Raw genomic sequence first — 121,896 nt, 5'->3', positions numbered from 1 at the left:
AAACTGGTGTCATCACTAGGGGTGGGAACCTCTGGCTACGATATGCCATACAAGGCTCACGATAACGATTATCTCACGATATGACGATACCATGATTATCGATATATTGCTCAGGTAATAAATCTATAATATAATAAATAATAATCATGATAATGAATAAAAATAAAATAATAATAGAATAAATATGAAAAAATAATAAAAAGAGAAATAATAAATAAATATAAACAATATAATACATAATATAACATATAAATAATAATAATAATAATAATGATAATAATAATAATAATAATAATAATAATAATAATAATAATAATAATAATAATAATAATAATGAATTAACTCATGAGTCTTCTCCGCCTGAAGACTTCCATCCATTTTCCTGCCACTCTTATGAGGCGCTCCCCCTAGTGGCCCGCCAAGTAATTGCTCAATAACTCATGAACAATGGAGCTGTTATAGTGGCTGGTTACTAACTACAAATATCGCGATACTTGTGTAGATGTATCGATAATCTATCGGGAGACAAAGTATCACACTTCGAGTCATCACTGTCATTGTGTTCAAGTAAACCCCCATTCTTATAAGAAGATAACACAGGGTGTCCCAAAAGTCACAATTCTTTTTTCCATTTCGATAAATGTGTCATCCAGACGGACGTGACGGGAGGTGAGTCCATCATCATTTGACAGTGGAGCCTTTGTAGTTTTTCTTGACATATGCCCATTGGAGCAGCGTTACAAAATTGCCACTTGGCTTGAAGATTTTCTGCCTAGTGTGATTGCACGGCTGTCACATTGGTCCGACACGTAGTACTCACTTGGTGATCCGTCCACACCTCCCGCATGTATGGCACTCCTCCCCCAGCTATAAATTTTTGCTCGAAGCGAAGTTCTATCAAACGATTCTCTCGCCGCTCTCTCGCAACCAGGACAAGAATGCAGGCTGCCATGCCTCAGAGAATCGTGCTCGTGCTTCTCTTGGTCTCCGGTGCTTGCACCAAAAAGCTTCCCCAAGACTCCAACTACGACGATGATGATGATTGCAAGGATGGGGAGATTTTCCCGAGAGCGCGATGCATGTCCCGCTGCTTGACTTTGCACAGCGCGGCAACACTGCAGGTACAGTAAACTCATCTTTTCAACTACACTTAAATCGTCCTGCTAACAGTAGGGATCATCATGTTCAGATTTATTATTCGTGGTCACATGTAATTGACAATATATGTTTTGGCCCTCTTCTTTAAAGTTATTGTCTTAATGATTGTTTAATGCCATTAATATGCATGTGCCATGACTATATAGTTTGACATTTTTGAATATAGTACTGTACAATATGTGAAGACATACTGTACATATTTGAAAATCTGATGTGACATGTATTCAATAACCCTATCTAATCAGTCAAAAGTCTTCTGATCAATTTTCAGGATTATTATTTTTTTTAATCAATGATAATTCAAAAACCCTCTTGATTTTAAAAAAAATAATATCCATCATAAGATGGTCAAGGTAGGGCATGTAAATACTGTAATCAGACATGTATATCGTTCTTTCCAATTGCCAACAAGTCACAGTTTTCAATCAATTAGATAATTCTTGAATGATCTCTTTCACAGTGGACTACAACACCTCCTCAAAATGGTTGAGGCAACCAGCTCTACATGAATTGAACTTTTTTTTTTTTTTGCACATAATCTATTGTCAGATGTCTACATTTAATAATGTATATTTATATTTATTGTATGTATATATAAACATAGTTTTAGGTCCTTCTGACATTTGAACATTGACACACAATACAGTAATGAGCTTAAAACAAAACAATTAAAATATGATCATGGTACCGTCATTTTCAAGCAAAATCACACTTAGCTCAAACAGGATTTAGGATTTCACTCTAATCACAAGCAATAACAGATTATTGCTTGTGATTAGAGTGAAATCCTAAATGCTTCTTCAATTCTAATTTGTACGAATTTTCCTTCTTCCACATTTCACTAGCATAATGGCAGAACAGGTGCTTTTATTTGTAACTGAAGTTTAATAAAGGACTCTGAGTACAAAAAGTCTCACAGTCTGGTGATCACTTTTGATAAAGGCAAAAAAGAAAAAAAGCTGTAAACCATCACTTGTAACTTATAAGAAAACCATGTTCTCATGTTCTCTCTGTTAGTTACCATTTTGTAAATGCTGAAAGCGTTTCACATTCATACAAATTCTGTCAGCATTCAAACACTTTTATTCTGTTCAAGCTTAGCTCTGCAACAGAGTCAGGGTCAGGACATTTCTTCTTCCATTAGCAATTCTCTCTTTTTGCCTCCTTTCAGAACAATGAATTGCTATCCTGGTGCCGTAGTCATAAAGAATGCGCAAAGGTAAGTCATTTTTGTGCAGTACTTTTCTTCACCAAAACTTCTTTGATGAATTAGAATGAAGTAGGCAGTCAATTCTAGCTTGCAGTTGCATGAGCGTTTAAATGACATTGAAAAAAAATATGGGGACTTACACTCAAATAAAAAAGGCTAAGTAGTACTCTTATGTCAAGCTTTGGATTGCCTATCGAGGACCTACAGCGTAGATTTTATTGTGAGCGAAAGAGACTCTTCTTATGCACATTTTGTGTGTGCAGTTACAATATTTTTCCCACACAGTCGAGACTATTTTAATTGATTATTCGATTGAACATCTGCGATTGGCTGGCAACCAGTCCAGGGTGTACCCCGCCTACTGCCCAAAGCCAGCTGAGATGGGCTCCAGCACCCCCCGCGACCCTTGTGAGGAATAAGCAGTCAAGAAAATGGATGCATGGATGGATGAATGGATGAATGGATGGATGGATGGAGGCCTCCTCAGGATCTCTGATTGATTACTATCTGGCACCCCATCATGGACATTGAGATGTAAAAATTGAAACCCTTTCCAAGCTTCCTCTGAGGTCTTGTGCTACAGTGCATGGCAATATTTCAGATGGTAACGTTTGATAATTCCAGCAGAGTGCTGATTGGACGTATACACTGTACATGTCACTGAACACTGAATGCAGAATTTCTGTGTGAACAGAAGTCGTTCAGATCCGGGCACAGGAATCCTGCACACCAAGTGCTGCTATCTCATGTATTGAAGAGAAACTAGATTTTGTACCCCAGACCGGAAACACAGCAAAAATCAGACAACACAGACAAACAGAACAACTTTTTCCATTGTAACTACACAAAATTCAACCCCAATGTTGAATGCCGACGTTTCTTGGGAGTGGTAATATGGCGGCCTCGTGGCTTTAAAAGTCTTGGCTTATCAGCTATCCAGTAATATATACAGATCAGTGATTTCAACTGTTGGTTCAAAATTATTGAATAGCATCCTCTGTAATCCTGTTTTTTACACCTACAGAAATGTACATCTTCGGGCGTGATTATTGATATTTTGACATGACAGGTTAAGTTTGTTAGTTTAGGGAGGGAAATTGGATTTTTTTTTTTTTAACTGTAAACACAATGATGAATTGGTACACTGGTACACTTTGGATAATATTTTTGTTATCCAACGTTCTTTCTCTCTATTGGTTTGTATGATTTTCAAAATAATATTAAATATTGTAAATAACATAAAACCACACCTTTAGAGCATTGAAGTATTTCCATGACGTGGATTTCTTTGAAAAATATATATTTTCAATATTAAATTTTAATTTAATTTTTTAAATGTCTTCATGGACAGCTACCATTGCTTCAAAACCAAGATTCTAACTCGTAAAGAGTACGCGACTGAGTACCCAAATATCTTTCTAATGCACTCTTTTGAGGTAAGAAATTTGTATGCTTTGGTCTTTCACCTGAGGGTGCACAACATGAGCAAGTCGTGTATCTCCTCCCGCCCTGGCTAGGACTAATGTGCAGTTTTGTCTTTGCAATACAAATGAAGCCTTCCATTCAACTATATGTCCTTAACGTCAAGTGGGAGCGGCCTCGAGCTCAGCCCAAAAAGTTTTTCCCTTGACTCGCGGGGAAGCGAGAACAAAGTGATTGATTTCATCTGGAAATGGGGCAGAAAAGGAAGCATCGCTGGGATTTGCAAAGCAGCGATGGCACAAGAAGTGGCATTGTCACTCTGTATTAGCGAGGCGATTTCTTTTCGAGGCCCGCAAGGGAAGATGAGAGATGACAGGCCAAGCGTCGCGTCGTCAAATGGCCAGTGTGCACTGTGCACGTAGCCAACTGGCTCCAACTGGAATAAAACCAGTCGTGAGTTTAAGCAGTTCTCAAACTTTTTACACTGAGTACCGCCTCAAAAAAAAAAAAAAAAAAAAAAAGGATTTTGACTGATTTTGCAAGGCCCACAGAATATTGTGTTATAGTGCTATAAAAACATGGAACCTACCAAAAGAAAGATTAAAGTGGAAAAAAAGTACATTTCTATCTGTTTCCGTTGTGTGCAATTAGTGTTAAGTTGCCAGGGTAGTCGGTGATAGTGGATCCCAAAACACGCAGAGCACAAAAAATGAGGAATGAGATTTTATTCCACATGATGCGCGGAAACAAACCACCTGAAAAGCTGGTCAAACAACCAGTACAAATCAACACAATTGAGGACACTTGCAAGGAGAAAATACTCATTAACAAAAAAAAACCCACTTGCTTAAAACAGGGCAAGGAGTCACAGCAAATGGTTTAACACGAAATAAAAAGTACAACTTAGAATAATGTGGCAAAAGCACAAACGCAAAAGGTATCGTGAGCAGGTAAAGGTGTTAAAAGGCTAACTATAAATAAAACAACTCTGAAGGTGCAACAAAGGGCAACATGGTAATACAAGACATGTAAACAACTATGAATGGCTATGAAAACGCTAGAATACACTTGGCCACACGGCAGTGAGCAAGATGAATAATCTAGCAGTGGTGGCGTTACATAGTAGCTTTAATAGTCCAAAGATTGTTCATGGGGAACAGGTGCAGTAGTGGCCCACCAATCACTTGGGTGCTGGAATGAAAAAAACACAGAGCCCTGAGAACAGAACCATTACAATTAGTATTGATTAGAATATAGCCAAGTTTCATTATTATTCACAAATCTATTTAGAGTTGTAAGTCATTGAGCTTTTTTTTTTTTTTCCAACATGGCCCTGGTTGATCTCCTTTGCTCTGCTGCCACTTGCTGGCCGTTTGTGTAATAACGACCATTTCTTCAACCGTTCTTTGCAGTTGAGAGGCTGCATCAAAGCCTTTTGTATGCTCTGGCATTTCTGTATACAGTATGCTCCAGAATAAAATATGTATATATATATATGAATATGTCTTTGGGACACTTAAAACATTTAAAATAGAACGTATTTATATGTTTTGGGAGAAAATTTGTTTTTAATAAATGCAGAACAGGTGAGATCTAGTTGGCTGAAATGTTTCAGGAAGGAAATTACATGGAGAGAGTGACAATTTTTTCCCAAGTTAACAAGCCCTCCCTACCGTTTTCTTCTTTTCTAATCAATGGGAAAGCACTGCCTACTGTTGTGAAGTCAACATTTTAAAATCCAAAATAGTTGATTGGCGTGATATTTTGAAACTTTTCAATCGCCTCCCAATCCAGAATCGCTCCCCCCTGGTCGGCACTAATGTACTTATCAGTAACATATTGATTAATGGAAATATGTACTTATGTAGAAAACACTTGTCTATTGTCCATGTGCCTTTTAAATTGCCCCATGGTGGTGAAATGAAGCGGTGTATACAGTAGTAGTTTACAGTATAGTAAATACAGTATATTCAAAACTTATCATAAGACAGTTTAAAAACAAAACAAAAGTACTTTCACTATGCTCTTTCATGTCAACATGACATATCCTCAATGTCTATTGAAATAAAGCACAATGTAAATTAATTCTCTCACTCCCATCTCCTCAACAGTGCCTGCATCCCTGTATAGGCTCCTGGTCCATGAATAGGAAACGCAACTGCAAAAACTCATGTGAGGTATATGTATCATAATATTCTCTTTTACATAGTACAACAGTGGTGAAAGGGATTATGAAGTGCTTGAAACATCCCCTGTATGTCTTCAGAATTGGTTTCCCGTGAATCACTGGGAATGTGTGGCCAGCTGCGAGTTCCTTCAGACGCTACTGGAAGTGAAGCAAGGCGTCTGCCCGCCTCCGAAACGGGCCAGTGGCTTCGCGGCCGCCTGCGTCGACAGCTGTGATCACGACGCAGAATGTCCAGCTCAGAAGAAGTGCTGCTCCAATGACTGCGGTCACACATGCCAGTCGCCAGAAGACCTTTACAAGGGTGAGTGTGACAACTTGGAGGAAAAAGAAGTTTGTCTGCAAGACAATAGTTTTTAGGCTAAGGGCTCAACGCATTGACCTTTGGTGCGATCGCCATGTTGGATGTGGCAGATGAGTCCATAAACTTGATACGATTAAATATTGTCCATTAATTAAAGAAACCAGGAAGTATAAAGGCCTAAATAACCCATCGATGACGGAGGGGATAGTGAATGCATGTAAAGAGAAAAAAAGTTTATATATAAAAAAATATATAGAAAATTGCGAACTGTTGATGCTGAAATTAAATATAAGTCCTATAAAAATGAATTATTAAATATTATAAGAACAAGTAAGAAAGATTATTATCATACACTATTGGAGCAGAATAGAAGCAACACATGAAATATGGAAAATATTAAATAATGTAATTAAAAATAATTCTAAAAAATAGATCATCCAGAATATTTTTTAGAAGATAAAAATATTTTTATTGATAAAATTATAGAAATATCTAATGAATTTAATTTAATTAAAACCTACTGAAAGAAATTCCTGAGCCAAGCAATAAATATGAAGTAGAAAAATATATTAAAAATAACTCCTACACTATGTTTGTCAGTGCAATAAATGAAACAAAGAATTTAGATTGGGATTTTTATAGATTAAAAAAAAAACATTTGATAGTATAGATCATAGTATATTATTGAATAAATTAGAAAGATACGGCATAAGAGGCTGAGCATATAAATGGATTAAAAGTGACCTATAACAGATATCAGTATTTGCTGTTTAACAACATACAATGAAAACAATTGATCTCGCACGGTGCTTGGTCCTAAGTTATTCATATTATATATAAATGATATCTGTTGTGTCTCCAAAATAATAAAGGGCTTTGTTTGCTGATGACACAACTCTCTATTGCTCTGGAGAATATCCGAAACAGCTCCTGACTACAGTGAAAAATGAATTATAGCATTAAAAAATTGTTTGACACCAACGAAATTATCTCTGAATTTAAACAAGACAAAGTTTATAGTTTTGGCACTAGGTCAAGCACCAAGTCACAGTTAGAGTAAATTCTAAGAAAATAGAAAATATGAAGAAAAAAAAAATCTTGGTATAGTTATTGATGAAAGATTAAGCTGCAAGTCCAAAATAGATCATGTTAAAAGGAAAGTATCCAAAATTATAGGGATCCTCTACAAAACAAAGGATGTTTTGAATAAGAAGTCACTATTTACATTATATTGCTCATTCTTATTATCATATCTAACCCATTTTGTGGAAATATGGGGAATTGCTTACAAAACAATGTACCCTCTTTTGAAATTACAAAAAAGAGCAATAAGAATTATTAACCGATCAAAATATACAAAACCAACAAATTCACTATTTATCAAATTAAACACAATGAAATTTTATGATCTAGTTGAGTTTAAATGACCTCAGAAACGTACAAGGTACACAACAACCTACTTTGCCACAATATTCAGGTGTTTATATATATATATATATAATCAAAATAAGAAAAAGTATTTAAAAGGATGTATAAAAACAAAGTACAACAACAATATTTAAATCATATACAGTATGTCAGTACAAATGTAGAAAATAGAATGCAATTAAACATGAATGTGTAAGCCTTTGTGCTGATTTATTTATCTGTAAAAATGTTAGCTTATCAACTAAATGCACAATGCTGTTGGCATATCTATGCACGTATAAGTGCAGCTGTTTATATCTGCAAGTTTATCTGTTTTTTGTCAATGGGTAGGACTTGATTTTTGTTTTTTTTACTTCTTCCTACTCCCCTTTGAACATGTAAACTGTAAACTGTAAACTGACCGTGTTCATGTATTTAAAAAAAATCTTTTAAATATTTTTTATTTTCAGTATTTTTGTTGTTGGTTTATATGTTCAACAAACAAATAATCAAGTAAATGTCTGAACTTCTTAAAACGACCACTTTTATTCTTAAAGCAAAGTTGTGGTCAGACGACAAAGCTTGTCTCCTCAGCGCAACATTGGTGCTTGTCACCAGGCTGACACCAGATGGCGCCAAAACTTTTTTTTTTTTAATGACATCAAAACAACAGGACAGGTAAGCACCGGACATGTTTCTGCAGGTTCCCTCCATAAATCTGTCAATAAGTGGGCTAGCAAATTTGTTAAAGACGTTTTGAAGTGAATTCTGAGAATTGTTACCAACTTCATTATTACATGTGGAATCCCTGAGATCTACAGTGTAGTAGTAGCTACTCAATTGTGAAGATATACCGTGATCCGTTTTTCACCATTTCAGTTAGCCCGACTTTTTGGGCCCGGATAAAACAGCACTGCGTCCCCCACTACGTAAAATGAGAGAATTCGTTCACATGGTGAGGCCGCTTTGGAGTGCCTTATTGTCAGCTGTGTGCGCACATCACACATAGGCTACAGTAGAAAGATGGAAGTGTGATGATGGCAGAAAAATAAAACAAATGTCTGACTAGACAGCCATTATGTAGGCTGGTGCTTCTGGCATGGCAGATTTTGAGTGTTTTGTTGTTGGCTGTGTGTTTGCACACATCACATAGAGAAGGTGGAAGAATGGGGTTGCTACACTGTACTCTGAACTCTGACTTGGAGACATTATAATTTCCACTTTTATTGCTGCTTGATGACTCCCATTAATCTCCCAGGGGCTCCACTGAAACCAAGGAAGGAGCTGAGCTTTGAGGAGGTTTCCCCTGACGATCTGAAGGTGCACTGGTCCTCCAGGTTCAATATCTCCGCTGAGCCTGTGCTCTACATCCTGCAGACAAGGTGGAACTTTGGCATTCAACCCAGCGATGCTGCTGCCGTTTCCTGGCATGTGGTTGCACAGGTTAGTGGGCCGCTTACCGATGTGAGGCTTCATGTTGTTGTTTTTTGTAAACACGATACCACACTTGATACTTGGTAGACCACAGAGCAGAGAGCCCGATTGTACAACATCCGACCGGGCCGCTGGTACCAGTTCAGGGTTGCAGCTGTCAATACTCACGGAACCCGAGGTTTCACCACTCCTAGTCGACACATTCAATCCAGCAGAGGTCAGCAACCTTTAGAAAGTTTGTAAGCTCCCTGTAAACAAAATAAACGTCTTCTGAATTTGATACAAGACAATACTTGACACTTGAATTTGAATGAGCTAGCTCACAGCTAACTCGCTAACACCATTTTCAGTAATTATCTTACGACATTTATAATGAAAAACAAGAAACTGTAATTCACTTGTATTTTCCTGTCTTGTGACTCGACAACTGTATCCTCAGATCCTGTTCGCCCTCCCGCACCAACTGAGCTGAGAGTAACCAACATAACGTTTGCCTCGGGCCAGTCGGTGCGGGTCCAACTCAAGTGGAGCATGCCTGAAGACCTCGATGTCCCTGTTCACCACTACAAGGTCAGCTGGACTTGGACTGCTATTGGCCAACCCGCTGCTTCGTCCTTGACCAAGAGGAGGAAGCTCGTCAGTGAGGTAAGGGCGCCTATGACCCTTTTAACTCATTCACTGCCAGTCATTATAGAAAATGTTTACATTTCCAATACTCACGTGATATTACATTCAATAATTATATATAAACCGAATCTACCAAATAACAGAATAGACTCCCTACTTTTTGTCCCGTCCCGTTCTTTTATAATTGACAGCAGAAAAATGTAGGTTTGCCAAAATACAGCCATTTCTCCCATGGACTCTGAAACTGTGTTTATTTCCTATAAAATGGGGCAATGATGTCATCTACCGGTGGTTGGGCATCAGTAAAGTTGTTTCCAAGTTTGATATTTACAGTGGAGCATGCTCAGATTCGCCCCCATTTAGCACCGCTCTAAAAAATACAATTGACAAGTATACTTGTCAAAGGCAGTGATTAATTGTGGAAATGGACAAAAAAAAAAAAACATCACAAGTTCATGTGGACTCTTCTATACAGAGGCAGGTGGTGCTAGATGGCATGCGGTCCGACTGCACGTATAGTGTGGAAGTCCAGGCTGTGTCCTACTGGAAACAAACCCAGCTGAAAGGACCCCGAGCCATCATACACTTCAGCACTCAGCTCAGTATGTACAATATGTATGCTAGAATTATTACGACTGCATCGCCTTTGAAGGACATTTCATATTTTACAGACACAAGTGCCAAACTAAAATCCTCCATGGCTGACATCTTGCATGTGGGGACGCCATTCTATCAAAATGGACAGCTTCAGGTTCACATTTACTGGCAGAGCAGCACAGGTGCGTATGAGCGCATGCTTCATTTTACAGCTGCAAATGAGTAAAACTATCAATAAATAAGACTGTAATGTGTCATAGAGAACATTTAAAATTGTCAAGATAAGGTATCCATACTATTGAGTCACATGGATGCATCATTATCACCTTGCGAAAGTTTTTTTTTTTTTTTTAATTTAAATTTTTTTTAAATTTATAAACTTTTTTTCCCCCTTAATCATCTCAAGATGCTGACCACCTCTGCTAAAATTGCCTACATTCTCAATTGAACAGATCATGCAAAATTATTAATTATAAATCAATAGGATATATTGAGTATTTGGTTCAGTTTTTTTTGGTGTTATTTACACCATGACTGTATTTTATGAAGGTGAGGATGTATAATTTAGTTTTGGACAAAATTGAGAGATCAGATCAAAATAAAAACAAAACATGGACTTTTGGGGGTATGTATCAGTTTTGATTCTGCAAATTAATTTTCTAAATGCCAATATTTGCATTTAGAATCTGGAAGCTATGTTGCCAACAGTTTATACAATAAACCAAAAATGTAGTTTACTCAAAACTCTACCTACAGTATTAATAGCAAAATCAGTGAGATTTCAGTGTTCCTAAATTGTCCAGAGTTCTTAAAAACCATATTGCCAACCCCTACTATATTGCAGTATTTTCAGTTATACATATAAAACCATTTTCTGGTGCTATGTGTTAAAAAGTGTGTAGGGTGAGGGGTATTTTGAGGCTAAAAATATAAAAACAAATGATTTTAAATTATGCACTTTCTTCACATTTTATGCTTCCAAATGTATTTTTGTGGTCACATAAATATATATTTTTAGGAAGTGTGTTTTCATAAATTTACGTGTGTTTAAATCGTGTCTTTGACGTACTTTAAGGCTAATTCGGATAACTTGCATGATGAACGTGGGATTAATGTTTATTTGACTTTTGTACTTAAAGGTGGATTCAATGATGTTCTCGAAAAGTGGAAGCCAAACATCTGTTTGTCACGTGCTCGTCTGGGGGAAACGCCTCTCAAATGTCACTAACGTCCGAGCTCATCTTCATCAGTCTCTGCTTCATACAGATGTCCTCTTGCAGCTCTCAGCTATTTTGAAAGTACGCGGTCAGCTTGGTGGAGCTACAACGATGAATGGCCGAATCCGAAGCTCACTACACCAAGCTAGCTACATGCTACAAACACTCGAAGTGTGCATGCGCGGCTAGGAACGAGCACGCACGACATCGTTACGCCTATTGATTGACAGGATCGAGAAACATTCGTTAAGATGATCCACCCGGAAAACGCAGCCACAAAAATATCCTTGAACCCGCCTTTAAGACATATTTGACTTTCTTCCTTGCCCAAAAAACTAATTAATTTCGGGCGCTTATTCTTTGTGTAGATCCTTCAGTTGAATACTACCGAATCCAGTGGGTACCAGAGTATTGTGAGCACAAACAAAGCGCACGCAGAGAGAAGACCAGCACACAGGTTGCATATCATTCTTACAAGTTGACACATGCTATGTAGAATAAATGATTTGGTTTCTAGTGAGCATTATGATGTTGATTCATGGATGAGAATCACAATGGAAATTGAACTTTGAGCCCCGTCAGGTTAGAAAATGCATACCTAATATCTGTAAGTGAATGTTGTGTGTTGGCTTGATCACAGGAGACCTTCACCAGCCTGCGGGGTTTGCTTTTCTCCTGTAAGTACAAAGTCCTACTGCAGCCTGTCAGCAGGACCAGTCGGCCGCCAGCCAAGAGCATCTGCTTCATTACGCCTTCCTGTTCTGCCATCCAAGCCAAGAGTCCAAAACCCATAGCCTGTAATGGAGAAACATGTAAGGGAACTATGTGTTAATCAGTTTTATCTTTTTTTTCCCCCCAGCACTAAAAATAAATAAATAAATAAATAAATAAAAGTTGCATTTTGTAATGGTAATAAATATTCTTACTCAAGAATAAAAATATATTTTTGCAAGGAAAATTTGGAATGTTAACATATAGTTTAACAACAAGTGGAGTAAAGTAATAAAAATATTAAATAAATAAATATTCAAGTAGGAATGTATGATTCATGTGCTGATACATCAGTCATATCACCGCTTTTAATTGACCCAAAGCTATCAGGAAAAGAGGAGTAATTTGTATATTAGGATCATCTTATTATCAGTCATTCTCCAAATGTAGAAGTCTTTTTTTTTCTTCAATAATCCGACAAGTTATTGTTAATCATTTTTGCAGACCCCAAGCTACCTCTCCCAGTCCCCAGTCTGAGAATCCCTGTAGTGTGTTAGTAGTGCGCTGTACACCCCCTGTGGTCTACGCACTTCAGTGCTTCCTGCTGTGCGAACATAATACTGTATTGTACACCCCTAACCAGTATGCATAAACAATCGCACATTCAGAGTTGATTCCAACATGAATCTATTCTTACAGTGACTCCTCAGAAGGCTTTGATCAAGCCAACCAACCTGACAGTTTCCTTCAAGCTACATGGCAATATACTGACTGGCATCTTTAACTGGGATGTGCCTGCCGGACCATCTCGGCCTCACCTAACTGGCTACCAGGTGACCCTAATGGAGGTCACGCCAACCAGTCGATTCAGTGATGACAACATCTCCCAATCCCAGATCTTAACCCCAGTCAGTACAAAACTACAAGCACATGGGTTATTCCAAAATTGGAGAGCTTTTTCTGAACCTCCATGAAATTTTAAATAATCCATGCACAACATACAGAAACATGCGCCTGTGTGAATTACATGAACTGGAGTAAAAGTGATTCCCAAATATCATTTAAAATACACAAAACAGCGCATGAATAGATCATAAAATGACGTTTCCCTCCCTCTTGTTGGCCAATTTATATGTAAAAAATGTCAAATCAAGTTTTTCAGTGATCGTCTATAATAATACATGCTGCTATTTCAATTGTTGGCCAGTTCCCCACAGTCATTGTTGTTCCCAAGCCCCAAATTCAAAATTGCCATGTCATCTGGTGTAAAAACTATTCTAAAAAAGTCATGCGACTTGCAGCAGAAACGACAGTACCTACTTTCCTAGAACTCCTGTTCTATTGTTCATATTTTCAACAATTTATGTCATAATGCAATGTGTCACTCGTGATAAACAGAAAGACATAAGGCAACTATGTCTTTGAGCAGTTATAGCGGTTAACGCAGCTAGCATCTATTTTTGAATTAAAACGTTAACATTAGCATTCATTTACATCCCTGCTTATGTAATTAGAGTAATATTAAAATGAATTTAGAGTTCAAATAATATCAAATTGTATTTAATTAATTGTAGCATATGCACTCTCCAACATTATTTTTTAAACTACGTACTAGCTACGTTTAGCAGCTAACACAGCTAGCATGTATTCTTGAGCAAAAACGAAAATTAACATTGATTTACATCCCCGTTTGTAATGTAATGAAGGTATTATTAAAATGAATTTAGGGTTTAAATAAAATGTAATTCTAATTATTTTTAGTGTATTTATTTGGCAACATTTTTTTTTAACTACTTAGCCACATTTATTGACAAGTTAGCTTATAGCTAACACAGCTAGCATGTACTCTAACATTGATTTACAACCCTGTTAAAGTAGTTATAAATAAATAAAAAAGCAGTATTCAAATGCAATTGTATTTTATTTATTTAATGGTAAAATGTTTAATCAACAATACTTTTAAATACCGGTATGTTTTTCAAGTGCCTATATAGGGTCTTGCCGAACGCAGCATAAATTAGACAACAAATAATATATCTCTAAAATTGTACTGTACATGGGTTAACTGGTTGAATCAAATTACAATATGTGATGTTTTATTACTCTGTTTTCTTGAAAACGTACAATAAATAAATGGTCAGATTTTCAAAAAAGTTGGCGCCCAAATTATCCCCCAAATCTGGAATGACCCATATGCAAAATTTTGCTTTGCTGTGCTATTCTTCACACACTCTTACTGTGTTTCCCATCACAGGACATTAACATTCTGGCAGTTTCTGACCTACTCCCTGGCAGTATCTACAGGTTTGAGATCCGAGCCATCACTGCAAATGGTGAAGGTCCAGTCATCAGCAGAACCTTCCAGACTCCAAGACTCCAACATGTCTCAAGGCAGCAGAAATATGATTAATAATCAAACAAAACAAGATGAGGAATATCACTACAATTAGCGAGTCACTCAGAGGCACTGATTTGTCAGCCAATCGGAATGCACAACCTAATCTCGCTAAATTCAAGGTGGCGTTAAGCCTCAGCTGCTGACAAAGCACATGAACAGGGAAACAACTCCCAACATAGAATTGCAGTAATTAATCAAATAATTACTTCCTTTAATTGTTCCAAGTTTGAGAACTTAATTAATTTGCTGCTGAAAACCCATGTGTTGTTAGCCTTCATTGTCAATAAGTGTCACCTTAGAGTGTATTTACAAAAAAGGTTGTATAATGGCGGAATTATAGTTCATATTAGTTATTTCTTAGTGTAAATTATGTATATAATGTCTATAGTAGTTGTATTAACTGTATGTATTAAATGTAATTGTAATTGTTGTACAAATTCAATATAGAACAAAATAAACCCTATGCCCATGTTGTCGTACATGTTCTCTTGGATTTGCCATTTTTCCTTGCTATTTTAAGGATTGTTCCGCTCGTGTCCTTTGCGCACACCAAGTCAATGCTCACAAATGATTGCAACAGGCTTCATTGGCTTGCATGTGCACACTGTGCACCACACAACTTCTGGGCACCATTGATTCTCTTGCATCAGCTCGTACTACTGTATGATGCAGAAAATGAATAATGTCAGTAGTCCTTCCAAATCACTTAGAACTCAGTCTTGGTCCAGATACATCAAATTTTTTTTTCAAACACATTTTTCCTCTTCAGCTCCTTGAGGTGGCACAAAATAAGGTGTATGTATTTTCGTGATTAAAACCCACCACTAACTTATCATTTGGGCAGTTTGGTTTGGTTTATGCTGATTGATGGAAGAATTTCATTTGTCAACCTCCACTGGCGTTTGACAAACAATCTTCATGGCTCATTACCACAACCAGTTGATATTGGGCCTCATTCTCGAGTGTAAACACACAACTTTGTGCTTAAATTGTACCTGTGCCTGTTTGATGCAAAAATCTGTGAAAAACTGACCAAGCGACGGATTGAAAAACTTGACAGTCAAGGCACTCATATATTCCGGCACAAGTGTATATAAAAATGTGTCTGTCGGCAAGCTGTTATGTAGCAGTCTGGCTAATTCACACAATTTTCTCCGCACATTTCACTGCTCGCCATTGGCCCAGCAGTATAAAAGGCGGGATAAGAAGGGGCTTGCTTGATGACACAAATGTTCTAATTTCAGCAAGACAAAAATAGCATGTGTAAAGTGTTGTACATATATTGTCTTTTGGGGTATTCTGGCAAAGGTTTGTTACAGATATTAGAAGTGTTTTAAATGATCTTTAAAAAAAAGAAAAGAAAAGAAAAAAAAAAGCATAATTTGCTCCCTTTAAATTCTTCATATACCGTAATCATATTTCTAGCACTCAGCATGGCTATAGGGAAGCTTTTCGTTTAAAGTACATTTTATGCCACGCCAGCAGGATTAAAATTTACAAATTCTGCAGAGGGGAGGATCTTGAGAATAACCTGTAAAATATTAATGTTCCCTCATCCCTCATCTTTATATAAATGATGCATTAATCTGAATGACAACTGCAGCATTATACAGTGGAGAGAGGAAATGTATTTGATGCTAAACCAAATAAGGATGGTTTGGTCTTGTTGGACATCTGTGGATAGTTTTATGTATTGTTTTATTCTATTTTTTTTTTTAACCAATGTTTGAATGGACTAAAGACTGGTTGGTAATAGGATTTTAGCCTCAAGGTTGCACATTGTAGTATCAGTGTTGTGTTGAGTGGGGGATGTTTGGCACTGTAAGCTGCAGTACAGAATTTAAACAGTTGTATTCCCAGGAAATGTATTGCATAAGCTAATAAATGAATGAATTAATGAATGGACAAATAAATAGATGTATTGCAGTCTGCTATTAAAGTACCTTGTGGAATAATAACATAAAAGAAATATTTCCAACATAGGCCTACTATATATTTTTACGTGTTTTATGTTCATCTCGGCATTATGCTAGTGTGCACGAAAACCAAAACATACACACACGTGACGCATGTTTGACTTAAGTAACATCGTGGGGACTTCTCATAGCTCATTGACATAATGCATTTCTCTAACCCTTACCCTAACCTCAACCATAAGCCAATTCAAACCTAAACTCTAAAACCAAGTCTTGACTCTCAAAAAGAGGCCTGAACTTGTGGGGACCATCAAAAATGTCCCCACAATTTCAAGTTGGTCCCCACAATGGTAGTTAAACCTAGAAAAACGCGTGTATGGGGCCCACAATGTAGCAATGACAAAGGCGCGCACACACACACACGTACGCACACACTAACTTTTCTTCCAGTCATCACCTTACATCCAAAATGTGACATGTTTGCAGTGCTCCCTTGCACTTGTTCCTCCTTATTGATGATTTGTTGTCCAAGGCTGATCCTGCACCTGTGGGATGTGCAGTCTCAACTCTCCAGCACTAAAATAGAAAGATGACCCACAAAGGGGTTTTATGCTGAAATCAATCACTTTAAAACAAATGTCAAAAGTCCCTTTTAAAAGGTGCAAGACCATCACGTCTTTTCATGGAAAACACACATGGATCAAGGCGGAAAAATAAAAAATAAAAAATTACCGAGCGTGTTTTGCATACTTCATCATCAGTACTCACTTGAAGACAGAATTTGTAGTCTATCTATCTTTCTACCTGAAGCTTCAACATGAAAACACAATTAAGGCCCTTGTCACCCACCTGCCACAGGATAATCCCGACGGTGTTTTTGAGTGACACATTATGTCAGAGGTAGTTTAGGTTAAATTACAGAAACACACACCAGTATACCTCCTTTTCAGGGCTATGCCAATCACAATTTCCAATGTATGTGCTTCAAATCTTTGGGGATTACTATTTCAAAGTGAGTTTAAATTATACCTGACAGAAGATAGAGCAAGTGCCGGAGGTGGAGATATGCTCATTTTCAACGCTCCACCTCGTTTACCTTTATGCCTAAAACATTCAGAGATTGTTGCTACAGTGATCTTAAATATTTTAAATGATATCTTATTTAATTAGCTTGAGCTAGCTGGGGTCGATCATAAATATATTTTGTCTCTTGATTATTGCAAGTCACTTCCACTTTTCTGTGACAGTAGCAATCACGCTGTATTTATGAATACTGTACAGATATTTGTGTAAAAAAAAAGAAAAAAAAAGTACTGATTGAACTTCTTGTGTAAAAGTAAATAATTGTCAAACTAAAAATACAGTAGTATTTTTGGCAGACAACCAAATTTGTTACATACATCAGAAACTGTAATCTACTTAAGGAACATAGCAATAAATTAAAGAAGACATTTTAAGTTTAGAGTTAAAAGGCAAAGGATATATATATATATATATATATATATATATATATATATATATATATATATATGACAGAATAAGGAGTAAAAATCAGAGTACTTTCACCACTAGCCACCGGTGGATATAGTTATAAGTTACACTTAAGACGAGTGCTCAGTTTAATTCTTCCCCTTTAGCTTTCATTTCCTTGTCTTACCTGCTGCCATCAAAGCCGAGGGGCTGAGAGTCGGATGTTGGTGCATGGATGCAGACCCACCTCCATCACTCGCACATTCTCCCCTCTTCAGCTTGGGGCTGCATTCATGAGCACTGTACTGCTGCAGGCTGTGAATCTCATTTCTGGCTGTGACCTGGGGAATGTTGCAGTGATCTGTTGGGGTGGGAGATTGAGATGAAGCTTCTGAGGGATTGATCGAATTTGTGAAAGGGATGTTGTGGTTTGAGTGTAAGACATTGTACTTTACCGTTTTAAGGTTCGGTCAAAAGTTACATTACGAGACAAATACCACCTCTAACATGCAGACTGAAGTTAACACAGTAACAGGGAGCTCTATACATGCATACATTTAAGCTGCTAAACTAAAGGTAGTAACTCCCTACAATTTGTGTGTGAATGCCTTGAAAAGCATCACAAAACTAATGCAGTTTACGGATAATACTAATTTGCAGGGGGTAAAATGACCAAAAACTGTTGGGAAAATGTTTGACAATATCTGAACTGGCAAGCAAGAATTTGTCATTACCGTTATTTGCCAGACTTGTAACTCGTGAACGACGTGTCAGAAAAGTTCCAGATGTCTCAAAGGATCTATTTCCAACTCAAATGAATAATTTCTCCCTTTGAAGTGATCCCTCGGGAATCTAACAGATTGCACTCTTGGAGAGTTTGCTCCGCATTTCTGTCATCACGGCAATCTTGATGTCATCCATGTCTTTCAAATGTGTCATTTTTACGACTGCCTTGAGCTTGGGAAAGAAGGAAAAAAAGTCACATGGAGCCATGTTTGGTGAGTAGCTGCTCCAGCAAGCAACTAGTGTTCTTTTTGGCCAGGAACTGTCAGATGCTCAGGGAATTGTGCGCACATGCTTTGTCATGGTGAGTCAGCCCCAACTTGTCTGCCACAACACAATGTGAAAAACAAAATGTTGAATGCTGTATGTAACAAGTTTGTTTTGTTTACTTTTCATGACTTAATCTCATTCTATGAAATGATGAAATCTGCAGTACTGCACGTCTGTTTGGAAAAAAAAAAGGCGATGATAAGCTGCGGCTTCACACTAGAATCATTTTGGGTTGGCTGTGTTTTCCTGTACAAATCTGTAATTAAAATCTATCAGTCTAAAAAAACCACTGAAGAGGAAAACTCATAATTGAAAATGAAAATTATATTCAAAAAGTTTTGTTGAGGCAACTCGGTTTGGCCGTGCTGTAACATGCGTCCTCTGTTACTGCCATCAGGAACTTTGAGTGAAGTTTCGAAAGTGCAAATTGAATTAATTAAAAATTGAAGGAAGCTCAAAGAGTGCGGGGAAGGCATTTAAGGGGATATCTATCACAATAACATGAGATGAGCAGGGCCCCAGCAAGGATACCGAAGGGACAATAAGCTCGATAAGTAGCCTGCCAAACCAACAGACAAACTGCAGGTCATTAAGTGCCTGTGTCCTTATGATCAATATCCTTTTATCAGAGGGCAACAACAACTATGTTGTCTTTACCTTTCAGAGGAAAATGTTTACATTTAAGATGCAAATTCAAACATTACAACTGTTCTGTAGTTTTACATGATAACTCACACATTTTCATGTATGCCAAAAACAAACACATACAAACATATTGTGTCATGGTGTTTATGTGGTTCTTTCTATTTCACAGTGATCATTTGAATACACAAATACCTTGAGATACGCATTTAATTCATTCCGTGACCACTTTCACAACCCAAAACAATTGTCACACATCTTTCCCCTCCATAAAAAAAAAGATATCTACAATATTGGAATGAACCTTTTTGCTCCAACCCAATTTCCATTGCTGCTACTTGTAATGTATGCACCTTTAAAAAAACAGACAAATGGATACATGGAGATGTCTCAACTCCTCAGTAAATTACAGTAATAGTCACTATTCTTTGCAGATGATAAAGAATACATGCATTGAAGATTGTTAGATTTTCTTTCTACATGTGTTGCTCCACATTTGTGTTCAAATATCCATTGATCGAACGGTTATAAAACTGACACTGATGCTTGCTCATCTACCTGTATGGCATTTCAAATCATGCGTTGGCATGAAGATAGCAGAAAAACACAAAAACAAAAGCACAAAAACTTGTGTTGTTGATTTAAATGCACAGAGTGTAATTTTTGTTGTTGTTGTTGTTGTACATTTAGTTTTGGGAGTAATCTTAAACTGGGAGTGGCAATGAAAATGTTGACTCCTCTTTCTCAAAGAATTGTCCATCTGCAAAAGAAGACGTGTACATGCACATACATAAACACAGATGTATACAGACAAACAATGTGAATAGTTGATTTTCATTTATGAAAAACGTGTCTTGAGAGCGAGCAAAACTAACTACTTGGGTATAAAATAAATAATGATAAAAGCAATCTCACTAACAATGCATTCCCAGGAGTGAGTACTGCATCAGCTTCTCAAGAGGGTTTGTTTGGGGATTCCTTTAACTGCTTCATTAGTGGCAGTGAATTTTGTAGCACAATATGATGAAATATTACATGCGAGCTGGGGAATAGCTTGCCTCCGACGCAAAGTCTTCATTTAAGAGAAGTCATAATTAAGTCTCATTATCAGAAGCAGCAGGTAGGCTTACAATTACATAACGGAGAAAATCAAGTATTCGAAGCGTGACTGCAAGTCAACATCTTACAAAAAGAAATGTTGACTCCACAAAATCCAATGCACTGTGGGATTTCTCACTGAAATGAGGCAACCAATTTCGAGAATAAATCCCCGCCGGTTTCACAGATCAATGCCTAATTCGTTTGCCTTCTTCCTGAAATATATCAGAATGTGTGGAGTAAGAAGATCACATACTGCCCTGAGGGAAAGTCATTGCTTTTGCTTACTGCACCTAAACCAATGCAGAACCTGCTTATGATCTGGAACCTGCACCTTATTTGAAGTGAAATTCCCACCATTTCTTCTTACTCACATCCCTCTAGCTCATCCAACCTTCCGTCTTCAGGAACCTCATGGCGTCATCAAAACCTTCCTGACAGAGGAACTGCATTCTGTTGGTAGGCGGCGGGAATAAAGCCTGGTTCAGTCTTTTGATGTTTTCCATGGAGAACTGTGGAGACCAAAACAACAAGACAAAATTGAAAATCACAAACCAGCCTTCCAGACAACCTTGATACTCTATCTTGGTTTTTGTGAAAATTAGTTAAATACTAGGGCTGCATGACATTGGAAAAACATGCGATATGCAATATACTTGCTGAACGTAACGATATCGACATTATTGCGATATTTAACATGTACCCAAAGAAATTACATTTTTATTACCTAATGAAAGAAAAACATTTTTCATGGGGCAAAATAAGCAACCTTCATGTAATCTTAGTTAATTAATTGTAATTATGTCTTGATAATTTTCAACTATTGAATGGCGATGTACATTTTAGTTACCATCTGACTTGTCAAATTCATATAAAAAACATAAAATTCCATATAAAACATATTGCGTGCCTTTGCGATATGCATATTGCAAGGGCCAATATCGCGATATCCATATTTTTTCGATATATTGTGCCCTATTAAATAGCAGATTTTTTTTTTTTTTACATTAATTATACACAGATCCAATCCACACACATGCACGATGGAATGTGCTGGCATCCAGGAATGAGAGAAGTTGTCACAGTAAGGCTGCACATTGTGCTGCGCAGCCACAGAGGGATTGTTTAGTATAACCCTAATAACCATGCAAAGTACTACCATTTTATCAAATCTGAACCACCATATGCTTACAGTCAAAATTGTGTCAGTTTTCACCAAAGCACACCTTGTGAACAATGGCACGTAATAAAAAAGCCGGCTTGCATATTGATTGTTTTTCTTGATTTTACTGAATTGTTTAACGTGAGCCGTAAAAGAAGACAACGACAGTGCGCTGATTGGGCTGACTAGGTTGCAGTGCACTCGAGCTGACTACAACGGTACACCACACACATAATGTCTGTTGTACTACCAAGACTGACCTGTGGGAGGCAGCATGGTGCCACAGGGCATCAAGACTGCTGGAAAATACAATGAAGAAATAGAAGCGAAGCTAACTGGTAGCTCAACTACACTGCGGCCGCAAACTAGTTTCTTTATTTTCTATCATGAGAATGACTTGTGAAATACATTATACAAGCACTCAACACAACCATTTGCTCCTCTATTTGTATCTGGTAACAGATTTACATCAATTCCTAATTGGCTATTATCCTGTTTCATGTCACAATTATGGAGCCTGCATCTTGTCCGAACTCACTATTGTTGAGCATAAATATACTCTGAGGATTTGCGATCGTAAATACAAGAGGTTAACATTTACAATTGCCGGCCACATCTGCTTTATGAGCTGATTGGGGAGAGGAAAAAAACCAAAAAAACTTAATACAATGTACACCACAGGAATTTGACAATCACATCTTTGCTGACTCTGATCGCAGGGGAAGGAAAATGATCAAATTTAGCTTGATTACCAGTATACGTGTACCCGACTTCACAAACCACTGAACGAATGAAAATCAATTATAGATCTAATTAAAAAAAAAAAAATGCTGACTCAAATGAGAGTGGCCAAGATGTTGGATATAAACCCTGAACTAAAATGTGAAATGAATGGTGGTTTAAAAACAAACAAACAAACAAAAAAAACAAAAAAACAACAAACACGTTGGTGCTAATGTGAATGCTTTGTTTTGTCTTGCACCTAACCTACAACTGTTACGTTCCTAAACACCGGTAACATCCATTCTGTTGCAATTTAAATAAGATGCCCTACAGCCAACATACACTATTAACACGGTTGTGAGCTATAAATGCAGAAAAAGAGATCCTGCAGGCTTCATTGTAGACAAACTTTGGCATGCTTTGAAACTCCCTAAGGCCTGCCTGCGTTTACCAACTCTGTTAAATTTAGATCACTTTCAAAGTTTGTGTTTGTAACAGTACTTGAGATCTCAACATGACATTCTTTCTTCAACTTTGATATTGAAGTTATCAACAGCTGTTGAGAGTCTCTGTTGAGTCTTATCCAGGGTTATAAAATACTCCCATATAGCCAGTTTTGTTCAGTTTATGCATTGTATGCGTTTTTCTGTGATGCTGGTAACACACATAGATACGGTACATATTTACATATCACAAATGATCACACATACCATTATGTTCATGTTGGCCAGCCTGAGTTGGGTCTCGAACGCATGACCTTTGTGCAACGGACTCACATCCTGCTGGCCAGCGAAAGGAGACACTGTGATGGTTCGACCCACAGGCGGGATTGGCAGGCTGTCAGTGAAGCCTCCATCAATCCATTTCTACTGAAAAAAACCCAAAACAAAAACCAAAAACACAAATGGTACACATACAGCGAACATAAAAAATAACTAAATAAATAAATCACAATCAGTTCAGTTGTAACAAGGCCAAGTACCTCTCCTCGGAACTTCACCGGTTGCAGCCCAGCATAGAGTGGCACAAAGCTGCTAGCCAGGAGTGCCTTAATTAAGGGAGCAACAAAATGGTTATTATTATTATAAAATAAAAAAAATAAAAAATAAAAAAAAGGTCCATGTGTATAGGCCAGGGTCAAGGTCAAAGATCAATAATCATGAAAATTTGTACATAACTGCTTGAAATAGTTTCAGTAATACTGTGCAGAAGTTTCAATTAACTGGGTCATCCTGTTTTTGATAATATTCAAAATCTACATAGCTGTAATTTGTTTTAATGTCCTTGTGCGCACTTATTTTTGTGTTTTAATTGGATTGATGGTGGTGGTAGTGGTTATATTTTGGACTGCAATGAAGATAATTAGTTAATTAAAAATTCTGATGGCCCAGGGTGTACAATTTGTGCATACAAAGTTCACTGCCATCACTTTGATCCTCTTCATATTTGCGCTTTGCTTTATGTTTCCCCCCATTTTGTGCTATTGTGATGCCCACAGTATTGCTGGTAGGAGGCTAACATCTAGCGGTGAAAAATGGGTAACGGCAAAATAGCTGTGTCGGGTTGTATACCAGTATACCATGAAGTTCCAACAATGGTGATACAGTAATCTCCCGCATATTTGTGCTTCCCTAGTCAGAAATTTAACTATTCTCAATAAAAGAAATGATAAGTTTGCGGTATATTGAATATCTATGGTTAAAAAGGTCGAAAACATGGCTTGAATGTGTTAAAAATGCTTGTTGTCATTGCACCGTTCTCCACAATCGATTAGTCATGCCGAGAGGTGGCAGAGGGAACTCTCAGAAATGCGGAATTCTCTGTGGCTACACGAGAGGAAGCATTGTGTTGAGCGTAGTCGTTTGTCCTTTCGAGGTATTACTGTTAATGTTGGCTCTAACTGGAAGTAAATATTTGAGTCCAAATTGGACAGGAAAAAATATCTCACTGCTTTAAACTGAAATGCACATCATTCATGGGTGTGTGTTCATGTTTGTGCACCTGTATGAGCTCCTCTCTAGAGTTAAACCGGGACACGATGAGGTTCTTGCCACTTCTGGAGTGTGTCAACGAAACATGGAGGCGGTCAGATGCCAAAACGTGCGCATCAACAGGCAGCATCTCCTCAATCCCTTCTCTGCAAAGTGGCAGATACTTGAGTTAGATGTTGTGGTTTTTATTTTCCCTGCTTCAGTTACTTCTACGCAATGTATGTTATTTTGTCACGTTACCGCAATTTGGACATGAGATTATATCCAGGTGTGACTGCTCCAAATCTCTGTTGCCTTACATTCTCAGCAAAATTGTAAGTAAACTCTTTGCAGACCTGAAAGATAAAGAACAGAGCATCAATTTGTTAACAAAATATTAAATAATAAACACATTGTTAGTCCGTCACGGCATGAAATACAGCCACTGGGAGGCTCCAAAATGAAAATGTTGTTCGGAAACAATTTGGTCAAGGGCAGTTTTGGCTAACTACTACCCTTAAGTGCCATCACCCAGTATGTCATCTGACAAGAAGAAGGACGTAGATGGTAATTATGACTCCAATGCGACTCAATTCCTCTAGACATTTTTTTTCTATAGTTGTAGGTTCTGCAGGATTTTTTATTTTTATTTTTATTTTTTTTTAAGTATGTCTACATCTAAAACAAAACCCCCACAAACCTTTCCGGTTATACCTGACCGCGCAACCCCAAACACAACAACTTTCAACTTGTGATCATCGTTTTCAATTCAGGCTAATGACAAATTTTTTCGCCACCCGGAAGGACCCTGACGCCTACTGTTTACAAATGTTTTGAAAACGTAACTGTCTACCTTGACTTTATCCGGAGCAGTAAGCATGACGGCAGCAACAAGAGCCCCAGCTGAGGACCCTGCACAGGACTTGAGCGAGGCAAGCAGCTTGTCTCCATGACGGAGAAAAGCCCCCACAGCTCCCAGCTGGTAGATGCCCAAAAAACCACACGCAGCGAAGGACACATTTACTGCAGTCATTCCTGAATCAGAACGTATCAGATACACAATTATGTAAACAACGTCTGCGAAAAGTTTAGTTAACCCCACAAGAGGTTACTTTTCTATAACTGGCGCCATTTGAAAACTCGTTTCTTTAATTGTGGACTAATTCAAATTCAATAACACATATACGTACGAGAGACTGTCACGTCGCCATCGTTTAGTGTAAAAATGACACCGAAAACAGTTGTAGTTCCGGCCAATATTTTCACAATAAACCTTTAATTACTCATGGCTAAATAAATAAATAAATAAATAAATAAATAAATAAATAAATAAATAAATAAATCTACTGATTATGGCTAAGTGAATGATGGCCTTTCTTCTATTAAGTACAGTACCTGAAAGTGGTACTTGGGTAAAAGTGTGACTATCTTAACAGAAAAATAATAACCAATACAGTATAGAGCTCAGTTGCAATGTTGTCCTGTCCTGCTTAGTTTGACCAGGTAATAACAACACACATATTTCCATTTTTAAATTAACGCAATTGTTTAAGCATGAACTAGATAAAACAGCAACCTTATACTTTACTACATGTTTCGTTTCCAAGGCCTAAACTCGTGAAAAACTTTACTCTGATTGTCCTAACCAGCTACTCCATATCACAAAGAAATGAATTATTATTATTTTTAATCTTTGCAAAATGATAAATATAGCAGCTTCTGAAGTCATCTGAACAGAGGTCAAACTGCTGCTGTGGTGCCACACTGTGATTTAATTACTCCCGAGATAAAGAGGAATGGTTATTCACTGGAAGAAAAGGCGAGAGAGCGGGGGTGACACCCTCGCTGGAGACGTCCATGAAATTCATGGATAAAAGAAATGAAGAAGTCCAATTTCAGATATCTGACCAATTATCCAAAGCCGGCTTCTAATTAAGTTTGGGGTGACAAAAAGTAATACTGTATAGGGACACAATTCTAACTCCATATGCTGCTTAGGAGTTCTGTTTGAGTGGAAATGGTGCGTCCTTTCACACAAGCACGGAGCTTTGAAAGTCCTAACAAGGTCATACAGATTGAAAATATAAAGTGAGTGAAATATCACGTTGCGTTCACAAATCCAAAGATGAGCAGACAGACATCAAATTGAAACATACAAGGTAACCATATTAAACATCACCCAGTTTTAACACCACTGGATTTACAAGATATTGTATTTAACACATAGGCTTACCCGTTTCCTGGTTTGTACAGCCAATGGTTATTTGTGTTGTTTTAGCAGATGTGGGTGTATATCGACCAGTATATACAGATATCCAACATAGGCCTATATAGTAAAAGATTTTTTATCCACGTTTGAAAATGACCTGTTTCTGATAATGCGGATATACACTGACAGTTTTTTTTCTCTCGGTTTTTACGCTGCTATAGTGCATATCTAAATCGTGCCATTTGAGAGCAAAAATATGGAATTGTGTCAGTGGAACCATGCATTTTAAATCCAGCCTCAGGGAGCTTCATTCACTCACTGATCACTCATATTGGTTTACCGTATGTCAATGTTTCTTTCCAATGTTTTTGAGGGAAGAGCAGATTTGTAGTCGGCATGGCAATGCTAGAAATGCAATTATCCTTCTTACGCCAGTGTATAATTCAAATGATTTAGAAGGTTAAATTGTAATCATTTTTATTGTGCATTGTTGTTTTAACATTCAAAAGATCATTCGTGAAGCGGTTGAACTAGAAGCTTTGCATTCATTTGGGAAAGATTTCTCCCCAACATTAAAAAAAAAAAAAAAAAAAAAAAAAAAAAAAAAAAAAGGAGTCAAGAATAATTGCTTGTTATCAAACGCTGGAACTGGTGGACTCACTCTGTGGGTTTTTATGCTGATTAAATATTAATATTTTGTTCTAAAAATGAGTCAAATATCATACTTTGAACTAGAGAAAGAAAAAGACTGTTTGATTTTTTTTTTTGTCTCAGTAGCCCTGTATCATTTTTTCATCTTGACTTATTTCTACCAAAGTACACCCTAAAGGCTTTTCCTGCAAACCCAAGAAAAAAAATGTCAAAACAATAAGCTAATTGAGCAATTACTGGCACAAGGTAGGCTAGCCCAAGTATGGTGGTAAAATCAGTCTTGATTTCTCTCATAGGGCTCTACATTCATAGACGGCATAGCTGCACTTGAACGTAAAAACTGGTCTATTTTGATTTTTGTGACCGTACAAGCCTCCCTTGGACGTTTGACTGTCCTTTGTCATGTGCCTGGTGTACCTGTCATCTAAATTTTGAACTTTATCATGTGAACCATAATGGTCAAATTATACCAGAGCAAAAATCGTAGATTATTAAGAATATATCAACAATAATGGCTGAGCTAGATAAGACCTCATTTCATGTTTTGCATTGAGCAGGTCACAGCTTTAGTCAAATGTGAAAGGATCATTTATTTTTATCAGCTCAAGATGGCAAATTTTGGATTTGTATATACAATCAACCCATCCATCCATTTATTCACATGTCAACACATAATTTTCTATATTGCTTAATGCTTATCCTATTCAGGGTTGCTGGATGTTAGAGTCCATCCCAGCTGACTTTGCAAAAAACCTCACGACATCTTGGTCTGATATTTCAAATGTCAGTCAATCACTGACTGCATAGAACTCCGCTGAACCTGAATGAATCACTACATAGCATGCATTCTTTTCCAGCTAAACCTTCTGGGGTTGTTGTCTTATGTCAGATTAATAACATTTTGGAAGACATTTTTTTCCCCTACGAGAACTCAGGGTTTCAATTGATCTTAGAAAAAAAGACAAACAAACATACCGAGTATTTTCCTACTACAATTCTTGTATTTATAACAACGGGTCCAGATGTACTGTTTCCAGTGTGCTGCACACTAACATTTCACGGCCGCATGCTACCAAGTCCCTAAAGAGACAAACGTCATGTCCTTTACTAATTTGAACAACATGCGCCACGGTTATAAACAGACGTCCCTAGGCACTCTCTGTTTTCAATTCTAGTGTTCAATCACAGTGTGGGAGCACGTAGCCAGTCCCTGCAGTGTGCAGCATGTAAAGAATGATCAATAGCACAAGACACATCCATGGGCATGTGAACTACTCCAGTGTCTTGTTTGGGCCCCTGGTCAGAGTAAGATGTTCTCCTGCTAATTCCATTGATCACAGCCGACCCGGAAATGCCGAGCTTGGAGGCATGAATAATTAGCTGCAGTATTCATTAAGAGTGGTCTTAAAGCCAAAGTGCATATACTGTACAGTATCACATCATATAGCTTCGAGAGCTCGTTGAAATGTTGATGCTGTGCGGTGAACACATCACTTAGCACTGCCACACTCACCGTTTATGTATGCTTGTTTTCTCAGCAGCCTCTGGGTAATCTGTTCAAGGTAATTTACTGAAGCATGTCACGTCAATTTCATTCAATTTATTGAAAGCATAATAGATGCTAAAATATAACATATCCTTTTTTGGAAAACATTGTGCAATATTGAACAGTTGTTACTCTGAAAAGCTCATATGACAGCACCAATTTGTTGTTTTAATGACCTTTTTCACAGCCCTCATTTCCACCACGATACAAAAAACAAATAGTGTACAGATAAATAGTAGAAGAGCAGTATGCATACGATGCAAAAATGATTAGCACACAATACAGGGTGTTCCAAAAATGTTTTCTACAGTTGAAAATTAATATCTAAGTATCTCCATAACCTACTCAAACAAAATTTAAAAACTATGTCAAGTTATAATAGGATACATTATAAACATTTGAAGATAATTCCTGAAAATATGCCCAAAGACTGAGAAGTGTTGTACTCAATTTTTTGGGGTGAGGCTAAAACTGGCAAGAGTTGCCGCTCCATTATATAAGATCTTCAACGTCTTCATTCCATTGCGACGTGCATTTATCTAGCAAGATTAATTTTCCCTCCTGATAGCCCGCTAGCATGGCCGCTTTAGAGCACTTGCTGTTCGCTGTGAGTGTGCGCATGTCATGAAGGGAAACATGGAAGACCAAGAGGGGGGGGCGGTTGACCTCCGACATGACAGCCAGCATGCAGACTGGGTGGGGCTTTGCGCTGCATAGCTGCATTAGAGTGCCTTGTTGTGGCCCATGAATGTGTGCACATCACGGAGAGAAAGACGGTGAGTGGGAGAAAAATATCTTATGTAACAGCGAGCATGTGGACCGAGACTTTGGGCTGCCATGGCCATTTTAGAGTGCCTCATTGTTACGGGATAGAAAAGCTCCATGATGACCCGGTGGGAATTATTTACTACTGGGCTTTAAGTGTTTTTTTTTTTTTTTCCCCCTGAGATGTGATTATATATAAATATAAAAAAGATGCTCCATCAAGTAGCATACACTTTCCAGGTTGAAGTAGTGGTTTTTGATTGACAATTGCCAGTTGAGTGGGGTGTGGTTTAAACACATTCACAGCAGTTGAGAGCGGACAGAATTGCTTGAGTTTTACATTTTTACACCCTCATTATGTATTTGGCTCTTTTTTTTTTTTTTTTTTAATAAATCAAATTTGTCAACGTTAAGACTCAAAACATCTATTTTCACTTTACAGGAACTAAACAGTCTTCATGTTGATAAATCAAAATTCTGACAACATATTTAAGACATGTTTTCTAAGCGATGTCGCAATGCTTTAGAAATGTTCAATAAGTGCACCTTTTGCGGCATGACATACATAGAACGAGGATTTTCTTACCTTTTTTTGCTACTAGTTCTATCTTTGGCCTTCTAGTTGCTAGCGCACTAGCAAAACGACCGGGAACTAGTAAGTGTAAAAAAATTTTTACTAATAAGACAGTCATTCTATGTCCACACTGAATTGGTTCACTAGTTGGAACAAAGAGTAAAGAACAAAGAGCACATGGACCATAAGATGTATCATTGCTCAAAGGGCTTTCCAAATAGAGGTGAGAGAGATGCAGTACCGTTAGCCGTCGTATAGAGTCGCAGCTGGTCTGCCCTTCTGTGCATCTTGCTGTGCATCCACCTGCTTGATATTCCGAAGCACTCCGACACAATCTTGCTCTATAATAGATGTGCTTTATTGCCATCATCCGGTGTAATACAATCACTTACCTGAAGAGATGTTACTGATATCCATCTACAGTATGCACGTTATTTTTTATTCCTCTTTTCACATTAAAGAACCTCTGTTTGTTTAATAATCTTCCCAACTTATGCTCACGTTGCTTGAACATAGGAGTCAGGATGGATGATGGTGCAGGAGCAGTTGTCTGGCTGCTGAGGTGGGGGAGGGGTAGTGACGGTTTGGTGAGGCGGTTGCTCGGTAAAACTAATGCTGCATACCTCTATCCCACTAAAACAACAGAATGCAAAAATAACAGCTTTACTTGAAATGACAGCTTCAAAATAAGATGCCGCATCGGATGACTCTTCTCCTTGTGAGGAGAAAAGCATTTCTGTAGCGACCTCTGGTTCACCTAATTGGCTTATAGCACTGGTACACCAACACGGACTGCCTCTCTTGTTGTGTCAGCACTAACGTTGGAACTAAAGCATCAATATGTATAATTGCCTCTCTGCCATTGTTACAGCAATCCTCGACAACCTTCTTTAGTGTGCTATCGTACAGTGAAACCTCTAAGGTCAAACATTAATACTGGTTGACCTCTGATTTGTTTAAATTCTAACAGCTTGAAATATTTAACAATCTTTTGTTGTTATTACTATTGTGAGACTATTGTTAACTTAGCTGCATTGTGCTGAGAGGCTTGGGCGGAGACACATGTTCTCATGTCATGGTTTGCCTAGCCATCCCTGGTACCGGCTCCATTGAATAGTAAGCTAATAACAAATTGCTAGCAATTTCGCTTTCCCCTAAAAATGTTTTTACATTAGATGTCCTACCTGTTTTGAATCCAGGCTTGGATAAAAAAAGAAAATGGGCACTGGCCAGTAATTGAACCCATTCCATCTTTATGAAAAATTGCCGCATGCACCACAAATGTTACTTTTCATCCTTGTGAGCAGTGCTTGTACAAACTTTGCTTTTTGTTACAACGCTTGGACTGCATATTTGAAGACATGATGTTAAAACACAGATGGGTTCTGTTTTCATCCTTTTCTTCCAAGCTGATGGAGCTTCTCATTGCATGGGGATTATACAGCAACCTGCTCCATTATTCATGACTCAGCAAGTAATAACGCTGCCTCCAAGGCCAAACCTTCTTTTTGAGGGGTTCTACTCTCAGAGGTCTCCATTAGCAGAAAGGAGCTGTCATGTAGTGTAAAGTGTAAAGGTAAAAGTGGGGTTTGGGGCGAACTGCTGTGATAAAGTGTGAATCCTAGTCATTTGTGCTGCTTGCACACACTCTGGCGTGCGATCAATTCAGGCGCACAAATCAACGCTGCCAAAAGAGCCTATTTGTTGTCCACTGAAGCTTTTAAAACTTCAGCAGTGAGGCAAGACCCCATTGTAAATGTCCCCCCCCCTTCTTCCACAGCTATTACTGAAGGCTTATTACTGAAACTGTTTTAAGATCACAATTTTCAGATGATCTATTTAAGCCTTAAAGTTATTGATTTGCGAATCCTATTCTCGTAAATGAAAGTGTTGGGAGAAAGGTCATTTCACAGCATGTTTATTGACAGTTCTCTAGCAGCCGCTATTCTTTATCAGCCATTACTACTTGTTTTTATATTAGTAGTTGATTTCATAGACAGCACATTTGACTTGTTTGTAACGGATTTGTGACAGAATCTAAAAATCGTTTTCTTTTGAAATGATCAAGAGAAATGCAAATAATGAAACATTTTAGGGTTTTTACTAGGATAGAAAATTGGAATACTAAAAAAAAAACTTCAAATTTACGCTTTTAGACAAAATAATCTAAGGTCTACAAAAATAGATGCATGTAAAAGTAGAGTGTTTTTTATTTATTTTTTTTAATTTTTTTTTTAGATGTAAGCGCTGTGTGGTGGCAGTTTGGTGGTCACTCACTTCACACCAAGTAGCGGTTTGGTAGATAGTGAACAGATCCTCCAAAAAAAAATAAAATAAAAATAAAAATAAAAAATAAAAAACTTCAAGCTGTTTAATGCCACTCCCTGTTGAACTTTATTGTCCAACTTAAGATAAAACAAGCAAAATTACATGTTATGTATTTAATAACACACTACATTCTGTAAATATCTTTACAGTCACTGGCATAAATTCTTTATCCTCTGCATAAAAAAGACCAATATTACTCTATTGGAGATTACTGAGTCCCTTACAGAAGCTGTGAAAGTCTTTGCTTGGTATCTGCATGACTGTATTTAAAGTCACACACTGTAAGTCAGACACACCAGAATTAGCCAGAATTAATTAGTCACGATGCACAAAGAGTTCTAATTCTTTATATGCTATTTAATTATAAAAGAAAATATCAATGTCAAATGTTTAAGCAGTGTTTCATGACCTCATGTGTTAAGTAGAAATGCTCAGTGTTGATATTGCCTATATCATTGCAAGCTGGGAGGAGGGTAAACTTCAGACTGGCTGCTGCAAACTACTCATTCGTTTGTAGACACTGTTATTAGAAACACACATTTCCAAATTATGTCACAGATGTTCTTCTAAGTCTGCTGAACAAATTACAAAGTACACAGATGCCTGTATCAAAATGTTAGTGGTAGAAATAGAGTACTTTTGACACCTCTGTAGATGTCTTAGTAAAAAGAAAAGGTGCAGCTCAAACTAGCACCCATGTTTTTTTCAGTGCATTCGCAGGTCAAGGGTGAATGAATACAGTACAGAACATGCAAATGTGGTTGTGCCCTGCTTTTGGGTTCACATTTCCACGTAAGAAGTTGAACATCTCATTGGTTCTGGTGTGCTACTTTGGCTTGAATACAACAAATATCTTCAGTCTATCACATGACATTATATCCATCTATCTATCTATCTATCTATCTATCTATCTATCTATCTATCTATCTATCTATCTATCCATCTATCCATCTATCCATCTATCTATCTATCTATCTATCTATCTATCTATCTATCTATCTATCTATCTATCTATCTATCTATCTATCTATCCTTGCTTGATCAACTGTCAATCACAGCATTGACTAACTAACCACCATATTGTCTGACATTATGACTATTTTTCATGCCCATTGCAAGTCCGAGTAAAACTGCAATTGTAGTTTACCACAGTAACATAGCTGCGATGTGTTGTGATTCACTATTATTAGACAATGACTTTTACAGTGGGCGGCACGGTGGACGAGTGGTTAGCACATTTGCCTCCCAGTTCTGAGGACTCGGGTTCGAGTCCAGGCTCCGGCCTTCCTGGGTGGAGTTTGCATGTTCTCCCCGTGCCCGTGTTGGTCTTCTCCGGGTACTCCGGTCTCCTCCCACATTCCAAAGACATGCATGGCAGGTTAACTGGCCGCTCCGAATTGTCCCTAGGTGTGCTTGTGAGCGTGGATGGTTGTTTGTCTCTGTGTGCCCTGCGATTGGCTGGCAACCAGTCCAGGGTGTCCCCCGCCTACTGCCCAGAGCCAGCTGAGATAGGCGCCAGCACCCCCCGCAACCCTTGTGAGGAATAAGCGGTCAAGAAAATGGATGGATGGATGGACTTTTACAGTACAGTTGAATTCCTCCTGAGACCAGTGGCAACTTGGGGTTACAGGCAATTTCCTCGTGCATTAAACATAAAAAAAAAAAATAAAGAAAGGAAAAAAAAAAGTTAAAAGAGGATACCTTTTTTTTATTTTTGTTGTTCCTCTGCAAATTATGGATATTTGGGCCAATTTTTAAACAAGTAATGTATTTAAGTAGCTATTTAGTTTATGTTTTGATCATTTGGTTCCTCTGATATGCGGCTTTTGTTATTTTTCAATGAAGCGTGAAGACACAGAAAGAGTTGGTTTCTAAGAGTCTGGGTGGTCTTCATAGTTTAGCCTAAAGTATTGACATACCTTAGAAGCATTGAGCATTTTTGAGACACCTGAGAGCATCACCGTAACCAAAATAACACAGGCAGTTTTCCTTTGTATAAAAATGTAATTGTTAACAAAATTAAAGTTGTGCTTTTGCCAGTCATTTTTTTAGAAGGTATAAACTAGCAAGTAGCAATAATTCCTGCAGCTAAATTAACTGAAAGGACAATCATCAACACCTACATTGTGGAGGCTAACATAATTTCGCTAAAGATTGAATTGCAAGTTTCTCAATGACAAAGCAAGACCCCTTTTGATTTTGAATGAGATTTGGCACCACAAACCCTGACCAATTCATGATAAGTAATGATCCCTACATTCTTTATTGCTGAATAGTGACTTTGCCACTGAAATATCCAATGTTGGGATTTTGTTCATGGTTTTCTTCCCAGCTCAAAGTGTCATTATTCATCCTGATGATACGCTGTCCACAGTCCTCCTCTCCTAAGAGCCGTGATGGATCATGTCAAAACAAGCTTGTTATAAATAGATTTATCTTAAGTGCATGTTACGCAAAAACCTTGCTTTGTGCTAAATTATTCCTGATGGGATAAGCGCCGTAATCACAGTGCTTTCGGAACTCGCACTAGTGGGCATCGCTTGGAGCTCTTTATGCATTCCAATTTCTCCACAATGCATTAATATTGTCCTCCAGGTCTCCCATGGCAGCGGTTGGAATTATACAGTTTTACGACACGATCAAAGGCAAGTCACAGAAAATGCAGCATTATGCTGCAATGAGTGTTCACTCCCGACCCGATTAAAAGTTAATACACTGAAAAAAAAGCCTCTTACTGTTAATTTCAATTTCAATGTATATCGGCTGTACATGAATAAAATGCGGTAAACAGATGTCATTTAAAAACAGAACATCAGTTTACCACATTTGAATCCTGTGCAACCAATGCAGACGTCCAAATGAAGCACATTCAAAAGACTGCTGTTTTATTTTTTCACTGCAGGAAAGCGCTGACGATGCTCCTACTTTACTAGACAAATCTTTGATTCCCAGATTACAGTGGTATCTCTTTTTGAGTCTCCTTGATCATGTGCCACCATAATCAAAGCTATACTTTACTGCCACAGACCGCATGCCAGCTACACCACGTGAATTGCTGTTCACACTTAGCATCACATTAGTCCCAAGGACACATTTGATTTGATTTGATTTGTATTCATCTCAAACAAGCATAACTATAAAGACAGCGTGAAAACAAAATGGCACAATATGATAAGATGCAACTTTGACAATGGGCAGGAGTAAGCAAAGCTTATTGAATTCAGCCCCCCCATTATATTAAATTCAAAATCCATTAAAACATGCATATATAAATCCATACATTTTAGATGATAAAAAGAAGAGTACAAGCCTGAATATAAACAAACTAAAATCTTTATTATAAAAGTACCCTACACATAGCCTACATATTTACATACATATAGATAGATATAGATATACATACACATAATTATAAAAATCAACTCTCCAGATCTTGATAGCTGGCCAATAGTGTTTTTTTTTTTTTTTCTAATTCCTTTTAAATAGTTTTAAATTAATGCTGATTACATGCCAGTTAACCCCCCAAACATTTGAATTTTTTAGCCAAGCAGATTTTTATATGGATTCTTAAAGCATCTTCATGTACGGTAAGTGCTTCACTGTAAAGTAGCAGTGATGACAATGTGATGATCCAACACAGACTTGTTATATGGAAACAAGGTGGACCCCACATACTCGTGGCTCACCGACCACCGTTATTTCCCCATGCATGACACTTATTGGAGGTACATAAATGGAACCGTATTTATAATAGGTGTCAATTATCTATGGATTTTAGCTATTTTTGGGGTCCACTGTGGTATTTGTCCTTGTGAATGTATCATATTTGTAAAACCTAACTTCGGTCTTACTTTTTGTTCAATTCATTCCACAAAGGTTGCCTTTGTGTTCTTCGGTATTTTTCAACATTATTGGTGATACGATCAAGTGCCCTGCGATCGTACATTTAACATTATTAAAGCTCACAGTCATTATGTTGTAGCTTGATGCTGAAAACTGTTATGCTGTGATGACTTTGGCTTCTAACCTTTAAAGCAGACAGCAAAGTTCGGAGTAGCTTTTTCAATCGCTTTTTTTTTTTTTTTTTTTCTTAAACACAATACCAAAGCAGACAAAGCAGGGAGTTTTACACAATAAAGGTTCAACAAAAAAATCTGTTCTATAGTTAAATTATTAGCCAAGGATAACAGAAGCAACCCACAGCCATTTTTTCAGGAAGTGGACCCCTGAGGTTGACGAGGCTCTGAGAGACTGCATCAGCTTCACAGGCTTGAACATACTGTGAGGACACCGAAAGGCAACGTGGCCCCCGGTGACAATGTGAACTTCTCAAAGAACAATGTTCTTCCCATTAAAACTGTGCATCGCTACCCGAATAACAAGCCTTGGAATACCAACTACAATAGTGATACCTTTAATAGGAAAAGGCACAGACAGGGTATTGATATTGATTTTGCTCAAGGACACCACAGCCCTGGGACCAGGGAAAGTTGTGGGGGGGATGCTCTTTTGCGGCATCCTCTCCCACTCTAGTATCCTTCCACAGCCGACAAAGTTGACAATTCTTTTGCCCACATTCTTCTGATCTCCACCGTGGCCAGCAGAAATCTTGACTACTGTAATTGGCCACAGCTAATGCTATAGCCAACTAGCTAGCTTAGCTAGGTTATCAGTCCACACTCTCATGCTCTGACACCCAGATGAGATAGACTTTAATTTTCCCAAATGACCTTGAACAGGATAAATATAGAAAGTGAATGAATGTTTCCTAATTCAACTCAACTTCACTTCTCGAACACTTTGAACAACCACAGCTGTAGCAAAGTGCTGTACATAATAAAGATGGAACATAAATCTGACATTTTCTGCCAGTGTTTATGTTCTGACCACACATCAATACATCACCCAAGCAGTTTGCACTCACTTAGTGGTCAGCAGTGAAAAATGACAGGTTGAACCAAAGCTTCCAAGTCATACACTGCCTCGTAAGCCTGCCTGTCATATTTAGACTGCAGCATCCTGAGTATTCTGGCTTGTAACTTAAAAGTGCAAATGATCAATTCAGAACTGCACACAGCAGAGGTCTGATCTTATGTAAAGACTGGTTCCCATTATTTGATGGCAAGGCAAGGCAAGTTTATTTGTATAGCACATTTCATACACAAGGCAACTCAATGTGCTTTACACAAGGAAAGACAACACATAGGCATCAACAAACAGTAGTTAACATTCAGAGGAAGAAGAGTAAATAAAAATAGGTTACAAAATTTACTAAAAAGAGCATACAATAACAAAATTAAAACATTATTCAACAAACTTTAAAACATTTAGCATAAGGAAGTTTAAAATAATAATAAAAAAACACTTAATTAAAGCTGTTTAAAAGTCTTTAATCAAAGGTATGACAAAAAATTCAAAGTTTTTAACCTGGATTTAAAAGCATTTGCACTCGGGGTTGACTTCACTTCTGTTGGCAGCCTATTCCATCTCTGTGCAGCATAATAGCTAAATGCAGCTTCACCATGTTTGCTTCGAACTCTGGGTTCCACTAGTTGGCCCAAGTCTGTAGATCTCAGAGCCCTGCTGGGTTTGTACTCAATCAGCGTTTCTTGGATATATTCAAGACCCAAACCATTTAGTGATTTATAGACAAGTAGCAGAACTTTTAAATCTATTCTACAGCTGACTGGGAGCCAGTATAAATCCTTAAGTACTGGGGTAATATGTTCTGATCTTTTTGTTTTGGTCAGAACTCGAGCTGCAGCGTTCTGAATGAGCTGCAATTGTTTCATGTTCTTTTGAGAGAGTCCAGTCAGAAGACCGTTACAGTAATCTAGTCTGCTGGAGATAAAAGCATGGATAAGCTTCTCTTGGTCTGCTTGAAGCTTGCAGTCCTTCAGTCTGGATATGTTTTTCAGCTGGTAAAAGGCTGTTTTAGTGATTAATTTAACATAATTGCTGAAGGTGAATTGAAGGTGAAATTGCTGATGTAGATGTCTCTCCATCAACTGCCCAGTGTTGTCCACTCTTGGTAAGGAAGTTGACCCACAAGGAAGAAATGAACTACTAGACGATCCTACAACAAATAACGTTTCCACAAGGTTCATTTTCAAACATTGGAATTCATCAAAAGAGCTGAAGCTGTCGTCATCTTGGACCATCAATCTGTCAACATTTTTTTTTAACACAGAAAAAACAATATATTTGAAAGCAGCAGAGCCCGATGAGTTTTATTTAGGACATTGTAAACACATATTAATATTTTAATGGCCTAAGCGGGTGGGTCATTGCACATCCCGCCAGTGACAGCCACATAAATCAAATACCATATCAAGCAGGAAGATGCTCCTGAAGTGCAGCAGACTGTTAATGAGAGAGAAAATGTGACCCTTTATGCTGGTGACACAAAAATTCACAGGAATTGAAGTAGCATGGTCTTAGTATTTGCAGCACTTACATGCAAGGTAAGATGAGGCAAGGTCGATTTCTTTATATAACACATTTCATTACCAAGGTTATCCAACGTGCTTCTCTTAATTAAAAGTAAATTTAAAAGCATTTGCAAGCAAAAGAGTGAAAGACAACGGCAAAGTAACTAAAAAGCAAGAATTTAATCATAGGTACGGGGGGGATCATAGTTCTTAAATCAGATTTATGCGTTCTTATTCACAAAATACCAAAAGTCTGAACCGTAACTGTATTTTGCTTTTGATGCAGTTATAGAAATTTTTAAAAAATGTAGCATCATGTTTCCTGGCTAGGACTAGAACAGTGGTGTCCGAACTTTTTCCTCTGAGGGCCACATACAGAAAAATCGAAGGACATCAGGGCCACTTTGAATTTTCTTTCAACTTTCTTTCATCAAACATACCACAATCAAGCAATTGCACGTCGTTTTGTGAAAAACGACGACATGAACAGGTTAGGATTTTACAAGATTTTGGGGTGGTCGAGACCCTGCAGATCAAAAAATATCAAATTTATTTATATATTTATTTATTTTTAAGTTTGATCATATTTCCCCGAAACTGGCCACCTTGCACTAAGTGCACCTGCTCTCGGATTTCAACGTTTTGTTTTACGCATAAAATATTCCATGACACCTTATGCTCGCAAGATGCATTGTCTATTTGGCATCCAGTACTTTGAAACGCCCTATCAGCATAAAATAGAGCAGACACTGTATCTCAGTAGAAATGTTTAAATCTTACCTTCAGACATATTTCTACACTCTCACATTTGGGCAAATGATATTTAGTACGCAACTAATCTTTTGCCAGGCTTCATGCCCTTACATCTAGATTTTGGCCTATTTTACTGTCTCTTCCCCACTCTGGCACCTTACCTCCTGTTTGGAGAGTGTGGTGAGACGGTGATAGAAGTGAGGCTGCTGCTGTGTAAGTGTTCTTCATTGACCGACCAAGACAAAATCTGATAGGACCACTTCCCCAGTAGCATTATAGTGGAGGATTCGGTATCGACTGACTAGGATAAGTCCCGAGGATGATTACCACTTCTCTGGAGGTGTCTACCTGCGGTGCGTTACTTCAATAAATGGACACCCATGCTGTTTTAACTAGTATTGAATAGCATCATATTTTGTGATAAATGTTTGCTGCCTTGCCAGATGGGGAGAGCTCAACCAGTGAATATTGTTGATTTTGTTGAAGCCCTGAGACTCTTTTATAATTTAGATGATGTAAATAAATGTGAACTGACTTGACATTAAAGATAGTGTCATTCCTTAAACTAATATAATTTTTACTTGATTAAATTTCTTTTTTTTGTAACAACATTCCTCAGCCCATCATTGACACCATTACCCTTCTGACAAGGTCAAGTAGAATAACACATTTTTAAATTGTATACGGGATGTTTCATATTTACCATCACACTGTCTCCATTGCCCATATACATCATTTTTATGTTGGTGAATGTCAACCCCAAACCCCTTCAAATAAACGCTCGTTCCCACTAATCAACCTTGTAATTGAAAATGGAGATGTTACTGAATGAGAGCCATAATTACCACAGCCATCAGTGAGGGTGAGCTACTTCGTGCAGCACTTGAGCTTCAAGTGCTCACAACCTCCCCATGAGTAATATGGCTCACCCCCATGAACTGGGAAGACGGTGTTCTTAATCAGAATATGGGTACATTGCAAAATGAAATGATCACCATCATCTTCATCCTCATGATCATCAGCCCCGTTGTACTGTTTACCAATTTGCTCTGGTTTATTAAGATGTAATCCTACATTCTCCAATATAACAACTTCATGATTAGAGTCTAATTACTACCAAATCATGGCCTCAATCATTTTGAGCTTAATTTTCTATATCAGTCTGAGAAAGGCTCGTGATTAGTTGCTGTGTCTGTAACGCAGAACCCTTCGGGGAGAGCAGGAAGGGGTGGAGGTAGAAAGTGTGTGCAGCATACAGATCATGATGCGGCAGCCTGCTTCCACCAGAAAGAAAAATACACCTGTAAACACAGACAGAGCTGAAGTTGGGATTGCGATGATGCTCTATTGTGGGAGTAAGTTATGAAAAGTTTTACACTTAAATTTACAAACCTTTCTGACGATAAAACCCCCCCCATAAAAACACTCCTAAAACCGTAGCCTTGACCTACTATGTGAGTCAGTATTTTTGAAGGACCCTTAGCCCATCCCATTCCCGTAACTCTTAAAACTCCAGTCCTTGCAAAGTAAAATTCTACAGGAGACATTTTATACAGAAAGCACACATTTTTATTTGTAATGATTTCATTTGATTGTGTAAACTTGCAAAATTCTGCTTGCGGTAATAATTTGCATCATGGGAGTAATTTGACATATAGGCTCTTTATATTGTGTGGCACGCACAAAATCAGAGTTTAGTCCCCATTCATGATGAGAGAAAAGTCAAACTTAGGCTGTTTTCTTTACAGGTAATTGTAACAATATAATTTCCACTTGGAGACACATTTTCATTTTCAAAAGATTAAACTTACATAATATTGGTTGTTGAAATCACAATGCCAGTGTTATGAGTGTCTGTGAAGGGAAAGTCAACCCCAAACTTTACAATATGTTGTATGTGCCCCACTTGTCTAAACATGGCATTCTGATTAATACTGCGTTTGTGAATATGAGTTAAGTAGCAAAATACACCCATTTTTATCCATCTCGGGGGCGGACATTTTGCCATCTCCATCTCAGGGGCGGCCATTTTGCCACGTACTGTTGCGTGAGAATGACATTGTAGTTGCTCAGGTCTCAGGTAACGACCAATCACGGCTCAGCTTCACAAAACGGGTGAGCTGTGCTGTCATTTTCAGTCGTAGCAAAATGGTCGCTCCCGGCAATGCCGAAAAACTAGTGGATTTTGTTGCTTAACTTATATTCCACAAGTGCAATATTAATCACGATACTGTGTTTACACTAATGGGGCTGCATAGAAGAACATATTGTAAAGAAATGTTTGGGGTTAATTCCCCTGTAACTTTCCTGTATGTGGCACACAGAATTCCGCAACCGAAGCAGCTTTAGTTTCAGTTTTCTGTCATGTCTTTGGTTCAAGGCTCAAGGACAACACCAGCACTGGCACTGTGGACTATGAGCTCTTCTTTACTTGATTCCTACAGGGGAACGGTATTGATCTCAGTTGCTGAATTAGCATTTCATATCAGTGCTCCTCATTTAAAATGGTGATTGCTGATATCTCACCCAGGACAAATGGTCGACTGGGGAATTGGAGCTGAGGGCGATACCAATCAGCAGAAGAGAGTTAACGAGCTTATCATTACAATGTAAACAGCAGCCTGTTTGTGTGTGCGTGTTTTCTGTGTGTGTCGCTTCACGACCTATCTTTCCTGTGAAAGTGTCATGGCTATTTATCAAAGGATCATCTGGAGGAGAATTACAAATGGCCGTATCATCTGTTGATGTCAGTGTCTGCATTAAAGCATTATCATCTGTCTGTCATAGTAGAAAAAAAGTGCAGGATTTGTCCTCGGAGCTCAGTCATCACCACAAGGAAAGTACTTATTGATCGACAGAAAAGTTAAATAAATTCATTTCAAAGATTTGCTGGTCATTTGGTTTAACGGAGAGGAACATAATACATGGCTATAATAAGTAAAAACAATTTAATAGAGGCTTTTATAGGTTGACACTTTTGTAAATAAATTGTCTATAATTTGAACAAATCTACATTACATGGACTGTACCATTTAGCATGTGTGACATTGTAAAAGTTACAACCGGCCGATAATTGTTACATACAGTATGGTTCATCAGCATGTTAAAATAAATGCATCCATGCTGTCTACCATTTTGTTATGTGGTTCAATTAGTTGCATGTGGAATATTCCATTTATAATCTCAATTAGTCTGCATGTTTCAAGCATGGTGCGATTATTGACTTCATCATGATATACAAACAGCATTACTTCTTTGGGATAAAACACTATCTTGCTCATGTTGTTCTTCATCTTTATTTTATCAAGCAGTCACAGAATGTTGAGGTGATGTAGATGGAGGACAGGGATAACCAACTGTTTTTGAAACTGAGAGCTATACTGATACTTTTTTGTATTAATCCGAAGGTCTACCAGTTTGATACAAACTTGTTGAAATAACACAATTAATCAAATTACCTTCAATTAGTATTAGTTTTTGATACTGATAATAAGTAATGATATTCATCTATGTTATAGATGTCAAATTCAAGGACCGGTGACCATATACAACCTGCATATATAAATAATATGCATCTCTTTCATATTTCTTGCTAAGATCTGTTCCCAAGTTTTAATAATCTTGTGAGATTGCAAGCATTTTTTTTTATTACCAAAGAACTTTCTAAAATAAATTGAACAATGTAAAAGTATAAATAATAGCATGCACCCTTGACATTTTCCTCCCCTCTCCTGCATACGTAAATGGAGGTTTAATGTACAAAAGTACCTTTGAATAACCAACACCAATATGCACTGTATATATCATGAGAGGTCCTTGAAGCATTTGTAAGTGAGAAAGTTGAGAGTAATTGTTACTCACACCTACATGATCCATCACTTCCTAACTGTGATATAAAGATGAATTGAATAACATTATGTTAAATAAATATGCTCTGACCACAAGAGATTACAGCAAGCAGGTGGTGTAATGAAGGGATAAACTAAGAACTCAGAGAGTTGATGGCGTGTGTGTGTGTGAATAAATGTTTAGAATTATTAGCTGTAAATTCTTGCATGGGAAATACAGCGCATGTATAGATATGTACATTGCATTTTATGAGGCAGAAGGTGTTGACCTTGAAGGTATTAGTTTGGCAGATTTCACCTGGACACACAGCAATCTGTAAGAATTTCTTGTTTTTGTTTTTTTTGTTTATAAAAAGCACATTTTTCAGATAATATTGGATATTGTTTTTTTCTACACAATCTATACTTAAAGGTTAACCTCCAATTTGTTTAATGTCCTTTCCAAAGGGTTACTGTTGCAGTTGGAACTGGCGCTGTACATTGTGGACAGTGTAAACTCACCGTTTACACTGAACCTGACTTACAAACAGATAAATAGACACAGCTGTTCCACGATCTAAATGTTAGACTGGTCAGATGGACTTTGCCAGTTTTGTGTTATTTCTGCATATGGGTGCAAATTCCTCTCCTCATGTCACAAAAGCATATTTAAAACTAATTTGTCCAAAATCTTGTTCTTGCAATGTATCTTCTTTTAGTAATTTTAGCAAACTACTTTTTATTTCATTAATTTGCTCTTAAATTTTGTTGACTCTTTTGCTTGGAAATGCGCTTATATGCTGTATTTTTAACGATGTGAAGTCCACCTTGTGTATAAAATGTGCCATATAAGTAAAGCTGCCTTGCTTCTGACAGAAATTCACTGCAATTCTTTAGGGTTGGCAGTGGCTCACTGTTTTCGCATCGGATCACTCTGACATTTCTACTTGCATGCATCCATGTTGTACGATTCTTGTGTGGTGCACTCGTGCAACATGAAATATGAATAAAATATAGTGAATGAATAAATGAAAATTCAGTGTAATTCATTTCCTGAAGGTAAGTGAGAGCTCATCAGCATCTGTTTATTAGTTATTAGGATTACACAAAAATTCAATTTGAGAATTTTTGTGTCAACTTTCCTTTCTTTTTTCCTTTCTTTTCAGGTCACTCACACATAACAGACGAAGCACCAAAGACCAATTAGTGTTTGGACTGCTGATAATTGGATACACAATGGCTCAAAATAATCCACAAAAATTCAACTGTGTTTAAAAACACTGAAATAATAAAAATAATCCATGATGTCATTAAATTTGCCGTAGAGCTTTGTGGTGTGTCTATAAAGGGATTATTGTACCGGTACACATGAATTTGCTTATAAAGCAGTTTGAGCTCAGCCCGTCAGGGGACACGGAAGAGGGAATGTGAAGTTCTGCACTGTTCAAATTGCCTATAGTGTTAGTACGCCATTTGTCTGTCTGTGGTAGTGTTTCATTCCAGAGAGAGATATGAAAACTAACAGTGTTTGAGTCAATCATATCACCACATCACTATTTATATCTACAGACACACTTTCTGTCAGACATTGTCGCCGTGGGCTACATGTAGATATCTGTCGCTATCGCTTCACTAACTGTCATCTTATTTTGTACCTTATCATCTTTGTATTATGCTGATTTTTTGGTTGGGATTGAGAAAAAAAAAGGAGAAAAAAAAATCAAGGAATTGAAGGGTTCTTAGGATTCCTTCAGATAACCCGTGTGTTCATGTATCTACTTTTTTTCTACACTCATTCTGAATACTGTAATTCCCTGCTCATATGCTGTTGGAGTACCCTGCCTATTTCACTCTCAGTGCATCTTAATTAGACCTGGAATCCTTCATTTTTGGGACCTGAGAGATTCGGAATTCTAAATAAAAGAGAATACTGTGTAGGTATCGGCCTGCAGTAGCTTTAGCCAGCTACGAGTTCCCTAGCAACTCTCATTCTCTCAGGCAAATCTTTGTGTTATGTGCAGATAGCTTGCCAACGCACACATGTGCCATACACCAACCGAATGTGACGTGATCATAACAAAAAAAAAAAAAAAAAGACTCTAAAGCCGAGGTGCCGGAGTCAAATCTGAGGTTGTAAGATTGCCATTAAGGGAAAAGTAGACTGGGAGTAGATTATTGTCAGAGGAAGTCAAGGGACCAAACAAGGACACGCTTGAGGCTTCCACCGGTCGGCTTGAGTGAGCTGACGTTTGGAAACCCGGCCCCTGGAGAACACAGGCAGATGCTCAAAAAGATAAAGGCCCTCCGGCAAATGGTCCAGGGAAAATTATGGGCCCAGTGTAGTGACTATGGCAAGAATGGTGCAACAGTGCCAGACTAGTCCCATTTGAGCTGCTTTCATTCTTCCAATCATTGGGGACATTAAGCACCTTTGTTTACTCTTGTTTATCTCTCCTCTTGGTGGAATTTATTGGTGTCATACACTGTGTCATGATGGAATAATTTGAAGGCTATTTTTGTAACGGATGCAACTACTGTATCTGCATGCCGCCTACACACCCCACAGTGGAAATGGAAGCCTGATAAAGGTTTACTGCTCTCAAATGCAATGGTGTTTTTATGTGGAAAAAAATGGTGGGCACCACTTAAACCAGGAAAATTGTCGTCAGTTACTCTCTGGTGTGATTTTTCTTTCTTTTTTTTCTTTTTTTTTTTCTAAATTCACTTCCAACTATAATGTTATAAATGGCACAGCGAGCAAAGATTATTTGTGCAATTATTATTTCAGTTAGCAGCAATACAGATGAAATTGTTTTATATTTTGGTCATATGACACAATTGCTCAGCTATTTGTAGCTAGGTGTGATTCACAGGCCCCATCATAGCTGTCGTTAGCTTGTTCATAATTCAGCCGAGAATCCGGAGTAGAACAAATAGATGCAGTCACATAACTCCTGTCATAGCATCACCACACTGTTTGCCTATTCGGGTTAGAGTTCATATTAAGGTTCTTCTCCTAACCTTAAAGGCCATAAATGGTCTGGCTCCATCATAGCTGTCAGAACTACTAACTCCATGCATTCCACCACTATTACTTTACTCTTCAAATTCTCACCTTCTTGTCATCCTTGAGCCAATAAAAAGTCAGTTGGTTGTAGGGCTTTCTCCTACAGTGCCCCTTGTTTATGGAATTGTCTTCAACGAGATGTTGAAAAAGCTATCTCCGCTGCAATTTTTAAATCCTGTCCTAAAACATACATTTTCACTTTGTACTTTGTGACTGTTTTATCATTGTCGTTTTGTGTTTATTATTATTGTTAAGGGTTTATTTTCTTTTGTTTTTTGTTCTTGAATTTATTGTGAAGTGAGCCCGAATTTTATGATTAACTCATTTACTCCCAAAAACGTATAAATATGTTCTATTTTAAATATTACCATGCTCCCAAAGATGTACTTATATGCTTTGGCTTTGATGCAGCCTCTGAACTGAAGAGAATGCTTGAAGCAATGGTAGTTATTACAAAAACTGCCAGCAGATGGCAGCAGAGTATATGAGATCAAAAAGCTAATTTCCCCACTATTTTAAGTAGATTTGTGAATAATGATGAAACAGCCAGATTCTAATGCTAACTGATGCAAAATGGAAACAGATAGAAATACTTTTTTCCTGATGAAAGAAGAGGCTCTAATTGCTCTCTTTTGGTAGAGTCCATGTTTTTATAGCAATAGGATATTCTATGGGCCGTGCAAAATCAGTCAAAATCCAGTAAAACAGCGAAAATGTCCTGGGAGTGAATGAGTTAGGTGTATTGTTCCATGGATGGTGATTTTTCACTTTAAACGGATTGATTGATAGCAGCACCATAGGTCAGTGAAATGTTCATACGCCATATACAACAAGAAGGTGTTTTAACGATTGTGGCACCACAGAGAGCCAACAGCAGCAGGAAGTCACGCTCAAAAACTGGACGATAGGGCTTACGAGACAAGTTCATTGACACTCATTAAGCTTGCAATTACAGTAAATAGCTTAATTTCCCAAAGGGTCTGTTCAAAAGTGAAAAGAAAATTGTGCTAGCACCCAGGGTTGTGCGGTTGGTGGTGGAGGACTTTGACTTTTAATAAAGTTATATGTGTTTGACTTAGCGAGTGTGTCAATATGACAGAGGGGAGGTCTGCACAACGGGTCAGAAGTGCTATAAGGTGAAGCTAATCAGGCAGTTGCAACAACAAATATATCCCCCATCTAATTTACCTCATATAGCCTACATATGTGTCCACACACTTTTACAGCTAAAACAATTACATTGATTTTTAACAAGTTAGTACACACGGACTGTCACATACACGGCAGGTGTTTCATTGTTCAGTCAGCTACACAATGTTTTTATGTTAAATTATGGATAAAATCAGGTAGCACCACTGCCACATTCACAAAGATTTGACAGCTTTAGAATTTTGCACTTTCTTAAATTAATATAGAAGTAGCTACTTAGCACCAGAACCATAAACCAAAAAGACAAAATCCCTTTCAGCAGGACAACATTTGGACAGTCATCCTTCTCTTATAAGAGTTGTAAACTCTGGATCATACTGCCATCAGAAATAAAATCCACCTTGGACTTTAATTAAGATCAACAACTAAAACTTGGCTGAGGAAAAAAACTAAATTGTGCTCAGCTGTAAATAGTCTTTTTTTTTTTGTGGTATTACTGAATTCTTTGGCAGTTTTAATGTTGATTTTTATTAATTTTTAAATTACTGTATACTGTGTATATTGTCTTATAACTTTGCAACATAGGGTATGTTTTATGTCATAAATGTAATATTGTAATATTGTAAATGTAATATTGGATTACAGATTTTGAATTGTGTGGTTTCTTAGGCCTTTTTTTTAATTTGATGTATAATTCACGTTATATTGTACTGCAATGTTGTGGAAAAGCCCAACCGGGGAGTCACTGGAGTTGAGAATTTGTATTAGCTACTGTATAACCTGTATTTATGCATCACATCAGCTGCAAGTTTGGAATTATTTGAGTGCATTATCCCTGTCAAATAAAGTTTGATGATGATGACGATGATGGTCATCAACGTCATCCGTGTTGAAATAAATAAATAAATAAATAAATAAATATACCCATTTCAACTTTGAGTACATGCCCTGCGCCCCTGTTTACTTTGAACAAACCTCTCTACTCCGTTTTGAATAATTCTCATAGTGATAATTCCGTTTTAACGGTCCTGGTTGCACACTCATTTTGAACAAATAATGCTGCATGTAAGGATACATTTTATAAAAATTTCCACAGACAGAAGTCGTTTTATTTTACTGTCCATTCAATAAAATATTGTACTCGTGGAAATCGACACATTTTTGGCACTTCTGTCTCGCCGTATTTCCGCCCACGTTGACGCCACACTCCAACACGGAAGTAAAAGTAAAAGTTCCCAACATGGCAGGCAGCGTCTACAACTCTGTGAGCCATGTCATATTTGACATGGATGGATTGTTATTAGGTATTCGGCAAATCTCGTTCACACATACACACTCACACACGAAGTATTTATGTTACTTTAGCAACCACATGAAAACAATAATACAGAATTGCACTGTCGGAGTGGAAGCATTGTGTAATTACTGCTGTTACGTGATGTATGAAATATGTTTTGAAGACTCGATCGCTTTTATCAATGTTTATGTACCGTAGGTGTTCATTCGTTTTTTTTTTAGAGACCACCTCCCCCCCCCCCCCCCCCCCCACACACACACACACACACACACCTTTCATTAAAAATATTTATTTTGTAATCACTGTTTTGAAAATGTATTATTTATCATTATGTTTACATGTGGCATGTTTTTTTTTTTTTTTTTTTTTTTTTTTTTTTTTTTTTTTTTTTTTAAATCGTACTAGCTTTCATGTATTTAGTTCAAAGTGTATAATTTTCTATTCATGTGTTTTAACATTTCAGACACAGAGCGACTCTACTCTGTGTCCTTCCAGGAAGTGTGTGACCGCTTTGGAAAGAAATACACATGGGAAGTGAAGTCGAAAGTGATGGGTGCAAAGGCTTTGGATGCAGCTCGAACAATCCGAGACACTCTGGAGCTGCCTATTTCAGCAGAGGAACTCCTCACTGAAACCAGAGAAATACAGGAGAGGATATTTCCTTCAGCCAAACTCATGCCAGGTTTGCATAGTCATTTAATTTTCTCAATTTTGGTCAGTTTTTTTTTTTTTTTTCTGAACTAACACTTCAGTAAGCTAATATAATTAAAGGATTTCAACGATTAATCAGCAACTCTTATAAATTAAAATTTCTTTTGATAATCAATTAATGGTTTAAAGACCTAAAATTGTCTAAAACATCAGAATTTCAGCCTCTAAACACTAAATATCAGATTTCTTTTGTGTTCTATGAATGCAGACTGAGTTAAATGAAAATGAATTATTTACAAACAACTGCCTTTGTTTTAGAAAACAGTGATCAACACTTTACCTATTTTCTGTCATCCTGCGGACCAAACCAGTAACCGAATCATAAAAAAAAAAAATGTGAGTGCATTTTCTGTAGTTATTAAAATAAAAGTTAATTCCAGGCTGTAGCCCTAATATACCTGTAATTTAATAAAATAAAAGAGAAATAGGATCAACATCATTTAACCACTCCCCTCCACAGACACAAGTTGTGCTTCATTTTCGATAACACAATGAAAGAGGAAATTATTAGTTGTTTTGAATACTATCTTTTTATATAGTGAATCCTAGCATTAGCAAGTGCTATGGACTGAGCCTTGCTCTGAGTATAGCGAGAATCCGTGAATAATTGAAATGTTTTTTTTTTTTTTTTTTTAACTACCTGTAGATGCCACAACGTGGTTGCAAAGCACCAACACCATACACCCAGCATGTTTACATTCAATCATGTACCCATGTTACATAAAGGGTTGAATGAATCATTGAACACACAGGCGTGGACGGTTAACTGCATTTGTGATATCGCTATTGTAGTTTGTGTGATTTATTATTGACTTAGAGTATATAGCCTACTTCTGTTTTTGTTCATTTGTCATGGTTACCACTTACAGGACTGCAAGTCCAATTATTTAAGATGTTTACAATTGGAATTGAACTACAGTGGATACTGGATAAAGACTTTAATATTAACAGGATTTTTCCTGTGAACAAAATTCATTGGCGGCCACCTCCACCTAATTTGCTCAACACCTCCAGCCTCACTGATATTGCTCAACACAGCACTCCAGCTGTGTTGATTTGAGCTCGGCAGGAACACATTTTAACTGCAGTTGCGGTGTTGTGCCATTATGGAGGCGCTATATCAACAGCAGTGGACCGTAAATGTGGTGTATGCGTGTGCTTGCGTGCATGTGTGCGTGCGTGTTCGATCAGGATCCCAGAGCAGACAATACGTGACAATGAACTACATTTAATTTAACACAAGGCACATGGAAAAGGATCCAAGGCAGCAACAACGTACTACGTAGCAAACAATGAAGCTATGCAAAATAAATACTAGACAACCGAGAGTGCGCAGGGGGACTGAGCCGCCGCGGATTCGATATCACAAAGCAAAACTACTAGGCACGAAAAATAACTAAAAGGATCAAAGTACAACTAAGGACGCGCGAGTGGAAAAAGCCGCTGCGGACAGGAGAACAAGTCGTAAAACAAAACTTAGCAAGCGCGTAGCAAGACAAGGGACCGGTAGTCGAGTTGGCAGCAAGCAAGGTAGCGATGCGGAATAGCCCGACGTCTCCTGTCCGCAGACACCAGGCTTTTAACCCCTGCTGATTGCGAGTGTCAGCAGGTGCGCCGTAGTTGACTCTGCCCCTCCGTCACCATGGCAACGACAAACAGAAAACAAACTCAACAGCGGCACAAGATCGCCAAAACATAGCAGGAAAGACCAGAAGCAACAGCCGAAGAAGAAACAACTTTCTTTTTTCTTTCTAATTGTTTTAAACTTTAATGTACCGATGAATAAACAGATAATGGAGCAACCCAGTGAAGCAACCGTTGCATACGCCCATTTCTTGGTTTTGAGGCAGAGATAGCGTGCTCCAGCCATTGCCAAAGTAAAAAAAAACAAAACAAAAAAACAAAAAAACAAAAACACAGTATATACAATAAACATAATAGTGTTTTACAACAACGCTGAACTATATTTACAATTTAATATGTAGTAGTAGATGAATTTTTAATGATTGTAGTTGGCAAAAGATTAATGGCAACATTGTATTCATATAATTTCTAATTTCTAGTCCCTGATGGTAAAATGGCTGCAGGAGGGCGGCCCATAATGGTATCGGTCACCGCCGCGGATATGATACCTTAAAGTAAGACTGTTATTGGCACCGATACCGATACCTGGTATCTAGGGGTGTCACGATTCGCCAACTCCACGATTCGATTTAAATTTCGATTTTGGGGTCACGATTCGATTTTTTTTTCGATTTTTTTTTTTTTTTTTTTTTTTTTTTCCCGCTCCCCCACTTTATAACACAGAGGCATATGCTTCTGTAGGCTAAGGCTAGTCTATGATCATTGGTTCTATTCATTGTACAGTAAATCTTATTTCAAAAGATCGGCTACATATAGGTGATGCAATTTCCATATTATTTTTGTGTAAATTTATGTAATATATGATAATTGACATTAGGCAGGAATGATCAAATTCAAAGAATTTATTTACAATATAAAGTTAACCGTCTTGTTCTTACTGAAGTGTAAAATAAAAAATAAAAAAACAAAAACAAAAAGTCACAGTGGGTGCCTGCCATCTATTGACTGTTTTTGGTTACAACAGTGTGCTGTGCGTTCCTCTTAAAATAATGTGCAACAACAACAAAAAATATATTGTATCCAAAGTCATGGAACAAATACAGCCTGAACAAACTATATCCCAACATTTACAGTTGCTGGGCATACTGTAGCGTGGTTCAAGTACACTAATTAAATGTTTGAATCCAGCGTTTTCCAAGGCTGCAGGTCTGCTGCTATAAATAGACCTATGGATCTGGCGTTTCGCGCGAGCTGAAGTGTGTGGAAGTTTCACTGTAAATGAGGATGAAATAGTTGGTTGGACCGTTGTTTTCCCACTTCTAGTTGAATTTGATAAATCTAAATCTTTGTGATGCCTGCGTAAATGTCCCGTCATGTTTGTCGTGTTTCCCGTTGTTACGGCTGGCGGCTCGGGCCCGCCGCCGGCTCCGCTCCCCTAGTATGTATGTGTGTGTTTGTGTCGGCTGGTGCCCGTATAATGGTACTTCAGTTTGAATGCGCCAGCGCGACACTCTGATTGGAGGACTGTGCCAGCGCGACACTCCGATTGGACGACTGTGCCAGCGCGACACTCCGATTGGACGACTGTGCCAGCGCGACGCTATTGTGTATCCGTGTATTATACCCCTATTGGTTATTGTTGTTTCTCCTCCGTTCTGTCAGTTCTGTCAAATGCGGTTATTATTTGTTCACCTTCCACTTTCACTCCCTTGTCAAACCCCTGCCTGAAATTTCAATTAAAACTACTCAGATGTTAAAGTCGACCCGTGTTTATCTACTCTATATTTTCTGTTATTGTGTTACTTCCCTTCCCCTTGACGAGCCGGGCGTAACACCGTGGCCGAGTACAGTACACGCACATAGCATATCTTGCAACTGTGGTCTTTTTATCGACAACGTGAACGTTGTCGACATAACTCACCGGGAACGCAAAATGTTTCCAAACTGGTGACGAGAGAAGCGGGAGCGGCTTGAAGCACCATTGCTGTGTCTGTCCGCGCTTGCCATCATGACTGCAGGAGAAGTCAGCTAACAAGTGCCGTTAGCTAGTAGCTGAATGGCTGCGTCTCATTTGCTTTCCTGGGAGGTGGCGGTGGCGGCGGTGGCGGCGGGCGCGGGGGGGGGGCATCGAATCGTGTGTCCTCTCTTCTATTTCGATGCTCGAAATCGTGACGTAATTTCGATCGATTTCGATAAAAAATCGAAATCGTGACACCCTTACTGGTATCGGTAGTAACCCATCATACCACCTCTGCCTCAATCTGAGCCAGGAAAAGCCCTGATTAATTCATTATTTATTTGCCTTTGTTAAATTAAACCAATAAGAACAATTTATCTATAATACATCTGATATGGTTTATTGTAATAAAGATGAATTATTTTGTTCGTTGAAATGTATATGAGAAGAGGATCTTGAAAAAAAATAATTTCATAATAAACTGCAATTGCAAGTGAAAACAAAAAGTGCTCTTCTTCAATGTGAGAACTCAGATGAATATAAAAATATAGAATGTTGCTATAAGATCATAGACTGTGATAAATGTTCAATCAATCTGGTTCAAATTCACAAGTGAGGATATTTAACTGAATAATAGTGCGGAATTAAGAATTTCTATATATTTGAGGCTATACTGTATGCATAACTTGGGGAATTAGCATGCATCTTAGCTTGGTTACTGGTAAATAAACCTCTTGATGTTGACTATATATCAGCTAAACAATAAAATAAAGTTAAGTACGTTTGTGCTGTTTCTTATTGAGCAGTATTACAAGTCTGTTCATATTGACTTTCTAACTGCCCTAGCGAACCTTAGTCTAGTAACTTTCCATCACCATGTGTATTTGCAATTGATGGAGAGAAGACTCTCTTTTCAGTAGGCCTGAACTTTTATTTGAGGCAATTTACCCCCTCCTTTGTTCGCCAAGGAGTGCTGACGATTTTACTGCCTTTCTTCCAAAATGTTTGTTTTTCCAAATACAGTACTTGGATTTGACAAAATTGCACCAAAGACATTTTTGAACTCTGGGAGGAAGCAAGAGTACCTGGAGAGAACACAAACACCATACTGAGACTCTGAAGTAGAAGGTTCTTGCTGTGAGGTGGCATTACTCATTTTTACCTACTTTCTTGTATTGTCTTTGTAAGAAAATCAGCTTTGATTCTGCAGGAATACAAGTACCATATAATGGAGGCAGATGTAAACCACAAAAAAAAAAAAAAAAAACATCCCAATGAAAATATAGGAATTAAAAATACAGGAAGCATTGTGATTCGTACCTACATTACGGGTAATCCTTCAAGCCCTCATTACTGCATCCGAGCTATCGTTTTATATATATATATATATATATATATATATATATATTTTAAATACAATGAGATGTGAGTTATAATTACAAAGCAAATTGCATCTTGTGTATTTAAAACAACGACATATCTGTCTTAAAGTCAGTGAGATTAATAGTAACGCATATTAGGGATGCCATAGATGGGCTAACGAAGAGCAAATTTAAGCAGCAGTTATTTGAACACAAACAACGGAGCATTCACATTGTCAGTATGATACACATAGGCATATAAATGGTTGATAATTACAATTTAGAGCAGCATACTGTGGAATTGAAACGTTTACATGTATTCATATTTTTTGTATTATACTGCACCCCAGGTGGCCAAAGCGTGTGAACCAAAGGAGCAGCACCGTGTCCATTGAATTGAATGTTAAATTGCGTGAACTTAGTTTAATGGGTAGTAATGGCATTGCATGTGGGAAAGGAGAGCCACAGTTGCTATTGCACTTTTTACACCGATTATTGAATTCCAGTAGGATAATTACACTCACACAGGAGATGCTGTTAGGTACAGTTCACCAGACATGTCACCCACCAGGACCCACCTCTTAAGGGCAAATACAAATACACTATAATATATACAGTATTTAATTTCACAGTATTTAACACATATTCAACGAGTGATTAATAAGTTTAAATGTTAAGAGCGCATGTGTTTGGCTAAAACTGTAACAACGCATTTTATATTGTCTCTATATTGCAGACTTTCACCTATTGCATGTGATTCTGGAAGTATCACACGTTTGAAAACAGGACTTTGCCGTAACATTTTTTTCTATATTATGATTATGTTATCAAAGATGCATTCCTTCTGTAGGAAAGTATTATGGGTTACAATAATGAGGTTGAGTGAGATCCATTCTTGTCTTGAAAGGTGTGGAAAGGCTGGTGAACCATTTGAAGAAGCACGGTATCCCCATCGCCGTAGCGACCAGCTCAGCAGGTGCGACATTCAACTTGAAGACAAGCAAGCACAAAGATTTCTTTGCTTTGTTCAACCACATTGTCCTGGGAGACGATCCTGAGGTGAAGAATTCCAAACCCCGACCTGACTCCTTCCTGGTTTGTGCCAGCAGATTCAAGCCCCCGGCTTCTCCAGATACTGTGAGCATCTATTTACTAATATTTAATCGTGTCAAGTTTTTGGAATGTAATGCATTCGTGTTTTGAGAAATATGTGGATGACAAAAGACAGTGACGATACTACAGTACTACTGTGGCCACTTACTGGTTTAATCATATCTTGGTAGCTGATAATGTGTTGCTAGGGGAAAAAGTGTACAGTGTGTATGCCTGCATCAAACGAGCACAGCCTCCGGGAAGGGGTAAGTCCGGGCCACGGAGTAAAACAGAATGCAGATCGGTCGTCTCTACAAACTTGTGAATTTTCACAAGCTCACACTATTTGAGGACGGACAGCAAGAAATCAAAAAATAAACAAACATGCTAACATCAGCTTTGAATAAATTAATTGACTAGGCATGTCAGGTTTTTAATATTTTTTTCATTTCATAGCCAAATGCTTGCTTACTAGGCTTTATTCAATAGAAAAGTTATTTAGCCCAAGTGTTAAAAAAAAACATTGGGGTACATTCCCTAAGAATGCGCTGCCTCCGGTAATAGTGCAAAATATTGAACCACAACTGCACCCGCAGTCTGCGCCCAGTTACCCACCTATTCACCAAGGATATTGCTCAAATCATATACTGGCGCAAACACGGCCACAAAACTGACAGCTTGGAGCAAATTTGCACCTGATATTCCACATATGGCAATGGATTTGCGCAAAGAACATGGTTGTTATAGTAACAGTTGCGAGAAAGATGACATTATCAGAAAGCGAGGTTGGACCGAAAGTAAGCGTTTATAGCGCCATTAAGATGTACAGAGCAGAGAGGACGACGACGACGTCATTCATTCATAAAGTACAAATTATTGGTGCGATCTGCATCTGGCATGTAAAAATTATCGTAAAATGCCTCCCCGCCATTGCAGATCAGCCCGGGTTACGTTATGTGTCCTAAACCAACGTAGAAAATCTCTCTCTCTCTCTCTCTCCCCCCCCCCCCCCCCACCCCCCCCCCCCCCCCCCCCCCACCCCATTCCCCCCGCCATGCATGTTGTGCCGCAAATGGCTTGCACTGCTGTCATGATCCCGGAATCGAGGTTGGAGCAGTTAATACATGCTTTGCAAAAACGTTATTTGCGTCACACAAACGCGGTGTGGCTATTAGCGCTGGCGTTAGTAAATTAGACGCTGCATATCCATGAGTCTCATTTGCATTGGGGTGGGCATATTTTGCGTCATATGTATGCAAATTACCTAAGTTACATACGAGCAAATAATACCGGCGCACCATGACGCAATCTGGTTGGCAGGCATTTAGTGACGGATTTCCCCATCTGCGCGTGTTTAGTGAATTAGGAGCTCCCGGATTGCTCCATTTTTACCAGTTAGCGCTGTGCAAAGGCGACGCAATCCTTTAGTGAATAGGCCCCATTATTATTGCTAAAATTAGCTTCTGTGGCTGTTTGCTGTCACTTTTCGTCACTTGTTCACCATCAGTTATGATCCGTTTAATGCAAGAATACTAACTTTATTATTTAATGATTGCGTCACAGCAGTTACATTCAACAGCAAATACACTTTCCCGCACACCTCAGGCTTCACACAAAGCTGATTCACGACAAACCTCTGAAACAGAAGTGTGTGTGTGCGTGTTTGTGTTAGAGAGAAAGCAGCGGCATCCTTGTTGAAGCGAGGTAGGATATGGTGGCTACTTGCTTAACTGGTACGCACCCAAGGGGTAAAAGCGATAACTGTTAACAATATAGCAGCCAATGTTATGCTCCTGTGTTTTAAAGAGCTGCATGTCCCACAAACAGTGAGACAATGAACCAAGTGACAGCTAAAATAAATTCTACCAGAGTAGGAATATAAAATTCAATACATGAAATGAATGAGTGATTATTTAATAGTTAAAGTACAAAAGATTAAAGTTATTCTTCACATTAATTTCCATTCAGTTGTTTTTTTTTTTTATTCTGTGAAAATTAAAAACGTACAAAGCATGATCACAGACAAAAGTGCTAGAAAAAAAAAGCCATATAATATATTGATAGACACAAGAAATAGAAAGTGAAATAAGCTCTTTACTGATATTTTGAGACAGGCTTTTGTAGTACCAGTAATATACACACATGGATGTGTTTCAGGCCAATTTGTGAGACTTGAGAGGTCTGGCTGTAGTAAACTGCTTTGAACCCATTAGAACAGCCAAGCTCTCCACTATCATTAGCCCTCTTGGGTGAAGGATAAATAGACTGTTATTAACTGCTATTTATAACTATAAACCTACTCGTTTTGAAGCATTCTTACTAGATATTAGTGATGATATTGATAATCATTTCAAATGTAGTTAATGGCAAGGACTGAAAGGTTCAGTGGCTGCTTGAGTGTACTTATGGCATTACCTATAATTTTAAAGGACCTAGCGCATTTATTGTACAGTAGCCTTCTTTAAAGTAACCATTTGGAAGGAAATTGTTCAGTCGTGTTATAAAGCGGGGCTTTGAGGTGTGAGTTTAAATTGCTCTGCGACGACCACCCTCATAACTCAAAACACTAGTATCTTAAATCATCTTTTCATCTTGAAATGAATAGAAATGCTATTTGTGTCGTCATGCTTCGTACATCGCAGGCAAGTGTATTGTTAAAAAAATGTTTTTCCCTCTGCGATTCTTTTGGCAGTGGATATTTTTGCCGCAACTGGCAGCAACCCTCCTACTTGCCGTTAATGGATCTGACTGGTTATTAGAGGAGTGAGAAAACGCCGCGTTTCCTTGCAGACATTACTAGCGGGTATGAATAACACAAATGTGCACTTTTAGGGCGCTGCACGATAGAAACGTGCACGCCTTCTCGTCGAGAGCATATTAGCTTAGCGGTCGATTAGCATCACAAACTCACATGAATTTGATGGCGAATTACCGGTCACGGTAAAATAAACACCGCAGATTGTTGATCTTGGCCAAACAATACGCGAACCCTTCAGTATTAACCAACCACCATCTGTTTTGTTTTTTTTCCCCCTCATAAGGAGTGGAGTGCGTGTAATGAACTTTTGTTCACCTCCAACCACACGAGCTGCTTATATGTTTACGGCAACAGTTTTCCTGCACGATTTGCAAACGATTGTTCTTTGGTTGTTGTTTTCTTTTTTAGTATTGTATCTGACCTCTTTTAGCAACAGCCTCCACACGACGAAGCTCACTCCCACTTTGTCGCGACAGAACTGGCTGCAGCTCTTGCAGCCTCACACGCTCCTACATTGTTTTTTGTGCAGCAGCGAACGACGCGTGTACGTCCAAGTTGACACGAAGATGTATAATGTTACGCATTACGTCATCACGTCAATTTCACGATATGTCACATTTTTATCACCTAAAAAAATACACCGGTAATATCGCAGATGATATTTTTTGGAACATCCCTACAGCTGTTGTTACATTACATTAATGAATATTGCCACTTCTCATATAATCATACAGACAGATATACATTACTCTATACTCTTCATTGAGACGTTATTAGAAATCCCACTTGAGTTCCAGGCAGGACATTGCAGCTGAGGTTATGATTGGCTCCTGCTTGGTGTTGTAGCGTGCATATTTGTATATCATTTTTAATTTAATTTCAATTTTTTAAACCAGTCAGAAGAATTCATGCTTCTTTACCCTGATAACCCTTCAATAATCACAACTGCTACTACTTGATTCTTTGAATTTTTAGTAGGATATCGGAATACCAAAATATTCGATAGCTGCAGCCCTACTCTATTTTAGCTTTAAGTTGAATAAAGCTATTGTGTTCGTGTAAAATTGCAAACTCACCAAATGCTGGGTGTGACTTTGACCATAAAAAAGACCCAATTGTGTTGGTGTGGCTGCGCTAACAAAGACTGAATTCATCGCTGCCCAGCAGTGCTCTTTGTTTCTACTGTAAAACACCTGATTCAGCTTTATTGGTCACAAGAAGATGCATGACTTGAGTTCATGGGCTGGTTAAGATATATTTTAAGAAACTGGCTTCAGAAAGAGGGAAGGAGACGTCTACTTGGCTTCCTGTGATCTCTCTTTAGGCATCAAATACAGATGAATACTGTACATGGAAAGAATGACACCGGTCGTTTGAGCACAACTCAAATTATATTTGATAGACCACGAGGGAAAAAGGACAACATAGGCTTGTGTGAAGGAAAAGATTATGGCTTTCTTCTCATATCATCCTGACATTTGTGGTCTAATTGAACAGGTAAATTTAAAGCATACTGTCACAGCTCTTCTTCATTCACTTTAAATGATTTCTTCCTACTAATAGGTCTGCCTGTGGCACTGCACACCTGATTCTTTTTTATCTGCAGACAGCCGTGGTTTGGGCTGGCATTTTTCTTGATGAGATATGAAACCGCAGCTCAGAGGGGGAATCGACAGAGTGTTCAGTGGAATAATAAATGATGATGCGTCACTCCCTGGCTCAGACGATGTGACAAAACTAAGCATGTGTGTGTAGGTGAGTGTCAGAGATCAAAGTGTGGGGGCGGCACACCCTTTTTGGATTGAAATCTTCTCAAGAAAGGAAGTATATAGTCACTACTTGCTAACTGGTACAAACTTGGGGTAAAAGCGAAAAAAAAATTACAGCTCTGCGCATCTCTTGTACAGCTGACTTTTTTTTTTTAAACAATGAGGAGAGAAGTGTTGTCGTTATTGTTGCAGTCAAAAAAAGAAAAGAAAAAAAATCTTCATTATCCTATGTTGTGTCAAAAGTATAGGAGAATGCAGCTTTTACAACAAAGTATTTCTCCTTAAAATGATATGAAATTAATTGCAATTTCCTGGAATCTTTTTCTCATTTTCTTCATGAAATAAAATACACGTTTTCTATTGAATAAACAATAAAAGGACATGTTAAAAATTAAATAAAACACAAATATCCAGTGGCCAAATAAACAAATAAATACCACTGAAAATATCTGGTAGTATAGCCACTTCTTTTTCATGGAAAACACTTATTGGAGGTTTGTGCCTGTTTTTTTTTTTTTCTCCCCAGAATTAGGATTATGGCTAGGGATGGGCGAGGACCGATACCAGGAATTGGTATCGGGCTGATAAGGGCTGATAATATAGTGAACTGCATCCCGTCAGTCCTTTCAAATGTCCATTAAGATGCAATTTCTTATTAATGCTTAGAGTGCATTATTAATGTGTTGCTATACCAACAATTATACATTTATTTGCTAACTCAATTTCTGCATGGCTGACAGTGATTTTTCTCTCTATAAACATCCATATGCACATTAAAATGCAATTTATATAAATATATGTATACAGTATTTTTAAGGTTTATATTGATGCTTAAGGGTGCATTATTAGTGTGTGGCTACCAAAATGTATACGTTTATTTACTTTGGGTGGGATAATGACTTTGTCCATTCTGGTTTTCCATGCATATACTTAGTTTCAAAATTTACATTTAACTGAGAAAAACATAAATGCTATTATTCTGTAAATTAATAAGATGTGTTTTTCCTATGAACGCAATACTGGTAACACAGTGTATTTATTAATATCGGCTGTTATGAAATACTTGTGTTAAGATTCTTTTTGCCATATTGGCCAGCCCTATTTTCCAATTTCATAGTATCATGCTTAACGGTTAATAGTTGAATCTGAATTATTTTGCGCTTCAGTTTGTTTCGAGCAAAGACTAACACTCAGGAAGATAAAAGGTCTTTGTTTATACTTAACAGCCTTTTTTTTTAATAGAAACTTTATGCATCAAAACTACTACTAGTGGTACTTGGTATCAGTATTGGTAAGTACTCAAGAGTTGAGTACTGATATTGGTCTGAAAAATTGTGGTATTGAACATCAGTAATTATGTATATTTATTTCTCAATGCATTTATAAGTATATCCTAATACAATCACCACTGTTCTGACTTCTTGATGTTGTAGTAGCGTGATGATGAAGATGATGTAGCGTGATTTTATTTCCTTGTTGGTCTTCATTGGAACATGGGGAGAAACGTGACTCTCATCTTCTAAGAGTATATACTTGAGAGGAATTGGGATGCTAATTGGTCAGGGCGTGTTAATCCAACGTTTGTGTGTTTAAATGCATTTTATGTCTGGTTTCAATCGATAAAGTTTAAATCAAGTGGCACAGACCCAAAAGTACAACATGAGTCGCCCTCATTCACTCTGAACGGTCAGTCACAGATGATCAACTCATACAATGGGAGTTGTAATTTAAAAACAAATATATACAATATTCCTCACAGCAAAGCAAGTGTCACACAGTGTGATTTCATATATACAAAACGTGGCAGGTGCCGCACAGAGAACCTCGCCCAACCCCCCTCATTGAGTGCTGCACCTCAGTGGCCTCACAGATGAGTAACATTGAGTAAGCGCTGCTATCTCAATGAAAGAATAAAAAGACGGGAAAAAAGGTGCACTCTCTCTCCTGAGAACAAGAGAGACATCTCACAAAACTCAAAGTCTGCGTTGATGATGAGACGGGAGATTTTACCATAGGTGCACTTGAACGTCTGAGTAAGATTAATGTAACATAAAAGCGAGTTCACGATTACACCGACACAAAGCGGCGCAAACTAGTTCTGCTCCAGTCATTAATCAAAAAGGCATTACCACTGGGAACACTGTTATAATCTAGCTGTTCAAATCAGGTACAATTAGGACGAGAACTTTTCTTTCTAAAAGACAAATTGGCCCATTATTGCGAGACAAATCTCACCATATTCACCTGCAATCTGCAGCCAAGACACACTAGCACTGGGGTTACAAAAGCAATTAGGAGGCTATGTTAAAATGTGAGTCAAATCCATCAGATAGGTTTTTAAAGGGGAACTAAACCTCTAACATTTTAAAGCAGAATACATTGTATGGGCCATTACTTGTCAAAACATGGTACTTGGATTCAAATTGAGTTCGTAGAAAAATAATTAAATATAATCATTAAATCAACATAATGGAAGCACCGTGTTTGATGAAATGTATTGCGTACTTATAATGGATTAAACAACAAATGAGGAACTTGATTGTGTGGAAGTTCAGGGATAATGCCTTTTTGTACCACAGTTTATGGACCCAAGTCTTGGATCACAACTGAAAGAACAGAAAAACAACACACACAAAAAAAATGATTCACACATCCTCTGTTCAGGAATCAGAATCCAGCTTCTTAGAAGTGTAAAAGAAAAAAAAAAAAAATCAATCAGCTATCGACCAATGTAAATGCACCATAGAGGCAGATTTACTTTTTTTTTTTTCCCTACTTTTTCAGTGTTTCACTCTAACGAAAATACACTGGCCAATAAACTGTACATTAGGGGTGTGCTCAAAAAATCGATACGGCAACATATCGTTGCGGGCCTCATTACAATACACGTATCGATACGTAGGTGTCAGAATCGATATTGCTCATTAACTTTAAATAGGCAGTTAACGTTTGCCTTTGCAGCTTGCATTGTACCTAAAAAAAATAAAAACCAGTAGCGTAATAGCTCACCAGTGATTGGACACTGTGTCTTGCTAAGAAAATGAAACCAGAGGAGGAATATCAACATTTATTTACTTATAAACTTAACACGGCACGTGTCTTAATGTACCAATTTTCCTATATTTTGTTTAAAAATGAAATAGAATTTGTTACATGAAAAAAAAGTGCTGTTTTTATTTCCCCAAATATTTCAAATAAGCACATTTTAGAGCTGTAATTTTAATAATTTGATATTTTTGCTCATTTTGGCTCATGCCTATTCATAAATGTTCCCGGAGTGTCTGTGAAAACTGCTCCTTGCTCTGCAGTGCGTGCACATTTAGACCAGGTATGCCGCTAGGTGGTAAACCAGAAGAGTTGCTAACCAAAATATTTTTGTCAGTCGGCATAACAAACATATTCTTTCGGTATTCATATGACTGTTTTTTTTTTTTAATAAAATGCAAGAAAATTAATGTAATATATCACGATACGTATCGCCTTGAAGCTCAAGTATTGGGATACATATTGCGATACGTATCGTATCGTGACACCTGTATCGTGATACGTATCGTATCGCGAGGTTGGCGGCAATACACAGCCCTACTGTACATGTCGACCAAAACTACAGTCAGAGCATGTACATTAAATAGGCTTTTGTATGGTGAGTTCGATGTATTTAGAAGTTAAATAAGGAAATGAATGTCAAGGTTGACCAGTGGAGCCGCTGAACAAACTTGAAATTCATTTCCTTATGACAGTCACACCGTTTTTTTTTCTATGCATTTTGGGCATGTGTGCATGTGAGTGGTTTGATTGTGCAATGTTATTGAATGGACATGTGTCACTGGAAAATACATGTAAATAAATAGTGTTGACATGGACATATAGGCAGACCTTTGCAAGAGGGGAACTTAGACCTGCAGTATGAACCCAGCCTTAAAAGGCGGCCACGTTGTTTTGAAAAGCTTCCGTAGGAATGATCAAAAGGGCTTGACTGGTTCACTTTTTTTTTTTCTTGCAACTCTCTAAAATATTCAAGAATGGTACGCCTTTGAAATAAGCTCAGACAAAATATTACATGTGAATGACAAAGTGAAACTCCCAACGTTCCCCTCATCTGGTGCACATAGTGCACCAGCGAGTTTGCTGTGTTCTTCTACTATTTTGAAGAGGGATGAGCCATTTCAAGCTTAAAGGGACAGTCATGTGAAAAATCAACTTTTTGGAGCTTTTAGCCATGTTAAAATGATAAACTTGAAGTGGTGTTTTCCTCCACTCGCACCTCTATGAGAAATTCTAGGTCATTCTGCTCTCCAAGCACCACCCCCTCCCAACCTGAGAAAACGAGCGGGTGCTGACTTTGTGACGTCATTAGGTCTCCTCCCCTCCCCCTCCAAGATTTCTTGCGGCAAAGAGCAGTTTTGTTTCAAATGTTTATTAAAGAATTGATGGCTTGCATGGCCATTCAGAGGAGTGTGCAAACTCAGAGCTCCAACAGCAGACTGCAATCGGCTCGCCGGGGGTGCGGCAACCACACGGGGAGAGGTGGGGTTGTACTGAACGGGGCGATTTATATCTACGTTAAAAAACTAACAAGCAAAACACCCAATGTTTCATCAAAAAAATAATACATGGCTATGGTGTCGATAATCTTGCCAGCAAGATGAATTCTCACGGTATTTGTGAGTTCACAAACTCCGTAGAATACATCTTGTACTGCTCCCGCTGATACTTTTTCAGCCGACCTTTTTTAGGTCGGACCAATCAGGCGTTGTTTTGGGTGGGACGAAACCAATAAGCGCCGAAGGTGGGGGTAGGGGGAGGGGGGACAAACAAACCTAACAGACGAATGGACGCTGCAATTAATTCTGTTCTTGCAGAATTACTCAGTTCCCTTGTTGAATTTGAACATCAAGAGGCGCTTTGTGCATTTTTATCTCAGAAATATGTTAGTGTTTTGGTTAAAGACTTTCTACATACTGATATATTAACCAGTATAAAAACACAACAAATGTGTTTAAGATGTTGGTTTAAACAGCAGGAGCGTCCATGTGATGCCTCCAAGGGGAATGTGATCCTCTTCGATGTAGTACCCTCCGCAGCAACTGCGACGGCCTCAATTAGCCCATTGAGCCCTACCGGTGAAGAGAGAGAGAAGAGAAGCCCGGCCAAAATCCAGATGTTAGGCAGTGAGGCAAGGCAAGAGAATAATTGCAGACTCGGCAAGATATAACAAAACACCAGAGTGTAGAAAGGAGTTATAAACATTTCTACAGAGGCAGCTGCTGTAATTTCAATGGGTAGTGCATTCCAGAATACCTGTGCCTGAAAAGGGAAAATCTAGAACCTGCAGACGTTTTTTTTTTTTGTTTGTTTTTTAAATCTCTTGGAGTTCCTAAAAGACCGACATATTGTCAGCGTAATGCTCCAAATGGAACATAAGACACTACTAAGTAAGCATGATAGGAAGGTGCTAAGCCATGTAATATTTTATGGTCGCCGAACCCTTCGAGTCACATCTCAGGTTAAACCAAACAATGGTCAGTGTAAGGAGAATTTGATCCAACCTTTAAAGTGTCTTGTTGCAGCATTTCGTACTAACTGCAGACTTTTAATTCTAGAGATGGGAAGACCAGGAAGAAGCATAAATGTAAGTCAAGGCGACATGTAACAAATGACTGGTGTGTCACACATGGATGGAATGGGCTGTATTGCGAAGAGTGGAAAACAAACCCCCGATAGTTCTAGCAATGTTCTTAATATGTAGTTGTAGGGAGAGAGTTGAGTTAAATATAACAACAAGATTTTTGTCTGTGTCTCTTGCACTTGCCACAATAAATTTGAACTTACTTAAAACTTGAGATTTACTTATGACTTGCACAAACTCCCACCTCTAGTATAAACAATTGTATTTGCTTCCTCTTTTTGAGCCTATCATTAAACCCAGATATTATTTGTGGTCTCTGCAACAGTGAACAGCGATGGTGAAATGTTACACACTCCTTGCGTGAGCCTATCCCCTTGGCTTCAAGATCATTTAAGGAATGTTGCGGACAATCTGTCACTGCCACTTACTCACCCACCGCTGCTCGCAGTACACGCTTGATGCACGTAGTGTGTTCTTCAGTCTCAAACAGTACGACAGAGTGGTGATTTATGTGCGTTCGCACAGATGTACGCGTTTGCCTGTTAACGTTTCAGTTTGTCAGCTGTGCAATCTTGGAGTCGATAACAGCAATATTTTCTGCATCAATGAGCATGGCTGTTTTTGGCAGTTTGTGTTGATATTATTGGCAGCCGTGCAAAATAGAGTCCATAATATATCCATTTTATATAACTCTGGTTCATACTGAGAAGGTGTTGTTAAAAGTGTGTTGACCTACATCAAAGGAAACGTTCTGATTGTATTATTGCTTCTATAAATTAAATAAATAAATATAAATATAGCTCTATAAATAAAAGTTGGATCTCCAGACAGTGTTAAATTTTGATCAACCTCCAGTTATACAAGTTATACACTGCCGGTCCGTCCGTCCATCCATCCATCCATCCATCCATCCATCCATCCATCCATCCATTCATTCATTCATTCATTCATTCATTCATTCATTCATTCATTTTCTTGACCATTTATTCCTCACAAGGGTCGCGAGGGGGGGGTGCTGGAGCCTATCTCAGCTGGCTCTGGGCAGTAGGCGGGGTACACCCTGGACTGGTTGCCAGCCAATCACAGGGCACACAGAGACGAACAACCATCCACACTCACAAGCACACCTAGGGACAATTCGGAGCGCCCAATTAACCTGCCACACATGTCTTTGGAATGTGGGAGGAGACCGGAGTACCTGGAGAAGACCCACGCAGGCACGGGGAGAACATGCAAACTCCACCCAGGAAGGCCGGAGCCTGGACTCGAACCCGAGTCCTCAGAACTGGGAAGTGGACGTGCTAACCACTCGTTGCCCTCTGCTGGTTCATTCCATTCCAAATTAGTTAAAATGGTTGAACACTGTAAACTGTAATTTACAGTGGGGTTTAATTCATTTCGTGTGCAACTGTAAATCCACTGTCCCCAACTTTTCATTATTGCTATTATAAAGCCCGTACCTCACTGGGTGTCTCAGGGTTAAAGCTCGCACCTCACTGAGCGGCACATGTACAGAGTGTTGGTTTTTGGTTAGGGTTTTTTCAAGGTTGCAAAACATTGCAGACGTTCACTAGACAATCACAAACTGTTTTTATGCTCGCAAACAGTCTTGTCGCCATCCACTTTTAAACATGTTTGAAATGTCTTTGCGACAAGAAAAACTATGTTTCATAATGTCGCCACTTTCCATTGCCACGGTTGATTATGGGGATCTTGTTCTTTTGGTTATACTCATTTTTATTTTTATTTTTTTTCATCCTCTGAACACGGTTGAATTGGTAAAACAAATACATCGACTTTGGTTTTGTCTAGTCACAACTATTTCTCCCAAGCCTTCGGAGTCATTTTAATGTTCACTTGGCAAACTTCAGACAAGGCCTCTATACATTCTGTCCTGAGCAGGGGACATTTAAGGGCGCTAAAAGCTTTGTGTCCATTAAGGCAGAGTGTGTAACCAACTGCTTTTACTTGTCCAGTTGCATCAATTCAATGCCCTGTGAATGAAATGGCCTGGGTGAATGACAATATTCCAGGCAACTACTGTCTTGGTGACTGAGGTCCCAATTGTATTCAGATCATGAACAGGTTTCTTCCCTTATCTTTTTTAAATAAATAAAGAGGATTCCTGTTAGTAAACAGTACACTTGTTGTCACTGCCTTTAAAAACTGAAGAAGACCAATTCCGAAACCTTGGGGTGGTGCCAGATTCGGACCTGACTTTTAGCTTATTGATTGTTCTCACAGTGTTCTGACTGGACTCCCTCAAAGGCATTAAACAGCTGCAGCTCATTCAGAATGCTGCAGCTTGGGTTCTGATCAGAATAAAGGGATTCGAACATGCAGTGTGATTCCAGACCTAAAGGCTTTACGATGATTCCCAGTCATCTGTAAAATAGATTTTAAAATTATGCTACTGGTCTGTAAATCGCTGAATGGTTTCAATTCTGAATACTGTACATGGAAGAAATGCTGATGGAAAATAAGCCCAGTAGAGACTTGAGACTTAAATTAATGGAGCCCAGAGCAAACATGGTGAAGCAGCGTTTAGCTATTATGCTACATGCAAATAGAATGAGCTGCCAATAATAGGATGGCAAGAAATTGTGTTTTATATCAACCTCAGTTTCTAGTTATCACTTTGTATTGGTGCGCTGTGCCTGCTTACAAAGTGTGGAAAGCTGTTCACTGTAGAAAGAGGCCCAAAATATCTTTGCAATAGCCTTTTTATTTGACCATTTCAAATGTCTTCTAATGATCAGATTAACACATTAGCTGTTCACATTGGGTACTCCTGCAAGCCTCTGTCTCTGTCTGCGGATGTGACATCATGCTCGCATTGTGTACGCGAAGAAGGGAGTGTGCACTTTCATTTTTCGGCCACATGTGGCAGTAGCGATAAAGTTGTATTGGATTGCAGTATTGGCTTGATTGTGATTGTGTACGTTTGTATGCTACATTAGCACCAATCAATTTGTGGGAGTCAGAATTCTGACAGTTGTAGAGGATCCAATATTCAATAAAATGTAACATTTTATGACTTTTAAATTGTGGCTGCTTTTGTCTGTTACCATGGTCCCTAAAAAAATGAAATGAAATGAAATAAAATAAGAGTGATAAAGCCATGAAGGAACTGTTAAAGGAATTTTTGTAAGTGAGTAAACTTAGAAATCCATCAGGGGCTTAAATAATTATTTCCCCTACTGTAATAAGCACGTTGTCTCAAATATTCACTTAAGTTTCATAAATGTTCCAGCTCCCATTCAGCAATAATCTATTAATCCCTCCGATTTAACAGAAAACTAAATTGCATCAAGTACAGTCGCCAGAGTGATGCAAATCTGCATCCTGATTTCTGTTGTAGTGCCCTTGAGCAAGAACCCGAATGCACCATCTGGGGAGGCAGCAGTGATAGGCATTGAGAAGTTTTCCACATGAAATGCCATTAAAAAAAAAAAAAAAAAAAAATCCTGAATCAAGAAGCTTTTATCCAGTTTGGTACCAAAATTTCTTGCACACTTTTTTTCTCTCCTACTAATGACTAGACTGACCCAAATAGAAAGCAAACTACCCTAGTAGACAATTTAATCCATCTGAAAGGCATGCTTTGGTCCGTAGGGGGAAGCATAAGCACCTGGAGGAAACTCACACAGACTTGGGCTGCATTAAGCCCGACAGTGTGTATGCATGAGGATGGCATCTAGAATATGTGTTTGAAATTGTTGCGATTGTGCTAGATAGTTGGCAAAAACAGAGACTGAAGAATTAGGTGTGTACTGTCTGTTGTTTCTGTCCAAAATATGACAATAATTTGTGAAAGTGAGTGGCTAGGTTTCTGGAGAAGATGCATTCAGTCAGAGACCCTTCAAATAAAATTAATCCGTCATTTCTGTGCTTTGATGATAGGTTAGGGGAACGTAGATCAACTAGTCAGTAAAGCACTTCACCTTTTGGTTGAGCTCTACACTGCAGTCTGATACAGCAACCACATTTTTGTGAATATCAAACTGTCTCACTTTGCATACACCTCTCTGTGAAGAAAACCGTGATAGCTATGAATAAAGCATGCATTTCTAGCTGCCTTTCCTTAGCGCAAAATCCAGCATATTTTTACAGAGCTTTGTTCCAGAGCCACATCCGTGTTGAGGTGATGCAGATTATACTAATGTATATTTCTCATTAATGCTTGGAAACCTTCCACTCTTGAGATGTGATGGCAAATTTGGCAAATGATAACCAGAACACCTCCTTGGAGGATCTGTCATTTGTATTCTGTATATATGCCAACTTTTACAGATTGTCCTTATTGTGCTCTGGATATCACTCAACGCTAACTCTTTATGCCCTGATTTTTCTGGATATTTACAAAAAAAGATCTTGGGTCACATTGCTTAAACAGGTTGAACATTCACAAAAAGTGTCAGTAAATAATTGGTAGGTTCTGCCGGTAGGCTCCAATAAAGCAGTGTTCACGCATTACGCTGTGGAAGCTAGCAGAGTTTAATGATTTGAGGCTAACCCCAATTGCCGATAATCGACAACCTAACCAGCGATACAAAGATTGCATCCAGTACAGACAACTACTGCGTGCTTACAGACACTGCAGTCATCATAAAATACCAATCATCATGACACTTTACGGCACATGTGTCAATAGGAGGATCCTTTGTTGACAAATTTTGGCGCATGTGCGGTTGATTGAGTGGCAGAAAATAATAGCGGGCTGAGCCGCGCTGTATAGATGTGACGTACAACAATAAACATAGTGGGCGAAATCACCAGTTAATTTAAGCACTTTGACAGCCGATGGACAGGAGCGTGGAGGGGTACAGAGAAGCATAAAATATGTATTGGTGACCAAATTGAAATTATTCAAAGCCCATATGACATGTGGGATGATGATAAACATTGGTCCGACTCACTTGTTTCTTGGCCACACGGAACATGGAACATTTACTCTTATTTAATACAAAGCCCTGTGCAAAGCTGGGTCATTATTCTTCATTGATAAGTTTCTTTTGTGGTGCCGAAGGAAAGGAGGCGCACGGGGGTATGACATTACAGTTAAATTTGTGGAAGTACGTCACTCCAAAACTAACCCCCCTGAAACACTCAACAATCATTAGTTCCATGAGGGAATTATGTCAACAAGTACCACATCTTATTCTTTATTTATTTTTGGAAATGCATTGACTTTAGTCCAGTGTCACTGGTCCCGTGACGTAAGAATTTCAATGGCATCTGGTCTCTGGCGAACAACTGAGTATCAGAGTTTACACAATTCTTTTCAAATCCAGTCTTGGCGAAACATTCAGTCATGTTATGTAGCATTGTAGCACCTTTAGCTGTCAGGATAGAACTTACAACTTGGGTTGCCAACTCCTTGAAAAATAAATAAGAGACACCTCATCGATAAGGACGGCCGACCCGATTACCTTCAACCGTGCGTGTTTATTTTTTTTTTATTTTTTTTTTTTATGTAGTTAAAACAATTTTTCACTATTTAAACCTAAGTTGAATAGGAAGCATATTTTTGAATGATATTAATGCATGGAAAAGTTATCCAGAAATTTACTTTAATACAAACTAACAAAACTTATCAAAATAAATATCTCTCAAACAAAAAACCTTTCCTGCTTCACTTAAAAATATATACATTAATATAAAACACTAAGTAATAAGTAGAAAATTCATCCTGTAACTTAAATTAAGCCCAATGTCACATTATGTGGAGATTATTTTACCATTTATATTTTATAATCATCATTCAGTGCTCTGATCAGTCAACCTTTAGAGCACAGTCAGAATAGTTATTGCTTAAACCAGGGGTGGCGAGATCCAGTCCTCGAGGGCCGCAGTCCTGCAGGTTTTGGATGTTTCCCTTCTTCAACACAGCTGATTCATGATCAGCTCATCAGCAAGCTCTGCAGAAACCTGATAACGAGCCTGTTAATTGGAATCAGCTGCGCTTCGAGTAGGGAAATCTATAAAACCTGCAGGACTCCGGCCCTCGAGGACCGCAGTTTGCCACCCCTGGCTTAAACCATGCTTACATTGTGATAGACATGGGCTACCTCTGCAGCGATCACCTCTAAATTAGGGGAATTTTTTTTTAACTGTATATATTTATATTGTCGTATATCATTTGCCTAAATTAGAAATATATATATTTTTTTACTGTTATATATTTATAAAGTGTCATATCAACTGCATGTACAGAAAACATTATACATATGTTTTAACTTGTAACCAGTGTAAGTCGGTTTATTTATCTACTATTTATCAATGATTACTCTTATATATTATCTATTTTAACGTACTTGTCAATCAATTTTATTTGTTTATAACACCCAAACAATATTATGTTTTCCATACAACGCTGACATTTATTGTACATTTCCATATTAAGCTTGATCAGCGGGTTAAAGAATAATTTTTTACATACCATATTTATCGCTGGCGTTGCCTGGTGGGCAACATTTTTTTCTTGGGCTCCCAAGTTTTGTTGTACCTAATTGTATTCGGTATGTGTCGACCAGTGGAAGCATGTTGCTTGAGATCAGTCAGCCCACCATTTCCTATGGTAAAAGTACCCCAACCGCCAGTATGGTGCCTTTGAGGGATGTTTTCTTTTTTTTTTTTTTTTTTTTATTTTTTTTTATTTTTTTTATTTTTTTTTTTAAAGAGCTCAGAATTGTTCATTCGGTAGTCTTACCGATTCAACGTCTTGTCATCATTGCTCTTTTTTTTTTTTTTTTTTTTTTTTATTTGTGTGTATGTGTGCGTGCGTTTGCGTGCGTGCGTGCGTTTGCGTGCGTGCGCGTGCGTGCGCGCGCGTGCGTGCAAATACGTATAAATTTATACTCATTCATTCACCTAAAACCTTATAAATATCCCATTACCCTTCGCCTTAACCAGGTACTTCAGAATCTTGCCAGAGTCGTGAGGTTTAAATGGTCAGGAGACCAGAGAAAAGGTCAGAAAAAAAAAAGAAATAAAGAGAAAAGAAAGGTAAATCAAAGTGAAATCCAGCACCGACCAAACACTTCCTGCCTTCCCCATGATTACAAAATCAAAGTCTTACGCCAACCCCGGAAGCCTCTAAATTCCAGCAAATTTAGCGAGATCTCAAGAGCCCAGAGGAAAAACTAAAGAGAGGAAGGAGGGAAGGATCGAAAAGGCAGAGTGAGATCCATAGAAGCCAGTACATCCAATCCATCAAGGTGAAGTCCAGCACCAACAAGACCCCTCCTGCGTGGTTACAAAACCAGAGTCTTATGCCAACCCCAGAAACCTCATACTTCTAATAAATTAAGATCTCAAGTGACCAGAGGAAAAACTAAAGAGAGGAAGGAGGGAAGGATAGATAAAGCAAAGTGAGAACCACAGACACCAGCACCAACTGATTCAAGTGGCTGTGGGAGGGAGAGGGTACTTCTGTTGAGTTTCAGTAGATGCTGGTGCGACGGATCTGGCATGCATAAGGACCACCACCAAAGAAAGAAGCCGTCAACCGCGGTCCAGCAAAGCGAGCACTCCCCCCCCCACCCCCCCCACCCCCCCGGGAATCCCCAGGCCGCGGCAGCACCAAGGCCAGCCCCAAGCCACCCGAGCGGACACCGGTCGGCGAGCCGACCCAGACACCCGGAACACCCCCGCCCCAGCCCCGGCCCACACCCCCGAGCCCAAGGCCGCAGAACGAGGCCCAGCGGGCCCCCACAGCGCCCCACCGGTCCCCAGCCCCCATCCCCCCACGACCCCCCCGCACCCCACCCAAACCCGCCATCCACCACGACCCAGGCCCCACCACCCCCGACCCCCAAACCCCCGAACACACCCCGACCCCCAGCACCCAACCCCCCACCCACCCATACCTCCACCCCCCCCCAAACAAGCCGCCCCCCCCCCCCCGACGGCCGCCACCCCCCCCGCGAACCCGGCCCCCCGCGAGAACCCCCCCCCCCCCCCCCCCCCCCCCCGGAAACCGGCACCGGGCAGCAGCGCAGAGAGGGAATATGTGCCCACCCCACCTCCAGCCGCGCGAGATTTGCACAGCGGCGGGATGGGGGAAGCAGAGGAGGAAGCACCAGGGGAGAAGGCGGAACACCAGAACACCGAGCCCGGTGGGGAGAGGCCCCGGTCGTCACGCCAGAGTACTAGTGACACCTAACCCTGTTACTGAGTCCGCCAGCTCGCCGACTGGCGAGCTCTACCCTTACACCGTGAATGTGGCCCCACCCAGTGTATATACAAGTGTGTGCGTGTGGTGCATTAAAATTGGGAGCAGGTGAGTCGGAGCAGAGGGAAAAAAATTTCCCCTACTCCGACACACCCGTATCTCCCCCAAAAAAATGAATATGTATATGTGTGGTGCATTAAAAAAGGGAATGGAGGGACAAAGTGGTGGGGCAGGGACACAAATGGGGGGGACCACAGCGCTGCCAGGCACTGCAGTCCATCCCCTCTGATGGCTCCCCGCCCCAACTCACCCCTCCCCTTGGACGTGAGGTGCATTAAAATTGGAGGGGAGTTGAAGGGTGAAGACGGTGTTTCCACCCTTCCCCACCCCACCAAGAAATCCACCAGGTGGATGTTTTCTTACACTTTTTCAACCATCTGTTTTCTGCTTCCCAGTCCTCTCTCTGTGTTTTTGCAATCATTTCTGCCGCCAACGGTCGCGTTGCTGCTATTGCGCTATACAGTGTTCCCTCGTTTTCCGCTGGGGTTAGGTTCCAAAAAATACCCGCAATAAATGAAATCCGCGAAGTAGTTAGCTTTATGTTTTACAACTCTTATAAATGTTTTAAGGCTCTAAAATCCCCTACCACACAATTTAAACACTTTTCTCATTGAGGCATTTACATGTTCTCACATTTCTCTCTTGTTCAAACATTGATAATGTTCAAAACTTCCTAAATTTTATAAAATGGGTATATTACTGCAAAAAAATATGCAAAATTGCACTTAAAAAAAAAATCCGCGATACAGCGAGACCGCGAAAAGTGAATCGCGTTATAGCGAGGGGAGACTGTATACGCAAGCAATATTATGTCGACCAATAAGATGAGTGGATTCTGTATCGTCATACTAAATGAATGTGCTGTCAGTTCATTGGTCACAGAGCAGGAAGTCCTTGGAACGTAAGTTCTCACATAAGGGGCACTTTTGTTCATTAATTCCATTGACATTTTACAGACTATTTTTGACTCTCGCGGTATTACGAGACAAATGCGTCCCTTCACAACTCAATACGGAACGCGTACTTGTAGTTCTAAATACGGGACGATTCCGTATTTCAAGGGACGGTTGGCTACCCTACTTACAACTATAGTTACTGCGGACACAAGTGGCAAAACAGATTATTCGGAAGATGTGGACACTCAAGTACAAAACTAGGCACAAAAATACATTTTGTCTCATTTATAGCAATCCATAACACAATTCTGATAGTCGTTGCCTTTTGACCCTCTGTTCATAACGCCGGATGGCTTTTTCTTTAGCCTTCACGTTTAGCGATCCAGGATAGCCTATTTCAAGGCGAGGAACAAGTTATGGTGGCTATCGATGGTGCTTTGGAACACTTGAATAAGACCGTGAAAACAATATGACTCAGTGGATTTTATACTGCATAAACTCAATTTATTATTAGTATTTTTTAAATCCTCTCCAAATAACAAATCTATAGTCACAAGTACTTACCAGTAATAAAGTGAGCCTCACAAACCCTGTCAGCATCAGCCGAAATCCAGGCGTCAAGTTATACCCTCCTTATCTCTTGCAGCCATTTCTTTCATTTTTTTTGTGGCCCCTTTCGGTGGGAATGCGATACAACTTTTTATCAGGCCCCCGACGGGCCATACAATTGATGGTACAAGAATGAACCATCTGCTTCTCTTAATTCTCCTCCAAAAGTGCAAAACCATCGAACTCCATGTAAAACACTCAATTTCCTGTATTGCAAGGCGCGAAACATAAACAATACGTCACGCAGGATCCTCCTATATGCGGCGACAGCTTGTTGAAGCATATCTTAATGGTGAGTGATATTTTTCACATTTGTTTGTTAGCTGTACAAAACAGTATTCAAACTACACTACTAATTTTCCATACTCTTTAACAACTTTTAAAAAAAGCATACATTTCCTGTAAAAGTGAAATTCAAACAATTCAGGTAGTTGTAGACGTACCGGCCATTTTAACGTCTGAGTCATGGCTCTTGAAATGCCTACAATGACTCCGATGAGTTTTCATGTACTGTCTAAAAATGTAAACAAAGCCAATAGCGTAGGGCTGGTGGGGGCACCTTGCTTCAAATTGCAGTTTTAGTGGGTAGACCGCCTCCCCTAGGTCAACTGCACTCCTGCGAGAAATGTCAAGCTCATCAGATTGAAAATGGAAACGGTGCCTCTGTGTCCCATTTCCCTGCATTTGTTTTTGCTTTCAGCTCTGCCGTCTGCCTAATAGGCTTATGGAATAGTATAATTTTGTTGTCCTCCATCTTGTCCCCCCACACAGTGCTTGGTATTCGAGGATGCTCCCAACGGTGTGAGGGCGGCCTTGGCTGCAGGGATGCAGGTGGTGATGGTTCCAGATGAGAACTTGGACCCAGCTCTGACTCAGGAAGCTACGCTGAAGCTGAAGAGCATGGAGGAATTTGAACCGCAGCTCTTTGGCCTACCAGCGTTTAGCTGAACCTCAGGAACAAGAAATACCCAACAACACACAATTGTCTTATCATCTCATTGTGTCTTTGTGATCAGTTGTATTTTATGTCAAATGAGACGTCTCGAATTTTAAGTAATCGCTTCAAAGCTTTTGACTAAGACTATATGTCATATTTTACTCCCAATGACATTACTTTCCCAAAGTGTTCAACTCAAGGTCATCAGGTGTTTACGCAGTCTCGCTAATCCAGACCCAAAGAGGGATGAATTTATTTTGTCATAAATACATTACCAATCCGATCCAGAGCCCTGTTATAGTCAGCGGCCTGCACAACAATGTCACCCCACCCTCTGGTACGTAAGCCAAGTACTTGAATACTTTATTTTTACTTGAATTACGTACTTTTAATTGTACACAATTAGTTGGGACTCTGGAGTGTTTGCACACCTATCAAGCGGCAAATTAAACAAACCAAGTAAACCTTTTGTGAGCTGTCTTTTACTGAAAATGTCTTTGAACAAGCTGTTCTGAATTTTGCCTAACAACATCACAGTGTTGCTAATTTACATAATTCCGCACACACCGACTTCCTCTGCCATGACTTGACAACTAGGCTGGGTTTACAAGCAGCATTCATGGTCAAGCCACTGGACTAAAATGGCAAAGTCAAAAGGTAAGGTTAAATTTTGTTGCATGCATACATTAGCTTAGGTAAGGTAAGCAGCACATATTTGATTGCACAAGGAAGTTGTTGAGACCATGTGCAAGTAGGTAAGCACTATGCTTGCTGACAATAATTGCCAAGTGGACTTTTACAGTTTTGTGATGAAGTTGTCTCACTCGCTGTCTTAATGTGGAACATGCAAGCCCCTAGTTCAGCCGCGGGTTTAGATTGGGATCTCAAAATGCAGCCACCTTAGCTGACCTTCCTGACTGACTGCGGTTATGTCGGTGCCGTAGAAAAAGAACTCTACCGTGTTATACTGCAAATGTCCATTCAGAATACGACACATATTGCTCCCAGCCAATATAGGAGACATCGCCTTGTATCAGGCATTGTTTGGAAATATCAAGCAGTGTTAATTTTGACAAGAAATTTTATTTGAGTTTTTGTTGTAGTCTTTCGACTAAAATTAATTGAAATTTTAGTCATAATTTAGTCATCTGATTGTATTTTAATTCAATTCAATTCGAGAGCATTTTTAGTCAACAAAATTAAAAGCAGTTTTAGACGACAACATTGTCAATTTATGTTTTCCTTCAGCATTCATTTCAACTTTTATGCAGAAAATTATAAAACACTAATTTGTAACTGCAGTTTAACACGCAAGACAAAATTGTCAGTCAATTTAGTTATCATCATCGTCTCGAATGGCTTCTATTTTTTGGCTTTCGATTCATTTTCGTGTGAAGAAAAACTTTTGTGATGCAAAAATATGAAACATTTTTGTCACTGACATTAGCACTGATGTCCAGAGTTGTTTTATCCTCATTTCTTAAGCATTTTGATTCAATGACAGCATCTCTAAGCATTCATTCGCAATATCTAAGCCAAATGCAGTCTATATTTTTATTCTGCCATCATCTGAACAATATGTTTGTCAAAGTGGTTTGCATGACAGCTTTTGATCTTGGCAGAGGTCCAGTCCAGTTTGAGCTCAGACTGTAATGCAGTCTGCCTCGCTCTTCGACACCGACTTGAAGTGGCCTTATTGAAATGCCAAAAACACAACTCCTGTCTTCAGTGTAATCCAGTAAAGAGACTGCAATTTGTCCGCCGCCTTTCATCTCTTGCTTGTCTGGCCAGCCCCACGCCAAGCAAGCTTTTACGGCTCGGCCCGCTCCAGGAGCTTCCAGGGGCCACGGTGCCCTTCAGGCTGCTGAAATAGAATTTTGCTGCACTTCCATCCCTTTTCAACCTTTAAATCCCCAAGGAGGGCTAATCGTCTCAACTACTTTTTCACCTCATTCCTTGCTCACAAACACACACACCAATACATATCGCTCTGTAGTTTTACTATTATATTTGTCATTTACATTTTCCATCTTGGCCTGAGTATGTATGAGTGATTTCAGAGTTAAAAGGAGTCTAATTTTGGAAGCTTTTAGTAAAGACATGACCTCATTGCAGCTTCATTGCATTTATTTCCATGATGTGGTTTTTGATCTTCAAGTGTAAAAATCCATGATATTGTACAAGGCAGTGAAATGGCTCTTGAATATTTGTTTCTCACCGTACACACAGCTTTATTTTACAGAAAATATATAGTGGTAAAATAATGAAATTACAGTGACGCATCTGAGGTTGACCAAAAGCCATTCCGGGATGTAAATGTTTCCCCGAGGACATAGAAACAGCAAGAATCAATTCCAGGGTGTACGAGTTTCTGCGTCAAAGTATTGCACACTGACAGTTATAATGTTATTGAAGCAGTTCCGCCAAATATGGAGCTATCAAGCAACATGTATCACTAATGACTGCCTGAAGTCTGGATCTCATTGACATTGCCAAATTCCTCCCGGGCGATGTTTGTGGGTCTTTTTGCAGCCTTCAATACTGCGTAACAGTTTGAGTATGCGGTCATATTTTTAGGCCAAGTTCACAGTGAAGTGGCAAACTATTTTGTAGCATTCCGCTGAATTTCAACATAGAATATATTACATACTTCTGTTAGCTGTCACAGCAACAATAAACACAAGTGATACTATTGTATTATACCATATCTGCCATAAAAACCTCTTCCGTAGTTGACACATGACGTTGTTTATTTCTTATTTCTGTAATGTTGTGAAAGTTTGTTTCTTAGCCAATGAAGAGATTCTGCAAGTATGACCATTCATCTTAGTTATCATTAGGGTTGAGAATTAAAAACCATTCTTTATGTTCTTAGTAATTTGATTTATCATTTTTGATGAATGAAAATTAGGTCCTGTTGCTACACATTTAGTGTTAGAGATGCTAACACAAATTTCTGGAAAAATATCATTACATATATATTGTTATTGGAAAAGAATATTGTCTATACCACACAGTGCTTTGCATGCAGAAACATCTTTTCTACATTCATATCACATAATGACTAATCAGGTGTGCACATAAGGGGTGCGGGTGCACATGCACACAGAAAAACACACAACACGAGAGTCGAGTGTTTTACTGTACATTTGCATATCAAGAATTTAGAAATTTTTGGGGGGAGTGTGTGGAGTGGCTCGCATAGCAGAGGGGCCGCTGATGAGGCAGCGGCTCTGACAGTCTGTCAAAATATGTCTTTTATGGAAAAATGAAAAAGTGATAGATATTCAAGAAATAACTTTTTCCTCTGTAAAAATATGAGATACGGTCAATAGACTTTGATAGATTGCATCTCGCTATGTTTTGACAACACGAATAGCCAATGATAATGAGTAAGGCTCTGCACTGGACCAATCATGTGGCTGGAATCGAGCCATGCCAAGTTAGGCTGATGCACGTGACACAGTAGCAGCCAGTCACAACAGGTGGCGGATGTCACATCTAACAAGAAACAGTAGCAGAAATTGCAAATTATGTGGAGTGCATGTTCCCACAAAGATGTAATAAAATCAACCAAAAACAGAAATTTTGTTTAAAAAAAAAAAAAAAAAAAAGTTACATGTCCGTACAGTATATAGTGATTAACATCACCGATATATCATTAGAATTTATGATTCATTAGTTTATTCAGACCAGAAAAGTCCTTTCTGGAACAAAAGCGGACTTTCTTTTTTTTTTTTTTTTGTTTGGTGCGGTTCGTATATTCACACTGTGTTTTTTGCAAGATATTGCGTAATCACGTCGACCTGAGTGACGATCTGTGCTCCCATTGGACAAAAAAATGACAAGGGCTGAACGCATAACGAAACCCGGAACTAGAGGAAAACCTGACATTCCGACGTGCTGCATTACTGCAAGGCATATTTGTGGCGTTATTTGATGTAAGATATTTGCAAGTGTCAATAGCATTTCATTCAACAGAGGTTCCGTGAGTGACGCTGTTTTTAATTTTGGAACAAGCCAGAGGAGCCGTTGTGCTTCGCGTTCTCCGCCCCCACCACAATATGACAGCAGCGTGGCTAAACAGAAAACGCGTGATTCATGAATGAATTTAGCACAATATTAACTATCGGGCAATATTTCCTCCACACGATGATTGGCTACGGTGACTTGTTGAGCACCAAAAGGCGCCTATGTCCTGCAGTTGGAGCGGATCAGCCGTGGTTTGTATTCAGACTGCGAAGCAAACCGCACCGAGTGCGTTTAGAAGTGGACCGAGACCCACTTTTTGAGGTGATCTTGGTCCGCTTGTTTGGTCCGCACCAGGATTCGTTTGTGCGTATTCAGACCTGCACAAAAGGTCCGGATCAGCGTGGGAAATGAACTCTGGTCCGTTTAAAGCGTACCAAACAGTGCAGGTCTGAATACACCCTTACTTATTTCCCTACATTGTTATTGCTCTCTGTCTTTTTAAAAACTAGTGCTAGCATGTGCTAGCGTATGTTTTAGCGTACTGCTAATGGCATGCTACCATGTGTAGCGTCGCTGGGAGCTTGGAGGCGCTCCCAGCATGCTTTGTGGCACTGGCGATTGAAAGGGCATTTAAAATGCATGTTCTGTGTTTATTATAATGCTAGTTAGTAGGGGTGTAAAAAAAAAAATCGATTCGACGATATATTGCGATACTACATCGCGCGATTCTCGAATCGATTAAAAAAAATCGTTTTTTTTTTTTTTTTTTTTTTTTTTAAGAGCTCAGAATTGTTCATTCGGTAGTCTTACCGATTCAACGTCTTATCATCATTGCCTTTTTTTTTTTTTTTTTTTTTTTTTTTTTGTGTGTGTGTGTGAATCGATTTTTAAACTTCCATTTTTAATGGAAAAATATTCAACAAAACGTCTGACTTCAGGTTAGGATTCACACCTTGAGCATGGAAGAATGTTATATGAACGGAACATTAAGCCTTAATATTTTATTTTAATGCTGTTCAAACATGAAACAGATTACAACCAACCTCTATAAGACTGAAATTTCAGATAAATAAATAATACATTTTCATATAAATCTTACACTCTACAAGCTTACTGATTAGTATTTTCTAAATTTGAATGAAAAAAAAATCGCAACAATCGACTTATAAATTCGTATCGGGATTAATCGGTATCGAATCGAATCGTGACCTGTGAATCGTGATACGAATCTAATCGTCAGGTACTAGGCAATTCACACCCCTACTAGTTAGTGGTCTAGTCTAGCAAAAAAAAATAAAAAATCCAAAGAACAAGAAAATGCTGATCCCATGATGCATGCTAAGATGTCTGTCTAATCTTGATTTTGAGTGATGATTTTACATGGCCCTGTATAACAAATAAAGTTTTATGGTAATCACTAAAGCAAAACACAAATTTCTGTCGTAAAAGAAAGTACAACCTCAAATGGCCATTTAACGGCAGTGAGTTGGAGGAGGACAATTTTAATTACTATTGATGCTTGCCTGGGTATATGGTATAATGGTTTCCAGCTGAGGGCACAAGCTTTGCTTTGTGTCAGCTCTTTTGAAAGTGGCCACAAGTGCATGCCCCCGCAGCAGCTACATGCTAAAAGTGCTGCTCCTTTTTTTTTTTTCTAAACAAAATTGGCATTCTGGGCCAACCATTGGACTCTTTTATCCCCAACTTAATTCTGCCCGACTGCGGGAAGGGCAGTCGAGGGTTGTGGCGAGGCAGAGATAGCACCCTGACATGTTTCCCAGGCCCTTGTCCTTGTCTGTGCTTAGGACTGATAGCCGGGATTGGTTGTGGGACACATTCATCTTCAACGTCAAGTTTTTATATCCGCTTTTTATCAGCACTCAGACACTCTTCTTACAGGCAAAGTCGGAAAAAGCCTGGTCACCCCAAGACATTGTGTGTGTGACCTCTTTTTCAGATAGGAATACTTCTTTAGAGCGGGTAGGAGGTTAAGGGTCTACCAAACTAGTCCCCCTGACTATTAATGAATTGGACAAAATACAATCAGATAACATAGACAGGTCTCTTTCTTTACATTCCCATAAGATGTGTCTTTTGTGCCCGATCAAAAGACGCACTTCCTTTATGAAAGGGGAAGTCTCTTTTTGTATATTTTCCTTCTTCTTTCGGGACCGGGAGACTCAGAGGGAGGTTATCACCTTACAGACGTAAATGAGGGATTAAATATTCATCATCTTTATTATAGCCGCAAACTCCACTGAAGCAAATGGTGACTAAAGTAATTTAACTGTGTTTGCATCTCAGTCAGTTCTTATTTCAATGACTTGGGCAAACTCCCCGAGATATCATTCTTCTTAACACCAAAAGAAAAGCGAAAGTTTTGCATATCGCAACCTAGCTTTTTGTGGCATTGACAAACTTTCTGTAAGAAGTTGCAGTGGATGCTTTTTATATACTGGATAAGGTGCTTAAACCAGGAAGGGATTTTATGGAGATAACGATGTCCACACCACATTTTCACATTTTGAGATAAGACGCTGCTATGCTTTTTGCACATCCTGCAAACATTCTCTTGTGATACGAATGCAACTCGTGCTTTGATCCCACTTTATGAGAGAGTGCTGTTGATCAAAATTGGGTTATGAGTATGATTTGGGGAAATGAGCCGACTAATGAGCAATCACACCTGAACTTATTTTACTGTAATTCTTTGATTTGAGGAGAAACGTATTTTCTGTTTTTCTTCTACTCTTTTATATGTATATTTTTTTATTGAGCTTTACCAATATGTTTTCTACCCGGCTCCCGACACGTGACGTGGAATTACATTACAATGTGGCAAAGAAAATAAAATGTCTTTACTAGTAGGGTTCTTTTTACAAATACAAATACTACTACCTCAGGCAAAACTTCCTAGAACTGTCACGTCATTTGCACCATCACTAACACAAGCCATGAGGCCAAAGGGATCCAGGATCACGGTGGCAACTAAACATTTCTCCAACCACCAAGCAAGTTTAGTCTGTGATCTTGTGCTTCATAAAAATGACACAATACAATGTGAACAGTTTTTGGTGCATATTTTGCTTTAGTTCTATGGACTCCTGATGCGTGAGCCTTGGCCTCCTGGTGGCAGTATAACATAGATATACATGGTCACAGATATACTGTATATGGTCACAGCTCCTCAGTAATAGTGTTGTTCCGATACCGTTTTTTGGCCCCCGATACCGATTCCGATACCCAGCTTTGCAGTATCGGCCGATACAGATACCATACCGATGCATAAGGTTTTTTTTCCTCAACATGAAAAAGCTGTCCTGCCATTGGTTCGGAGCATTCAAGGGCCAATGAGATATCTTAGATCGGCATGCAGTGAACATGTCACATGTCAGTGAATGTCGTGCACGAGCAAGACACAAGATGCTGCATCCAAAATCCTATATTAGCGTTGTAATTAATGGTATTGGCAGGTTACTTGTGAGTAGTCACCGATACCAATACCACTGTTTTAATGCAGTATCGGCGCCTCTGCCGATACCAGTATCGATATCGGAACAACACTACTCAGTAAGCTGCAGCAATATTAGTCTTTATTTGTAGAGGATAAAAAATAGGCCTATGAGTATTGATATTATCCTTCTACACAGGTTGTAGCGATTGTGTTCTAATATCTATTCACTATCTGCCAAACTGCTGCTTGTTGTAAAGTGAGATGATTTGAGGTAACTGTCACCTACAGATACAGTCAGTGGTTGTATGTCAAACTTTTGCTCACATAAAATAAAAAAAACTAAACAAATCATTTGGGCAACGGCTCGTATCTCGAAAAACTCTTAAGTTGGATTACTGATATGCATCTCAATGCACCACTTTATCTGTGGAGTTCATATCCAGTGCATCAATTTCCGAGTGAGGAGCCAATGTGTTGTGCACAACAGCTTCCCCAAGGGTACTTCTACAGCGCCTGTGACTCTCTTGGCATAATTTCCGTATTTTCATTCACAGTGGGTTTTGAACGCACAACGATTTGAGCACAAGAAATGAGCTACCATGTGCGAAAATTACCCCACCATACATTAATAATACACTGCGCTTTTTAATTTCATCCTGTACAGGTCTGTTGAATTTGTAATGTTAGACATTGACTGCCAACTTTTTTTTCTTTTTTTTTTTATGTCTAGGCTATATGATTATCTTACCTTCCACTCATGACACCATTTGTTTTGTGCAATTGAGTTCATACGCGGTGGATGTAAAGATGCGTGGGAGACGGCGACGAGAGTGAAAACGAAGAGGGAATATTTGCTTGCACTTTCAGCAATACTTCACTATAATTCATTTAATCACTTTGGACTCAGCTATAATGAGAAGAAATGTGTTTTTGTGTTTTGTAACATATTTTTTGTTCCATGAACAGTGCAAAATTAATAATTATCTTGGAATATAAATGGGGAAATCATCGGTTCAGACGTGTTTAAAACGATTTGCCTCAGCATTGTTTTTCTTGTACTTCAAGAGATGGATCTATAATGAAACAGAAAAAAATGCCTTTTTTTTTTATTTTACAGGGGAAGGGCTTGGAGATGTACTAAATGGTGGACATTCTTCAAAGAACGACAGCTATTCAAAAAATAATAATAATTTAGAGTTAACGTACTAAAAAAATGCTTCTGTGGCATTTGACAACTTTACTTTGTTGAATATATTGTATATGCACCCAATCAAGCTTGTCAGCACAATTGAAAGTAAATTACAGTACTTGACCTCTGCAACTTATTAATCATTTTTGGGTGTGACCTAAATCCAACCTTAAAGCCACTAATTGACAAGAGTACAGCGGACATATCATAGTACAAATGAGACCACATATTACAATCCTCACAAGTACAGTACGTTTGAGAGAGTGGACAGTAAACAGTCATGTTTTATAAGATCCAGAAATTAAACAGCAAATTCAATTGGACAGTACATTCATGCATTTTTGAAAAGAAATAAAGACTCCATCAATGATATCTCATTGTTATGGGAAAGTTTAAAATGTCTCTGAATCAAATAAGGCAGAAAGTGGGAAACAGATGAGCAGAAATCGAGGGATTACAAATGTCACTATTAAATGAAAGCAAACATGAAACAGGCTGCATTATGCAAGAAGACAGGAAATATGCTTGCCTCAAGACTTAATAATACAACATAAGAACATGCTATTACATACTTAACTTCCAAATAATGTACTTTCTAATGATATAGATGTAATTAATAAAACATTTACACAATTTTGCAAAGATCTTTACAAGATCTCTGACTCAAGTTGTAAATTTTCACTTGAACCCAGCATGTTTGTGTCATCAGTTTATACTGTAATATGAATTGCAACACTTCGGATACTTTGACCACTTTGACCTACTGTGCCGTAGAAAAATAAATAAATAAAAACTTTCCCCCAACCTTCTGTAAAATACAAAAATTACATTTGCTATAACATTGGTATGACTGCTTTATTTATATCATATGGTGCCTAAAGCGCTTACGAAGCCTCACATTAACCCATTCACACACACATTCATACACCAGTAAACAAATGTAAAAACAGGTGACATAACAGCACATTAAATAGCAATCAGTTGTCAAAAATATCGATGTCTGAAAAACTAGAGTGAATTCAAAGAAACAGATGCAGTTTTTTGACTCAGTAGCCCATCATTCCCTTACTCAGACACCAATCGCTAGTTATATTAATAGCTTGCTAGCTTTTGCTCCTTGAAAATAAGAAAATGTACAACTCTGCTCAAGATGGGCCAACAGCAGGCTTTTTTTTCAGTCAACTATCTAAAAGGATGAAGGAGTCGAGTCCGGGCTTGTGTGTGTGTGGCGTGCTGCTGTGAGCTAAAACAAGCAATGTTGCTTCCAATTCGAACAATGCTCCACGCGTCGCTCTTGCTTGTGCTCTAGCTCTAACTCTCGCAAGTTCAAAGTGTGTTAGGAAGTGGTGATTTTTGACCTAGTTACCTTGACCGTCTTGTCATATCTTACTTAAGATGTAAACGGCTGCTTGCTCTGGTGAAGAGAATCATGATGTTGTTAACATCCATAGAAGTGAGGTGACGAGAAATATATACTGATTTGACTTTTGATTTGTGCTACTAACCATCCTTGTGTCGGGTATCATTCAAAATGAAAGTGGCTCTTGCACGGACAAAGATATGTGTCCTGACACAATGACAGGACACATACTTCCACCTCCCAAAGAGTCACTTATCCTTGCTTTTAACTGGCCGTATCAGCTCTTTGCTGAACACTCTAAAAAAGGCCCCGTGGAGCTCTCTATCTGTCTGATCACACACTGAGCAGCACATCCCTGCTACTGGGGCCTGCCTGGTCGATGGGAGTGTTTACATTCAAGTCAATCTGCCAGGATGTCAATAGTAATCAAAGCATGGCCAGAGTCAGACTTTGAGTTTAACACTGGTATTTGTACTTAGCTCTCTAGCAGTCCTGATTAGCACTGCTGGTCCTAAATTTGCTCTCTTGTATCTCAGTGTGTCCATGAGTGAAACGATTACCGTACATTCACTGCAGTATGTATTGTTGCAAAGAATACTCAGTGGAAATTGGCATCAGTTCTACACAATAGCAGGACATTTTAAATTATAAATGTGTTTCTTTCCTTTAGTTCCAGAAAAGAATTATTGTTGAAAGACTAAACTTTAAATCCATGCTAGCTCCCAAATGGTTGGAAAATTGAAAATACAGAAATAGGCTACTTATTTTTTGTCTTATGAGGCACTTTCCACTATTCTCATTTCCGTGGAAACAAAAGTACTGAAAAAATAGTCATCCCTAGTTTGACTTGAATGGGTGATTTCCTTGGGACAGTCAAAAAGCCACAAAACAGCAAAACTTAATCAGAAATACTGAATACAAACACATCCACAATGAATAATATTACTATATAATCTGTGGGGGGAAAATAAAGTGATTTGTGGCAAGACAAAATTCAACATATCCGTGTCACGTATCGCGCAAGAGACTTCAGCGGACTTGAAGCGCCCACTTTATAGTGAAGTCTAGTTCATCTCTGAATTAGGACATGGTTTATTATTTTTCAAAATGCTGCAGAGTGCTTAGCATATTTGCCTCACTGTTCGGAAATTGAGGGTTCGAAGATGGGCTCCGATCTTCCCGTGTGGTGTTTATGTTATTCCCCTGCTTGCGTGGGTTTTACTCGGTTATTTCAGCTTCCTCACATTTCACATTGAAAACATGTTTAATCGTTCTTAGGTGTGAATACAAGTGGGAATGCTAATGTGTATAATTTTTGTGCGATTGGGGATAAGCAGTGTAGAAAAGGAACTGATGGATTATTTTCAACTTCACCAAGGATGATACCCATTCAACATATGATATTGTTGGAAACTTCCCATTTTGGGCCTCGCTAGGAGTTCCGGCAGATGAAGCTGCCGCGCCCCTGACATAGATGACAATTTGGTGACAGAGAATAGACTGCGCTCAGCGTAGAAACGGATCAATCTTTATTTTCATTGTTGTGCATTGTGGCATATAGCACTCTCTGGTGCAGCTAGCAATTTGGTGACAAAAAGTAGACATTTTAGACTTTCCTAAACCAGGTCTAAGTGGTGATAACAATGGTGTAATACAATTTGGGTGGATTTGATCAAGTTGCAGGCAAACAAATTCTAAGCTCCGTGGACGTGTGCGGTGCATGTCATCGTATTTTTTTTCCCACAAATTTGGCAGCAGCACGGGAATCATTGAAGAAATCATTTCATCGAACAAATTATCATTATCATTTTAAAAGTTTTTAAATAGCACCTCCCTGACTGTGCGGCACAATTATGGATGTAGGTGGAGGTAGGTTTGTCACGCGTTTGTCACGTGCGGCCAACTGCATCATCCGCAAGTGGAGATTGTCTGGCAGTTCTTATAACTGTAAATATCTCTGCTATATTTAAATGGATTCATGAGGGGAGCAACTTCGATTGGCTGGAATCAGCTGCATTCCCACCCACAACAAATACCAAATGAAAGTTAACTCCGCCCATGCACACAGTTATGGCACTTTTCCACCAGACCGGTTCCACACCGAAGCAGCATTTTTTTGTCCCCGGATGTTAGCATCTCCATGGGACTCTTTTTGGGCTCTTTTTGGGTTCCGTTGTAACCGTTGTTTAGAACCCTTTCGGCAGTCGTTTTGCAGCGCCGGTCGTCAGGGGACTAGCATCATCTGATTGTCAGCAACTCTGCAAGCAACGCCGTGGCACACGCCCATTTCCTTGTTTTAAGCGAGACGAGGCAGAGGCGCACGCCAGTCTTCGCCAAAGTCATAAAAATACAGTATATACACTAAATCTAATAATGTTTTACAACAATGCTGAACTATATTTACAATTTAAAAGGTACTTGTGGATGGATTTGTAATATTTGTGGTTTTAAAAAACATCGCGAGTGCACAACGCTGTCTGGTCGTGTGTTCTCATTCACTTGAATGAAGCTCCAGCGGCAGAGCTCCTCATTCACAAATAGCTTCGCGAGCCGGTCGTGAATCGTAATATTTCATCCATGGTGGTCCCTATTAAATTGAAAACATGGTTCAATGTTGGCGCAACTTGCCACTCGTGAAATGTTACCTCAGATCCGCATGCACTGCGGGAGTGCAAGCTTGGCTTGGACAGTTCAAATGTTGCCGCCCCCCTTCCCGCCGTACGCCAGTTGTAATGGAAAACCGGTGCGGTGTGGTGTGGTTGCGTGCGGTACGGGACTGATGGAAAAGCAGCATTAGACTCCACTTTGCGTTAAAATTGTACTTGGAATGGGAATAGGGCTTAACTAAAATTGCTGTTAAGATTTTTTGTGAATTTCTGATACAAACCTAGCTTTGCTACATGTCAAAATGATCCAACAATGACATTCCAAGATATGACGTCAGAACGCAGGCTGTGGCTTCTCATCGTCTCTGGAGAAAGAAGATATTTCTATTTGATATTTCTGTAGCGCTCCTCGCTATGTGAAGTGTAATGAACTTCACGTCTGGGAGGGGAGCACTGCAGCATAAAGCGGCAAATGTTCCTTACTGCTTCTTAGATGTGGGCCGTGCGCTCCATTCTATCAAGTGTTCATTTGTGAGCTCGCCGCTGCTCATGCAGACCGAGGAATGCAGCATGTGTTTGCTGAGCCAGCTGTCATGATAACTGGCCTCAGCCAATAACCTGACAATTCACTCGCAATCTTATTGATCACGTAATCACTGCTGTACTTGTCCCTGACCTCACTTCTATACAGCCGGAATCTGCGATGCCATCTTCCCACGGGTGAAATTAAAACAGATCTAATATTATTTTTTATATAGACTCATAACTTAAGCCCGAATGTAGCCAACAACCGCCTACCCACGCACCAACCTTCCTTCCCCCTGCCAGACCTTTATTTACCCGAGTAGGCCTGCTGAATTTTGATAAGAGCCTCTGTCTGGAAGAATTAATGCAATGCCTACCCAAGGAGAGAGTTTCAATTAGGGAATAAGTTAGAATGGGCTGAATCCAAGCAAAATGCATCTCCACACTTTTTTGATGCTTCCTGTATATTTCTGCTCCAGTGATGAGTGATGTGATGATTTTATTTTTTTTCCCCACACAATCTGCATCTAATTATAATGCTGAGGATTCTTCCTCCTGTGTCTTGGTATGTCAGCGGGTGTAGCAACTTCAGCCATTCCTGTGAAACATTAGCTCGCATTTGACACAGGCAAAGAAATGTATCATGCAGCTATGGATGTTCTGTCGGAGATGTTTCTCCCCAACAGACTGAATGCTTGTGTTAGCCCAAATGCCAGCTTTTGCTCAGGAATTCAGAATCATCTCCAGGCTAATTGATTTGGAAAGACCTGACCACAGAATAAGAGCTTCAAATTGTGGAGAATCATATCTTAGTCATTGGCACAGTGACACGATGTCACTTCTTTTTAGTGGCCTTGAGACATGCAGTGAACTCAATAAAAAAAAAAAAAAAAAAGTCATTTTGGCAGATATTGAATAATTCTTCAAAAAAAAGAGGCTTCAAGAGATTTAATTCCAATCCCAATTGATGTTTACTATTAAACTAATCGTAAACAAAAAGAATGACATATTGTGTAATGTGTATTAAAAGCGAACATCATAGACGAGCAAACAAAGAGCATCAGTCTTGTGGTGTAGCCCACAAAAATGGTGGAATAAAACAATTCTAAACAATTAATGTAACGATACTTGAATGTATGCTTGATTTTCTCTGAAAAAATGACTTTTTACTGAGATGAAAATGACTCCATGTGCAACATATCCGTATTTATTATCCGGCCCTAGATGGCCAAAGTGCGCACACAAGCACAATTGTCATTGAATTGAAACCAAATTTCTCTCAAATTATGTCACTACCGTATGCTTTTACGAAGTACCTTTGGATGTTGGAACAGATTAATGAAGTTGCCATTCATTTCACTGGGGAAGGATGATTTGACATATGAGTGTTTTGAGATACAAGCATGGTCACAGAACAAATTAAACTCATATCTCAAAGCACCACTGAATTATCCAGTGCAAAATTCCAAAAGGACAAATGGGTTGGAGGTAGATGCTGCACTGATGGATTGTGGGAAATGGAGTTCTATATTCTTATAGCCGCTACATTTAACCATCCTCAGACTCCTTGAAGCGGAGTCTAATCACTCTAATTAAACCCCAACGATGCGTGACGCTGTTTAAGATCTTTCCTGACTTCTACATGAAGGCTCATTTCTGCCCATCGTGACGGAACCGTCCGAGTGAGTTGCTCCCCCTGCATCAATTAAGCCGACATGGTTTCAGCATTAACTTGGAACACACACTTGTCATAGACGCACAGCAACCAGCCGCTGATTGCTGCGGGGGGGAAATTAAGTCAATGAGTTGCATTCCCTCTTTCCTACTTCTGCCTACCTTTTAGGAATTTCAAAACACCACCCAGACCAGGCTTATTTGGAAAAAAAACCCTGAAAACAGATAACAAAATAGGTCAACCCATTTGTATCTGCAGGAAATGAGCCACCTAATATACGAATATATATACCGGCGGTAAACATAAAAAAAATAAAAATAAATAAAAAAATCAAATTATTGTTTTTTTTTTATTTTTATTTAAAGCTGTTGCCGAACAAGCTTTTTAGGTCACTAAGGTTCAGGGCTGGTGGAGGATTCCTCATATGGGAAGCAAGAGAATAATCCACATTTCTTTAACTGGGTCAATTTTCAGTTGAAGTCAACCAGCGACCAAACTAGGCCGCTGGGAAGCTGGAAAAGAAGTGATCACACTCCAGCTAAGTGTGATGTATATTCCCCTCGATTGCATTTGATTCTCACTAATGGTTGTGGTCTTTGCTATACAGCATACAATTGCAAAATCCAAAAAGTGTATTACCTGTTTAGAAGGCAAGACATGTCAGCTCCTGTGGCCGTGATGGAACAGAACGATTCTTTTTAACGTTTAACACCAGAAAACATTCGCCAGCTTGACTGTCTTTGTGGTGACAATTTAAAAGTTGTCCTTTGTTGTCATAACGTCTCTGAGACACTTGCTGAAAATAAACTGAGACATATACATCCACATCTTTATGTACTTTGTCATAGGGTGTCATATTGGACGACTTGTGAGTAGAATGAGAGTGTGTGAGAGTGGTAACACCAAAGTTAACACACCTGCTTGCCATTAACACCCGAGAACGTGTAACACTAGCAAGGCACTTAATACCAGGGAAGGAAAATGGCTAACTGGGCCAGGTTTGGATATTTTCACTTTTTCATGTAAAGTTCAATGAGATATGAATTAAATTCATTCGATGACCACATTTCCATTCCAGCATTCCCCACCTCCAAAAACACCCCAAATTTGTTAATTAAAAAACAAACAAACCAACCTTTCTTTTTAAGAAAATTTGCACTCAACAGTACTCTACCATAGTGTATAAAAACACACAGTATTTACATTTGCTCCCTAATAAATAAATAAACAAATAAATAATAAACTTTTCCTTTTTGGGACTCCAAAACTGTCAACAACGCCATCAAACCCCACTTCCTAGACCTGGCTACAGAGGGTGGTACGAATATGGGCTAGGGGAGTCTAGACCTGATTGATAGTCATCATAGGGTGTGATTAACCATACCGTACTACCCCCCCCCCCAACTTGGTGATGTTACCAAGGGCATAAAGCCCCAACAACGGAGCTTTTACAATCATTAGGACACACAAAGCCCTCCACCATAATAAGCTTATGGCTCAAGGGGGAGTAATATTAAGTGAAAGTTTTATTCATTTTGATTTATTAGACTTGTGGTTATTAGAAAGTAAAAAGAGGTGTTGAATATTAAATAAATCATGCAATCAACTTTAGTTGCTTGGTTTCTTGTGACATTCACAACTTTAAATACATAAAATCTTTTAGTTTAACAACACTGTTTTCAGAGGACCATGGGAGTGGTTTAATTAGCCCTTACTTTGTACCCTTTGTAAAAACAGGCTATAAAATTATATTTGATATTATATGCTATAAATAACGCACGAGCGATATTCTGATACACATCTGGGCTGAAATGAGTTAGGACCTAGTACGGCGTGGCCGCCAAATTAATTTTCCTTGGCTGGCATGAGATCAATAGTAGTGTCATTGTTAATTCACATAGCGAGATAAGATATTTGGAATGTAAGCTGCCAAAGGACAGCGGAATTGGAAATGGTAGACTTCATCCACCGAGATTCACTCCAAGTGTTAACCTCCAACAAGGTCATCGGTCCAATTTTCCTTAAACTCATGACACAAGTAGAATGTAGATGTCTTTCCTTAAAAAAAAAAAAAGATGAAAATAAGAAACCTGTTCCTTCAAAATGTCATAGAAGTAAACTTGAGTTCAGTTACAGTAACTCAAGATCATTAATTGGGCAGAATATATGTTGTTGAAGGGAAAAATGTTAACACTTTAGCTGACAGCGATATTACACAAATATCAAAGTGAGACACACAGACAAGGTCTACGTTCTTATCCTCGCTCTAAAATGAGCAAAAAGTATATTCATGAGGTTATAATTATGAGTCCTTGATGTGATTTAACATGTCACATGCTATGATGACATTCACTGCAACAGAGTACATTTTTGGTCTTACAGATAGTGAAATTCTCTTTGAATGAAATCTCTTGCATGTTTTAGCCAGTCAGGAGACCTCATAATTACTTGTCAGGTGTTGTCTTGCATACTTATTTAAGAAATCTTTACCGTTATATACATGTAATGTTGCAGATCATGTAATACTGTCTACATGTAAACAAATTAATAATTTAATTTTATCCACTGACAGCCAACTACTTTTTAGCATGATCTATTCTACCCAAATGAATTAGGTTGTAGTTTAATAAGATTCATGCCAGACTCCCACACAGTAATTTTAGTGCAATAATGTCAGTGGACAAAAAAAAAAAAAAAAAAAAATCCTTGGCTGTCATCATTGAGCATGATGAAATGAGTCATTATGTCTCTGTTTGATAGTTAACAGGAACATCAGACTCCACTCTGGCTTAGTCATGGACACAGCATTGCAAGAAGAAATAATTCTTGTTCTGTGGACTGGTACGATCATATTACATCATCACATCTTTGGTTCACACCTGTTTGTCTATTCCTATATCAGTATTATGCACAAATAAGTCTAGAACACTGACACCAAAGCAAACAACTCTGTCAAGGTGCATTGTAATTATTATTAATAAAAAAGTGACTACTGTTACTATAAAAAATGGCTTCTATTTTCCACCTGACCCTCCACCCCCACACAGATAACAAGAACATAAAGTAATACACACACTGAGGATGCAATTCCAAAATCAACCTTGATTCTAAAGCAGTTCTTGTTCAAATTAATACATTTTTTTTTTCTTCAAATATACTTGTAGTTATTTGAATGAGGCCAAACACGTTCTAATTATGATTCTGATGAAATTCAGTCCTGTCAAGTCGCATCTGTTCATTGGCAGCAAAAGCTTACATCATTGTTCACTTTGTGTTTATTTTTATTTTGCTTGGAATCGTTTTGACTTGCCGTCTCACTTGTAATTATTCATTTTAATTCCAGTCATGGACTAATGTAGGACTTGCAAATGTGCCGTGAAAACCTCTGCACGATCACGCCACTGCTAAGATCCGCCTGACTTTGCCTCCCACCTCCATCCACCGAAAACATAAAATAGCGTTTCTCCGCCAAATATTTGTTTTGGTGCTTTCCAAACAGCTCAGAATGTCTTCCGTTTGTTTCTGATTTACTGGTGGAACTACAAGTGTGTAAATGAAAAATCATACGACGAGATATCACTATGCAATTTTATTAGTGGCACACAATGATAAATTAAACATCAACATTATAGAGCGGGAAATTATGTAGATGGAATGGTGAATAAGTAGAGCAGAAATGGAGGTGTCATGAAAAGTATCTTTCACCATGTGTTTTCGAGGATGAAATGGCATCCAAGCTTTTTACTTTTCAAATGCAAGGTGATACATCCTCTAGCCAACACTGTGGCCTGCTGCTTGTTTAGCGTCGACACGGTTATGAGTTTTAACACGTTAATGAGTGAAAGTTAACCGTGTCCGAGTCCTTCACATAATGTGTTGTAGTGTAACCAGTGTTACAATTGATGTCTTTCTTAGCGACTTTAGCTAGGTAACGTAGCTCAGAACATTACATGGACGTCGCACGCCGTTGCATTGGATTGCCTAAGCTTGTTGTAGTGACGTTGATGAATGCCTCTTGAATTGCCCTTGGCCGCCATTTCTGTTATCTCATATGTATCCCAGCAAAGTCCAGAAGGATGGCATCTGCCTGAGGCTGATTGGATACCTCCCGATTTAACCTCCTGCTCTTCTGTCTTAAATGATAGATCAGCCAAACAAGGCCATTAACTTGATTTAAATTTCACAGAGCAACAGACTCACATCACATGTGGAGTTGGTTGGTTTAAAGCATCCAGAAGATAATTCATCAACTCTTGCGTTGATTACTGATTATTCAAATTAAAAATGGAATTTCACATTAATGGCCCGTACACCAGATTGTTGGAGAGTACCATGACACAATATTTTACAAATTAAAATTATTTTAAAAAATACAATTCCTAATTATGAAAAAACAAATCATTCAAACTCTCTTTGATATTGTGGGCGTGTCTGCACAGCACGCTCAACTGCCAATCAAACACAACTTCTACTACTTGCAGAAACGGATGCTATTTTGTCTCACATCTTTCTTTCTTCTCCTGTATGAGCCACAAAATCTATTTAAAGCTTCCAGTGGCTGGAATATATTTCACCCATGCGGTGAATACGAGGCACTCTAAAGCAGCCACTCCAGTATGAAACCATGTCCAAACACTCTCTGTTAAGTCATCTCCTTCCCTCATTATTAATACATTTACTATCATTTATATTTAGATTCATCAGCATTTAACTGGCAGTTCAGTCCTGTAGCATTAGTGTCGGCTCCACAGCCTATTGACAGTTTAAAAACTTTTCTTTTTGCAAAAGCCTTTTGCTAGGCTTTTTAGTTTTTTATTCTGTAGCACTTTGAGATTGTTGAAATATAAAGTGCATTACAAATAAAAATATTCTTATTCTTATTCTTATTATTCTTATTCGTATTCTTATTATTATTATTATTATTATTATTATTATTATTATTATTTATTAGATCACTTAAGTATTGCCATAAATTATTTACTCATTGATCATTTTCAGAAAAAACAAGAAGTCAGCAAGCCAGCAAAAATGAATTCATTTCCACTTTTGTTACCACGACAACTGGGGGTGGAGCTAGGCATTCTAATGAGGCTGTTCAGTTTTGGCTATTTAGCAAATGTGTCACTCAACGCAACTTTCCCCACCCTCCTCTCGATGCTGCCCTGTGATGCAGACTACCATTTACTACTTCAACTGCACCCCCCTTCAATCTCCACAATAGGTCCATTATGATATAATATGCATGTATTCTATAAGACTAAATAACGTTCTTTTCATAACTTATTTCATCCCTGCAGTGAAAAGGAAGATGCTGTGAAGCCAGACATAAACTAAATAGGTGATTTTGGTTTAGGATTGTCCACATACTTATTGTCTGCAAGACAATTTATCACCCTGCTGTAATCTCCTCATTGGAGCGGAAGATACAACATAATAAAATACTTACCTTTAAGTTTGAGATGCTGTATGGTTAGTGGTTCTCTGCTTGCTTTTACGACTTTACCTCAGCATCTTCCTTTGATTGCTTATCGCCCCTTGCTTCCTGCACCTCACCTATAATGTTTTCATATCTCGACACCTAACTTGCTTGTTCAAGACAAATGATGATAGACTCTCTTTTATCTTAAGCTACAGTGTAAGAGGATGGTGTTTAGATGCTGCCTCTGCATTATTACGCAGCATATGCCCTCTGTATAAGATGCTGGATTCAACTTTTCGAAAGGCACACCTATTTTTTCTCAACTGATTTGGATAAATTGACACCACATGGGTAATATGTAGACCCTTGAGATTAAGTAAAGGATGATGTGCAGGAGATATTGCAATGGTAGCAAGTGATGGGTGTATTGATCGCAGCCCAAAACTCATCTAGCCATTCCAAGAAAATGTCCAATGGATCCAATAACCAATCGTCGAGGTCCGTATAATTCTTTGGGTGGCTCATGACAAATCTGCAGCACTATACTGTCTAGCCAAAAGGCAGGCGATACCATTTGTCACCATTGCATTTTTTTTTTCCATGACTAAGATGCTATGCTTTTCATTTGAAGCCCATATGATTGCAAAGTGTGTGTGCAGAATAATGTCGGGATGTATTACAGTCAGATATGTGGTGGGTGACCGTAAAGGCTTTTCCCAGTACAAACAATATTCATCCTTTTTTTTACCCCCCTTTCCGATATTTCAAGTATCAGAATTTAAAGGGCATTTAAATACCCTGTATATATGACAAGCAGAAATGATTAATATATTATCCTTTTAGTTAATGCCTTAATTTAATAATAGTTCAATTGACCTTTCGCATAAGCTCCGCCGCCCTTAGTTACTGTTGCTAGTCCGTCAAGCTTGGTGACTCCGACAGCACAAGCCGTGACGGGAAGACTTACACCGGCGTGTATTAGTGATTTCTTTTGGAGCAATACCAGTGCAATATCCTCCAGGTCGAGGCAAAAAGGTTTACAATATGCAGTGGAGGGTTATAGTCATAATATTAAATTAGCCAGCGAAGGGGAAACATACAAGACGCACGCTAAATCTGAGAAAACCCCATGACCTATACTTCAGATGCAACCAGCACAGCATTATGGACCAGTCGTGCTCTTGTACTGCCGGGTAAGTTTTCTTACTTATATTAGTCTAGTATTGTTAAAATATGAGGACTACTGTTAGGTCAGCAAGTTAGCTAAACCTCTGTGTTTATAGCTAGCTAAACATTAGTGGGGGGGTGGGGGGGGGTTGTCTTTGAAAGCATCAGATCAGTCATTGTTATTCTTTGTCCATCATAAAAAAAATATTTATGTCACCCTAGCCATGGATGTAGTTAAGGTTATATGGCTGGTTGGGATACTCCGGAGACGGGTGTCCGTTCACAAAATGCTGCATGAAAAATGAAAACAAAATAAGCTCGGGGCACTTATTAGGACGCTAAGTTTGCCAAAATTGACGAAGCTTTGTGTTAACGTTAGCTCGCAACATTTAGACAAATGCAAAAGCTAACAGAAGACATTAAAGTAACATTAACCACTGACTGAACAAGCTTAACTTAGATGGCAATGACATTCTAGTAATATATATTATTCATTAATAGTAACTACAATAACTTTGATATCGTTTTGTGACAGTTATTGCCCCGAAAGCAAACTACACTACAGCTAGCTAGTTAGCCCGATAGAGTTAGCATAGTCTTACCTTAGCACAGTCCGATTTACATACTCCGTAGGCACACCGCTTCATCATTTTGGAGGTCCGGAGCTTGTTAATGGTTGTCACTCTTCTTCCGTAAAGTTTTATGGTGGTGAGCAGTCTCGTAAGCCATCAAATAAAATCAATCAGACTATGGACGTCATCGAGAGCTGAGTAAAGCTTGACGGACTATGCTTACATAGCAAGGGTTGCTAAATGTGTGATTGGTCAATGCTCGTTTGGGGGGCGGAGTTTGCGAAAGGTCAATTCTTTTTCAATTCATCCCAAAAGTGTCTGATGGGTTTGAGCTCATGGCTCACAAGTTCTTTCACGCCATGCACAGCTAAGAACGCCTTTGATTGTGGAACATTTCGGTGTCTCGTCTACAACTAAAATAATAGCTTACACGGATGGATGAAGTACACAACTCATCCAATGAGCATTGGTCAGTCAGTGCTCAGATTCAGAACTATTCAATTTCCTAGTCTGGATGTCTTTGTTGCTGTTATGACCTTTTATCTAAATCATTGAACCAGTAGTTGAAGGTACACATAGTTGGTCATTTATTTAGGTACAGTGTTTGAACATACACAAGCGATCAGAAAACAATGCTAAACAATCAAACACACTGAAATCCCAATTAGGTGCTATGACAAAAACAATACAGACTTTAATTCTGCCATTGAGTCACTATTGAGAACATGCACCCAGTACAACACTAAAGCTCCTAGCAAGAGTAATTACTGTAAATAGTCATACTAATTCCGTCAGTCAGCATGAGCAACACAAAGACAATTTCAATATTCACACTTGCTGCTGTTGAACAACAACAACAACAGCGCTACATACAAACGTGTGGTGCTGTGACTGACTGCTCAGTGCTCACATTAAATGACAGCCAGCCAGCACATAAGGCAAGAGTGCAGAGCAGGTTCCCGGAATCCAATCATCCATCTGGTCGTCTTCCTTAGGACTGATTGGTGGGTCAATTGGGGGATGAGGGTCACCAATCAGGAAGGAGCAATTGGATGTGGCAGCACATCCCAGCTGAGCATCAGCACACACCGATCAACATACATCAACACTTTGGCAAAGCAGATTGACAAAAAAAATACTATAGGCCATAAAACACATCGGGCAATGTCTCACTGTCTGTGAGGTAAGAATCAGTGAATAAGACATCTGAATTGTCATATTTTTCTGTGATCAGCTTTCAAACAAACTGAAGTCGTAGGGGTAAACGTTTCTCACTCTCCGAAGCATCCACTGAGCTTTTGTTGAAGCTGAGCTCCAGTGCAGACCTCAAGATAAACGCTCCCTAACGCCTGTTCTAAGATTCAGGCCCTCCACTGGATGCTTTGTCAAAACAGATCCTGTTTTTAGAAACTTGCCATGGAGAGCGCACATTGTACAACTTTAAGCAGTGTGAAGGTCATTAATTGTCTCAGACTGGAGCTGAACTGCAGTCATCTACAGAAAAACTTCTTTGGCCAACCATAGGCCACCATTGTGGACTCACTGGAGTCCACACAAGGGATCAGCAAAATCTCCACTTTTGGATGATTTGCGGCTTGAGGATCATACAAAGACTTCAACCCCCAATTGTGTGTCTTTTAGTGACAACCCCCACCTCAACTTTTGTTGATATAACAAAGTATAAATGCTAATCCTATAACTACGTATAACATCATATGAATATTCCTGACCTTTGTTTAGGATTGTAATATAACTTAATTGTATAGTGGCAGTCACATTACAGTCACACACCACTATGTTCCTATGAGCAATTCAGAGGTGTGAATGTGAGTTTGAATGATTGGCTGCCTCAGTGTGTCAGGCTTGTGATTGACTGGCGACCATTCCAGTATCCTGCTACTCAAGCTAAGTCATCTGGGATACATTCCAACATTCATGTCAAAGCATTGTCTTTCTTCTTATTTACCGTTATACTCTATCAAAATGATTGCAGCGAAAAAGGTTCATTAAAACAACATTTGGCTAAGACAGTCAAGGCCTATAGTAGCACAAAGAAAGATTTTGAACGACTGCTGGAAAGGTTTTATTGTATTATTTTTGTGATGCAATTTTAATGCTATTCCTATTATAGTAGGTTTTCACTATTTATATTTTTAATCCCTATCCTACTTTTTCAATTTGTAACCAATTGTTAATTATACCGAAATAAAAAATGTACTGTATAACATAAGTAAATCCATGTACTGTATACTTTTAGTTACTGCAAACAAAGAATTTGGTTAGTGCATTTAAGGTTCATTCTGAAATTTCAGCCAAAAAAATGAATGTCCCTCACTTTTTGTAAGGAGTGTACTCTATGAACATCCTTGTTTTCATGTACATTGAAAAGAAAAAAAATGCAATTGTCATTGTCATTTTTTCGAGATAAGAGACTTTGCCCACAATGGCGTGGAAATTGTCCTCAACTCACTTCACAAGCAGCCATTAAACAATTCTTCAAAAAGAAGTAAACCAATATTTGAACACACAATTGAGAAGCATATTAATAGTGATAATATCATAAATATCACAGGCATTTGTTCTTTATCCTCTGCGAAGATTGACTAATATTACTGCAGCTTATTGAGGCGCACGGCTTCTTATACATTATATCTGTATTATACTGCCCTTGTGAGGTTAAGCGGTTCAGAAAATGGACGGATGGACAGATGGAAAGACAGACAGATGGACAGACGGACTGCCCTCCCCCAAGTTGCCAAGGCATGAACACCAGAAGGAGAAGCACATTGTCCATTGAGTTCAAGCAAAAAATGGCCAAAAAAAAAAACATTATATGACAAAATTATACCACCTCTTTGACATTCTTTATGTAGCTATGAAGTGAGCGAGTGCTGCTTATTTGGTGTCTCAGCTTTGTCTACATGGACCACTGAACCGCTTTGAACTTCAAAGGAAAGGTGAAGAAAAGGCCAGCTAGGTGCGTCACATTCCAAGGTGTAATTTAAAGCTTTTAGTTTATTCGGGCGTCAAAGAAGCTTGAAGGAAGAGCAGAGGAGCTTTTTTTAAATTTTATTTTAAATCTCTCTATAGGTACTAAAATCTGTAGCTGTTAGGTATGTGACATGCATATTCACAGATGGTAACGCTGGTGTTTGCAGGCTTGGGAGGAACAAAGACAAGATTGATACCTGGAGGTAGTGTTGATGACATTCTCGACACCATGGCTTACATATTCAAGAGGCAACTTGAGATATTATTCTGTAAGGCGCCTGCCCCTATAAGAAGGGAGTCACAAAAGATTTGGGTGCGCCGTTTTTGGGGAAACTGAAGTAACTTGACAGTTGCACTTGACCAGAATAAAATATTTTCATCACCAATCCAGCATGACTCAGAAAGTTCACCGGAGACATAACGGACCGCTTCTCAAAGAAAATGCACAGCAAATTTCTTTACATTGCTTTTAATTGCTGTTATTGTACATATGTTTTATAGAGTGCTACATTGTTTAATTTTTCAAAAGCGAATTACAAACATTTTGTTTAATTGTGGGAGCTTAATTGATTAATAGCATTTCTATTCATTTCAGTGGGCAAAAACTGATTTGAGTGTTTTGTTACAAGCGTGGTCACAGAACGATTTAAGTCATGTTATTAATGCAAGTTTGCATACACAGAGTAAGGATATGAGAGCTTCCTCAACCACCTCGATATTTCCCTCCTCTGTTTCTCCTCATCACTTTTTTTCTCTTCATGCTGATAATAGCAGTTGTGACTCTGTGGACATCATTTCACGGTGTCTTTCTATTGGTCGTTTTGCTTCCAGCAATCATAGCACCTGCGAGAGACAGACCTATGAGATGATTTTTGTCACTGCTTTATATGTGTCATGGCCAGTGTTGCCGGTAACGCGTTACTTAACGCGTTACTCAAAAAAGTTGCTTTATAAAGTAACTAATAGTCTAACGCGTTACTTTATTCTACAAAGTAGTCTGATTAAAGTTACTGTCCAGAGAATCAATGCGTTACTCCACATTTTCATGAAGAAGGCAAACTATCTCACTGTTGTAACAGTCACAAACAACTACTGCTAACTACGAAGATGAGGCAGAAGTCATTGATCACCACACTGAATTCAGCCATGGTCTGGTCATGAATGGTTTGCACATTCAAAACAAAAGTGATGATACTTTTACTACTAGTTTTATTAACCAACAGGCACACAACACAACAAAAAAAGTGTGCATTATGGACCATAAAAGTGGGAAAAAAAATAATTTATTTCCATCCTCAACTGGTGCGTGAAGCATTATGGGATGAGGTCGTCTCCGCCCTCTCGCCAGGGGGATTGACGTCAGACAAGTTACGTTTTCAGTAGGGGTGGAACAAAAAAAACGATTCGACCGAACCATCGTTCGTCAAGGGGAGCTAAACGACCGTATCGGTTGCGAGTGAGGCTTTATGGTTTTCATAACAATAGCAAGAGTTCTGCGCCGTGCTCTATTTGTTTTGTTTACATTTCAGTAGCATCACCATTCAAGCTACTTCCGTGTTTCCGTGCTCGCGACACGGCGCGCGCGCGCGCGCAACGAGTGACAACATACAAATGGAGACAGTTAGCAGAAGCCGGTGCCGTACATCTCGGTATTTCCCATGGCTATCGAGTCCTCTCGGTGCACTTGTGTGTCCCGGGCCGGCGTTGGTACTGCGCGCGAGCCAAAAAGAATAACTCCCGTGACGATCCAATGCATGGATTCAAACGACACAGGTATGTCCCACAGCCAACACACCAGCTAAGCTAAAAGCACACTGCAAGTATCTCATTTCTCAGTTTGTGGCTCCCTGTCAATGTCTACAACTAGCATGAGCAGCAGATAGGAGAACTGAGACGTGCCCGCGATTACGACAGCCCAAAAAACAAAATATAAACAGTAGTGATTCTGTGGTCATCATCGTGTCTCAGATTAAAAAAACAAAAAAAGATGTCATACATTAACCAAAAATGAAAGTGATGACAAAAGAAAAAACAATTGTTAAATACAAAAATTGATGATTAAAAAGGGAAATGAACTTTTGGAAATATTTTTGCATATATTAAGTGGTTAAAATGTGTTTGATAGATTTATTGTTCCATAAGGTGGCTTCATATTTCTTTTGGCTGGACGGTAGGTTTATTTCATGTCTTAAATTTATGTTTCTGAAATACTTCACAATGTGCAAATATTCTGTTTAATTGTGTTGGTGTCTGTCTAAAGGTTAAATATTTATATTTAACATTAAATTATCAACCTTTTGTTTTCCTGATCCTTATTTTGAAGAGAAAAAACAAACAAACCAAAAAACAATTATAACTGTCAATAACTACTAATAAATATTTAAACTGATACATGTGTACACACTGGAATAGCGGAACAAACAAACAATAGAGGAATTTAGGGGATTTTCATTTTCAACCTGGATAGATTTTTATTTTTTGTTTTATAAAAAGTATTTACGTTACAAGAAGTCAAGAGAGACTGCCTATTTTGTTTTTCATAAAAAAAACACCTTTATTTTCATGTTAAAAATGCACTTTCAATAAAGTATTTGGAACTCCGTTTCTACTGCATTATTTTTATGTTGAGATGGTGTTATCGGCAGCTGCTGAAAGTAACTAAAAAAGTAACTTTTAATCTAACTTAGTTACTTTTAAAATCAAGTAATCAGTAACGCAATTTAGTTACTTTTAAAACCAAGTAATCAGTAAAGTAACTAAGTTACTTTTTCAAGGTAACTGTGGCAACAGTGGTCATGGCCCACTTCCCCACGATTGTGTGCATTTCATCACAGACGGCCAAAATGAAGTAGTGCAAAATGGGCTTTACTTCGGTGGTTTTATTCATACATTAACACTTGATCTACAAATGTAACGTCTGTTGAAAATGTTCACAGTTTTTCCATAAAGCGTCTATACCTCCTGTTACATTTCCCCATGTCAACCACTGTTTTATGCGTCATGCTCCATGTGGCCAGCCTCCTCTCCGCATGCCCTCCCTCGTTTCGTAAGAGGCTTTCTGTGTCAGTGAATTCCGTGTGCTTCCAGTCCACACACTAATCCCAGGAGTGCAGCCTTGTTTTATGCATGTCCTCTCCCAGTCACAATGCCCATAAATGGTCTCTGGGTGAGGAGAATTGGGCCAGGCTGCTGCATGTCACTCACATGGGAAGCGCCGAGCAGCTGAATGGAACTGATGGTCTGCTCGGAGCTTCACCAAATGAGGCCGATTATTCCCTCCTCAACCTGTTGAAATGTGACTCTTCAGGAATAGTATGAAAAGTATTCAATTGGTGGGAGTGCTTTCTTAAAATCATTCAGTGCTGTTAGTTCACAATACTTTGCTCCTGTTTAGAAATCAACACCCATCAACCCTACAAGTAGCAAGTCTTAATACAACTGCAGAGCTCATTTGTCATTGGTCTATGGTTAATAGATTGCAGGGAACCCTATGCATTTTTTTTTTCTTTTTAGAGCTGTTTAGTTCATTCGGCAGCCTTCTAGAGTCATGTCATCATTATCGCTCTTTTTTTGTGTATGTGTGCGTGCCTGCCTGCGTGTGTGCGTGTATGCGAGTTAATTCACCTGAAACCTGTTATAAATCCATGACCCTTCACCTTAAACGGATACTTCATAGTCCTGCCAGTGTTAAGAAGTAGGAAGAATCAAAGGAAGGAAAAATTAAGGAAAGTGAAATCCATCACCAACCAGGCACCACCCTCCACCTACAGAGTTACAAATTTAGAATCCTTCACCAACCCCAGCTACATCTGAATTCAGGATTAGGGACAAATCAAGAGACCAGAGGAAAGACTACAGGAAGGAAGGAAGGAAGGAAGGAAGGAAGGAAGGAAGGAAGGAAGGAAGAAAGGAAGGAAGGAAGGAAGGAAGGAAGTAAGGAAGGTAGGAAGGAAGGAAGGATGAATGGATAGACGAAGCAGAGTGAGATCCACTAACACCAACCTCCACTGATTCCGCGACCTTTGGGAGAAGCAAATTCTTTTTGAGTTTCAGTAGATGCTGGTGTGATGGATCTGGAATGCATGAGAAGCTCCACCAAAGAGGGGGTATTCTTAAAGATGTAATATTACAAGAAGAAGAAATATGTGAAAAATTACATACTCAAATTACAAAATGTTAGACTATTATGAGGTTTTTTAAAATTTAAAAAAAAAAGCTAATTTTATGACAAAGTTTTGATATTAAGGGGAAACAACTCCCCAAGGTTTACAGGAATAACGACAAAATAATAAGAGGGGGTGGGGGAATTAGTTAAAAAATAAATAAATAAAATGTCCAGAGACAAAAGACCTGATGCTACAACAAATCTAAAAAAAGAAAGAAAAAAAAACATTACAAGGGGAAACACAATTCAAATCAAACAACATTAAAGTTATTATGACAAAACGTTCATTTGAATAAAGTCAAAGTTATTTTACAGGGATAAAGTCAAAATGTTACAAGCAAGAACGCAAGAATTTTAGGAAGAGACTTACCTCAGTAATAAATAAAAATCAAAGTTTAAAAACAAACAATTATTAAAAGATTAAATGGTTTGTACCTAAAAAACAAAAAAAACAAAAATAAATAAATGTAAAAATATATACATACAAGATAAATACATAAAAATAAAAAATACAACTGAACTGTACTTGGACAAAGTTTCTTTCATGTACCACTAGAAGAAACCTGCATACCACACTTTGAGACTAACTGGGGTATCGAACTATCCAACATATAGTTCTGTCTACGTATCCCAGTTGTCAAACTCTCGTCCTCGAGTGCCCCACTCCTGCATGTTTTCAAGTTTTCCTTCCTCAAACATCTGAATCAAATAATCCGGATAGTTTCAGGTTTCTGCAGAGTTTGCTGATGAATCAGGTGTGTTTGAGGAGGGAAACCTCTAAAACATGCAGGACTGTGACCCTCAAGGACCAGAGTTTGACACCTATCACTATCTAAAGGTAGTGAACAACCGATGAGCACAAGAAAAGCAATATATCTTATACATGCCTTGCGCCATTTGCATGCAAATATCTTTCATGTAAGTGGAGCAACACATCACAACACAGATGGACAAAGTGCTATAAATTTTGTAAAACACTTTATAAAATATCGAAACATCATGTTTGCCGCTTGCTGACACGACAATCACTGACAGTGAACCAACCAATAAAAAGACACCATGAAATGATGGGACTAAAACCACATCCAATCCTAAATCCTCCTAAATCCTAATCCACTATCAACAGCGCCAAATACAAAGGAGATGGAGGAGAAATGAAGTCACAACATTTGATGTGAGACCCAAAGAGGGCTGGCATTCAAAAAGGTGATTCACCTTCAGCTCTGTTTGTAGCACTGGCACCTCAATTGCTTCTTTTCCCCAGCAACGAATAAGAACACACGTCTAAATTTATCCCTTTATTGCTTCTTTTTTCACCTAACATACAGTAAATACTGTTGTATGTCCCTATGGCAAACACCTGAGGGTGAGCCTGAAATAAACTGTATGACAACCGAGACTCTACTTGAATCTATGATTCATTACAGTGTGAACATGCAGTAATTTGATGATCGAGCCATTTCACTTATCTTATAGACTGCCAACATCAAACAGCATAGAAGAGGCTATAAGATGGTCAACCTACACAGCTCTGAAAATGAAGGTACGCAATTGAAATCATCACATTACTTAATGCAATTGCAAAAAAAAACAAAAAAAAAGATGGTGCTGGTTGGGCAGATGGGCAGGGAAATGTTACTGCGGGGCAGCTGGCAGGGCACAGTTGTGACAGCCGGTGCTCCTTCCAGCTGGTGGTGACCCAAAGCAAACGAGAGCAACTCTATCACAATTGTCCGCTTGAATCTAAAAAAAGACAACAACAGCCTAGTTGTTATTACAAAAACGACAAGAGTTTTTATTTGTTCCTACTGAAAGCGGTAATGAAAAGCATGTCATAGTTTGACCTTGTACAGGATGACCCAGAATGATTGCAACTCACATGCCTAGATTTGACTACAACTTATGATGGAATTGCTTTATTTGATACACAATTTAATTTGATTTAATAATAATTCAGTCCTGAAAATTTGAATTCTTTGGTCCAGGTGGTCTACATTTGATCATTTTATCTTTCTGAAATGTGCTCCAAATAACATGACATGCAATACAATAGAAACTGTAAACAGTTATAGAAATTAAACGAATTACATATTGATATGAATGAATGAATGAATGAATGAATGAATGATTTATTTTTGCTCCATGCATAACACAGAAAAGAAAACATAAACATATAGGCCGAATAAGCTGAAGCATCAGTCTTATTATTGCCTCTCCTATACTGTCCCATGAATCACCGAGAATTACAACAGAGAAAAAATAAATAAATGCTACATTTGCATTAGAATTCCTAAACGTTTTACAATAGCACTTTAAGCATTAATTATCTTACTTTTTATTCTTGAACCCTAATAGAGAAGTACACAGCTTCAACACACCATCAAGTCCATGAAATACATAAAGTTTAAAATACCAGATCATATAAATAATTGATTAGTTATTATTATTTATTCCAATTTATTTTCTCTGTAATTTAATAATTGGGTCTAAATTTGCCTTGTATAAATTTCCCCAAACTTCAGCACAATATTACAATATATGAAGCTCTTTCTTATTTAGGCAATTCTTTACATTATAAAGAACAGCCACTGATTTAGCTCATTTACATATAGTGTATTTTTTCTGCAGCTTATACAGTTTATGATCAATAATCACTCCAAAAAACTTCATTACACTAACTCGTTCAATTTCATATTAATCTGTTTCTTACTTTGTTAAATTAATATTGTGAAAATGACAGCAGTGCCACTGGGGTGCCAGATAGGACCACACACTTCCTAACAAGATGAATAAAGCCATTTTAAAAATGGACAAAATATGTGCATAACATGTCTCTTAGTCAATGCAAATCAGCATTGTATTTCATTTTCCCTAATTCATTTCTGAAAGTATGTATAAGATGCAACCTTCAACTGGCCTGTGAATAGCAAAAATCTGCATATAACTGACACCGAGCAAGCTTGTGTATAAACCACTCCAGAAACATAAAAATAATTTAGGCAATTATCAGCGCAGTTAATTTAGGGCAGCACAGCACAGCCATTGCATAAACCTTACATAAAGTTGTGGTCTAATAATTTTTTTAAGACCTGTATATTTTGGGTGAGCATTTTGGCATAGTTCATCCGAGTTCAGCTGCAAGTGCATTTGTACTTTTATTGACTCTCGTAATATTCTCAGCCTGTTAACAACCAGCCTGCCTAGTTGGCTTAGAAGTACAACTGTGCAGCAGACTAGAAGCATTTCCCTCGTTTTGCAAGTAAACGATCCTGCTAACTGTGAAGGGAAAATCATTTCTGGCCTCGGTGCATAATAAATCTACGAAGAGAGTCATAGGCTCATCCCAACTGTTTTGAACTGCAAGTGCAATTTAACATCATCATTTCAATTCCAAACAGTTAACATCAAAATAAAGCACCCTGTGTGTGTTTCTCCATATATTTTGAAGCCATTTTTTTCCCTGGTTCAAGTTAAGTTTAACAATGATCCTGACATAAACTTTGCAGCAAAATCCAGAATTGAGAGTTGGTGCTTTATTTTGAAATCTGACCAGCTTCATTGGTTTCCTTCTTATGCTGCCTCTTTAACTCAACTTGCTTTGCACATATTTGATGTGCCATCTGCCCAAAATAGACTGGCCTCTTATCTTTAGCTGAGCATAGCAGAGCGTTACTTCAGTATTCCCTCAGACAATATGGTGTGGCACAACACTGCGAAATAATGTATGAACTGTTGTTGTGTGCGTCTGTGTGTTTGAAAATTAAATTGATTTCCCTCACTTGGAACAATAATCCAGATAATTTATATTTACCTGCAAACTGGGACTGGTTCAGTGAAGAAAAGTGAGATTGACCTCAGTCATGACAAGAATAAACATAATACGTTCGTTAACCTTCAAATCGATAGCATTGCTAAATCGTCATAGGTGGAACATGAATAACTGAGGTGCATTATATACTGTAAACTTATTCAACAATCGTTCGTCACCATCCATAGCACCAGAGCTCGCTTGCTTTAATCATCCAAGATGCCCCTCAAAAGGCTCTTGCATAAATAAACTGACACAATACGAAATGTAAAAGTGAATTGTTTTCGGTTAATTTAGAATCTAAACAACAAAAATGCAACCAAGATTCCATCAGGCAGTTACATTTCCAAACTAAGATCTTGACTTTCAACCTATCATCTTGTTGTGTGTGGTCATGGCAAAGCTATCGTGCAATCTGGTGTCCATACATTACATGTTTTTCATTAATTTGATGCTATAGGCTTCAGTAAAGTATTTGCGTCATTAAATGCACACATTCTCAGTGCTTCCATCTGGCAAAAATAATAATAATAATTTCCATCCAGCTGGCCAATCAATGTGGTTTCATCTTCAATCAAGTCATTAGGCTAACGTCTGGTGTGCTGACATAAACTCAATGCATCTTGCAAATGAGTATGAGTGTGCCAGGAATTAGGGCATTGAGGAAAGTTTGAAGTCGTCTGTACAGAAACACAAAAGATTTTGCTGCTTTTCAAGTAACCAATCGCCACTTCTACTCACGTTTCAGTCACCTTTCTGAAATATTGCCAGAGAATAAAATGTGACATTTTCCTAAACAACATACTGTTGGTGGTCCATTAGAACTGACCTCCTTCCTGTCAGGCTATTGTTCCTTTCGCTTTACTCAACACTGGCATTCGTGCTATGTTCAGCAAAATCACCTTATTTCATGTATTTTTTGTCAGTGAAACATTAACTCATTTGCTCCCAATAACGTGTAAATACGTTTTTTTTTATGTTTTATGTGTCCCAAAGATGTATTTATACGTTTGTTTGTTTTTTATAATGGGGATATTTGATATTTTCAGGTGGGTCTTTTTTCCTCAAAACTAATACTGCAAAACGTGACAGATAATATAATAATTGTGATCATTTTAAGTCCAAAATTCTACATTTTGTTTATTGAGACTCTATGACTGTTATATGTCTTCAGAGCAAACATAGTAGTGTTAATATTTTGGTGTAAAATGTTTCAGAGTTGATTTCCATCCTCAAAGTGTAGTTTTAACACGGTCTGATTTAAATGGAGCTCAGTGGTGGAGTAATTTGGCAGAGTTGATTTTATTTGGTTTCAAAATAATCTCCGCCCACTTGATTAGAACTTATCTGCCTTAAAGACTTCTGGGAGTGCAAAGTGTTCCAGTTAAATGTACCTGTTACTGGTACCTGTAAATTCAGAGTTTTAGTGTTGTTATAATAACGGGGCATGACGTACCATATCATGTCATTTGTTTCCTGCAATTTGTTTTTCTTTTTTTAATACATTATTGTGAAATAATGGGGTTCATTACATTATTGATCAAGTTAAGTACGAAGTACTATTACAGTTGCGGACGTTGTTGCATTTCCCGAAATTATTACATTACATGGTGCGACAGGGTTTTACTGATCTTTTTTTTTTCCAAAGATTATTGAACCCTATGAATGTCCTGTGGCATCAGAGATGTGACACAATTAGTTCTGTGGCACTTATGCTCATAATTTTATTTATTTCAAATACATTTTCTAACACGTAATGGATTTAATAGTCGACCACTAAGCTACCGTATTTTCCGCACTATAAGGCGGCACCGCACTATAAGGCGCACCTTTCACGAATGACATATTTTAAAACTTTTTCCATATATAAGGCGCACCACATTATAAGGCGCACCTTCAATGAATGACATATTTTAAAACTTTTTTTCCATATATAAGGCGCTACAATAGAGGCTGGGGTTACGTTATGTATCCATTAGGTGGTGCTGCGCTAAAGGGAATGTCAACAAAACAGATAGGTCAGTCAAACTTTATTAATAGATTACAAACCAACTTTATGACAACTCCATTCACTCCCAAAATGAATAAACAGCTGTTTTATTATTTTCTCTGAGGTAAAGTATTATTATTAGCTAGCGATCCAAGATGGCGCGATCTTCTGCGCATGCGCGTCACCGATCGTGCAGGGTCACCGATAGCGTCTTGACAGCAAGACCTGTTGCGGCTCAATATTGACCCATATATAAGGCGCACGGGATTATAAGGCGCATGGTCAGCTTTTGAAAAAATTGAAGGCTTTTAGGTGTGCCTTATAGTGTGGAAAATATGGTACATTATCTTAGGCAAAGTTCCTTTCACTGGTTGTACCAATCATATTATTATTGATAAAAAATTTAAATTCATTTAAATTGGGGGGGGAAATATACCATAAGGCCTGTCCATGCATTATCAAACGTTTCATCGCATCAATGTGTTCTCATAAGAAAGAAATAAACAGACCTAGTTTCCCTCTGAGGGAAAAAAAAAACATCGCCCAGGTGTTGAAACACTTTGACTTTCAGGCTAAAACGAAGCAAATGTGATACATTTTCCATGACAACTGGGGCGGAATAAAGACGGGGATTTGACGATAATTGCCCATATTTCGTTGATTGTTGCAAGATTCCTATACCTATCTTTAGTGTGGCTATCACAATCAACAAGCGCAAGATTACCCCTCTGACAAATAACGACTAATCCATCTTAATCCGGCACGGCAGCTGTGCGACTGTGGCCTCCCACCTTGCCGTTTGCCATCCAACAGCTCCAGCTCTAATGCTGCTCTAATGAACATTAGACATAGTTTGTTTCCTCACTGCGCTGACTCACACGGCCTGGAGACATGCGTGATTACATAGACTAATGCAGCTTATGATTTTATGTGATTAAACAGAATTCCTAAAACCAGCCAGTGAGAAGTGTGGCGCTCGTCGCAGCCTGCCAGCCGCTAATGGGCTCTCAGTGACCATCGCCAGTGAGCTGAACGCTAACGTGCTTGACCGACTTTTTACATGTCAAGGTCATAGACTCTGGTGTTTTGTTTCTCCATAAGCTGCCCCAACTGTGTGTGAGAGCGATTATGATTGAAGGCCATGTTATCCAGCTAAAAGCGCTCAAATCTTGTGAAAAAATTCTCGTGACTGGTAATGTTTTAATAGGTCAAACTACTTCTATAGATCTGACAAGACTATCTGTAGGAAGTGGCTGTTTCTATGAAATTATGCTAGTGAGTTAGCACGTAGCATGAAGACTTGAATGTGTGTTCGAACTCACAATTGGTCTCTTGTGGCTAAAGCCAGAGGGCAGCCATGTTACGTTGCCACTGTTACTGAGAATTGAAGAAACAGGAACTGTTCGTGATATAAAAAAGGAAACCAATCAAGCAAAATTCAATATCATTTTCAGTCAGATACCAATAGCTGCATCTCTACAATTGTCATAATGTAATTGTTTAATTGAACCCTAGTTTCATTTCCCTGGGATTAACGCGCAGAAAAAAAAAAAAAAGTGTACATCCAAATGACAAAATTGCTCGTCAAATAAAGTCATTGATTAATGATAATACCCATCAAAGAAAAAAAGTTTTTTATTCTTTATCCTGTGCGAACTACTGTGAAAAACTTTATTCGTTTGTGTCTGCATGACTGCCCCCAGATGGCCTGGTCACGTGCACCAGAAGGAGCCGAAACTAATTATGGCATTACATATGTTTTATTAAATAAAATATATTTTTAAAACACTTTTGTTTTTTTAGGGGGGCTGGAATTGACTGGCATTTTGTTAATTTCAATGGAGAAAGATGATATGAGATATGATTGTTCTGAGCTTCGTCTTGGAACGAATTAAACTCGTATCTCAAGGCACCACAGTTTACTTACTATGAAGAACCCCAAATGTCAAATAATAGCAAAGTCTGAGTGAGGTCTGAGAATATGCATGATGTGCAAATGAAGGTGTTACACAATAAGTATGATGTGCATAATGATTATTTTAAATGCAGTATGTAGCTCACGACTTCAGTTTGTGTGCGTATGCGTGTGTGTGTGCAATGAATTAGAACTGTGCAAATTACTGTCATAAGTAGTGTGTAATAATCATTCATAATTTTGCTGACAACTGCACCATACCTGATAGCAGGACTATTTACAGAGTGTGTGAGACATATTGTGTGATTGATGTAGGAAGGGCCTCATGTGGTGTACTTAAGTCAGTTGCTCCTTATGTTAAACCAGTTCAGCACTGAGTGGATGGTGGACATTTTCCAAGATCGTGTTTGGACAGAGTCCGGGCCTCGTACACAGATGTGACTAACTCCACTTGAAATCCTTCAAAATCATTGATCTTCTGGATCAGTATCAAGGAAATTCTGTTGACGTCCCCTGCTCAAAACCGACTCCCTACGACTCACTTCTGAACATCAGGATCTGATCCTTCCCCGGAAGTCAGACAACTCAGACTGTTTTTGTAGACTGCTTCTTCCCTATTCCAGTCTAGGTTATTACCAATAAATTTTGCCACAGTTTCAAAAGGTAATTTTAGTTACTTTAGTGATTAATTCCTTTTAAAAGTAACTTAGTTACTTTAATGGTTACCTGATTTTAAAATTAACAATTTGATTCCAAGTTAGTTAAATGGTTACTTTTAGCAGATATTGACATCCCTGCTTAAATCTCACCTCATTGCGCCACTTAAATCAAAGTGCGTTTTTAACAGTGACATTTAAGAATAAGGTTTGTTTTTATTAAAAAATATATAAAGAAAATTATTTGTATTTTTTTTTAAAAAAAAGAGTCTTCTGGAAGGACTCTTTTATAGTTACCTTTTTAAACTATTGTTTAAAATGATAAAAAAAAAGTTGGGGAGCTCTTGCAGTCACACAATCTCGTGGGACTGTCTCTTTAATCTTGAATGCATGCTATTCTGCCATCCATGTTTAATTCGATGTGTTACTGACGCCAGATAATCTGTCGACAGCATAGTATGTGCATCAAAATTTAATATTGTCATTTTTAGCTGACACAAACTCCAAATAATGACTGCATTTCATGTTGAAATACTCATCTCTCTCTTTCTTCGATTGTTTTTTTTGTTTTTGTTTTTTAATGTGGAATGGTATGCACAAATGAGTCATCAACATGCGGAATATGTGACACGGTGGATACGTGATGTTGCTGAAGCTGTCAATTCCAGACTTTTCCTTTCTTACGTGTTCCACAATGTAGCGATTTGTTGAGTGCATTCATGAGTACTAGGGTCTAGGGGAAAAAAAAATAAAAAATAAGTGTCCTCCTGTATTTTATTATTCCTTAACTATTTTTTGCATGTGCATGCTGTTTGTTAGGGCGGCACGGTGGTTGACTGGTTAGCACGTCACCTCCCAGTTCTGAGGACTCCGGTTCGAGTCCAGGCTTCCGCCATTCCTGGGTGGAGTTTGCATGTTCTCCCTGTGCCTGCGTGGGTCTTCTCCGGGTACTCCGGTCTCCTCCCACATTCCAAAGACATGCATGGCAGGTTAATTGGGTGCTCCGAATTGTCCCTAGGTGTGCTTGTGAGTGTGGATGGTTGTTCGTCTCTGTGTGCCCTGTGATTGGCTGGCAACCAGTCCAGGGTGTTCCCCCGCGTACTGCCCAGAGCCAGCTGAGATAGGCGCCAGCACCCCCCGCGACCCTTGTGAGGAATAAGTGGTCAAGAAAATGGATGGATGGATGCTGTTTGTTTTGTCAATTCTTAATCATTGCTGAGACTTAGAGGTAGTTCATTTTAACTGTGTTTGGTAGTGAAGGGTAATACTTTTTGACATCCTTCAAGTTGATGTAAATATACACTTGAGTGGGAAAAGTTACGTGTTAGATTAGTTGTTGGAAAACGTGCACATTTTGGGGTAATACATTACTTGCATCACTGTTGTCAGTATACAGTGGACCTCCAAGTATTTCGGTATCCATGTCCGCGCTAGTCCCTTGGATGAATACAGGAGCTGATGCTATTTCAGGCAATCAACTACTTGTATTTGTGAAATTAATTTACAGTTGGTTCTGTGGTTTTGTGTACTAATCTTCATGACTCTTGGTGGTACATCCAACAATGGCAGAGACATTAAAAAAAAATATTTTTTTAAAATCCTAAACTCCTAAGGCTTTGTCCTACAGCAGAAGTCTGTGCTTCAAAGGTTGAAATGGAAAGACAACAAGACTGTCCCAGTGTTGGCAACTTAAGTGTCAGACAACTGTTCTGCAGATGTGCGTATTTTGTCTGCCTGACAGGTAGAAAACAATGCAGAACATCAATGGGGCATCCACCTGCACTGCAGTCAGCATCTCTCCGAAGACAGCTTGTTTTGTAGTCTTTAAGCAATCAAATGTAGGGAAGGAAAAAAAAGAAGTGCAAACTTGACAGATGTTTACATTATTTACGTTGGTACCCAGGTGCTTGAGGCAACAAGAAAATGTGGTTGGAAGTGTCCACACAGGCAACCTTAGCAAACCTTTGGTTGTTTACCATCCATCCATAATTTGGGTTTAGTCCTGACTTTGGCAATGAGTTTTACTTGAGTTTACTTTGGTCTGAAGCACGGATGCAGTCGCACCCATGCGATGGTTTTGTTGAGGAGGTCAAAAGGACCATAAGCTAAAACAAATCAAGGGTCCACTAGGACATTAAACTGCTTCTGCCTAGTGAACCTGACCCACACAATGGATGGAGGGCCATCCAGGATAAGAAATGAGATGTCAACTTGAAATGCGTTGGTGAGCTTTAAGTGCAGTGGCATCATTCTTGTCGTGCTTGGAGTTCAGAGAGACACTCTCCTGCTGTGGAATTTAGTCAATCTAATGTTTTGAGTGGGGGTGGAGGGGGCTCAGACTGGGATAGTCCTCCAATTAATACGACCACATAGGTCGTTTTGAAATGTACCAAATTACGAACAAGTGTTGAGTATTGTAGTTTAGCGACCCTTAGCACACTTGGAACTCGAAAAGCGGCTTATAGTGAAGCAGTGGGCCGGAGCTTGCTTCGTTTGACGTCACTGTTGATATTCCAACCACTTCACTGCTTCATACCGAGTCAGTTTGACCGCGGCGCTTTGAAAATTTGCCGCGAGACTCAGCGCATTAAGCCAGCTGAAACACCGCATCATGTTCATGTGACGAATAGCCGTCGCTTGTTGTTTGACATTCGGAGTTTTGGACTTTTTGACTGATGGAGTCATCCAGGAAGCGTTCTCAAGTGCAGGAACATTTCGATTTCGTGCCACCAAATTAGGTACAATTTATGAAAGTTATGATTAGTGTTGATATTATGCATCATCTTTGCAGCTCTACTGAAACCAAATTCCCAAATGACTGAATTATTAGGACAACTAAGTCTGAGATCGCGCTGACAGCGGTGATGTCATCCAATCACGTATTATTCATGGTGTTTTCTAAGGCTGGAGAAGTTGTTTCCAAAAAATAAATCGACTGAGCCCTTCTACTGTGCAAAAATTGTTGTTCCTCAATAAAAACACCCGAGTGACACAAACATTCAGTACACCAAGCACAATCTCAAAGAAAATATGAATGACAAAAAAAAAAATCCAGTCATTTTATTTTAAACTCTTGCTTCATGGGTGAAATGGGATACACGATGGGGTACAAATTACAAATTCATAAAACACAGTCGCATTACCAAGTCATTTGACTAATTGCCACATTAAAAATTACTGTTAGGTTTTACTATTTTATTATTATTTTACTTGTTTTATTTATGGCAGCATGGTTGCTGACTGGTTAGCACGTCCGCCTCCCAATGCTGAGGGTGTGAGGTTGAGTTCGGGCTTCGGCCTTCCTAAGTGGAATATGCATGTTCTCTCTGTGCTTGTGTGGGACTTCTCCGAGTACTCCGGTCTCCTCCCACATTCCAAAGAGAGCTAGGATAGGTTCCAGCAACGCGACCCTGGGGAGGAATGGATGTTTTATTTATTTATTTTTCACAAGTAATGCGTCACATTTTTAGAAGTTCTTTTGAATGATGAACCCAAATGCACAATTCCAATTATCCCTACTGAACCTTGACTAGAGGTCACCCAAGAGTACTGAATGAAGTGTCGGGTAGTGACCCACTTTATGACGCAATGGTTCAAAAAAGGTTCAGAACTTGGGAATGCCTCGTTTTGCCATCACTTGCCATGTAAGTAGCGAAAAAATAGTAAAGTGCCGTTTTAGGGACTCTAACCCTTGGTAGTGTGGTCGGAAGACGAGTGTCTATCTAACAGGCCAGTAATTATTTATGTGTTGGCTATGTGTTTTGTAACATCAACTACACTACAACCTCACTGAGCCTCTGACTAACCCCAACCATTAGTGTCCCATGTAAAGATGTAACGTGCAGTACAACCTCACTGAAAGCTAACCCCAACCATTGGTCCTGCCTGGTGACGACAGTACAGGACAAAAGTTTGGACGCACCTTCTCATGCAATGCATTTTCATTATTTTCATGATTATTTACAGTTTCGATTCTCACTGAAGGCATCAAAACTTGCGATTGGCTGGCAACCAGTTCAGGGTGTACCCCGCCTACTGCCCGAAGCCAGCTGGGATAGGCTCCAGCACCCCCGCGACCCTTGTGAGGAGCAAGCGGTTAAGAAAATGGATGGGATGGATGACTGGGCATCAAAACTATGAATGAACACATGGAGTTATGTACTTAAAAAAAAAGATGAAATAATTGAAAACATGTTTTATATTCTAGTTTCTTCAAAATAATCACTTGATTTTTATTTTTATTTTTTTTGCATTCCTTCGATGAGCTACAAACCTGAAATGGTTTTCCAACAACATCGAAGGAGTCCCTAGAGGTGAGAATGCCAAGGGTGTGCAAAGCAGTAATCAGAGCAAAGGGTGGTTATTTTGACGAAACTAGAATCTAAAGCATGTTTTCAGTTATTTCACCTTTTTTTAAGTACATAACTGCACACTTGTTCATTCTTAGTTCTTCTAGTTTTGATGCCTTCAGTGAGAATCTACAATGTAAATAGTAATGAGAATAAGGCAGTCCAAACTTTTGGCCTATACTGTAACACTGCAACACTAAAAAAAAAACAGTAAAATATTAACAGAACTCTTAGCTCAGTAAGAAAAATGTTTGTCGTCCGACCAGACGAACTTGGTTCGAGTCCCATTAACTCCTCTTCTGGTTCACATTTTTTGGCTATTTACCTGGCCGATAGAAGTCGCTAAATACGTAACACTTGGTCGTATTTAAAATGACCAATATAGTCGTATTGTGTTGGAGGGAGAGGTAAAGTAGTTGTCCCCTAACCCGAAGGTTGTGGGTTTGATCCTGAGCTCCTGTCAGCATTTCCTGAATCATCCTTGAGCAAGATACTGATCCCCTGTTGCTCTTGATGCTGCGTCATCTGTAAATGCTGAGGAGACGGCGTTCAAGCACTTTGAGTGCCTTGTAGGTGGAAAAGCACCCATTTACCATTTACAGTACATTACTGTACTGTTCTGCACTCGCTTTCAAGCTGACTTCTGCACTTCTCCCTGGTCATAGACTTCAAATCTAAATACAACGCAATTACGTATTGTAGCACTAATCTAAACTATTCTTTGAGATTTTGTTTAAAAAAAAGAATCCATCTGTTTCATCAGCACTTGCAATGTATCCAAAAATTCTAGTCGAGGCAGACAAAAGTGCACTTGTTGCCAAACGGTCTGAAGCCTTCTCATTCATGTGTCAACATTACACTCCTGAATAATCCCGTCATCATGCCTCATCGCTCCTTTACTGCCTTTTTGTGTCTTTTTACAGCCCCGAGGCGATGGGAATCATCTGTGCCCAAACACAGAGGAGAGAAAAGACCTCTCCCTTCTTCGCTACTGTTAGTCTTAATCGTCAGAGGCAAGCTTGTCGCTGGTGAAGTATTTAAGGCCAACGCTGGCCTCATCCCACGGCACTGCTGTAAGTCTACAGGTGTGACAGCCTATTCACTCAGCCAGGAAGCGCATGGCTGCATCCACCATTCTTCCTTCATCCATTCTTTCACAGCCGCTGGGTTCACCTGGGGCCTTCACTTTGTCTCCATGCCGCACAGATGCGAGCTAGCTATTGAAGATACTGTGTAGGTCCTCATAATGACAATTATGAAAAAAAGTGAATACTCTGTGTTCTAACCATGTCCAACCTATCAGCAGCTCAATGTACACATCAAACACATGACAGTCAGCAAAATGTCTTGATCTTTGTTCATAAAGAACTTTTACAGAAAGTTATGGATCCATTTTGAGAAAAATGATATTGACCTACAAATTTTACAAGCCATAATTTTATCCAAGTGCAGTATTTCGAAAAAAGGAAAGGAGTCGAAATGTGTCAAATTAGTGTCAATACTCCTCTTTACACAAAATTGTCGATGGTAAAAATAAGTACAGGCCTACTGTCTTCCCTTATACATTTATACATCAGAAAACAAATACATTTTGTTTTCAAGTGATTAAACTATTTTTGACTTCTGAGATAAATTCAATCCGATTTATTTTCGTCATCCCCTCCCGGGTGAAAAGTGAATGCACACTATCAGATGAAACGTAAAAGACTTTATGTGCACATAATTATGGCATAGCTAATGCTATCACTTTTTGCTTTCACAGTAATGTAAGGCATTACTAATGCAATTATGGTAATTTTATCCCCATATAAATCTCAGGAACAATTCATTTTAACCTTGTGGTGATCAGATGTCTTTTCACTTGTGCCTTGGTGGATTGGACCTGTACTGTTCAGCCTTTATATGCTTCCCGCTGGCAGTATTATTAGAATACATTAGCTTAACATCCACTCTTTTGCAAATGACACACAACTTAATTTATCAATGAAACCAATCAGTTATCCAAACCTCAACTGTGCCCTAAAGAAATCATGAATTGGATGACCGGCAATTTCTTTCTACTGAATTCAGATGAATCTGAAATAATAGACCTTGGCTCCCAGAACAAAAAGTACTTTGAGCTCACACTCAGCATCACAGTGGGGAACCTTGGTGTCATCCTTTGATCACTCTTTAGCATTCAACTCCCACATAGAAGTGATAAGGACTTTTTTTTTTATGTGAGCAATATGATTGATTGATTTAACATAATCATCATATTCAGCAGCAGAAATGAAAAAAAAAAGCCCTTAATACATGCACTGCTGTATGAAAATGTGTTCTTTTTTGTTTTGTTTTGTTTTTTTGTCGGCTTAATTTTACTTATCGTTCACTATATATGAAATATGTATATGTTTTCTCATATTAGACACACACACACCACATATTTGCTGATCATCTGAACAGTTGAGGTGGGGAAACACTTGAGATAATGTACTTATAATAATGGTAATCTTAATAGTACTATCTGTTAATCTGATAAAAAACAAAATAGTGTCATGGCCTCTGCTATTGAAATCGTATATCTAATTGAATATTTTCCTTGAAAAAGATGAATCAGTCAAGTTTGAATCAGCGGAGAGCGGAGAAAATGAGGTATCTGCGTCAATGACAGCCGCAGCCAGTAACTCCTTGTCAGACGACACAATGAGACTGAAAAGACTGACTGTGCATGAGAAACTTGCACTGGAGTTTCATGTGCATTAACTACAATATTTATGAGAAAACCTTTCATATGTCGTTGGGGGGGTCAAGGAGATGTAGCAGAAGCAGCAAGATGTTTTGTGCAACAATGCCGTTGTTGACCTTGCTAATTCAAAACCTTACAATGCTTGACCGGTTCGACCAATATTTATTCAGAAATTAACCATATTCAACTTGTTTATCCATTTTCATGATTTTCCAAATATTATGCATAGATTCAATTAGAAAAAAAACCATTAAGACATACGGAAAAATGAAAACCGGATCAGTTATGCACCCCTCAGCAAGCATTCTTCTGTTTCTTTTTTTTTTCTTTCTTTTTTTTTCTTCTTCTGTTTTTTTTTTTTTTATTTTTATTTTTTTTTATGAAAACTGCTGCAAAGCAAAGTTGTGTCTTTAAGTGTGTCCAGTTCTGTCTTTGGCTACCTCTGCCATGGGCACAAGTGTGTGATTGTAATATTATGAAGCACTGCTGTTGCCACAATTACAATACAGCATCTT

The 121,896-nt window shown here is 38.6% G+C and overlaps 3 protein-coding genes and 1 long non-coding RNA gene across 8 annotated transcripts; 3 read left to right on the top strand and 1 right to left on the bottom strand.

Annotated features, from left to right (window-relative positions):
* The first annotated feature begins 911 nt into the window (after positions 1-911).
* Positions 912-15,164, top strand: anos1a (anosmin 1a). Of its 2 annotated transcripts, XM_077514421.1 has the most exons (13): positions 912-1,121; positions 2,330-2,377; positions 5,902-5,967; positions 6,057-6,279; positions 8,945-9,129; positions 9,208-9,337; positions 9,560-9,765; positions 10,223-10,349; positions 10,419-10,526; positions 11,930-12,018; positions 12,202-12,373; positions 12,972-13,180; positions 14,527-15,164. In XM_077514421.1, the coding sequence occupies exons 1-13, from the start codon at positions 939-941 to the stop codon at positions 14,680-14,682; spliced, it is 1,902 nt and encodes a 633-aa protein (XP_077370547.1). In that variant the 5' UTR covers positions 912-938; the 3' UTR covers positions 14,683-15,164. The 2 variants fall into 2 exon arrangements, with proteins under 2 accessions (XP_077370547.1, XP_077370549.1); XM_077514423.1 differs by lacking the exon at positions 12,972-13,180 and having other exon boundaries at positions 14,527-14,666.
* pnpla4 (patatin-like phospholipase domain containing 4) lies at positions 7,821-25,943 on the bottom strand. 4 transcript variants are annotated; one of them, XR_013282479.1, is made up of 12 exons: positions 25,895-25,943; positions 25,558-25,739; positions 24,966-25,060; positions 24,736-24,871; positions 23,717-23,782; positions 23,445-23,600; positions 21,224-21,361; positions 18,791-19,013; positions 18,244-18,417; positions 17,044-17,162; positions 12,160-12,356; positions 7,821-9,368 (listed from the first exon to the last, which is right to left on the bottom strand). XR_013282479.1 is itself a non-coding variant. In XM_077514424.1 (8 exons), the coding sequence occupies exons 2-7, from the start codon at positions 25,735-25,737 to the stop codon at positions 21,230-21,232; spliced, it is 765 nt and encodes a 254-aa protein (XP_077370550.1). In that variant the 5' UTR covers positions 25,738-25,739; positions 25,895-25,943; the 3' UTR covers positions 19,885-20,511; positions 21,224-21,229. The 4 variants fall into 4 exon arrangements, 2 of the variants coding, with proteins under 2 accessions (XP_077370550.1, XP_077370551.1); XR_013282478.1 differs by having other exon boundaries at positions 17,049-17,162; XM_077514424.1 differs by lacking the exons at positions 7,821-9,368; positions 12,160-12,356; positions 17,044-17,162; positions 18,244-18,417; positions 18,791-19,013 and adding an exon at positions 19,885-20,511.
* Positions 25,944-49,210: 23,267 nt separating this feature from the next.
* Positions 49,211-77,304, top strand: pudp (pseudouridine 5'-phosphatase). The gene is made up of 4 exons (XM_077515403.1): positions 49,211-49,308; positions 49,765-49,983; positions 55,822-56,051; positions 76,675-77,304. Exons 1-4 carry the CDS (start codon positions 49,245-49,247, stop codon positions 76,849-76,851), a joined length of 690 nt encoding a protein of 229 aa, XP_077371529.1. The 5' UTR covers positions 49,211-49,244; the 3' UTR covers positions 76,852-77,304.
* Positions 77,305-103,143: 25,839 nt separating this feature from the next.
* LOC144015084 (uncharacterized) lies at positions 103,144-120,312 on the top strand. The gene is made up of 3 exons (XR_013282681.1): positions 103,144-103,543; positions 107,412-107,478; positions 119,577-120,312. It is a non-coding gene; the product is annotated as an uncharacterized LOC144015084 (long non-coding RNA).
* The last annotated feature ends 1,584 nt before the right edge of the window (positions 120,313-121,896 follow it).

This window comes from Festucalex cinctus, chromosome 2 (assembly GCF_051991245.1).
Source record: "Festucalex cinctus isolate MCC-2025b chromosome 2, RoL_Fcin_1.0, whole genome shotgun sequence".
Classification (NCBI taxonomy): domain Eukaryota; kingdom Metazoa; phylum Chordata; class Actinopteri; order Syngnathiformes; family Syngnathidae; genus Festucalex; species Festucalex cinctus.
Note: the sequence above shows the minus strand (reverse complement) of the source record. Positions and strands in the feature narration are given on the sequence as shown.

Bases quoted from the DNA above. Each gene is read 5' to 3' on its own strand.
- anos1a (XM_077514421.1), top strand. From the start codon at position 939: ATGCAGGCTGCCATGCCTCAGAGAATCGTGCTCGTGCTTCTCTTGGTC. The intron at 5,968-6,056 runs GTATATGTATCA...GTATGTCTTCAG, and splicing joins ACTGCAAAAACTCATGTGAG to AATTGGTTTCCCGTGAATCA. The intron at 13,181-14,526 runs GTCAGTACAAAA...TTCCCATCACAG, and splicing joins AATCCCAGATCTTAACCCCA to GACATTAACATTCTGGCAGT.
- pudp (XM_077515403.1), top strand. From the start codon at position 49,245: ATGGCAGGCAGCGTCTACAACTCTGTGAGCCATGTCATATTTGACATG. The intron at 49,309-49,764 runs GTATTCGGCAAA...TTAACATTTCAG, and splicing joins CATGGATGGATTGTTATTAG to ACACAGAGCGACTCTACTCT. The intron at 49,984-55,821 runs GTTTGCATAGTC...TTGTCTTGAAAG, and splicing joins TTCAGCCAAACTCATGCCAG to GTGTGGAAAGGCTGGTGAAC.
- pnpla4 (XM_077514424.1), bottom strand. From the start codon at position 25,737: ATGACTGCAGTAAATGTGTCCTTCGCTGCGTGTGGTTTTTTGGGCATC. The intron at 25,061-25,557 runs GTAGACAGTTAC...TTTATCTTTCAG, and splicing joins CTGCTCCGGATAAAGTCAAG to GTCTGCAAAGAGTTTACTTA. The intron at 23,783-24,735 runs GTGCACAAACAT...CCCTTAATTAAG, and splicing joins CTAGAGAGGAGCTCATACAG to GCACTCCTGGCTAGCAGCTT.